We start from the raw sequence: 139,493 nt of genomic DNA on the forward strand, positions 1-139,493 counted from the left end.
CTCTGCTGTGCAGGAGATGAGAGGCCACTCACTTGGCAAGGAGCTGCTGTGCTGCTCAGCTCTGCCAGCAGAACGTTCCCTTCTGTGCTCTCGGGTGAGCCACAGGCAGAAACAACCCCAAAGGCTGCTCTTGCTTGCCCACACAGCAATGAACAGTCTCTATTCCCTTCTCATAAGCTGACAGCTACTTCTGTTTAGCTTTTCTTTCCACCCCTACAGGGCAAGAGATATAACACACTAAAAAAAAAAAAAAAAAAAAAAATAAAAGAAAATCAAAAAAATGATATAAAAAAAAAATTAAAAAAAAAAAAAAAAAAAAAAAAAAAAAAAAAAAAAGAAAAAATCATTAAAGGAACTTAAAAATTCAACACCACCTCTCTTAATTAAGGTGTAACCCTCCCCATTGCCAGTGGCCTCTTCTATTCAACTGTAAAGTGCTGGTCAGATTGACTTTTTTTCTATTAGATCTCATGGCTCAAAGACCCTGAAAACCTCCACGCTCCTACAAAAATAAACAGTTGTGTTATGCCTATATTTTATGGTATTGCCTTTTCGTGCACATTTCCTTCTCCCATGGAACCCAGGACGGGGGCAGAGCCAGGTCTAGTCATCCACAGTGATGTTGCGGAAGAGATAAGCCATGGACTCGCCGTTGTGGATCCGCCGGATGGCTTCCGAGAGGATCAAACTGATATCCACAGTCTTTATCTTGGGGCACTGCAGCTTCTGCACCTCGTGAGGAACTGTGTTGGTCACCACCACCTATGGATGGAAAGGAAAGAAAGTTGTGCCACTGGAACACTCGCTCTCCCCGAGAAACCACCCTGGATTAGCTCCAGGAGGGGTGTGCCCCTGCTGTTCCACAGTTCAGGGGGAGAAATCCTTGTGGGATTGAAATAAATGGTCTCCCCTACATGACAGTCAATCTGTTGAGGGGACCAGCATAACCAGCACTCTCCAACAGCCACCTCCACACAGGCTGATGGGTCCACTCATCTCACAGGATCTGACATGTTTGTTACTAAGGGTGAGGTGTGAAATCTTGTCCTCTTGATGTCCCAGCAGCCCCTCAGCAGCTGGGGGAGAGGGGCAGGGAGAAGGGCTGCACAGTGAGATGGCAGCCACACACCACCAGCTGCAGTAAGGGAAGTGTCCATGCAGGGATGACTAATACCTGCATTAGGGAGAAAACATACTCAGGGAAGCAGACCTGATCTGAACAAGTATTAATCACACACACTTTTTTTGTTCCACTGAAGAACCAGCTAACTGAAAGCACCTGATTACACCAGTGATTTCAGAGATGAGCTGTGTGGCATGGGAAGAACATGTTTGTGAGTTTGGATGTCATCAGAGCCAGCCCCTCCTCTGCAGAAGGCAGGCTCACCTCGTCGATGGAGGATTCCTCTATGAGACGGGGAGCATCTGCTGACAGGAGCCCATGAGTTGCCATCACAAAAATCTTGTAGGCTCCACGCTCTTTCAGGATCTCTGCAGCAGCTACAAAGCTTTCCACATCATCAATGATGTCATCCTGAGGAGAAACAGAAGGAACCTCAAAACCAGAAGTTTACAGTGCCTGCAGGGCAGGAGTGGATCTGGAAGGTACTGCAGCTTTGGCCATGCACACAGATGAAAAATATAATCCCTGTCTACTTCAGCTGCTGGTGAGAAGCAAGGACACCCAGGTGCATGACTTTAATCTGCAAATGCCATTTCCCTATTTTAGGGATCCTTTTTCTAGTGTGGAGAACAAATACTGTGTCTTGGAAACAAATTAGTCCCTGCACATGCACACACACACACAGAGCTTATCATCAGCAAGGTGTTTTTTCATGGGGGTAGGAGCTGCATGTTGATTGCTTACACTGCAGCCTGGCACAACAAGTATGAGAAGCTCAGCAAGTTTTCTTTTTCATTTGTTGGGGTTTTTATGTTTATTTTTTTTATTTTTTTAAACACTTCAGGAGTTTATTCTGTATGTCCTGGATTTATTCAGTATTTGCAGACATCTGACATTTGTAGAATTAAGGGAGCAAGGAGATTTTAGGGCTTAAAGTGCTGAAGTACAAAGGGTTTTCAACAGCAAGTTGAAATAATCGAAGCCACCAGCAAAACTGGAGAAAACAGTGTCTAACAATCATGTTCCCACCCCTACACCAGCAATCCCCCTCCTACTCTCAGGGATAGAGCAGCTCAAGGTAAGATGCTGTGAGGAAGCCACCCCCCAACTGCCCCTGTCACACTCATACCACTATGATGGCAATTCTTCCTCCAACGTCTCCAACCACAGTTATTGGCGGTTTCTCCTTGGCCATCATCACTAAAGGAGAAGAGAAAAAAGGACGCCAGGTCAGTCAGGCTTGAATCAAACACCAACAGCTCCACCACACAAGAGGCTGAACTCTTAAACATCTTATATTGGTGCACAGACACAGATGTGCTTGACATGATCCTGACACCCACCTCAGTGGGAAAGCACTGGTTTAACCATCATCTTCCTCCTTAAATGAACAGCACTGCTGCACAATGAGGAGACTGTTTCTGTGGGGACCTCATACTGACCTCAGAGACAGCAGGCAAATCCAACAATCTAACAGGTCCCTGTGCAAGGAGAGCTACAAAGCAGCATCTGGTTTATGGGACATATTGGTGACTTTCTTTTTCCCCCAGAACAAGATTTGAAAACAGGTCATGATTGGATGATCCCACAAATGGGATTCTCTGAGCAGCACCTCTCAAAGGGCAGGTGCTTTACAAGCTGCAACTTTTTACCTGCTGGACTCAGCAATCCATTTGCAGGATCAGAGACTTGCACTGCAGCTCTTGCTTTCTCACATCAACAAACACACAAGGCTCTTTCAGAGGGTCTAAGAACATTAATACCACCTGCTCAGGCAAAGAAAGCTTAAGGAAGTTTGCAGAAGCAAATTCGCTGATTTTTTTTTTCTTTTTAAGTGGATTAATGGAAAGAGCAGGACAAAATCCAGTGGAAACACAGTTGTACAAGCTCAGTGCAACCAGCAATTGGATCAAAAGGATCTGATAAGGTAGCACTGACAAGCTGTGCTACCTGACACAGTGAAGAGATGTACTAGGAAATAAGGTTCCACTCCCTCCTGACTCTGCTTTTGCACTGACCCGGTTTATGCCAAACTACATCCTGCCAAACTTCCAGCAGCAGTATATACATAAAGAGATATGAACCAGGATGCACTGAGAGTGTCCAGATGTAACACAGCCTTCAGACTTACATCAAACAGCAACTGGCCTCTGATACAGGCCAGGGACTTGCTGTCCATCAGCCAAACCTGTCACTGCCACAGGGTGCTGGTTTGTACAGAACAAAAACTTCCAGCATGGAAAGGACACTGTGGTGGGCATACAGGTGACAATCTGGACTGATCTAACCACTGAAGCAAAGAGGAACATCCAGCATTTTGTAACAGTTACCTGGCCCATCTCCACACCCCCCCCTCCCAGATCTGATGCTCTCTGTGGGGAGTGCAGCAAAGTGTCCTACCAAGGCACTTGGTACCCCTCCTTTTGTAAGCTCAGGTCTTGCCAGGATTCTGACCACAGAGGCTTCTCAAGTGCTGAGGAGTTTCAGACAACCTACATAGCAAGACTTTTCTGCTTTAAGATAACCTACTTTGATGTAATACCTGAGCAGCAGGAGAACAGAAGCCCATCAAAAAGCCTGTCTGAATATTGATTTCTGCCCTCCTGGATCAAAATAGTTCTGCATGAAACTCCACATCCTGCACAACAGGCTGATCCAGTAGTATTCCCACATCTCATCAGTGCCTGGGAATGCTTAGAGTGCAAGCACAGCTGAGTGAGTGAGTCACACTGAGGGATGTGATGAAAGCAATTTTAAGGACCACAGCTTTGAAGATTCATGTGTAGAGCTGTTCTTCACATACACAACCTACTCCACAGACTGGTTCTCCATAAACCTACCAAAACTGTATAAAAGGTATCCAACAGTTCTGTTTTGACCAAAGTTCCATCACTCATTGCCAGGTTTTGCAGTTAAAGTCACAGCTACCTTGGACTGAAGAGTTAATAGCTCTTCATGGCACAGACTCCCCAGCCTCCCTTGCATGGTTATTTGAGTCTCCTATCAAATGCAAAGTCACCTCTAATCCTGAAGGAAAAACATTCTTATGAGAAGGATGAGTATTTGCAATAAATGCAGATTAAGCATCACAAGAGATAAGCAGATCATAAATTTCAATTACAGGCGCTACCGACCTGCTTAGATTAGTTATTAGTTTATTATCTAGTTTGGACAGTAATAAAGCTCCTGGTGGGAGCTGGGAAGTATCAAAAGGATTCCACCTGGCTGCCATCCCATCCTCCATGTGTATCCACAGATGAGTGCCATCTCTGGTTACAACAGCCAGGTTAGGGGGAATCTTTCTGCAAAAATGGTGAACAGAACTAGAGAGCTGAAATTCAACACTATTTTACTCACAGAGACATGAAGTTTCAGCAAATCAGTATCCTTCTATTCCATAAAGGAAGCAGACACTTACTATGCTTAAAGGTTAACATGGCAACTAGCAACATTATCAGTGCTTTGCATCTCTGTTTTTAAAAAGCTGTATTTCGATTTTGTTTTATTTTTAAAGAATGGTAGGCAACGTGTCGACCTACCCGGATCTTAAAGAGATGTTCTCCCTTTTTCTTGTTCAATTTTCTCTGCAAAAAAAACAGAAACAAAAAATTGCAAGCCAAAGATCCACCCACAACCACATCAAATCTCAAGAGAACTGCTCCGACGTGATGAGAGTTTACACAAAGGTTACTGCAGCCAGTTTCTTCTTCCAAATCTTTGGACATATCAAGATGTGCAAGTCAGAACTGCTACGAGAAGGTGGCTTGAAAAATGATTCAAATAATAAAGGGCATTTTCCTCCCAGACTGAAAACCTCTGTTTATATGTAGACAAAAGAGGGTAACAGAAATAAGCCACAGTGGTACTTTTGCCTGGTGTAACCCCTTGGATCATGTACAAGTTCAGGTTAAAGAGTTGCTGACTTTTTTCTGGAGAGTCAGAAAAGATGCTTGTGGTATCTAGCTTCTGGAGGGGGAGGAGAAATAAAAGAGAAAAAAACAGACCACCATTTTTATAAAACAAGAATATCAAAGAACACTTTCATTCTGATGTGTGTAACATATACTTAAGTACCACACGTTAAAGGCAAGATTATTACTGGCATGAGGAAACAGCATTCCCAGGTGTGTAAACCTGTTGCTGTAATTAAGCAGTTAAAAATGGGTTAAGAAACGCTAAAATAAATTCTGTTTGGAGCTGACAGTGTGCATTAAAGTGATAATCACCAAGAACTGTAAAGCTGCAATTACAACAGAGCCTGTGAGCAAAAGGCTGCTCAAAGAATGAACTGTTTTGTGTAGAGATAGCCCTGGAAGGACAGAAAACATCCCTGGGCCCAGCCTAAACACAGGAGAGATGGGGGTAGGGAAGGAGGAATGGACCTATGGTCACTCCAGTTTTCCCCCCCAAACTCTCTTCCTTCATGGCAGTTTGCTGAGCCCCAGGTTTGAACCATCAGCTCTGAATAAAGTACTGAATTCCAGAGCCACTGAAATGATTTAACAGATGGTGTTCCGCTCTTTTTCTCTCCAGGACGAGGAGACATGCAAAGAGTCCACATGCATTTAAGGCACAGCCCTGAGCCAGCTGCAAGCTCTGAGACACAAAAGCCCACAATCAAAGGGAATAACCCCGGAGTGAAAGTCCTGTCTCAAAGGCTCTGCTTTCAGGAGTGACGTGGGCTGTTGCTGCTGCTCGAGCACAGCATTTTAAGTGCAATTAGAAGCACTTCTGGCATTTTTCTGTTGTGGCTCCACACGAATCACAATATCACATCAGGCCACACTCACAGGACAATAAATAAGCCATTACACTGCACAGCACTCATTAATTAGAGGCACATGATCTCTCCCAGAACGGGGAGACAAGGTGCATGCCAGGACACAGGAGCCCAGCCAATTCACTAGGAAGCCCATGAGGAATGGCACAAAGCATAAGCCATCGCTGTGGGGCTCTGGGGCTGCTCCCAGACACAGGTTTCATCTCTCTCCTGGCTGTAACACAACTGCCTGGAGCCTGAACTGCCCAGTCTAGGATGCTCCACAATAGTCTTCTTGTAGCCTGGAGCAGGATGCTCCACAGTAAGTCTCAGCCACTCTCCAGGAGTATCCCCACCTGCCTGATCCAGGCAAGGGTTCCTAAGCCAGGCAGACCCAGACTGGTTCTGTTTTGGCAATTAGAGGGGTTTTGGGACAGTTTTGGTGTAAGGAAGCATCCAGCTCTGGGTGAGCAGCACATGTCTGACCTTTCATACAGGGGCACAGCTTCACTCTGCCCTCAGAGCTCACACTAGCAGGAATGCTGGTGATGGCACATGGAAGGAAGAGCTGATGGAGGATTTGGTATGATGTGACATTTGAGGTGGGAAGATGCTTTTCAAATGACTGAATTGGACAAGAAAGGAAGCACAGTAGAGAGGGTAAGTACAGACACTCACAGCACTGCCATCCCTAAACCCCATCTGCATTTTCAGCTCTGTCTGGCAGAGCACAGCTCCCTGTCAGAGGCTGACACACAACCAGGATGCACTAGAAGCTTACAGACTGCCTTCAGACAGGGATTACCTCAGAATTCTGCACCTCCAGTAACAAAGTCCAGCTCACTCAAACCTGGGTATTTGTCAGGTTAGAAAACTGGACAGAAAATCAACTTCCTACTGAGAGTTTTGGACAAGTTTGCCCCACAATCCACCCCACGACTGACAGCTACCAAGCCTCAGCTTGACTGTTTTACATTTGTGCCTTAGGCATGCAGGGAGGTCATTGGTCAAGTGCCGAGTTTGTGCAGGAGATAAAATAAGAAAGTGGTGATACACAGCAAATTAGTTTGTGTTTGGATAGCTGAGGACTGAAAACAATTTTCCCCTGGAATCATAACTAAACTGGACAAGGACACATTTCTGTATGAGCTACCATTCACAGGGCTCTCCAGCAGCATAAGCTCCCACAGCTGAGCTTCCTTGAAGTGACATATGGTTGGAAATAAAAACACAAAACCATCAATGCCTCAGTAGCAGACAAATGTCAGCTAGTGATATTTTGGAGGACAGCATCCTCTTCAGAGTAGGAGGGGAGGGGAAAAAGGCAAGAGCAACCATGCAAATTCCTGTTCTGTTGGAAGGGCATGAAAAAAAATCCCCTTGTCAGAAGGGGGGGGCAATCAAGATGAAGTCCCACACTTCACTGCCAAACCCCACCTGGCCCTGAAGGCCCAAGAGGAGTTTCACCAGCATCATAAGCACTGTTTAACTGATTGTATTCTAGTGAGCATCGACTGGGGTGATGTGAAATGCCTGCAGTTTTACTTGCCTCCCCTCCACAAGCTGCCCACAAACTGGTTGGATGTTCTCCCTAAACTTCAAAAGAGGAGAGGCTTATCAGTAGCCCCAACCTCTGCTGGTGTAATTAAGTTTGGCTGCATGATGGAGAGCTCCTCACCACACACAGCAGCACACAGCCTTTCCCACGGTCACTGATCCCAACTTCTGTCCTACCACCACATACCTAGAAAGCTTAAATCCTCCCGAGAGAGAGAGATGTATTTTAATTCTACTGTTGTTATTGGACTGCTGCAGGAAAACAAGCAATCCTGAAGATGGCATTTCTCAGAACACAGGTTTTGTCCTTTCTCCTTTGCTGTCTGCTCCCAAATCAGCAGCTTATCAATCAGTGGCAGGAGCTCAGGAAACAGCTCAGCAATGCTCTTGGAGAAACTATTCACCACAAACCTCAAAACCTTGTTAAAACAGATGCTGGAACACCTGGCTGCCAGGATGAAGAGAATTTCCAGCAGTGACAATGGCTGCAGCAGAAGGGGGAGATAAAGGCCAGCCCTCCCCTCCACAATGGAGCAGCAGCTCCCTTATTACCTGCACTTTTGCATTTCTTTTGTTTCATTAGCTCAATGAGTTCTGTTGCTGAGCACTGTAAAAGCACCACCTTTATCAGAGGTTTGTCAGTCTGACACTGTTGAGCAGGCACAGCCAAGGAGAACAATACTGATGCTCTGCATGGCCAGAAGGAGTTAAATAAAAACCTTCCCCTGTGACTTCTCCTACAACTCGCTGATATCAACCTTTCCACGAGAAAAATTCCACTGGTCCCACTGCCATCAGGTTGGTTATAAACCAAGAGAAACTTCCCACCAAACTTCTTCTTTTCCCCCCCCAAGGGTAAGCAGAGAAACTTGATCTTACAGGGCAGCTCCAGGCCAGGGTGCACAGTTGCATTTTTGAGCATTGGAGGGGAGTGACGCCCGTCATCCATGTCCTGCTCCGTGCACTGAGCCTCCCCATGGATCACTGCCAGCCCCAGCCGCAGCCTCTCGGCGTAAGACTGAGCCCTGCAAGACAAACAGCCTGTCAGGAAGGAGTTGGGCTGATGCAGCTTCACAGCCCAGCCCACCAAGTCTCTCCCAGAGCCAACAGCAAGCAAAAGCTGCACCTCTGTGGCTGTTCCCCAGCAAGAAACTTCATTGGAAGTGATTCTTCATTTGTCCTTAATATCCTAAAGTTCACTCTACCCCTTGGCTCCACCGTGGGGCCTCCTGTATTCCTCCATATATCTCCGTTCTGAGACAGTCAGGCACTGCTGAAACTCAAGCAGCAAGTCTGATCCTAACCCCAGGTGAACCCCTTTGTTCTGCAGCAGCAGAGACCCCCAGAGTTTACTCCCACCCTCCCATACTTTCCCTGGTGTATTTCCCACCAGCTCAGGTATTTTCCAGTTTAATTTTAACCAGCTAGTAAGGCATCCATTTACCTTTTAGCTGCACCAGGAGATTTGGCTACAATAACTGCGTTTCTGTAATCTGGAATCTGGATGTGATAAAAGGTTATTTAATTAAAGAAAGACCTTCTTGCTCGGAACTGGTTTGATACATGGCTAAATAATCATGCCCACCCTCCTCCCCAGACCCACATCTTCATTCTTCATTTCTCTCTGAAAGAGAGAACGAGGCAGCTGCACTTGCTTTCAACACCAGTATTTGTGTATTCTGTAAAGGTGGGAATGTTCATGGTGTTTAACCCTCCCCATATGGGGAAGCCTTGTTCTCACCATGTGGGAATAAATCATCAACTTCTGCACGTGGAGAATGAAACCTCTGTGCTCTGCCCCCAGCTCAGCATTCCCAAACTCAGCCCAAGACAAAGTCTATCAATAAATTCAGAGCAGTCAGAAATCCACCACTGCCCAAGGGGTAAGGGGAGGCAGTGGAACACAATTTTAAATGTGTTTAGAGGCAGGAGCACAAACAGCATCTCTGCAGTGGCACTAACTCTACAGAGAGCAAGCTCCTCTCCTGATTGTGGTGGAGTTGAATTTCCATCCAGGTACAATCATACAGTGTAGCATCTTCCCACTTTCCCCCCTAAGAAAGAATTCCTTAACAGAAGGATTGACCTAGACTGACAAGACCACCTCTACTTAAGGAGAGGCTCAATGCTGCTGCCATATTAAGATGAGTTAAGAGAAGTTGATATATACAGAACTAGAGTAACCTCACTTCTTCCTGTATATACTGAAGCAAGAAAGGGGATGCTCTCAGGTTGTCTACTGGAAAGCTGAAGAAGCCTTGGATTTCCTTTTGATGAAGGTCCATAGTGATAATGTGTGTTAAACCTAAAGGGAAAAAGAAGAGAACAGTTTATGGAAAATATTCCCATGTGGCTGGAGTTCCTTGAATATCTCCTTTTTCCAGACTGTTTTAGCTGTTACTCAGACTATTGTGCCATGGCATAAAATAATCATAAACAGATGGATGTAGAAAGTTCCAAGGACATAGAGACAGACAGGCAGGCAGTGTCACAGCACTGGGCTGACACTGTACTTCACTACAACACTTCTAGGCCACTTCCCCAGGTGTGAGTTACAAAGAAACACAAGAAAGCTGAAGAAAATCAATTCCCCTGAAGTGGTTCAAGAGCTCAGCAGCACATCCCCACATCTGATGGGAGAAGAACTGAAGGAGAGATGCCCTCTGGATGCCCCTCCCTGTGACACTCACCTGCCTTGGCCAGCATGGAAGCCAGCAGCTTGCAGACTATAGAGCCCCTCTTCCTCATTTTGCTCTGTTTGCTGTAGGGGAAGTAAGGGATGACCCCGATGATGTTCCTGGCACAGGAAGTCTTCAGTGCATACGCCATTATCAGCAGCTCCATGACAGCAGTATTCACATCTCTAGGACATTTGAAAAACAATTCCATGTATTAGCAGGTGTTCTGCCAATGCAACTCCTTTTCCATTTATACTCAGATTTCTTGTCAAAGTTCCAAGGAAATAATGCTACATCTTAGGCTAATGTATGCAAGAGCCAGACTGCAGCCATACAGCTCCTTCCACCACACCACAACACATTACAATCAACTCTTACATGTACAGGACACGACTCCAGCACTCAAGAGCTGGGGGCTGGAATTTGATTTTATATTCTAACACGAGGTATATGATGATTTCCCTCAATCATCACACAAAAAAAGGATTTCTTTAAAATTTATCTTGGAACAAATATTACCTGATACAGTGTATTTTGAAATAAAATAGTCTTTTAAAGAAGCAGCACACATGCAGCCAACACAACTTCATCCACACTGGATTTATTAGGGTATTTTTCTTTTTTAACAATGTAAGGCAGGTTATTTTTCCTGCCTTAAGAAATACTGCATTTTGGAGCATACAGATTCCACACGTATCACTTCAGTGAAGTCAGCATCTCCACACTCTCCAGCTTATCTAGAGATGGAAGGAACAACAGCACAGGAAATGCTAAAGGACTGTTTCTTGAAAGAAGAAAAACCCAAAACCAAAAAGCAACATAAGCAGAAGAATCATAGAATATGCTGAGTTGGAAGGGACCCACCAGGATCATCCTGTCGAACTCCTGGCCCTGTGCAGGACACCCCAACAACCCCACCGTGTGCCTGAGAATGTTGTCCAAAAGCTTCTTGAACTGAGACAGGCTTGGTGCTGTGACCACCACCCTGGGGACCCTGTTCCAGTGCTCAACCACCCTCTGGGTGAAAAACCTTCCCTGATATCCAATCTACATGTCCCCTGACTCAGCTTCATGCCGTTTCCTCGAGTCCTGTCACTGGTCACGAGACTGAAATATCCCATTTTCAGTTTGCTCCACCATGATGACTGGCATGGCCCAGCAGGAGTGTATTCGTCTGCATTTTAATTCATTTTAGGAAGGGGAAGAAAACCCCAAGCCTCTTTAGTTCCTTAAAACCAACACCAAGAGACACTGTCTGCATGGTCACAGACTGACTCGAGACCATTTGGGAACTGAAGAACACACACACACACTTCAGACAGCGGGACAGACAATCCTCCTGCAACACAGACACCCTTGCTTGGGAGTCTGCAGCCTCCAGTGACACACCACATCCCCAGGCTGGTCAGGAGGGCAATGCTGGGGCTGACTGGGCCATCTTTCCACACAGCAGCAGAGGAATAAACAGCACAGGGCAGCCTAAAGCTCTGCAGAGCTTTTTGGACGTTGCCCAGACATTGCTCAGGACCTGTTTTCCTCCTGAGCACCAGAGACAGCTTCTCCAACTGCTCAGAGACACGACCCGTGACAAACCTCTGACCACTTCCACCTCCCCACCGCTCTCCCTTCCTTTGGAAATTAACCTCCACTTGTGCCTCTTCATTTGTGAGGCTCTGGGTCTCTGCTCTCCCGCTGGCCCCACCACAATGCCATGTACACACAGGAAAGCTTTGTTGGCTCTGCAGCACGCAGCCAAGAATTACATAAAACACAGCCCCCTGCCACACAGGACAACGAGCAAACAAAGAACTGTTTCTTCCTTTTGGTGTTTTAGCTGTGCCAGTAGGGCCAGGAGAGAAGAAAGAGATGCTACTATCAGTGTCATACAAAAACAAAGTGGTCAAGTTTAAGCCTATTTAAAGTTCATCCAAGAAATGCACTATTTTTCATCACTGTTTTTCAACTTACCCCTTAAAAAAAAAAAAAAAATCTATTCACATGGAAAGTAGATAAAACAAGACTGGGAGAAAGGTTTTAAAAGGCACCTGCAGTCCTGGTGCTGCTGTGGGACCGTGGCAGCCCTATTGAAGTTACTCAAGGAGGAGCAATTTTCTCAGTATTCCAGCAGGATTCCATGCTGGGCTCTGGAAAGCTCCTGCAGACCAGCTGGCACAGGCACTAGGCAGGGGTGGGTGTGTCTGTCACTCCAGCAGGGCCCGGGGTGGGTGGCCTGGGGAAGTTGTTGAGGTGATGCTTCATGCTGAGCCATCACACTGCTCTGCTCCTCTGCAAGGGGCACTGACCCCAACCAAGGGCAATAATAGGGGGAAATAACATCTGTGGTGGAACCCCAGCCAAAGCATCTCCAAAACAGGGACCAGGAGAGCATCCCAGCCTCCCTGCTGCCCTCCCCACCTCCTGCCTTGCAGCTGTGCTCCCAGTTAGTTACTGCTGGGAAGGCTGAGCCAAGACCTCACATGGGGACTGTCAGCTCATTACCAGGACATTTGGAGACAGCTCAGCGATCCCCCTCACCCTACTTACCACCCCTCTCCAGCAGCCTGGAGCCTCCCTTGCTGCTCCCCATCCCTGTCTAGGACATCCCTGGACATTCCTTCTCTGGAGGCTGAGCAAACACCTCATGTGACACTGTCAATGGACTTTGCAACAACCAGCACCAACACTCAGCACTAAAAGGCTCCTTTCACTTTCAGGGTATCACAAAACCACCAACTTCTTCATTTTTCTACCACCTAAACATAAGCTACTTGAATTTCCCCTCATACAAATGCCAGTCCACACACCAACAGTCTTGCATGATACCTGTCTTTGTCACCTTTTTGTTGTGCTCTAGGCTTTTAGGACAGGGAGCCTGTATCAGATATTCAGGTCTCTCTGTTCTCTCCTGCATTTAAGATGCAGACTGTGAATTCACACTGCAGCATAACAAGGCTGTTTCCCCTCTCTACTCCTTTCCTACAAAGTCCTAATATTTTGTTTTCTTTTCAAACCACTGCTGAGTGTGGGAGTCCTATTCTTAGATTATTCCACACAGTTGCTGTTTTGACTCTCCTGAAAAGCTCCCTGAAACCCACTGGAAAACTAAAATGCCCTTGAACCTGTCCTCTCAAGCAATGCAGCAAGGCACAGCTGCAGTTTGGGAATAAAAGATGATTTGGCTGCACAACAGTGGCTCCTCACCTGGAGGGCCTTGAACATTTTGGCTAAAAAGGGACCAATTTCTTGGCCCACAATGCCAAATTCAGTTAATGGAAAAACAAGGGGATCGACAAGTTAAAAGCAGGGGAGGTTTTCTCCTCCCAGCACTGTTGCTGTCCCTAATGCTCTGAGTTACCTCTCTTTGAACACTCGACCTGTTTCATGTTTACACAGCTCTCAGTTACAAGGCATTTCTGAGAACTCCCTCACAAGGGACAACAGAATGGCACCATTCACCAGAAAGGTAATCCTACAGCAGGGCATTTTCGTCTTGTGGAGATTTAGTTGCTCCCTGGGGGAGAAAACACTTGGAGCATCTCTCTGGAAAGAGATGAGCCCTAGGAAAATGTTCCTGCCTGCAAGAGGAATTCCAGGAGTAAGCTGACCTAGTAGTCCTACTGATTTCTTTAACAACAGGCCAAGCATTACAAAGAGGAAATGAACTTGAATTCTCAGAGGCCTCTATTCCTTTGGCAAGCAAGGAAAAATTCTGTTTCTAGGCTATTCTGCTACCTACTTGAGCTCTGCTGCTTATTACTTCTTGGGATCTCCAAAATCTGAGCAGGATTTAGTAACCTGGAAAAAGCTGTCAGAGCAGGAATACTCTTGTTTTGCTAATTGTGCAATAGGCATCCTAACAATACCTTACCTCTGAAAACAGTGCTTCCCCTACTCATAGTTGGTTGTTTTGCAGTTATCATTTAATGTGTGGGCTCCTTTCCCACCACACCAGTGCTGTATCATTAGTCTCTTCCTCAGCCAGGGAGCAGCAAGGTTCCTGGGGTTACAGTTGGTTTTCTAGCCCCCTGGTTACTTGCAGCACTTCTCTTACTCCAAGACTAGAATAGCCCAAAATAAAAACAAAAAAGGCCCACCATCATCAAGAACTGTAAAAATACCAGAGGGAAGCTGCAGGCTTCCACCTGAGCTAAGTTTCACATCACTACAGCGAAAGGGCAAGAATAATCCAGCCTGTAATTAAAGCAATAGCTGCTGTTTGATGCTGGCTCTGCTGCTTGGTAGTTGAGGAAATCAGCCATCCCGGGATGGAAATGCCAGTCAGAAATCACCAAACAAGTGAGCCTGAAAGGCCACCACACACAGAGCAGGGATGTTTCACTTGCAGCCATCAGTCACACTTGTTCTTGCCTCAAGTGACACGCTGGAGCTATTTGATGGGAAGAGTCTCAGCTTGCTGTGGCACAATCGATCCTCTGGGAATGTCAACAGCTTAACACTATGTGGGGTCTTAGATGTGAGTCAAAGCAATGACAGCACTGGCAGGAGTTCCACTGGTTATCCTGTGAGCAAACCATCCAACCCTCTGCTGACCCAGGTATTCACAGCACATCCCGGGTGTAAAACTGAGCCACGAGTCCCTTACCTGGGGATCGTCTGTATGATGAAGATATCCTGTCCCCGGACAGATTCTTTTATTTCAACTCTTGTTTCTGAAAAGGATTGAAAACAGAGTCAGTTTTGTTTCCAAACATCAGGTTGACAGTGACAACACACCATGTTTTAGCAGCAACTTTGCCCCCTGGTCAGGGCAGATGAGGACTTGCTCCCTTGCCCTTTGTGCACACAGACCCACTAGACACACAGATGAGCCGAGCAGATTTTCCAAAGGCTGGTCCTGGGTAGAGCTGGCACGACATACCAGTGAGTTAGCTGAATTTACAAAGCAAAAGCAGGCTGAATAGCTGTTTCTTATGTTTAGAAGACAATTGCCTAATTCTCAATTAGAGATCCTTTTCACTCCTCCATGGAGTGGTGAAAGCTGTCAACAGAACATTTGTTAGTGAGCAATGAACCACCCAAGGCAGAACAACCTTCAGGACTTACCAAGAAGGTAACTCAGCTCTTTTGCATTTTGCTCTTTCACAGCTGAGCATGGGATCAGCTCCATGCAGGCTGGACAGCCCAAGGCAACACCAGCAGCACACAGAATTCCCCAGTTTCACTACCAAGGTCCAGACATTTCAACACTGACATGAGCTGGAAGTCTGGGTCTCTGCTGAACACCATTCCTACAGTCCCTGACTCAACTGCAAAAGCTGAGCCCCAAGCAGCTCTGCAAAGCCAAAGCAGTGACTCCAGGTTTCCCAAGCGCCTGTCTTAGCCACTCATATCCCACACAGTCGTGAACTAGAGGGATAAGAGGGCAGGGATAAGCAAAAGGAGAGAAATAGCTGCACAGCTATGGAATTCAGAGTCTAATTGCCTGGGCACTGGCAGTTACCTGAAGGGACTCAGCAGAGAGCAGACTGATGTGCTGTGCAGTGATGAAGAATGACTTCAGACCTGGTAGCAAGCAACCTGATTTAAAAACAACCCCAAAGGGCAGCGAGCTCTCACGAACATGAACACACCAGCCAACCCAACCGTAACCACCCACGGTGTGGCCCATTCTGGCTGCAAGAGCAGCAGCACTGTCATAAATCCTCCATCCCTTCCTCCCACCTGCATCAGCTCTCTGATTCTAGTCTCTCTTGCCAGTAAGGTAATGGAGGTCTTGAAACAGTAAATGACTCTCAGCCAAGGTCCAAGAGGTACATTCCCCAGCACAGCCTTGAATTCTCACTCTTTAAAGCAAGAGCACAAGTCCTTGCTAGGGCAGCTGTAACCTGCCTGTGGCAGGGGAGGGCTGGAGGAAGGGGATAATTTAAAAGTTCACAAGGCAGACACTTAGAAAGCAGGGCATTACTTCTAACCCTGGAGCTGTTCTGCTAAGCATAGGAGTCAGTAAGATTTGGCAGCAGCCAACACCTGAGGTAGGGCTCCAAAGGAGAGTTTGCTGATGGGCAGACAAACAAGATAACAGGGGCAAACAAGGAACACATTTAATTGCTTTGTCCAAGGTCAGACACAAAGGTTTAGCACTGCCAGGAGCAGCTGTAACATCACAGCTGAATCACTGCACTTATTAGACAGGTCTGGCTGATGGAGTTACCCAGTATTTCTAAGATTACCTCAAAGTAAAGATTTTTCTCACCTCCATTGGTTTCCTGGTACACCACAGATTTCCCCAGCTCAGCACCGAGACGCCTGGAGAGAAAAAAAAGGAAATCAAAAATGGAGAAACTCAGCAGTTTGTGATCCAAACCAGGGACTGGACCAGACATTACACACCAGTAAAAACAGTGTTGCCCAGAAGGGAGCTGAGTGAGCCAGCCAGGCTGCTCATCTTCCCCAGGAGTCTCCTTCCCTCTGACATCCCTGGGGAGGGCCCTGGCACACACCACTCTGCAGCAGGTCACTGCTGTACTCAGAGCCAGTCCCTGTACTGACCACAGGCTGTTTCTCCTGCAGGAAAAGGACACCCTGCCAGCCTGTGCAAGGCCACCTTGAGCAGGTTTTGATGTGCAACTGAAGTTGAATGATTTACTCAAACTCAATTAATGGCATCTGCGTCACTTTTTTTGACTCCCGCATCTTTCTCTTTCTTACCTCTCCCCAAACCTTCCTTCTGAAATAACTCAGCTGACTGAAGAGATTTTAACTTCAAAAATTTATTTTTTTAAATTACTCCTTCCTCTTTCTCAAATGTCAGGTCTACAACACTCATCAAAACAAAGATTAGTCACCCCCCTCTTTTTTTTAAATTTCTTTCTTGCATACTAATGATTCACTTTGAAGAGCATTTTAAAAGGTTCCAGAAGGCAGACTTCTCCCTCAGGTGACACTTCAGTATTTAACTGTGCTGACAAGTAATCCATTAGTAAGTATTTAAAGGCATTTGTGCTTTAACCATGAGCTTCAGCTGCGAGACTCTGCACCAGTGAGACTTTTGGGACAGATGTGCTGCTCAAACTGGGCAGGATGGAGCAGGTAAATCCCTCCTCTCCTAGGATCTGCTCAGTGGCCTTGCTCACACGCTGGATTAGGCAACAGTTTATGCCTGAAAAATACCTTTGCTCACCACGCTGATTACAGCCATAGTTTCCTCTCTGCACACATACTGTATTTACCTGGACACGGGCCAAAATTTGGCATATCAGGACTAACCCTAAATGAAAGTCCACATCTGTTACTGGCTTTTCCCTGGTTTACAGACTTCTACAGTCAGGCCCTCTATATCTCTGTGCCCAGACTCAGCCTTGTACTTCAGTTGTCACCAAGATTGGTTTTCTTTCAGGATTCACTGAGTGAGGCAGCCTGACCCTGGCGTGCTTCTGTCCCACCAGCTACTGCTGGGCTCAGCCATGAGCCAAAGCTGGAGGTCCCAGCTGGAAGCCGGCCTGGAGAACGTGCCCAGGACAGCTGTGATAACAGACACTCCAATGCTACGGGATGTGTTTGCTTAGCTGGCTCTAAAGCACGTATTTGGCACGATCACACTCCCCATCGTGTGTCTGGCAGCACGTTTTGCAATGGCTGGGGCTGGTGAGTAAACTCCCACACTGAGAACTGTATGTGTGAGGCTGTACCCAGCCCGGCTCGGGTACCAACTGCAGCATCACCAGGGCAGGGAAGCCTCTCAAATCCCTAATTTGGCTTCTCTCAGCCCAGCTGGGTTAAAACTTGCAGCTGCAATGCAAAGGAATCCTCAGTACCTTCAGTACTTCAAAAAAGAGCTGCTCAAGCAAGGCAATCCTGGGCACCTCAGGGACAGACTCACAGTAAAGGTGAGTTTTGCAGGTGGGAGCTCATGCTGCCAGTTGGGATCCTGCTTCCTTCCAATGATAGTCTGGCATTTACAACCACTAAGCTTAGTGCCTTGCTGCCAAGGCATCCAAGTCCAAACAAGCTCAAGAATCACACACACACAACACAAGCTGGTGGAGGGGTGAAATGTTTAATGACTCACACTTGCTCCTCCACAACTGCATGGCAAGTCTTGCCTCTGGAGGCACGTGCACCCTGACTTCTCTGCAGACAGCACGTTCCAACCTCACTACTGGGGGAAAAAATTCCATTAGTGAGACCGTGCAAGTCTCTCAGTCAGACCTGAATCTCATGGCAGGAAGGAAAATCTCAAAACCAGTCCAGTCAGACACATTGCAGCAAAACACCCCCTGGAAAGTGGCACTTTCAGTGCTAAGTGGTGGCAAAAAAACCCTGCAGATTTGTGGTGCTCAAGGGGAAATGGTCTCAAGTTGCACTAGGGAAGGTTTTAGAGGGATATTAGGAAAAACTTCTTCCCTGAAAGGGCTGTCAAGCACTGGCTGCCCAGGGAAGTGGTGGAGTCACCATCCCTGAAGGGCTTTAACAGACATGGAGATGTGGCACTTGGAGACATGGTTTAGTGGTGGCTTTGACAGTCCTGGGTTAACAGTTGGACTCAATTTTAAAGGTTTTTTCCAACTCTGTGATTCCATGATGTATCCAGCAAGAAAAAACCAGAGCCCAGTGCTCCCCTATTCAGGCCATACAGCAGCAATGCAGTTTCTGTGCTGCTGAAACAAGAAATCCTAAAGGCAAGTTTGCTGCTCCACAGCAACAGGGACACTGAACAACTCAGCTCCTCAATCCTGCATGCAGAGAGCAGCAGAAGGGACAGCAGAGAGCTGCCACCTTAAAGGAATGGGAGGCAGTGCATTGGTCCGGTCAGACAATAAATCCCAACTGTTGCCTAAACAAAAGGGGTGGCAGTGGGAAGGGCAGGAGATAAAACTGCCCATGAAAGCCACAGATCAGCCCCACCTGCAGCTCCAGAGTCCCATGAGCCCCAGGCACAGCAGGACCCACAGGCAGCTCCCCCAAAGCAGTTCAGGTATGTGCACCCCAGGGGCACACCTTCCACTAAATCCCTTCCTGAAGGCTTTGATTAGCTGAGATATCACTGCTGAAGGAGTCTGACAAACACTGATTTGGCCAAGGACAATTAAGAGGGGACTGTTCAGGCAGCTCCTGTTGTAAAGCACTGAATTCCAGAGCACTTTTATCAAAAGGGAGATTTGCACAGAAGTCAAGGGCAGGGCATGGCCTTACCCACCACATAGCCTGGGAGCAGCCACAGACTTCAAAGATAAACTCCCCCTTCCCACCACCTCTCCCTTTTTTTCCTCTTCCATCCCAACTCTTTTCTCTCTAAATTCTCTCCATCCAGAAGCTCCCCACTGGTCACTGCTTTAGGGGATGGAGGAATTGAACTGACAGCAAGGACTGTTTGCATGTGGCTTCAGGACTAACAGCATAACCACATGAACCTGGGCCACCACAGTTGCTGATCACTGTCTGAAGACAGAGGACAAAAAGGTGCCACTGCAGGTAACCCAGGGCACACAACCCCTGCAGAGACACAGCTGCTCCTGGCAAAAATAACATTTTAGGCCCTGTAGATAAATCACATCTCCAAGCAAAACAAGCTCCCATCCTTGCACCACCTCCACCGCTAAAGCAACTCCTCTGAGCATGACAGCATCTAAGAGAAAAACATCTCTTTATGGCTTTAAAAATCCTCCTCAGAGCAATTGGCCACTAAAAATTTATATTGATCTGGAATCTCTCTCTCTGTAAACACTGCTCAGAAAAGATGATCTAACTTTCCGCAGTCTCCACACATGCCAAGAGGATATTAAGCTGTGGATACAAGAGTGTTTATAAAATCTCACTCAAATTCACATCTAAATGCAAACAGCTCAGAAGTGACCTGTAGTTTAATGAGGAAGTGACACACTGCAGTATTTTAGGAAACACTGTGAGGTGGTATTAGATTGTACTTTAAAATGCTCCTCTAAAGACTGTCAAAAACCACTGTACCAGACTCTGGAGACAAAGGACAGTCAATGAGACTTCACATTCAGCTGAATCAAATTTCAAGAGGCAAATGCACTTGCAGTATTTTGTGCCATCAAACCCTGTTTCGGTGCCACTGAGAAAGGCCCTCAGCCCAGTCTGTGTTTCCTCCTCCCCCTGTGTGACCAGCATCCAAGACATTTGTAAGGTTTTCTCCGAAGGAAGCTTCCGGGGGAAATCTGCATACAAAGCCCTTAATTATGGTATGATTTTATTTTGGCAATATCCTCTTCATTACAAAACACTTTCACTGGTCTCAGCTCTGCAAACACCCAGCTCTCCCCACACCTAAAGACTCCAAGAACTGCTGCAGACTCCGGAAGGATCTGGAGCAGAGGATCTGTGCCGTGACCAACCGTGGCCAAAGCAAGTCACAGCCTGACTTTGAATTGCTTTTCAAACTTCTGCAAATCTTTATTTAAAGATCAGTCATGGTCCAGCCAGCACAATGGCAGCTCTGCAGCCTATTTCCTAATCTCCCAGCACTTGAACAGCCAGGAAAGGGAAAGGGAATGGCAGCTTCCTGGACACAAGACAGTCTGTTCAGATATCCTTAAAACTACCTGAGCTCTCCTTTACCACTCTCCATCCACCCAGCACGACTGGATACTTGAAGAACAGTCCCTACTGCTCATCTGCCACTTGGATCACTTGTTCCAGCCATGCCAAAAGCCATGCAGCCCAACTACTGGCAAATACCAGGCAGATTTTCCTCTCCTCCTACCAGCCTGCTCCTCGTGAAGGAAATTCCCCTAAAGCTGGTGCTGGCCAGCACAGAAAGCTCCACACAAGCCAAATCTCCTCAGCTACACTATGTGCTCCCCCTAAGCTGCACAGAGAATCCCAAAGCCCAATTCCTTCATGCTCACCCTACTCCAGCACTGTTCCCTACCTGAACCCTCTCCAACAGTCCTGATTTTTAGCTGGTTATTCTTTTCCCTTTCCAAAATCCTTTGATGCACCTTCACCCCAATATCTATTAGCCTCCTGCCACATCTTCTGAGATGGAAAAGAGTTGGTGTCACCTCTCCTCCTCACACAGCTCCACACTGGAGCTGTTTCCAGAAGGCAAGAACAGGGTTTGGGGATGAGGGAGGGCAGCATCCCAAGGTCTCTGTGCTCTGGCTCCCCTCTGCCACCCTCTCATATGCTGGCAAGATGACCTAAAGGGAAGGCTGACATTACTCTTCCTTCATTCTACCAGAAATCCTCCTTCAGCAGAGGGAGGTTGCTGCAAGTCCTCTGGATATTTTGTCTCACCCAAAATCAGGGCTCACCTCCTGATCACAGGAAACACCACCCTGGGTTTAGCGTCACCCAGTTCCCTGCAACCAGAGATCAGAACACAAATCCCTGTGTTTTCCTCCCTACTCCACATTGTTTAGGCTCATGGCATTGCTTTATCTTTAGATCACCGGCATTTTCCATGCTGCAAAGCAAATGAATGTCTGGAATACTCACATCCACAGCTGGCAATGACAGTATCACGTTCCCCACCACGGAGCTGCAGGAGCACTGGGGAGGCATTAGCAGCTTCAATCACCAATCACCTCCAACCCAAACACATAAGCAGTGAGCAGAATGTAAAATTTGTGCCCTCTGAGCCAAGCACTGCAGTCAGAGGGAGATCTAAATGCATCTGTTGGACTCTGGAGATCAAAAAGACTTGTCAGACCTCCCTCCCCCCAGTAGCACACAGGCCCATTAGGGATCAGCACTGGCCACAGAAATTATCTTTCTGCCCTGCAGCTCATAATCAGGTGCCAAGTGTCCTAATTACAGCAGGAATTCTTTTTCCATCTGGGAAAGAATTTAAAAAAAATAATCATCCCTCTCAATTTATTAGATACAAATATATGGTTTAATTTATGTTTCAGTGGTGCCAAATCCAAGGAGCATCTTCATTATTTAAAGTTTCACAAGGTATTTGGTTCTTATAATCCAGCACCATCTCCTCTCCCTGGCAGACACTGATATCAACCAAAGCTCTGAAAACCCAAAGTGAAAGTGAGACTGACCATCAGTCACTGTCCCATAACCAGACAAGAATGCTCAATGGGAACTGTAAAGATCAGAACTGTGCCAGAACATGACACTCAGAACCAGAAACGAAAGCAACTCGGGAAGCTCTGCAGTAAACAGAGTGAGGAGACTGACCTGATTTATGTCCCATTGCTCCTCTCCAGGCTCGAGGTTTTAAAAAAGGATAAGCCTACTCATGTATAGATTTTAAGATTATATCTACAGGCAAAGAGCAACAGAGCCCAGATGGACAGGAGTCTCAAGGGGCCCTACTCCTAATATTGCGTGTTGTTTTAAAGTTCTTTTACTGCTTATACTGAAGGTCATAAAAAAACTTTAAAAAGAACGCACAATATTAGAGGACGAACTCACCCTTATAAGATTGCTCCAACTCTACCTCAAGGTGCAACTGACCTCCCCAGCAAAGTACAGGCTGGGATGTGAGACAGGGGGCAAGGCAGCAGCAACCTGGAAAAACAAGGGATGTATTACAGACGTGTTGAAACAGCCCTTGAGCTCCTGGGGGAGGTCAGTGAAAAAGCATCGTAGAACATGCTGAAAATACCTTTATTTTTGGGACAGTTTTTACTGTGGGCAAATCTGTGCTAATGGTTCCAGATTTTGCACCCACAACGAAATACATGTCCTTAAGTCTCAGGTAAGCAGCAGCTGTGCTCTTACCACCCGAGCATCCAACATCCCGCTGTTAGAGCCAAGGTAAAGAGCCCACGTTGCCCCTATTAGGAATTTATGTGGTGAAAGACAGCTGGGAGGCCACTCTGGATTTGGATCCTGCTTCATTCCCCCTCGGAGCATCCCTGGGAGCCCACAGAGGGTAACATCAGCGCGTCACCCAGCCAGCCGTGTGCGCCATGGCCCGGGGAACCTGCTCCGTGTCTCTTCTCATTACATCTTCAAAAAGAAGGGAGTTATTTTTAAGACAAAAAGCAAAGAATAAGGACTGCCCCTTTGCTCTTTCAGTCCCAAGAACTCAGAGCTTGTCCTCGGGGGACTTGTGTTATGCTGTGTTGACGCAACAGGACAAGCCTTGTAAAACTCTCTCCCATCTGTTGCAGCAAAACTTACTTTTTTATATAGAGAGGCTTTAGTTTCAGAGTTGTATCACTGAAGGGAAAGTGATACAGAACTGACCAAGCATAGCAAGAATACATGAGCCAAAAAAAAAAAGCTTTCTACTCCCAAACACAAGGATTCCCCTCTCTGCCTCACGCCCAAAGAAGTCCATCACTATTATCCAACACACATCCCAGCCAAACAGCCAAGTCAGCTCCGTGAAGATAATCTGTGCTAAGGATTCAACACAGTGTTTATTAAGCTAACGGGACGAATAGCAAAGTGTTCTTGCAGTTTAAGGTGGCAGCACACCTGTACTTAGTCACGTTTCCAATGTAAGCACACCCTTGGAGGCAGGAACAGGACAGCAAGGGATAGCAGGGATGTTGTCAGCTGCAGCAGGCAAACAAGTACTGAGCCCCCTCGATTTTGGGGGCAGCTTCCTATGAGAAACAGCAGCAAAGAAACTCAAATCCTGCTTCAAGATGACAGCCCAATATACAGATGCTCATTTCAGAAGAGCCCCTTTAGCTGGGAGTGCCCTAGTTTGAAACAAACGAATTCAAAACCAAAAAGATCCAGAGCTGGGGAAAACCCAGTGCTCTTCTTGTGCACCAGGAGCCCCGTTTTGGAGCCAGCTGTCACACCCCTCATTCTCCAGGACCCAGCACATCCATCCTGCACCAGACAAGGTCAAACTCTGCCCAAATCGATGGGTTGAAAAAGAAAAGGAGGAGACTTCTACCTTGAACTAAACTCCCTTTTGTCAGCACATGCTGCCCATCTCCCCTACCTCCCCAAAATCCACGCTGGTCAGTGCAAGGGCAGGTGACGTGCCCGAGGTGCACATGAACACTCCCCGAGCCCCAGACAGGGAAGCTGTTGGGAAAAACAAGGTCACCAGCCAGAGAAAAGTTTTGAGCGTCTCCCAAACCTGCTAAAAAAACGCTCTCCGAGGTTTGCTCAGCCGAGTTTCGCCTCCTGCCTCCCCAAAAGCAACAGCCTTTGCTGCAACCCGGCCTTTCCAGCACCGAGATGGGTGTCAGAGGCGCAAGAGGCGGAAAGCAGCGGGTCCATCCCCAGCGCTGGGTCGGGCTGGGATAACCGGCGGGGATGAGGAGCAGCAGGAGGTTCAGAGCTGATGGAGATTCCCAGTGCGAATCCCCCGCGGGCAAAGGTGTCGGCAGCAGATGCCCTGGGAAGGCGGGAGGATGCCAGAAGCTTCTCCAGCCGCTCAGGAGGCGCCTGAGGAGCGACGGGGGGAGGGAGAAAGAAACTTGAAAAGAGAGGGAACTTACTCCGTGATCTTCTTCGCCAGCTCGGTGGAGGCTGCCGTGGAGTTGGCCGAGAAGACCCGGTAGCCACTTCTGGCCGCGTTCATCGCCAGAGAGTCATGCAACCCCCGCGGAGCTCGAAAGTGGGAAAAAACAGATTTATAAGGCAACAACAGCTTCCGTGGCATCCTTTTCTTCCTCTCCGCCGCGATCGCCGCCCCTTAAGGGGTGGGAAGGAGGAGGAGGAAAGGGAGGGGGAGCCCTTCCCGCTACCTATGGACTTGCTGCTGCGCTCCTATGCAAAGGGAGGGTAGCAATTATGAATATTACAATAAAACGGAGCAGCAGATGCCTTGGTGGGGCGGGGGGCTTGGAGGGGTGGGCAGGCAGCAGGTAACCGCAACCCACACCCACCCCCTGCCCACCCAGTGTCCCCTCACGCACCGGGGAAGGGGCGACCCCCAAAATGAGCGAGGGTAATAAGGCGGAGAGGGGTTGCCTTGGCTGGGGGAGGTGGGGCGAGCTGAGGGGACACAGGGGGTTTGTGTGTGAGGCAGCAGGGCTGGACAGGGGTCTCTGTGGTGGGATAGGGGGGTCACTGGGAGGCGGGGGAATCCTTGGAGCGCACGGTCCCCTCCCGCTCCCCTCACCCAGCGCAGCGAGTTCCGCCACACGGCCAGAGCGCCGCTCCCCTCCGCCGCCATCTTATCGGGGGGAGAGCCCGCCCCCGCCGCCATCTTAGGTGAGGGCACCGCAGCCGCACTCCCCCCTTACAGCGTCCACTCACCTACTGCCCCAGCAGCGCCGGTACCTCGGGAGGAGAACGGCGGGAGCTCCCTCTTCGGGGGACAAATACACCTCCCGCTCCGCGAGGGCGGTTCGCAGCGCGGCCGCCTCGCGCTTCTGCGCGGCGGCGCGGGACACGGGTTGAAGGCGGGGGTTAAAGTGCCCGTGCCTAAGATGGCGGCGGGGGAAACGGAAGCGGGGCGGCGGCGCTCTGGCCGCGCTCTATGGCGGGCGCGGCGGGAGGACCCGCCCGCCCCGCCGGCTCCAGCCCCCGTCCTGCACCGCTTCCCAAGGGAACACTCCCTATCAGGCTCTCCCATGGCCTCTGGGGAATAGGGACAAAGTCCCTCTCAAGTCCAGGGACTAAACGGCTTAGCTAAGCAGAAAAGTTCAGCTCCAACCCGTCCGGCAGAGCACTGTGCTGACCTTTCCAGGCACTAAGAGCATGCTTATAAATATAAATACAACAATATGTATTCTATATAAAAAATATGTATTATATATGTATATAATATGTATATCATATGTTATATATGTATATAATATTTATGTATAGGAAGGAGGTGAAACTTGGCTGAACAAATATATATATTATATATTTTTATTTATATATATATATATATATATATATATATTATATGTATCTCAGCCTCGGGAGCTGGGACAGTGAATGGAAGTGACACCACCATGAGGATCCATCCCCCTATGGTCAGGATGACTCAGAGCACCTGACAAAGCAGCAGAAATGAGGATATCTCACAGAAATTATACATTGCAGGGAAGGCAAACAGCATTAATTTCACCACCAGCACTGCCCCCCTCGCTGGGTTCCCCATGGAGGGGAGAGGTTTTTCCTGGCAGTTTCCTAAGTTGCTGTGCAAAATCATCATCTCTTGGCCTGTGTCCTTACAGCTGGGAGTGGGGAAGGAGGAGGAAGCCTGGTGGGCTTCATTCAGGCCACGGAGGATGGACATTCCATGACTCAGTGGCTCCCCGGGCTGCTCTGGCGCGTGGGGCTGGGTGTGTGACGGCAGCAGTGCCTCTGGCAACCACTCCCTGTCACAAACATTTCATGCTCAGCTGGGAGCTGCAGCATTGCCATCGTTCCCCTTCCGCTGAACACTTCATTAAATGTTGTCCCTCTCCAGCGTCCTCCGTGCAAACGAGACGGAATTGCCTGTGTCCCCTCCATATGGCACCGCTGCGCTGCCCAAGCACCAGGATGGAAAGTTTCATCTCCCTTCACCACACCTGGTGACATGTCACCTGTCCCTGTGGTGTTTCCATCCCCACATCTCCCTCCTCCCATGTCCCCTGCGGGTCCTTCATGCCTGGGCAGAGCAGGGGCTATTCCAGCTCGACTCCCACATCCCAGCTTGTCCCCAAGACAAGGCGAGAGCTGACAGCATCAGCTGCCCGAGTTCACTCTGAGGAGGCAGCACAGCCAGGCGTGGGGCTCTGATCGGGCCTTCGGGCTGGAATAATCCTGGGATGAATCTGCAGCATCCATCTGCCAGGCACCCCAGATCTCCCCCCGTGGGCACCCCAGGCAAGGCTCCCCCCCGGCCCCACACACAGAGGTGTGTTATCAGCACCTGCTCACAACAGTCACAGCACCCTCGCTACAGCCCCAACCTCCTCCCGGGCGGCTGGCTTTGTCCCTCAAAAGGAGCCAAGGAAAAAAATCTGGGGGGAGCCAGACTGTTTCTGTGAGGTAACAGGTTGGCTGCTTCCCTCCTGCACCCACTGGAGAAATGGCAGCTCCCATGGGAGCAGGGACATTCTCCTGCAGGGACACTCAAACAGGAGGGAACAAGGCTGGGAAGGAACCCTGGCACTGCAGGGGCCATGTTAAATCACCTCTACAGAACACACAACCCCCCGAAAGACCTCCTCCCGCCCTTCTCTTTTAAAGCCCTTCCCTCCTGGCTACCTGGAATCAGGTGTGTGGAGAAGGAAGGGCTGTTTAACCCCTTCCCAGCTGGATCCTCGCTCGGCAGCCTCAGCTCAGGGATGATGCTGTGGCCTCTGAGTGCCCTCAGCCTCTGCTTTGCCCTTCAGGTCCCTGAGCACCCTCCTCCTGCCCTCCTCCTGCCCTCCTGCCCTGTGGGGTGCTCAGAGCCCTCCCGGCCACTGGGGTGGATCCCGCTGGCATTGTCACTTCCCTGTGCTCTTTCCCAGCTGCTGAGGCTGAGATGCAACAAGTTTGTTTGTTCTGCTGCAGGGCAGCCCCCGGCACAGCAAGACACACCTTGGAGGGGCTTGGTGTCCCAAAATCATCCCGCCCTGTGTTCCTGAGATTCCCCCTTGGTGAATCAGCAGCTTCATCCCCGCGGGGGGGAAGGCCCAGCAGAGCCTGGGGGTCCCACCAGGATGGCTGTTGGAGGTGCAGGGTTGGGATCAGCCCCTGAGGAGCCCGGGCAAGGGTGGCGGGCAGAGATCACGCTGTTATCACTGCCACAACCAGCCTTTCTCCTGGAAAAGGGAACAACTCTGATTTCTCTGCGGGCTGAAGGTCACGCTCGGTTTTACAGCCAGGCAAAGGAGAAGAAAGGAGCAATTCTGTTTACTTAGGGAGTAATTAATATCCCAGCTCCTGGCATGTACAGAGGCAGCAGGAACCTCCCCCACAGCGCGGTGGAGAGCGAGGCTGTGCAGCCCTTTATTATTCCATTATGAGCTGGGCAGGATTAGGAGGGCGGGTCAGGGAACAGCGCCGGCTTTGAGCAGGTTTAGCTCCTTTCCAAAGGCTTATCCCGGCTCAGTCTCACTCTCTGGACACCACGCAGTTATTCTCTGCACAAGAGGGGCTTGAGCAATGCTGGAAGGGGAGAGTGGGCAGGGGGTCATGGAGCTTTAATAGCCCAGCAGGGAAAACCTGGGAGGTTCCTTTACCAGAACTCGGTTTATATGTTGAATTTCAGCAACCAGGGAGGGCAGTTCCTCAGCTCTGCCAAGTCCTGCATTGCTCCCCAGGGAAAGCCAGGCCTCGGCGCTGCTCTGGGGCAGTTCCGTGGGGTGGGACGGCCATTGCAGGCAGTTTCCTGCAGAGCCGGATGAGGTTTTGCTCTTTATTCTTAACCGAGTTTCTCCCTGGAGCCCGGGTGGGGTGGCCGGAGCGTGCCTGGCAAGGAAAGAGGAGCCGTGGGAACTGAGGCAGCAAATCCCTCTCCTTCTTTCCCAGGCCAGAAGTTGGGGGCTGCGGTGGGATGCTGTGCCCCTCATAAGTAATTCCACGCTGGGAATGCTGCCCACAGGCATCCAGCCTCGTAGCAGGGATCACCCCTGGATGGGGATCAAGCCTCTCAGGCCAGCCCCAGCCAGGTGGTTCTCATCGGCAGCCTCTGACTCACCTCTCAAAAATTCCTGTACTCCCATCATGGCAGGAAACCGCTACAGGGAAGTGGTGAAAGCCCTTTGAGGGCCTGAAATTCGGCTTCCCCCAGCCGAGGGGGAGATCAAACAGCCGACTTTGGCCTCAATCCCTCTGACGCCAGGGTTTGTCATCGGAGGGGGGGGTGTCTCGGCTGAGCAAGCGGGGTGTGTGGTTCCTCCAGACTCAGCAGCTTTTTGCTGGGTGTTTGGGAGTGTTTTCCCCGAGGAGGCCTGAGCTCAGAAATATTTTTGAGCAAATAATCAGCTGGGAGGAATGATCTCAGCTCGTCGGCATTGTTCAGGCTTCCCGGTGAGCCCTGCGGTCCCGGGCTGTGCCGGCAGCTGTGGAGAGCTCGGCAGAGGGTCAGGGCTGGGGAGCAGCCGCCCAGCAGGTTGCAGAGCCTGGCTGAGATTTAGGAGCTTCCAGAAAACCCCCAGCTCCTTGGAGACTGGGAATCCTCCAGGGCCAAGCCTTGGGCCCTGAGTGAAGCTGGATTGTGGGGGATACCTGCTGCTCCTGGGTCATGGAGACAGGGAGAGGGTGCAGCCGCTTGCCCAAGTTCTACAGCAAATCAGTGGCAGAGCCCAGACCTGTGTCCCAGCTCAGGTGGGATGTGATCCCAGTCACCCTCCTGCAGGAGATACCTCTGTTAGTCCTGTCCCCTCCTGCTCCGTGCTGGTCCCCTGTGTCAGCACCAACCCCAGGGCCAGAGGGGCTGAGCTGCAGTCCCTGGGCTGGCTCTGCACAGAAACGGCTCCGTCTCCGCACCGGCCGCTCCTGCAGGCGCTGCCTGGAAAGTTCCCACTGCTGCAGTCGGTGCCTGTCCCCCTGCCAAGCCTGCAGCCCTGCCAGCCGCGATGCAGCCCCGAGCCGCGCTATTTATGGCTCCACCTTGAGACGTGTACCTTCAGTGGTGGGAACGATGCTAAAAGGGATGGATCCGGGATGAGTGCATCTCCCTCCCGTCCCTGGGTGGCTGCCGGCGGATGTGGCAGAGCAGGCAGGGATCTGGAGGAGCTGCGTGTCTCAAAGGGAAACGCTGCAGCTCATCTTGCAGCAGAGCCATGTCCTCTGCACAACTCCTCCGGGGCTGCGATGAAGGCAGTGGGATCCCAAAATCCAGGCCTGCCCTGACACCGACTGTTCCAGGTCCATGCTGCAGCTCCCGGATTTCATCAGCAGGGGCATGAAGGGTTACAGCAGGGCTGGAAAGCCCCCAGCCTCTGTGCTTTCTTCCCCCAGCATAAGCTCCCTGTGGGGTCTAGCTCCTCTAGCAGCTGGGGGCAGAAGCAGAGGAGTCTGGGGAGGGTTAATTGCCATATTTAACCCTTGGCTTCTTGCACAACTCAAGACAAACCTTGTCCGCTGCTTCTGCCTCGGTATCCCCAGACTCAGAGCATCCACCACCTTCTCCAGCAAGCCAAAGGCACGGTGCTTCAAACACACAAGCCTTCTCTCCCAGATGATGTCTGTGGGGCCTGGGATACCCCACAGGCCCTCCCAGTGATCTCGGTGGTCACGGCTGGGCTGGGCACGCTGCTCCGTGGGCAATGAGGAAGGAGGTGGGGGGATTCTCCACCAGCTGTCTCCGCTGGCTCCGGCTCCGTGCTGCATCCCCACACTCCGTGCTGCATCCCCACACTCCGTGCTGCATCCCCACGGCACATCCCAGCGCTCCCGCCCACGCACACGGCCTGTGCCGCCGCCCAGGCGGGAATGGAGTCGATCAGGACAAACCTGACCGGCAGACACCTGCCCATGGCGCAGGAGCCCTGGCTGCTGAGCACCCCTCGGGCTGACGTTGGGGTCGAGGGAGCTCGTTAAGGCTCCCATAATTACCACAGCCCCCAACTGGTTGCCAGCACTAAGTGGGGAAGGAGCCGATCCCATTTCCACATTAGACAGCACATCTGAAGGCAAACAAGTGGTGTCCATGTGGGACAGGGGCGGATCAGCCTGTGGCTGCAGGGAGCAAAGGGACCTGCCTGGGGCTGATGGTGGCCACAGGGCTGGCCATGGCATGGAGTGGGTGTCCAAAAGTGGCACAGCATCGAGATGGGCTTGTCCCCACAGACCAGCACTAAGATGAATAAGCTGTGCCTGGGTGTCCCCTGCCATCACAGAGGCTGACTTTATGCTGGTCCCATGCCCCACTGAGAAAAACCTGGCTGCAGTCCCCTCATTTCCCTGCCCTTGGCATCCCTGCCATGGGCAGCCCTTCCCTAACCCTTCCTGCCCCCTTTGCCATCCTCGACACCTCATGATGAAGCCACTCTCAGCCCCTTTGCCCACAGCATGACCGTGGCCAGCAGAGCCTGGATGGGCATTCCACTGCTATTCCAAGTGCAGGCAGGCAGGGCAAAGGGGGATTCCTGCCACACGGGGCCATGGACGGATGTAGTGCGGTGAGGACAGAGCCCAAAGCAGCCTCATCGCCCCGTGGCACCTGCCAGGAGCAGTGTGACAGCTGCTCCCACATCCTCCCAAAGTGACTCGTGCCTTCCTGAGCGGAAATTGGGAGCGGGTTAGTCACCAAGAAGGGTGAGGGGCAGGTCAGGACGCTGCACTCTCCGGCATCCAGCTATTTCCTCCCATGACACCTTGCTGAGGAACCTCAGGGCTGTTTACAAACGCTGGACTGTGTCATGGCAGAGGCCAGGAAAGTGGCCGTGCCTGAATCTCACCCAGAATCAGCTGTGAGTGCTGCGGTTCCAGAGCCAAAAGCATCAGGGCTGGGAGCAGGCTTTGCCCCATCTGCCCCTCTGAGCATCCCTTTGTACCCACAGAACCCAGAGAAGTCTTTCTGGAAAGCGCAGTGCTCCAAAGCATGGGACCTGGACTCTCCTCTTAGGTCACTGTGGGAAAACAAGACTCAACAGCGTTATCTGCCCAGCTGATCATCCCATGCCCTCCCTGCAATGTTTTGGCCAGTTCCAGTGGGTATAAGCAAGGACAGAGGGCTGAGGGCTTTCTGCTAATTAAACTGCCCTAAGTGTGAAGAGCGATGCCCCCCTGAGGTGCAAGCTCAAGGTTAAGGCAGAGCTGCATCCACGGGGAATTGGTTGGCAAAAAAATAATCCTTGTTGGGCTGGGCCAGACCCCCTGGAGCCTGACAGTCCCTTGGGAGGGTGAGGTCAGTTCTATCGCCAGCAAAAGCTGCTGTAAGTGATTTTTGCCAGCTGCCACCGGGCACGGAGCAGCTCGCAGCCATGCTGGCACCCTCCAGGCAGGTCCCCTAGGCTCTGTCTCTAGCGCTCTGTGCCCCCAGGTGGGGTTCAAAGCACAGCCCACCTCCCTCCACGGGGCTCCGTGGCCATGGCACCCTCCAACCCTCACGGATACCTGATGGCGAGCCACCAGTCACAGGCAGGACATTGTTCCACTCCATCCTCCCTCCTGGAGGTGTCCCCCGCCGGCTGCCCGCTGTCCTCAGCCCTTGCCGTGCCTCGATTTCTCCAGGCCCCCACTCTGCTCCTCTCTCCCTGTGCCGACTGGAGAGATGCAGAAATGGTGTTGAACGCCGTTCGGCCCAGCGTGGGGGCTCGAGGGACCTCCGCCAGCGCCCATCTGTGCCTGGCTAGGAGCGATGTGCAGGAACCGGGGCTGCGGTGGCTGCCCGGTGCCGCTTTGCCGATGCTCTCCCGGCGTGACCGTGGGCCGGTTCCCTGCCCGCCCCAGCACCCGCGGGAGCACCCACGCCAGACACCCGCCCCGGCAGCGCAGACCCACCCGCGGCAAACCCGCGGCGTCGCTTTGCCCCCGCCCGTCTGCAGAGCCGGTTCCCCCCGGAGCCCTGCCCGGAGCGCGGGGCGGCGCTTGGGGAAACTGAGGCAGCTGCCGGGGGGGTGCGGGGGGTGCCGGAGCAGCCCCGGGACGGGCCCCCTCCCCCGGCGGGGGAAGGGGTGGCCGGGGGGGTGGGTGGGTTAAATTTTTATGAATGGGGCCGCCCCGCCTGCCATCGCCGGGCGTCAGCAGCGAGCGGCGGCGGGCGGCGCTCCCCGGTGCCTCCCGCTCCGCTCCGCGCCCGCTCCGCCGATGGCCGCCGGCCGCCGCGCTCCCCCGGAGCCCGGCGGGGGCCCGGTGCTCCTCCAAGGCATCTTCGGCGCGGGGCCGGCCCCCGGTGCCGCCGCCTGCTCGCTGTCGCTGACGGCCCGGGAGCTGCAGGTGCGGCGCCCCGGCGGCTCCCCGGGCGGCTCGGCCGGTCCCGACGCCGCGCTCCGCCTGGCCGACTGCGTGGGCTCGGCCGCCTTCCCCGCGGCCGCGGCCGCCGCCTGCTTCTCGCTCGTGTGTTACCCGCTGCGGGGGCCGCGCTGGGGGCCGCCCGCCCGCCAGCGCCTGGAGCGGACCTTCCGCGTCTCCCGGGGGCCCGACGCCGAGGGCAACCTGCGCATCGCCCAGGCCTGGAGCCGCCGCATCCGAGAGCTCGCCGTGCCCGCCGTGCCCGCGCAGGACGGTGAGTGCCGAGCCGACCCCCCTGGGACCCCCTCCCCGCGCCCCTGGGGCTCGCCCCGTCGGGGCTGTGCGGGGGTCGGGGCCGCTCCGCCGCCCGGCCCCACGCGGGACGGCTGCTGCCGAGCCGGGAGCGCTGCGCGGTGTCGGGTTCCACGGGGGGACACGCACGGGGTCACCCGGACCCCCCCCGCCCCGAGCTTGGAGGGGACGGGGACATCCCCCCGCGCAGCCCCGCGCCGGGGGTGGGGTCTCCCCCCTTTCACCCTCAGTTTCGAGGGGCATCAGGGACGTGGTCGCACCACAGGGGCCCTTTGCACGCAAACACCCCCCCTCCATCGCTCCCGTTCGATAACTCTAAAGCTCCAAAGGGCAGCATGATCCAAGGAAAAAAAGTAATCATTGCTGACGCAGGCAGGACGGGAGCCAGGCACTGTCCCCTGTCCCCAGCAGGTCCCATCCATCACTTGGGATTTGGGGACAGGCAAACGCTCCCCGGGACCCCCCGGGGCCCAGCGGGGTCCCAGGGCAGCCCGGAGGGGTCTGGATTTCTGATCCCTCTCCCCCCGGGAGTTGCCACCGTCTGGAAGGGGAGGGTCCGGCTCGGGGGCCGCATCCCCCAGCTCCCGCAGGCAGGGCAGGGCGCGCTGGCAGATAGTTGAACATCTGAGCAGAGATTCAATTATATGCACTACTTCATTTATTTGGCTGTCCAGTCGCTCTGATCAGACTTGGAAATTAAGAGGCATGCGGTTAGAGGGATCCTGTCAAATCACATTTAGCCCAGCTCTTCCCTGCTTGGATTTTAAAATGCAGCTTTTTTTTTTTACGTGACCTGCAGCTACAAAACAACTTTCTGCTCCTCTTCCTTAAGAATAACAACAAAAAAAAAAAAAAATCAGGTGGAATGGGGTGAGGGCAAAACCAGTTCCCCAGCTCTGTATCCAGCCTGAACTCTGCAGCTGGAAGTCTCGGAGCGCTTTCCAACCCTCGCCCTGTGAGCAGGCGGTGCGAGGGTGCTGGGGCAGGAGGCAGCTCGTGGCACGCGGGGGCCCCCGGGGAGCCTGAGGAAGGAGGACGGGAGAAGGCGGTGCGGAATTTTGCAGTTATTTTTCTCACTGAGGGCCGGCAGGATTTGCAAACCTCCTCCCTCAGTTTTGGGACAGGGCTAAAAGTGCCCCTTGCCCACACCCTGCGCTCGCACGTGCCGGCGGGGAGGCCTGTGCGGGCAGATAAGGCCGTGCTGGGGAGGCTGTGTGCGAGTCCGTGCGGAGCAATCCTGCCACCCTGTCCCCACCGGGAGGGGACCTGGGAGCCACTAGTGATCCTGTCCTGGTGTCATCTCAGCTCCGGCATCCTCTGGGATAAAAGCCCTGCGGAATGCTACAGCAAGGATGAAGCTTCCCCCTTCTTATTTCACCCCAAAGGATAAACAAAAAGTCTCTCTGCGGTTGATAACCCCAAAGCTGGGGCTGCCCGTGGAGGGCAGGGATGTGTCCCAAATTGCAGCCATCTGGGAGGGAAGAAAACTGCCACCAGGCTTGTGTCCTGACAGGGAAATCCAGCCCCAGGGACGCAGTGGAGTGGCTGGGGCTGCAGACGGCGAGGTTGTGGCAGTGTGGTCCCGGCCTGAGTGTGCCAGGACACATGTGACATGGGGGGATGTGGGCAGAGGGACTGGAGCAGAGTTTGTGGACTGCCAGCAGCCAGAGCCCCTTCCTCCTGCTGACTCAGTGTCTGCTCTGCTCAGCATTTGAGGCTGAAAGCGACCGCAGTGTGCCGGGAAGTGGCTCAGCCTTGCTGGGATGCCAGGGACTGGCCGGAGTTGCGCAATGGGAAGGGATGCTCTGAAATCTGTGTTCCCTCCGAGCATCGCCGCTGCTGGGCTCCAGCTCTGACCCAGCACCTTCCAGTCCCGCCGTGGGGCTAAGCCTGGTGCTGCTGGTATCACTGGTCCCTCACTGGGATCACGTCCTGTCGCTATTCACACCCTGATACCAGCAGTTTGCCCCTTTTGATGCAGTCATGGCATCCTTCTGTGCCCTCCAGGCAAGGATTGGGTCCTTGTGGTCCCAGCCATACCCCACTGCCCAGAGGTGGCCACGGGGCAACAGCCACAGGTCCAGGCAGGATTTTCAGGCGAGACCTGACCGCAGCTCCATGTGCGTGTCAGAAACGATGTGCCTGGTTAACAGTGGAGGGTTAAAAACTGCTTTTATGTTCTTGAAGCGCCTCCTGCTCTTATTCTGCATCTTCCAAGGTTGGAGGGGGAGAAAGAAAGAGAAAAGCCCCCCATCACCTTCCTCCAGCAGCTGGGGTTTGAGCCCAAACCCCTGCCTAGGGGCTCGTTCATATTTGCCATAGGGGATTTAGTGGCTGTGAGGGCCAGGGAAACTCCAGAGGGGAGGGAGCAGGGCAAGCCCAGCCCCGGGGTTACTGCCTGTTATCCCTGACCCGAGTTGGAGTGGCCTCTGCTCCGGGTGCTTCACTGCTGTCCCCGGGGGAAGCCATTCCCCTCTTGTCTGGCACCCACTGATAAGGGGCCGGGAGTGGCAGCTGGGAGCCAGCCTGGAGCCAGCACCCAGAGCCAGGCTCAGCCCCACTGATGGGGATTTCACACGCAGATCTTGCCTGTGGACTTGGTGGCAGGTCCCAAACAGGTGTCAAGGGGACAAGGAGCTGTGCTGGAGGGTGACAGCCTCAGCCCCCATCCACGGGGGCAGGAAGTAATCCTGATGGCACTGAAATCAGCAGAGCTCTGTGTGCTCCCAGAGCTGGGATGGGCAAGGAGGTGGGATGCTCCAGTCATATGGAGCTCGTGGCCATGACTGATGTGATACTGGGTGTCACCCAGGGGAGGTGACACGTGGTGACCTCCATCACCCAGGCTCACCTCTCCCCACCACCATCCCCAGAGTGGGCAGCAGGAGGGGGTTTTAGCTCTAAAACCCCAGCTGGTGTGTTCAAACAGCTCAGACCACCCCAGATGAGGCGGGGGCAGGCAGACACCCCCAGCCCCCTCGAGTGCCTAGAGGGGGTTCCAAGCCCAGGACAGTGCTGGCAAATGCCTCTGCTGTCCTGACTCAGCAGCTCTTCCTGCTGAGTCAGCAGACGCAGCCCTCATGCTGTCCCACAGAGCCCGTGTGCTGGGGTGGGCACCCACCACCCCCCTGGGGCCACGGCTTAGGGGGCCCAGAGCTGGTGGGGACACCCCCAAACTCCCCCAAACCAGCTTCACCTTGCAGAGCCAGGGATTTCCAGAGGCACTGAGGGAGCCTGAGTCGCACTGCCCTGCTCACTTCAGGGCTTGGGGTGCCCCAGCAGCACCCGGGGGTCCTGCCCTCCTCGTCCTCCCTGTGCTTCCCTCACAGGGCAGCTCAGTGGGCTCTCCCTGTCCCCCTGCACGGGGACCACTGGGCTTGGGGAAGGTGATGCTGGAAGCAAGCGGGGCGGGGGGGGGGCAGAAGAATGGGACCCCTGCCAGGCTTGTAATTACAGCCCGACTGAGGCCCTCGCAGGCGAAACCTGAGCCCCGTGGGGAGCAGGGGAGGCAGAAGCGTCTGTCTGCCGGCTCAGCTGGCTGTCCTGGCCCCTCTCCTTCTGGGGGGATGTGGGGAATTGGAGCCCTTGTCCTCCTACTGGAATGGCTGGGGTGCTGCGAGGCCCCATCCTGGGTGTAAAAGATCCCTGCTGATTGTGGGGGAGCTCAAGGTGAGCCCCTGCAGGCCCCCAGGTCCCACCTCTGCTGCTTCCTCAGCATTCCCTGCAGGGACCCTCCATCCCTGCTCACCCCTCATTGCCTCTGGGTAGGGATGCCGCCCAGGGAGCTTGTAGGGATCAGGGAGGGGCAGCTCCCCTTCCTGCAGGGTTTTGGCAAACGCTGCTCTGGATGGCAAAGCCCTCCCTGGGCAGTGCCATGACCCAGCAGCCAGAGCTCCCTCTCCCCCCTGCAGGTGACAGCTATGGGGTGCTGCCCCGGCCCTGCCGTGCTCTGGTGCTGCTGAACCCGCAGAGCGGCTCCGGCCGCGCCCTCGACGACTTCCAGGCTGTGGTGCAGCCCATGCTGGCCGAGGCTGAGATTGCCACCACCATCTTCATCACCGGTGAGTCTGCCAGCAGCTCCCTCCTCTTCCTCCTCCTCCTCCTCCTCCTCCTCCCTTCCCTGTGATCTTTCCTGGGCTCCTCCAATGGCCTCGTTCCTCCTGCATCACCACAGCTCTGGGTCCTGTGGGTTGGTTGTGCTCAAGAGGGGTGAGAGCCTCGCCTCCTGAACCCCTGGCTGGGGTCACCATCTGGGGGGTGGCAGCAGGCAGACAGAGGGTGATCTCGAATCTCTCCACTTTCCCTGCAGAAAGACCCCACCACGCACACGAGAAGGTGCGGGATGAGGACCTGTCGCAGTGGGACACGCTGGTGGTCATGTCCGGGGACGGGCTGCTGTATGAGGTGAGGGGCACCTTGGGGCGTCTGGGCTGGGCAGAGAGCCAGGAGAAGGGGGTGCCTGGGGCAGGAGCCAACCTCTGGTACGAGAAAGGCAGGCAGGGAATGGCAAAGGAGAGATGGCACCAGGATTGGAGCAAAGCAGCCATGGCCTTCGGCCTGGCCTGTCCTGGGACACCGTGAACTCTTTCCCCCTCAGCTGGGCAGGGGCCGCTGGATTCCTTGGGTGCCACAAACTCCTTCATCCCTGCAGGTGGTGAACGGGCTCATGGAGCGTCCAGACTGGAAGGACACCATGAAGAAGCCGCTGTGCATCCTGCCAGGAGGCTCTGGGAATGCCCTGGCCGCCTCCATCAACTACTATGCAGGGTGAGTCCTGGCCCCGTGGGGCACCTGCTGTCTGCACTGCTGTCTGCACTGCTGTCTGAGCACACAGGGCTGTGCTGGCACCAGGTGGGGGAAGAGAAAGGCCATGCAGGGCTCTGGCCCAGGGGGAGGGTGCTGGGATGTCCAGGGGTGCCTGTCGGGGTCCTCACCTACCTGGTGTAGAACAGCCATGAGCATGGGATTGCATCCTTGTGTACCCACCTCTCCACATTCCCTTTCTCCTCTCTGGGCTCAGAGTCTGGTAAAGCTTTACCCTAAAGGATCCACCCCAGGCACAGCCAATCCTACTGTGGAGTGGGGGGATCAGGATTGCCATGACTCGGTACCCTCTTTCAGGAACTGGTTTATCCTTTCCACCCTCAGCTAAACCTCTCCCAGCAGGCTGTCCCTGAGGGACATTGTCACCCAGCTGGGATATGTCCCAACCATGACAATAAGGGTTTGCAGGTGGATGTTGGGACAGCAGGAGGGGCCCTGAGCTCCAAACTCACCCTCTCCATCCCCTCGCAGCTACGATCACGTCGCCAAGAAGAAGCTGCTGACGAATTGCACCTTCATCCTGTGCAAGGGGCTGCACACACAGATGGACCTGGTCTCACTGAGCACGGCCTCGGGCAAGCGCTTCTTCTCCTTCCTCGGCTTCGGCTGGGGCTTCATCTCGGACGTGGACATCGACAGCGAGAAGTACCGCTGGCTGGGCAGCGCCCGCTTCACCCTGGGCACCCTGCAGTGCCTGGCCAAGCTGCGGGTGTACCAGGGCCGCCTGTCCTACCTGCCCGCCGGCCCCGAGCAGGGCACCTCCCCGGCCCCCAGGGACCCTTCCACGCCTGTCCCCAACGGCCAGGCCGGCCACGCGCCCGGTTCCCTGCCCACCGACTCGCTGCTGGCGCCGCTGGGGCAGCCGGTGCCGGCGCACTGGACCGTGGTCCCCGAGGAGGAGTTCGTCCTGGTCTACGCCATCTACCAGTCCCACCTGGGCACCAACCTGCTGATGGCACCGGCGGCCCGGCTGCACGACGGCTGCATCCACCTCTTCTACATGAAGGCCGGCATCAGCCGCGTGGCGCTGCTGAAGCTCTTCCTGGCCATGTCCAGGGGGACCCACCTGGACTTGAACTGTCCCCACCTGTGCTACGTCCCCGTCCGGGCGTTCCGCCTGGAGCCGCGGGTGGCCGCGGGCATCATGACGGTGGACGGCGAGGCCCTGGCGTGTGAGCCCGTGCAGGGCCAGATCCACGGCCGCCTCTGCCGCGTCGTCAGCGGCTCCTGAGCTCCGGGTTCGCCCTCCCTGCAGCGCTGAGCTGCCGGCACGGCCCAGCACGAGGGTGGCAGAGCCTTCCTCCCACTCAGGAACCTCCTCCTCCTCCTCCCGTAGCAATAGGTCTTGGGGGCTGCGGGGCTCGTCCCCTCGCTTGCCCCCACGCTTAGCTTTACCCCCTCGGGGACAGCCATCAGCGCTGTCCCAAAAATGAGCCACGAGCCCCATCAGGTACTCGGTGCCGGCGAGACGCCAGCGTGTTTCATCCTGGTACGAGGTCCCGGTCCAGGCGGCTGCGCCGGCACAGCCCCGTCCCCTCCCCGGCTCGGACGCACACGGTGGCATTGCTCGTGTCCCCGCCCGCCGCGGAGCCAGTGCCACCCCCCCAGGGATGGTCAGGACCAATAGATCTAATACAGGAAACCGACTTTTTTTTTAAAGAATGTTTCTACCCAAAGCTTCCTGTTAGAAGCAGAGTTTATTCTTGTGATAAATGCAATAAATGTCTAGCGTTTGCAAAAAAAACCCCAAAAAACCAAACCTCCCCCGGGTTTTAAATCCGAGCTCATGGCTGGTGTCAGGGGCAGGGCTGCGGTGCCGTCACCCTGGGCTGGGCTCACACGCAGATGTCAGGACGGGTTTAGCTCAGCGCCGTGGCCCTTCTCTCCCTGGTACCCTGGGGCCAAGACCAGCATGGAGCGATGGAACCAGGAGATGCTCCCAAGGGAGATGCCGAGGAGGCAGGACGTGGGGCATTGCTGCCACCCGCCCCGATTTTTGGGGTGTGTCGATGCCTCCGGGCTCAGCCTCACGCTGTGTCTGATCGAATCCAGGGAGCTCAGCCCTGCAGTGACACTTGGGGACATCTTGGGGAAGGTTCAGTGCCTCCGAGGGAGAGCAGGGAAAGTCTCATGGAAGAGGTTCAGGGAGGGGGTTGTTGGAGCCGAGGGGTTTGGCTTTCTGCCGGGAGCAGGGGCCCTGTGGGGCGCTCTCAAATCCCCTTTCCCGGGCAGTTCGGGGCCAGCTGGAGCCCTGCGACAGGTCCCTGCCCGGGGGCTCGCCTGGGGGGGATTACTCAGCCTGTTTGGTATAAAATTGCAGTAATTAAACCTCATTTACAGCGCTCAAGTACAAAGTAGAAGAGTAAACAGTGGTGGCTGTTTGCATTTATTCATCTGCAAACTATGCAATTAGGATGGCAGATCCGGGAAAGAAGAGCACGATTGTCCTCCCCCCCGGCCCCACTCGCTCATGGAGAGCCGAGTTCCTGTCCCTGAGCCAGCAGGGCAGGCGGCAGCTGGGAACCACCTCCCAAAATAAAGTTATTTCCCCCGTGGCTTTGGGCCAGGTGTAAAAACAGGCTGAGCAGTAACTCTCTAACCCTCTTGAGCTGCTGGAGGGAGAGCCCAGGGCAGGGGACACGCTCTGAGCTCTTGGCTGTGTCTGCCAAGTGACACAGCTCAGCAGAGCGGAGCCGTTCAGGCTCACAGCACCTGAAAGGCTCCCTGGAGTCTCCACCGGGAATGGCTGTGTGCCTCACAGCAGCAGGTCGCCTTCGATCACCCTTGCCCTCCTCCCCTTTCCCAGGTTTTGCTGCGCATCTTTTCCATCACCCATCTGCTTCCAAAACCTGTCAGACAGCAGCAACGGGCTGATCCTCCCATACAGCCCCTCGCTCCCGGCACCCGAGGGAGGTGGCAGAGCTGCCGCCCACCCCTCGAGAGGTCTGAATAACTCCTGCAAAGCCGTGAGTCTCAGCACACCAAGACACCGCTCCTGCAGCCAGAGGGGGTGAGGGAGGGCACCCACGGGGGGCAAACACGGCATCCCCCCCCCATCCAGCCCAGAGCCTGGCACAAGGGGTGCGCAGGAGAAGTGCCAGAAACGCGGCGGGGGGTGGGAAGGGAAAGAAAGAGACAGCAGTCAGAACTACTCACAGAGGCAAAATTTAATGGCAAGTCATCTTCCCTCCTTTATTACACCTTGGTTAGCCAAACAAAAAAAATCTGCAGGTAAAAAAAGTTTTAATGGTCACACAGCACTTTATACATATATCGTAAGCAACCAAGCATCCACATCTGCACGTGAACGACACACCTCTAAGCATGGCCTCAATAGTCAGGTCTGGGTTTTTTTTAATTCATTAAATACTGTACAGAATCAAGGCTACAAACTGATTTTGTAATGCTTCTTCCCCAACCCCAGCACTTAAAACAGTTACAGGCTGCTCTCATTTGTACATCACACAGTCGTGTAGCCAGTTTTAAGGCTAACAATATGCATCATGCTTTGGCTTTTTTTGTGTGTTTTTAAATTTTTTTTTTTTAAGGTTTTAGCCTTTTAAATTTTGTTACCCTTAAATATTACATACATACACAAAAAAATTACATAGCTGCAGTGTGCTCACCACCAACCTCATCACCCAGGAGCTTCACATTATCAAAAGCTTTAGAAAATTTGTAAACCTCTGTGCACGCTTGGGTTTGGGACAGCTGCAGAGAGCGAGCGATGCCGGGGGGAGCAGCATCCCAGTCCAGAAGGCCTCACACACCTCCTCGGAGGGAGCCCCAGCAGCCTGTGCAAAAGCTCTTGACAAGGATCAGAGACTTTTCGGGCGAGGGGGAGGACACGCTGCCTGCCCAGCCCCTGCCCTGTGAGATGAGAGGTGCAGAGAGTAAAGGGGGGGCACAGTGGAACCCTACAGCTCCTTCTCCTTCACCCCCAGAGGGTTCCTCCCTCCCTCCCTGTCCGGCGGGGGCTCAGGGCAGCCACAGCCTGGCACTGGGGACAGAGGAGGTAGTGTCTGTGGATCACCAACCGTGGTTTTGCCTGGAAGAGGTTTAATCATTTGTGGAACCAGCCTCTCTGCCTGCCCTTCCCCTGCCCTGGAGCAGCAGCCTCACCCCTCGGCCCCGACACTCTGGAGACGCTCCCCGTGCTCCGCTCAAAGGGATCCATTCATTGCAGAACGTGGCCATGGCTCCAGCTCACACTGCCCTGCCCAGGGCTCTCAGCACCTCTGCACCCCAAAGCTGGGTCTGCCAGACCTCCCACCTGCCAGGCAGGGAGAGCTCCCAGTGCCAGAGCAGGGCCAGAGCCGCTGCACAGGCGATCCACCCACAGACAGGACCTGGAGAGAGCTCAGCCCAGGTCTGCACTCACAGCCAAGCCCTGTGTCCTCCAGAGCACCGGGAGCAGCCTGTGCCTTCCAAAATCCCAGCAGTGTGGAAGGGGACACTGGAAGGGCTTTGTGCAGCCACCCCTGGAACATCAGGGGGCAGCTGGAAAGAGTAGGGAGCTGGGTGGGGGGATTTGGGCTGGTGGGTGCAGCCCTTGGTGTTTGAGGGAGCAGAAAGCACCATGCCAGCATGCGGCATTCTCCTGCTGTTCCTTGTTTCTAACTGAGGCCAGACCCTGGCCTGGGGTGAGGGGAGGAGGCCACAGCCATACTGAGCAAGAGCAAAGGAGAGCTTTGGCTCCATCCTTACTTCTGGCAGAGCCATCTGCTCAGCCCGACTGGTCCCCAGGAAGCCTGGCACCACTGTCTCCCTGTGCAGCTGGAAGGACCAACGGACTCTCCCTGACAGATTATGCTCCACATGGATGCTAAATGGGTGCCTCTCCAATACCTGAACACTGGGCAAAGGCAGTAGTGTTGGAGTGTGACCTCTCAGCTCTAGAAGCGAAGGTAAGTGTGTGCAGACAGGACCAGAGGCCTCGGGAAGGTGTCTTGACCATGGGACTCTGGCAAGTCACTGCTTCAAAAAGTGCTCATGGTCACCAGCTCAGGCTGCTGAGGCACTGCCTGCCCTAACCAGCTGTTTCCCAGAGCTTCCAGCAGTGCTGTGGTTGGGATTAGGGACAGGAGGTGCTGTGCCCACAACACTGCTGAGCAGAGCTGACCCACCACAGGAAACAGCTGGCGAGGGAAGGAGCTGATAACAGCCCACACCAGTGTCTGATGTAACAGCACAGGAACCGCCACAAACTGCTGCTGCTGCAATAGGGCCTCACCACGACACGGCAGCTCCTTCCCTTGGCTCAAACCGCTCCAGAACACCCCTGCAGAGCTGGATGAGGGAGCAGCAGCCATGCCAGGTCCATCCAGACTCCTGCCAGATCTACAACAGGATCGCTTGCTGCTGCCTGCCCGGATGAGGCTGGGATCCAGGGTGGGTGTAGTGCTGTGTGACAGCCGGGATGGCTGGGAACGAAAGATGTGGATACCTAAGCAAGAAACGAGGGCAGAACCCTGAATCCCATGTATTTCTAGAAGACAGGCATGCATGGTGGGGAAAAGGGAAGTTTGCCTTACTCTGGAGAAAAAGAAGTGGGGATGGCTAGACTTGCTTCCAGAAGAACGACTGGAAGTTGCAGAACTGGATGGAAACCCCGCAGCACTACCAGGGCAGCATGAGAGCCAGTGCAGAGCTCTGGCCCTGCCTACCAATCCCAACTGGAAGAACCTTGTAGCTATCAGTGAACAACTAAGACTAGAGCAACTCTGTATGGTGTAGACAACGCCAATGCAACACAATCCAATGTCTAAGTACAGATAAGCTGGGGTAGACTTCATAGAACCCATGGGAACGCCGAGAAAAATGAAAGACTGGGAGGGCATTGCCCTTCATTTCCAGAAACTACAGCAATCCCTTCTTCTGGCTGGAACCCCACCAGAAAAAACTGCTGGGTGTGTAGCACTGGGTGGGAAGAGTCCTTGTGTGGAAAGGTGCCCCAAGATGAAAGTGCAGAGGGAACGTGGCTGCAAGACTGCTTCTGTGCAGGTCTCAAATCTTACCATTGCAGGGTCAAACTTGCAAGAAGAGCACGTACATGGGACAGGGGGAAGGAAAAGGGGCTGGGGGCAAAGAGTTATTCATGCTTAGACAAACCTTTCCTCAGAGGAGCAATCAGGCCTACCACCTTCTTTGGAACAAACCAAGCTGAGGAAGAAAAGCTGGAAGGAGAAGCCAGTTGATTGGTAACAGCATTTGCCAATTTACTTTCTGCTGCTTTCCCTTCTCCCCTGCACCTGCCTGTCCCTATCCTGATGGTTTATTTGTCCTCTGTCCACTCTGGGATGTTGGCCCCTGCTAAGGCAGCCCGGTACTGCTGCAAGACACCGCGGATGCTTTTAATGAACCCCTTGGACAAAGGGAAGAGGGGGAACCCAATATCAGGGTAACCGCTCTTCTCCGGCAGGAAACTCCTGTAGCTCTTTCTCCGTTTCTTTGGTTTCACGCTGGGCTGCGCGGCAGAGTCCTGGGCAGCCTTCCCCTCGTCCGTTCGGTCTCTGGCCAGGTCCCCCCTGGCTTGGCCTGTGCTCTCCGAGTCTGAGTACTGTTGGAGGTCACCGGCGTTGGGCGTCGGGGTCGTGAACTCCAACTCGTCCAGCTCCTCCTTCCCATCGAGCGCCGAGTCGGACAGTTCGGCGGCCGCCCCCTGCTCCGAGCTGCTGCCGTACCCCGCCAGCGATCCCGCAGCGTCTCCGGGGCTCTCGGCCAGGGCGGCACCGGCGGGGAGCGGGGAGGCAGAATACGCCCCGTTGGCCTGTTCGTGGCTGCGCTCCACCAGCTCGTTTGTCTCCAGCCAGGACTCGATGCGGGACACCAGGCGCCAGCCGTGGCAGCGGAAGTGCTCCCGGATCTCGTGCTCAAAGACCTCCACGGGCCGGCGCAGCAGCTGCATCATGGACTGCACCACCCGGATCAGCGTCATCTCGTTGTAGCAGCGGCTGTTCTCGTAGCCCTCCTGCAGCCCCCGGTCGCTGTCAAAGCCCGCCTCGTTGTAGTAGGGCTCGTTCACCAGGATGAGACCTGCCGGGACAAAGGGACACCGAGGCGTTAAGGGAGGAACACCACTGGGAATCGCCATCCCAGGCAGGCACTGCTGGGCCACGATTGCTGCCAAGGCAGCAGAGAGCAAGGGTCAAGCAGGCAGCAGAGGCCAGGCTGAACAACTAGAACCTGCAGGATGCAAAGGACTGGTGTCGCAAGAGGAGCATCATGTGATGTGGTGGGGACCTGGGACACTACAGGGAGTGGTATCCAAGATCCTTGGCTGGCAAGAACAGTCCTCCACCAGCATGATGCAGAGGGCACACAACAGCAGAGGTCAAAAGGGCAGCAGGGGAGAGGTTTCACAGCTCCTTTTCCTTCCCTCCCACTCCCCTCCTTTAAAAAAAACCTCACAAACACACCCAAAGCTTTTTTTTCCTCCTCCTCTTAATCAGAACCAAGGCCAATCTTCAGGAACAGGCTTTGAGCTGGCCAGGTCCTGCCCTGTCCAGCACAGTCCCTTCAGACAGTGGAGTTCTGAGACAGAGAATACTGTGACAAGTCACCCATACCAAGATTTCTCTTGCTTGTTTCTGGTCTAATGAAATTACACGTATGTAGCAACGGCACCGGTGCTGCCAGGCTGCTGGCAGCCTGCCACAAACTGCATTAGAGCTGGAGGAGGTGAGATCATAAGTCTCCCAAAGCCCAGGCAGCAGGAGAGCAGGTCTTTCTCTAGCACCAAGTTGCTCCAGTAAAACATTTAGTATTTAATTTTCTAAATTTGGATCCTTGGTTCTGTAAATGAGAAAAGGCTTTTCTTGTGGTGTGCTTCCCCCACAGGAGGATACAGGTGGACTGTGGGGGTTCAGGGAGCAGGAGTTGCTTGCTGACTCGAGGCAGAAACCCTTGCTCTGTGTCAAAGGTTTCACATCACAGGGCTCCCTTGAACAGAAAGTTGTCCGTGAGGAAGCTCTGTGATTTAGTCTGTCTGCTCTCAAATTGGATAGGGCAGAGCAAGGGCCCATGGCAGGAAGCCCTGGGGCTCGTCTAGGCACACCCCTGATTATTCTCTGCTTTGGAAGGAGCATAAACAGCAGCATCATGTGCAAAACATGCCCCATGTAGGATGGGCGGGTGACTCAGTGGGGATAAAAAAAAGTCCTGCAAACGAGGCCCAGTTTAGCAACTTCAACTAACTTTGGTAACTGGCTGAGGACACAGTGGTTCACCTTTGTCAGCTCAGAGCAACAAGCAGACCAGCTCTGTGCTTGGCTGCTGCAGTGAGAAGAAGGGAAGGCATTGTGTCAGAGCCCTGGGACGCAGCCAAAACTCTGGGCATGAGAAAAGCTGGCACCTGCTTCCACTGCTCAAGTGGAGAGGTAAGGACACTGCTTTGTCCACCAAGGTGAGAGCAGAAGGCAGCACTAATCTGACTGGGGTGGCAGATCCCAACTGTGTGCCCCCCACAGCCAACATCCCCTCCTCCCACCACCTCTTCCTGTCCCACAGGCTCAGCAGGAGCATTTACCTTGGATGGAGATGAGTACTTGAAGGAGACTGGATTTACTGGTCCACCTTTCTGTCCCCTGAAATGCACACACAAATGTGTTAAAGGGCTGAAGCACCACCAGTTTGCCCTGTGACAATGGTCAGATGAAGTGAGGCCCCAGTTCCTCTGCATTCCTGTTGCTGACAGCCTGTGGCTCACAGCAGGAACAAGGAACTGACTCCACAAGCACGTGATGTACTGGTGTCCCATCTCAACAACCCATCTCTCCGTTATTTTTTTTACCAGCACCACACCCCATCAGGCCAGTTCTGCCTGGAACAGTGTAACCCTACACACCAGGCATCAGCTCCAACCCCTCCCCAGCTGCCCTGTCCATCTACCTGCTCATAACACATAATGTCCCTGGCTCCCTGTTTATTCCAAGTTTTCAGCTGGACTTTGTACCATGCTACAGGATTTGTCTACAGTGTGGGAGACAGGAACCTAAGCAACAGGATACACCCCATGCTGGTGTTGGCACCTCTGCTATGGCACAGCCTGGCTTCTGACCACAGGTTTCTCATTGAGGAAGAACAGACAAGCCAAATACAGATCCAGAAAAAGCCAAACTATGCCAGTTACCTGCTCCAGGCACCTAAAACAGAGCCCAAAACCACCCCCAGCTCGAGCATCACCTGAGACCAGAAGTCACCCAGGTCTGGTAGGAAGTGACTTGTTCCAAAAGCAGCTCAGCACAATCCCTGCTTCCCACAGACAGGTGGATGACAGCATTACCTTGCCTATCCACGTCCCCAGGAGGCTGACACACACTTTGCCATTGTCATACAGGTTGGGATTCAGTCTCCCACTGCACTGGGAGAGGTAGCGGAAGAGAGGTGGGACCGCAGGGTAAATGTTGGGGAGCTGGATGTCAAAGAGAAAGAGTCCATCTTCATAGGGCGTGCGTGTGGGCCCTTTGATAAGTGCTGAGAAGAGATCCTGTGGGGAGAGGCAGCAGGTCAGACACTGGGAAACATCCTCTTACCTTGCAAGGGCTGTATTTATGCACAGGGAGAGAAGGGATGTGATTAACTCGGCCCTCGTAAGAGTCAGCTCAAGCAACACATCTCAGGGCACCTTCCCCCTAGAAACTGTACTCAAGCCTTTGGATCTGCAGCAGGGCTTCAGGGATGGCCAAAATCCCCAAGCTGCTCACTGCTGACACCAGCCCCTTGCTGGCTGCCTGCCTGTCTTCCTGCTCAGCACCCGGAACCGGCTCCCTGCAACCAGGAGCTCCTTGTTTGGCCACCCTGACTCGGGGAATGCAAAAGCAGCCGTTTTGGGTAATTACAGCCCTGTTTCACATGCTGCACACATTCCTGCAGCTCTAATGCACTGGATTAAGGCTAAGCAGGGAATTCCAAAGAAAGTGATCCGGATGCTGAGCCCAGCACTAACACAGAGGCATTTGAGAGCAGGCACTTGCCATTCGATCCTCGAAGGTTTTAACCATGATGCCATCGGGCAGGGAGGTGGCCAGGAGAGCCATCTCCTTCCGCACGGTGCTGAAGAACTTCTTTGCTTCTGGGGGCTGGAACTCCATTTTCTTGAAGGCATGGGAATCTGTGGGGCAAGGAAGAGAACAGGATTACAGCCTGCCTTTGGAAACTGCCACAGGTTCCTCCTGAAGGTAGATCTGATCATGTGTAATATGCATCGTGAGGAAGAGGAGTTAACTTGCTTTGGTGCTGAGCCAGGAGAGATTATTTGATGTTTCCCACACGGTACAGCAGCCACAACCTGCATCTCCTGTTCTCAGAGTCCTAACACAATGCTGTCCCTATGCCCACAGCCACGATAATCCCACAAAGAGATGGCTTTTTCTCTGCCAAACCGAAGCACAGCTCTCCTTTTTCCTTTATACACACCTGCAGGCTCAGAACAGTTTGTCCACCTTTCTCTCTCAAGTCTGGTCTGGCTGTACCGTGAGCACCTTGGGCTCTGCTGTCACCAATGTTCCACACAACCAGATGCTATTTGTTATTTCTGGCCATTAACATTGGCACCACTCACCCACCAAGGACGTCCAGCCCAAGAACACCAGCTGTCCCTGCTCTGCTTCTCAGACAACTCAACCAAAAAAAGCCTGAACAAACCCTGCAACTTTCAAGGAAGTGTCTGCAATGGGAAGTGACTGATCTCTGCAGCCCTCCTACATTAATTACCAGTGTGGAAAAGAGGGAAGCACACTTCTGAGGCTTGAGGAGGTGCAACAGAGCCTAGAGACACCATGACACAAGAGACAGACACCTAGGGACACTAAAAGCCAGGTTTGGGTCCCAGAGCACACTGTGCTACAGAAGTTGTGGTAATTTCTCATCCCTGGTTAATGAGCTGTGGAAGCAACCAGGAAGAAGAAAATACACAATCCAAAAGCCCTTGAAGCAAAGGTTTTGGAGAAAAACACTGCAGGACAGCGACGAAGGACAGAGCATCCCACACTCACCTGGAGCATACTCCAACACAGAGAACACTTCTCCCTTGGCACTGGTGAAGGTGACTCCAGGCTTGCCTCCACTCTGCTGGCAGAGCACTGGTGTCTCACTGGGCCACTCTGACCTCACCGGTGTCTGTGCCTCTGCTTTTTCTTCCTTCTTCTCTGTCTCCACCATGGCTTCCATCTTTTCCTCCTCAGCAATAGCCACATTATCCAAGGTCTTCTTGAGATTTTCCTGCAGCTTTTTAATATCATCCAAGAACTTCTTCTCCCGAGTGGGTTTTTCCAGCTCCACAGTTGGGGAGGTGGGAGAGCCAGTCAGCAGCTGCTCCACAGTCATATTTTTCAGGCTTTCCAAGATCTTGATGGCCTCCTTTAGCTCCCGGAAGCTCTTCGGGGTTCCGTCCTTGCCACCTTTCTCTGTAGCAAGATCTGCAACTGCCATAGCCACAGCTCCCTGGACTTGCTCCTCTACTTTTTTCACCTCCTCTGCTGCTGGCTCCTCAGGCTCAAAGTCCTCAATTTTCGGGTGGTCATCATCCATGAGGCCATTGTCTGTCTCCCAGCTGTCACTTTCATCCTCCCACTCCGAGGATGCCCCGCTGGTGCTGCCGTCCACAGAATCGTAGTCCGACTCCTCAATTTCTGATTCGATGTTGTACAAGTGCTAAAGGAGAGCAGAGTTACGTGAGACTAAGGGTGAGGCACAGAGTTTTAGTCGTTTTTCAAAGCAAGCCATGAAAAAGGAGCTTCCATCTGGGATTGGCTGGGCTGTTTCAAACCCTTCCATCTATAAAAGGTTGACTTGCACAGATTATGAAACCACACAGACCCACTGTTCAAAGTATTGGGGGGTTACTAGGGCAAGTTTTCAGTGGGCTGTAGCCATCCTAGTTTCTGGGATCCAGTCAGGGACAACAGACAGGTGCCAAAAAACTATCTGGATGCCCCAGGGTTTCTGAACACAGAGCTAGTTCAGAAGGTATTTGGTATCATATAAGGAGTTAGTATTTCTGGTCCTGCTTTTGCACCAGGAACTGTGTTGGCACAGAGCCCTAGTTTGGCTGCCACTCCATCCTTTCACAGAGACAATGCTGGAACTAGGAACGCATTCCCATACCAGCTTTCCTTTTCTGTGGCACACACTACTTGCTGTCAGAGCCTTGCTACGCTGCTTTAGCTGTTATATGTGGCTACTGCTTAAAATTCAGCTGGGACAATGAAGCCTCACCCAAGCTGCTGAATAAGCTCTTACATAAAATGTTCTCTTCCCCTTCACTACTGGAAGCTGAACCCATCCCCACTCCATCCAGCCTCACCTTCTACAACCTGCTTTTGCACATGCTACGTCTCTCACAAGGTCCTGCTGCAGAGGTTTTCAGGTAAGAGCACCAACACAGAACCAGGGGAGCAAGAGCACCTTTACAGGGCTGTGTTTGGAGTTACAAGATGGGAGCATTTTATCCACACACTTTTAACACTTGAGTGACAGCCCAAAAATCCTCTTAATGTGGCAAGATATGACCCCAGAGGCTAAAGCACATGGACACTCAGTCATCTTGTCAAAGCCTTCAACTGAACCAGCTCTGTTGAGCCAGTCCTGTGCCAATCAGAGACAGGCAGCCAGTAGAGGTTAGTTGGGTTCAACACAAGTGACTGCAGGCAGGAAAAGCCATCAAAACTCACTGCCCTCAAAGCTAATCCAAATCTGAATTGGAAAGTTAATTAGCCAGTTATGCCATCTTTATTTTTAGAGCTGAGAAAAAGCACCCAGACAGCTTGTCTCTGGGCACATGGTCAGGCATTGATAAATCACGGTTTTACCAACTGATAATTCCTGCTCCTGACATTTCCCCGACTCCCATAATTACGCAGACGAGCAGAATCGAAGGGACTGGCGTGACACAGCAGGAGCTGCTGCAGAGCCCCGGCACCGCAGTGTGAGAACAGCCCTTTGTGGAGCACACATCAGACCTCTGATTGTGCCTGTGATCCAAGCACATGTGACAACAGGGGGAAGGGAGACAGCAGCCTGCTTTGTATTGCTCCGGTCCACTGCCATAGTGCGGGCATTGACTATTCTACTGTAATTAATGCAGAGCTGCTTGGTTTAAAAAGAAATCTTGATCAAGTGCTTTGTACTCGCAGAAGGCATCTCTGCAGCGGAGGCAGTGGTGTCACTGCCACAGTGATGGAGATGGGACCCTACAGATACAGGTCGGCTCCTATCTTTAGGCTGTCTGCCTTAATCCAAGGAAACAAGGAGACAAGACAAGGGATGAAACTGTATGGGGAATAGTGAGCACAATTACAAGACAGTACAACAAAAAACTCAGAGCAATGCAGAAACCACGGGGGTGCAGTGGATTAGCAGTGTGGCTGTATCTGTATTTTTAAGCTTCCACTCAACCCTTTTCCCTCCCTGCCCTGGGATAGGATTCGGGTCTGATCCCTAGGTTAGCTAAGGTGACAACTTGTGGCTCTAGCCCAACCCCCGGAGGAGCTTCTTCAGCCAAAAAAACCCACTATGGTGCCATTTCACAAGCAAGACAGAACATGCAACAGTCTTTCAGCAGTGCCTTGGCTGGGCAATGCACCAACCCGGGCTCCAGTCAGAACGGATGATCCCTGAGCTCTGCAGAGCAGCAGGTGCTGGAGGCTAAGGACAGGGCTGTGGGCAGAGCTGTGAGCATGCAGTGCATGTGTGAAGGCAAAAACAGTCTGCCCAGGCTTTCCTATTCTCTAAGTTCAAGAGCAGTGATGACCAATTAGTTGCCCAGACCTCCTGACAGCAGATGGATTTTCCTGTGCTAACAGAACTGGGAAGCCGCCCTGCCGTATGGGAACGCAGCAATCAATAGAGCAAGATTCCCTTACCCAATAAGGCTCTCTACATCCAGGATTTAAATCCAAGAGTCGTCACTCAGCTAAAAATTACAGGGATATTGTGAGCTGGAACAGGACCTCACCTGAGGCAGAATGATAGTCTTGGAGTTATCTGCCCACACCACTTCCACCTTACTGCTGACATCCACACGAGCCACCTGTCCAACGGAAGGCTGTGGAGACAAGAGTGGTTTGTCAGTCCCTTTTCTTTCCCAGGCACTTCATGCACAAGCAGGAAGGTTTTGACCAACACACGCTCCCTAGCTGGAGAGCCGCTTAAAGTAACACTTGCATCCTACACATAGAAACCACACAACACTGCCACGGAGATGGGGAAAGCTCCCCTCAAGGAGCAGGGCACCAGCAGGGCTGGTCTGGCAGGAGATCCTGATCTGTGATCAGGACCAGTGGCCTTTCTGCAGGCAGTAGGGCTGGGGCTGTGCCAGCAAGGGACAGGAATTTCATGGAATGGGGGTGCCCTCTAGTGGGGTGCCCTCAGCTCCCCCCTCCCCAGCACCGGGGGCTCCCCACAGAGCACAGGCATGAACAGACAAGTTGCAGCTGCTCAGGGTGTGCACAGTAAGGAGCACCTTGCCCTGGCAGCAGGTTATTTAGGTCAGCTGAGCAGGCTGGGATGTTGTTTCACGCTGCTGAAACTAGAACTGCAGTAAGGGCTGCACTATACCTTTTAACCCTTTTTTAGGGCAGCAGGCTCAAAAGCTGGAGGTCTCCCTTCACAGTAAGGGTGTTTCCTAGCAAAGGGTGTATCCTCTACAATATAAACTGTTCCCTCTTCCTCCCCAGAAGATCGCTCAGCTCAACAAAATTAACATGTACATAACTCAGGTGAAACCCAGAACTCCAGTCTTCTGTTGCCAAGTGAAACTGGTTTCATGACAAATCCACCTTCACTATTGCTCAGGAGCCCACAGAATATCCTTTTATTACAAGTTACTCTGAAATCCTAAGCAAGAGTTTGATTAAAAGTCCTCAGGCTTATGTTCAGTTCTTGTCTCAAGTTCACTCTTGCTCTGCTGCAGACTGTCATCAAGGTCAAAGGATTTCAAGGTTACATCTCCACCAGACAGAGATCTGATGTGTTACTCATGACAGCAGGGGACACTGATACGAAATTAGCAAGCTAGGGAGTTTAGGATGCCCCTGTGGGGCCTAAAGCCCTCCTATTGACTCTTTTAAGTGTCTCCACCAATACTTGGTGACAATGTGGTCAGCTAACTGTGCCCAGGACCCACCTCGTCTTCCTTAGCCGTGGCTCCATCCGAATTGCCGATCCGGATCACGATGTCAGTCGTGCGGAAGCGAAAGTCCGGATGATCAGCAATGTCATACACGCTCACATCCTCCTCCTCCCCGATCAGCTGCACCGGAGACAGAATGATGTGTCAGCCCCAGGATGCTGCACTGACCCCCACAGCACACCTTCAGCGCTTCAAAGTACTTTGTGTTATATTTTGTCCATTTTCAGCTGCTCCAACAGCCTGCAAGGAGCTGCTCCTGTCCCTTCCTGTCACCTCATCCCTGTAGCACGTCAGTCAAGGCACAACAATGAAAGGAAGCAGATATTCTGTCTCATCTGCTCACCTCACCTTTACTTCAGGTTCCACATCACCATGAGGATGAGACATGCAAGCACAGTGTTTTATTCCCTTCCAAACACCCAGATTTCTCAAAGCAGTTCGCTGGGGCCCAAAGGGTCAGAGTTTACTTTTGAAACGATCCAAGGCAACAGGAAGTATATGACAAAAAACTTGTCACTTAATGGGAAACATCTTTCCTTTGATTTCTCCCGGAGGAAGAGAGCTACGAGCTCACAAATAATGAGAAATGGGTAAAGAGGAGCACAACCCCAGGCCAGACTGATGTTCTGCTTCTGGATGTGAAGGGCCCTGCTCAGCTATGACAATAGGGTCCTAGCCTAAGGCAGAAAGCAGAACACCAGTTTTGTTCAAGTCCCCCTCTCATCTCCAGCTAGGCTGAAGTCTGTCAAGACTCTGGAAAACAGTGTTCCTACAAACCCCAAGAAAAAGGTATTAGGCTGACTATGGGCAATGGCACTTGGCAGAGGCAAGCATGACAACATGCAATAGATTAATCCTCTTTCAGTGAACTAGCAAGGACATGGGGAGGAAAAATTCTTAGAGTGAACTCAAGAAATCAACTGCCCGTGAAAGCTTCAGGAAAAAAAAAATCTTCATCCATACCAGAGCCTGATGGTTACCACTGGATGTAAACTCTGCTTGCTCTTCATTGCCTTGCAGGCACCTATGAAGTGACATCACTCTAGCTAAGCCTCTCAGTCCCAAAAGCACATTGCTGTTCCCATCCTCAAGGACACACTCCAGTGTGATTCCCACACTTATCTGTGTTTATCTGTGAAGCTTGTGCTTTTTTGTGGCTGCTTTTCTCTTAGCTGGTTCCAGCAGGCACTCACCTCCACATCATCTCCACTGGATTTCAGCTTGAACCACTTCACCACACAGGTACGGCCGATATGGTCCCCAGACTGCACCACTCCATATAACCCGGGGTCCTGGGAGCTCTGACCTTTGGGTCACAAGGGTGGAGAAGAAAACAGACAAATCAGGCAAAGGAGCACGGGCTTTGCTCAGTGACTGAGGCTGTCAGCTCCCAGGCTCTCATGGCTGATGCCTTCCATTTGTGAATGGCATGAGGAAAAACAGTTCTTCCTACACAGTCAAAATTGTTGCCAAACTAGATCGGTAGAGCTGGAGCTGATGGGTAACTTCAGTTTCCTCAGACTACGTCCAACCCAGAAGACCAGTCAGAGTATTACTCACGGGAAATGGCCACGAAAAACAGCCTCTGTTTTTGCTAAGCCAGCTTTCCTGCTCCCCAACCTGACAGTATCTTCTACTCCCCCCCACTGTTGAGGGTCTACCCCCACTAGAAAAGGAGTTGAGAGCCAGAATATGTGTCACCAGTATTTCATATCCAAAAGTTCCAAGTCTCCTTGAACTTGTGACCTTCACTAGCATCAACAATTTGTTTGGTGAAGAGAAGGGATTCAAGAAGATGCCTCTGGATCCCAAAACTCCTCATGAAAAAAATGGGAGAGTCATGATAAACCAGCCACACAGAGAAAGCAGCCTGAGGTGAGCTGTTCATTTCTCCCCTCATTCTGTGAGAGAGCTCAGAGCTATTGGCACTTTCAAGGAGAAGGTGGGCCACCCCTGCTCTGCAGAAATACTGAAAATCCTAGCTTGGCTCCTTGGCATTTATTCTTTCCACTTCTTGCCTATTGTCACAGTTCAATTTTGGTATGTAAATAAAGGCTCTCTGCTGCCATTCATGTTAAGTCAGCTGAATCACTGCCACCCCTGGTAGGTGCCCACCTCAAGTGAGCACTAAGAGCTACTTAAAAAGAGTGACTGTACATGAGGGGATCCAGACTGAACAATACTTTCCAATTAAAAGCACGTTTGTTCCCCGGGAGCATTGTTTGGACACCCAATACCTCTTTTGTCCACCACGAAATCGCCGGGGCAGAACTCGTTGTTGTCCAGATGATGGACCGGGATGAGCTCGTTGGAGCGGATGTTTGTCTCCACGGTGCCATCCTGCCACATCACGTCAGCTGAAGTCATCGTGGTCACCACTTCCACAGCAACCCTGGGAACGCAGAAAGGCAGCGAGTTACCAAAGGGAACGTGATGCTGCCAACATCAGGAACCAAGATGGATCTCAGCAACGCAGAGGTACGCGGATCAGCAAGTCAGGAAAACCCATCTAGGCCCCGTGGAAGCAGCTACACAGCAGGCTTTGTTTTGATGGGTTCTCAACCCCTGCAGATGTTACACTGCTGCAAGTCTGTACTGAAGGAGGACTGACTTTCCAGGGAGCTGATGCTGAGCTCTCTTTTGTTCCTTATGGAGCTAATTAATATCTACCAGCACTCACTTTCTAGCCCTGGCAGAGGCACAACAGAACATTCAAATACTTTGAGAGTTAAGATCTTCTCCACTGGAGCACCTTCCAGGCCTGGCAGCTCTGAGGAGTCTTTGAAACTAGAAGAGCATGGGACTGGAAAGATAAAGCACCACAGCCCTTCCAGAGAGAACAAACAAAACAAAAAGAAAATAGGCAACACATTGAATATGGGTAAAGCAGAAGGATTTTGTTTAAAAAGAGAAAAGTGTCCTTCCCAGCTGTTCAAACACATACATATGTCTCTGCAGCTCAGAAATTAAACCGAAACATGCCACAATGGACCACATGCTGGTTTTCTGCTGTGGGGCTTCACAGGGATTCTTGAGGAGGCAAAGTGCTTGGGGCAGGAGGGACAGAGCTGCAGCCTAGCTGGACAGACTCTTCTCATGAGCCCTCTGCTATTTTCATCTCTCCTACGGCACAGAACAAACCAAATCCCATGCTGACTTTAAGTCTCGCCTTTATTTTGTTGGCCAGGCCTTCCAGAATAACACAAGTGCTGGATTTATGTTGGTTTCAAGTCAAACCGTAAAGATGACACAATAGGCACACAGCTGTTTGCTCCCAGCTCTGCTTTTATGAATGTCAGAGAAATATTTCTAAGTGGAAATATGAAGTTTCTAGTAGGGCCAGCACTCAGTAGCAGAAATTATCAGAGAAGGGTCTGTAAAAGGCCAAGTGTGGTGGGTGATATGCCAACAACATGGTTCCTGGGGGGACATTGCAGCTGAGAATGGGAGTGGAAAGACAGACTAAGCAAGGAAATGACACAGTCCTGTCTGCAGCACAAAAAAATCACGGCTTGGCATTAATAAAAATCCCTGTATGTCCTCACTAAAAGATATCAAGTGGTCCGTGCGCTGCCCGGAGAGCAGCAGCAGGTCACTCAATGATGGCAAAGCCACATGCTGAGCTGGCCCCTGCAGTCAGAGCTCCAGGAGCTGACACATCAGATCTGGTGACTAATTTCAGGCAGCCCATCCACCCTGCATTTCTCAGCAGTGCCTGGCAGCACATCTCCGATGGCCTCACCAGCCTCATCAGAATATTCAAACAGCCACGACCCCTCACACTGAGCTGTGACCAGCTGCCACATATGCCCTTGAAAGTGTCAGCTGGAGGCTCACTGTGTTGAAAAAGCTTCTGTTTCTTTCTCTGTGACATGGTCATCTCTGCATTTCCTTGTAGGGAGCTGCCCAGATCCAGCACAGGAATCTCTTGCTGGTGCCACAGGGATTTCTCCCCACTGCCTGAACGGTGCAGAGAGCCACCAGGTTCTCTAGCTAAGCTCTCCTTAGCAAAACCTTCAGTAAAACAGAGACACTCTGTGGGGGAGTGAGATGTGAAAAGTGAACCAAGAATCCTTTCCCAGGAACTCTGTCACACACTCCAATTTTTTAATTTCACTGCAATACTGCTCTGCTGAGCTTTGCGACCTTCACACCTAATTTCTCCAAAACCCACAAGGACTCAAGGAACAGCTCTCCTTACATATAGGCAAAGCTAAAATACCTGCACAAAATGTCAATGAAGTTCATGGCATTCTCAAACTACTGGATCCCTTCAATACTCAAAGTCACTTTCCTGGGAGAATTCTCACATGTTCTCTTGCACCAGCTCATTTCTGATGCAGGATCTGTACACAACTAAGTAGCCCAGGGAAGCAGCAGACAGGCAGGCCAGTTGTCAGATGTCTTTGCATCCCATGAAAACACTTCAAACATTCTCAAGTTAGGTAAAAGGCAAAAGCTGCTGAGATCCAGCTTTATCTAGAAATGGGCATATATATGCAATGCTCCCTCCTGCAAGCTACTGAAATTCCTCCAAGGCTCTCGAGGAGTAAGTGCACTTAGTTCACTAAAAAACAGTTAATATTTAAAAGTATACTGCTGGCAAAAGCTGCAGATCTCAGTGCAGAGGAGGTAAGGATAACAGAGACCACCACAGCACACCCCTCAGCCAGCCCAGACCTCCGTGCTGCTCTGGAGACAGCTCTCTAGGATAAGCTGTCCATTCCTAGCACAGTCTATCCTCAGTCTCTCTGCAGAAGCTGCCAATAAGGTAACCAATTAGTGTCATGTTTAAGCTGTATGATCTTTATTCACCTCTTGCCCAGCACAGATATGCTGTCAATGCCCTGAGGCACAGCTGAAGTAGAATAGCATCAGTGTCACGTCACGTGGCCCCCGTTTCATCAGGAGCTGGACTGAGCCCAAGCTGATTCCACACAGGCCACTGCACAGTCATCACAAGATAATTCCTGGTGGTTACTACCAAGTGCTGTCCTAATTCATCCTCCACCTCCACGAGGTGGTGTTTTACATCCGAGAACTTTGATAAGGGAGATTCTGGCAATTATACGTGCGTTTGGAAATCCAACTCACCTGTCTCCTGGCTTAAACTCTCGTGAAACCTTGGTCTTCTTCTTCTTGTGCTTCCTCTTCAAGTTTTTGATGGAAAGGGGGATGCTTTTCTTGCGGCAAGTGCCGCTGCCGCTCTGGGACGAGGCGGTGGAACTCGCGGAGGAGGTGACAGAGCTCGTGTCGTCAGTGTCATCGGCTGCCTCATCGTCAGCATCCTGCTCCATGGACTGAAGCCGGTAGTCGGACAATCCTTCATCCTTCAGCAGAAAGGGAGGCTGCTGCTGTCGTGCTGCTGCTCCCCCTTTCTCCTTCCCTGTTTCTTCAGGCTGCTCCTCCTTTCCCTCCCCAGGGCTCGGTGCATTGTTGGAAGAGTCATCCAGCTCACATTTTGATTCAGGCTTAAGCTCTTCTGATTTTTGGTCAGCAGCTGCAGCAGATTCTTTGTCAGGGGCTTCAGTCGTGCCCTGAGACTCCGGGGAGCAAGACATGATCTTCACTATCTGCTTCTTCAGCAGCCGCCTCACCTGGAGAAAGCAGATGTGGGTCAGAGCTGTGCCTGGACACTCAGCAAACTGCCAGCCAGCCTGGGGAATATTCAGCTTTGTGCAAAGCAGCACCCATGGGCCTCTGCACATTTCACCTGCACCACAGTACTCTGCAAACCAGCATCTCACCACTGCTCTGCTCTGCAGTAGCACTCACTAGTAAAAGGAAAGTGAGCTTTGCTCCTTAAGGTTATTTTAAGCATGTTTTGAACTGTTTTGTTATGGAAGGTCACAAGAGGATGCATAAGTTAATCTGTGTAACAGACACAGCTATGCAGGGAGGTCACCATCCACACTGGTGATATCCTGTTATTCGAGAACACCGTGGCTCTGCAGCCAGCACATACAAACCATGACTCACTTGGCCTAGCAAGCAAAGACAACTTTCTTGTCTCACTGTAGCAAGGATTTAACTGAACAGTTCAGCTCCATGAGAAACCTGAGGTCATGCTAAATGAAAAGAATATGTTTTTAAGTCCAGGCTGTCAGAGCACACCTTGACCCCTTCAAGGTGACACCTCTGTGCACAAGGTCCTGTTCACGTTCCCTCACTGTGTTAGCTGCATGCTTCACCCAGTGCAGTCAGACTGCTCTACAAGGTGACTTCTCTGCTGGCAACAACAGGCCATTACTCTTTACAACCATTTCAGGAGTCACATTTCAGACCACATGACTACCAGGAAGATCTCTGCTTTAAAAGCCACAGTGACCAGAAATGCTCAGAGAAGTCAACGCCTCCCCTCCACCCCTCAACTCACCTTTTTGGCAACTGATCCTTCACCCAGCACACAGTTCCTCTCAGGGCATTCACAGGTGATTTTTGCAGGTTCCACTTTGTCCGGGAACACATAGAGGCACCTTTCCCCAAGCTGCCTTTGGGCATGGTCAAAGCACCCCAGACGCTTTACCCTGTCAAAACAGGACAGCCATGAACACAGAGCAAAACAGAACAGAAGCCAGCAGTGATCAGGGCCTTCACAAGGCTGGTGTGACCTCAGGCTGACAGCACTTCTTCTGGGGTGGCAGAACACCACACCAAATCATTTCCAGACACACAATTCTAAAGCAGGAGTGGGAATCTCACCAGGGACTGGGTGGGACACTAGTCACTCCCCTCCCTCCAGCTCCCCATCCCAGAGAGAGCTGCCAAGAGACATTTGGGGTTTTTTTGCTGTCATTTGAGAGCTGCTCTCCTCCAGCACATGAGCTCCAGGCAGGACCCACTGCACTGTGCTACTGCTCATCTGACCTTTCTTTTGAGCTTGTGCAGCTTATTCTGGCAGCTGCAGCCTGCAGAGGGCACTAGTTGCTGCCTCAGCACCAGCATGGCCAGAGCTCCACACCTGAGCTCCACACCTGAAACCCTGGGTTAGGAGATGCAGTCTGCTCCAGGCAGGAGAGAAAGGACAGACACCACTTTCTTCTATGCACTTCTCAGCTGGAGAGTACTTGGAGGGGATTGGTAGGACACCAACCCTTGTGCTAGTAACTCAAAGTGTCTGCTAAACTAATTTGGAAGTTATTCTCTCAGTTTTGAAGCTCTGGAAACAGCAGCATTGTGTCTAATCAGTTGGTAGGCATATCACCCTTAGTCTGTGCAGGTCCTGGGTGCTGGGAGTGGAAAGGGGTTTTCAAGGGAATCTCACCTGGACAGCTTATCCTGGCTGATTATGGAAGGAGGAGGGCTCACACTGTCAGTTCCTCCAGGACAGAAGCTTTTAGTGATCCAAGTGACCTTTAGCTCTACCACCTGTACCTACAGTGCAAAGACAGAAATGGCAATTTCATATTTCAGAGGCCTTCCCAGACCAGTGTCTCAGATCTGAATGCTTACACACAGGAAAGCTGCAAACCTGCTTTTATCATTTAAGATGGCCAAGTGCAGTTTCACCACATCCAGGACCACTACAGTGCTCCCACAGCATGACTGTTGGCCACACAAGAGCTTCTACAGCTTTTAGCTCCAAGAAAAGGCTTGGGAAAGAAGCTACAGTACATACAAATCAGCAGTCCAATGTCACAAAGAGACATGCTAATGGACTTGGAGCTGCTCCCTCTTTCAGCAGAGAGTCAGCAATATTTCTCCCTTTTTGGACATGCAACACTAAGTTTCAATAGAAGATGTGCCTCTACTACCCTAATGATCAGCAGTACTGGTCTCCAAGTGCACTGGCATACTGTCACCTTACAGGGACCCTTGGTAGGAAAAGCCAAACCACACCCAGAAGTCTTGTCAGTCCACAATGAGAAATTTGTCACCTCAGGACACCACAGCCACAGTGCACTTGTTCTTGGGAGGTTACCATGGCAAGCTGACTCTGCTCCAAACAGCCAGCCAGGACCATGCTGTGCAGAAGGTGGACATGTGTCAGGCTGTCAGTCCTTACCTCTTCCACCACCACTCTGAACTTGCTCTTTGTGCTCAGAACAGGCTTCACACCCGAGAGCCACTGCACGCTGGAGAAGACTTTGGAAGGCCCGATGAGGACTTGCCCAGGATAAAAGCCATATGAATCATCAAAGAAGAGACCCTGTGGGGGAAAGGGAGGAGGAAGAAACAACATAAAGGACTCAAGATTCCAGCATTTCTCTCCTTTGTGATCAGTAAGATTAATCATAAAGGTAAAGTCTGCAAGATGCCCATCTCCTAAAGCTCGTTCTCTCCTGAAGTCAGCCCAGCAGTTCCTATAGCAACTCACTCTGTCACACATCCAAATGGGACTATGACTTCCTGGGGGAGAAGCAAAGGTACTTGCAAGGAACAAAAGATGCATATTTCCACACAAAGGTTCTCAGGAATAAGGTAGCCAAGGTAGGTTGAGTCCTGGGCAAGGACATCCATCTCTTTTCCATGCTCTAATTCAAGCACCTACAGCTTTCAGAGCCAGAGGATGTTTGCCTTCACTCCTCTGCTTGTGAAATTAAGTGTGTAAGTATTATTCCTGTCTTAGGTGGATTAGTTAATATGACAAGTTCTTTGAAAACAAAACAGGACAGTAAACACAACAATTGCTTTTCTAGAGCTCCTTCCCACTGCTATTCAGATTCAGAGTGTGGGGGCGGACAGAGCAGTTTATGGTAGATAAAATACTGAGCACAAAACTGTATCAAGTCTTGTAATTTGTCAGAAAGGATAAGAGCAGTGTGACAAGATCTAAGTCAGGGAAGTATCTAACACAAAGCAATTCTGAGCACGGGATCAAGAGTAACACTGGAGACAACCCACATTTCAGACCAAACCACAAGTCCCCAGAGGACTATGTACATTTTAAAGGCAGCCTGACTCGAAACAAGCCATCTCAAAATTGGGTAACCAGAAGCTGAATGTTGCCACAACATCTATTTAGCAAGCAGAAGACATACTGCATAACTCAAAGTAGCAGAGATGAAGGTACCGGAGAATATCGAGCGACAGACCACTCCTTTTCTGTACAGAACAAGAAAACCACAACAGCACATCCTATTGAACTGATATTCCATTTACTGTTGAAGAAACAGGCATCAAATTTTAGCAGAAGTGCAGTTTTAGATCAAAGGGATCTTTGCTTTGAAGGCTGGGAAGGATAAGAGCTGACTGCACTGTTAGTTCCTAAGAATTATACACCATCCTCTGTCAACTCCCACCGCTGCTCCCAACACAGCCAGGCCCTACTGATGTCCTTTGGAAGAACAAGTTAGCTGTCATCAGCCCTAGAACGTGAGAGAGGTTAGATCCCATCACACAGCAAAGTGTGTTTTACCCAAAAGCCAGCAAAACCTTCCCTGCCATGTGATTTGGAAAATGCCAGTATGGTGGCAGGTCTCCATTCAGAGAATGCCATGGACTACAACAGACAGTATTTTATGTGACCTGGGAACACACCTGTTAAACAAAATGCCTTTTTCCAGAAGAACAGTTTTGAAAGCAGTAAATGGAGTAAGAGTCTTTTGAAGTATGTGCTGATAGAACAAGCAGTGAGTGAACTGCCTTGACACCAACAATCTGACAGCACGTTATACAAGTTGTTTACAAAGAAAGCAGCTGGATATATTAATTGTAATACCCCTTCAAAACCTGTTCATTACTAATATTACCTTTAAACTATATCCTGTTACTCTTACTTCAAGTGAAGATTAAGTGAAGCTTTTTTGAGCTGTTTAATTCTTAGGATTAATAAATGCCTATGAATTTTGCCTCCTCCCTCCCTCCTGCAACAAAAAGTTTAGAAGACAAAGTTGATCAAGAAGACTCTCAGGAGAGCCAGGAGCTCACCGAGTCACTGACGTGAGGACAGACGTCATACAGCTTGGCTCCATCTTCTGTGCTCATGGAACACCTGGAAAGCAGACAAGAGACACACAGTCACATTTCCAGAGCCATCCTCCTCAAAAGCAAAAAGCACCCAAGGATCTGCCACTGCCTGAGCAAGTCTGCCCATTCAGCCAGTGGTGTATCACTAAGCTTTTATGGTCCAGAGCAAAAACTGGTTATAGACAAACTATAAAAGCACTAAAGGTACCTAAAGGTCCCATTTGGCATGTAAAAAACCCCCAAACTAATGACAGGCAGGGTGCTGGCAAGATCTGTCTGCTGCAAATTCGTTAGTCACACCACGCTGGAACCTAAAGGCAATTTGGGTATACTTATTTCAGTAATAGCTTCATTTCCAGAGTGAGTTCTGGTGGGATTCCAAAGGATTCATTAGGAGGAGATTTTGCAAACAGTTACCTCATTTTACACAGCTATGCAGGAGCTGGTAACAGATTCCAAGCAAGGTTTTAAACTGCACCAATAACTGCAGGCATTACAGAGAGAGAAGTGTGGCTATTTTTCACTCCCAGTTTAACACACACGTAAGAGCCTTCCAGCCTGTGTTAACTGAACACTAAAACAATCAAACTCACAGATGCATCCACCAATCATCTGCTACAGCTCTTGCATTACTCACTTCTCCTAGAGCTGGCTGCAGGACTGTGGATTTGATTGCTGTTTTTTAAACATCAATGTCAACACTCAATTTACAAGACAGATGGGCTATTCCCCAGCTGCCAGGCCCATATGCCTCTTGGCCCTCCACTGGTTCCTTCCTTCCCTTGCATCAATAAAAAAGTTTGTTGGACAAAACAGGTCTCACTAACAGAGTGAATTCCTAAGGGTTAGCACACAAGGAACTGTCCAACATGCACAAGGAGGAGAATTTGGATCCTTGTGCTGGCTATGCAGAAATAAGTTCACCAGATATTTCTTTCAACATCTCTGGTTAAATCTCTCTCTAGAGATATGAATTTGGATTATGTCTTCATTGGAAAAAAATCCTAATACAGTTGCAAATAACAGGGAAAAAGCAAAGCTGTTGGGCTGGTTTTTCATTTTTGATTAAAAACCACCAGCCTGCAAGTTTCCACACTTTCACAGACTCTTTTTTAAGGTAAGAATTCTCTCTGCATCTCAGTGAAATTATGTTCTCCCACTGAGAGAAGGTCTGGAATAACCACTCATCTTAAATGGTTACTTCTGCAGAGGAGAAGCACAGTTTAAAGACCAATGTGCTTTAGTTCTGGAGCAGTGATCTGCTGGAATTGAACAAAACTGTCACCTCTCAGAAAACACCGTTTATAGAGGGTGACCAACAAATCTCAATGTTTTCAGAGAAAGATGTATTCTGTTACTCTGCATCCAATGATTATGCAAACAGATAAGTTATCAGCATGTGAATAAAGCCCAAGCTGCTTCTAGATCTCATAAAATAGATCAGGATTGTGAAAGCCAGGGGGACAGTCTTCCACAGAAATGAGAGAAGTACCTGGCTCCATTGGACAGCTTGAGGATGACCTGGTTCTTCAAATCATACACCTTGCCCAGCCAGCAGTCATAGGCTATGTAGTCACCATACATGAAAGGCTGGGATGAAAACAGGAAACAAAACCCTATAAATATCAACCCTTGTACTTGGAGTTAATTTTTATCACTGAGACTACTTTTCCATCCCAGAGGAGCTCATATCCCACTGTCTTCCCACAGGCTATGAATTCAGAAGGGTTGTGACGCTCCTGCACTTCACTCCCAAATTACCTTTATTTCAGAGGAAAAAGAATGATGAAATCCTATTCCACCTGGTCTCTGGAAATCACCTACCCACTCAAGAGAGAACCAGATATGTTTGAGACTGTTCCAGCTTAACAGAAAGACGCTGGACTCATCTCAGCATTTTTATAGCCTGTTTAAGCAGTAATGATACTGCAGCTCAGCAGCTCTGGGCCACTGCCACGGGGTGCCCCAGTCAGGTTGCCACACCAGCCCATCTCAGCACAGGAGTTCTCACACAATTTAATGCCAGTCTAGCCCTTCAACACAATTTGGTCTCAGCAATGTGATCAGAAACACAGAACAGATGGGGACATGAGGAGATACTGCACCATCTTCTTCCAGGGAGGATGCTTGCAGCAAATTTAAAATAAAACCAAACTGCAGATGCACAATATGGATGCTTTGCCTTCAAGAGTGACTTCAAGTACAGCAGCATCCCTCCAAATCACCCAGACCTGGCTCCCACATGTACTTTGGCTGTGTTCTCACCCAGATATGTTGCAGGTCTTTGCTGTTGACAGGGTAAAGGATGCAGTTGGTTCCTACCAGCTTCACAGCACACTCTATGTTGACATCAATTACAGTTCCACATTGACTGTCCTAAAAACACAGAAGAGAAAAAGGGTTTATCATCAAGGGGAGGTCCTACATACACAGGTACATGTACAAGTCATAAATGCAGAGACAAGTAAATTTTAAGGCTAAACCCTCTCTTTACCCTTCAGACCTTATTCTGCAGAGGCATTTCACATGACACTGAGACAGCTCTGAAAGTGAGTTCACTATTACAGACCTGTACTGTTTTATTCCCAGTTAGAACCTGCAATGGCTGTCAAAGCAGGAGTACAGACACTCCTGTATCTGGTCAAATAAGACCACGCTATGTCAGGTGATGAGTATTTACTGCCTTTAAGATCTGCCTGGCTCCTTGGTCTGTTCAACTGAGTGGATCTCTGCAGCTCCACAGGACCATCCTTGAGTCAGCAAAGGCAGTGGTAGATCAGGAACAAAAAAAATTCTTGAAAGCTACTGTGACTTTATCTCATATAATTTTGCAGGAGGTTATAAACGGTCTTCATTTTCTGCCCTACTGAAAAAATATAAATCTGGCACCTTTAGTGAGATTTCAAGGTTTCCAGACAGATCATTTACAGTTGGCCCAATTAAGAGATGGTCTGTCATTATCTCCCTCACTTTTAAAAAAAGTTTTAATCTTTTTTGTCCCCAGGAAAATAATGCATGCTGTCAGAAGCCTTCTGGGGATAGCTTGGCAGGGAGCACACGATGTGAACATTGCCCACATATGGTGGGGGCCTGCAAGGAAGGGCTGTTAACCCAAACACTCACACACAGCAGCTGCCCTGGCCTCCTGACAGCTGGGACAATCGATATTCTTATTTATTAAAGACCACAAGTCCATTATAAAAGCTGACTGAGGGCCAGCATGACAAATGCCCTGAGATCAGCAACTTCTGAAGCTGTCCTTATCCCAAACATCAAGGTCTCTGCTCCAACAGGACTTGAGCACAACACCCAAAGGGCTTATACCCTGTGAGAAGTGGATTTGTTTGCTCAGCCCGCTTAGAAACATGCTGCTCTTTGTAGCACGTGAAATGTTTACTCAAGGCTTTCGCTCAGAGCCCTGGGCAGCCCCTGTGGGACTTCAGGAGTTTGCTGGTGCTCAACTCATTCAGTCTCATCTTGAGGACTGGTAGAGCAAAGATACCCCACAGTCCAGGATAATTCCTGGACAGATTGTTCAACCCTTTTGGCTGCCTTGCTTTCCACCTGCTTGCTGCGAGTCCTCTCCTCACACCACACGAGCCCTGTGCTCCACAGCCCCCTGCTCCCAAGGCAGCAGTGATGAGGAGAGTGGGAACTGCCCCACAGAGAGCCCATCCAGAGCTGTGCCAGCACAGCCAGGAGGGCTGGGAGAGCCAGGCTGGCAGACCCCAAAGCAGCAGGGGCTCGTTCCTTCCAGCTGCTCCACATTTCTTTCCAGAAAGGTTGGGAAGTAAAGGGAGCCTTTCTCAGCTACAGCTCCACAATGACAGGCCATAGCTGAGCCTAAGGCAGCCTCCTGCCACCACAGGCTGCCAGGGAAGGGCCCTGCAGAGCTGTACCATAACTTTCACCTGAAAAGGGTTGGCCACGGCTACCTCAGGTTCACAACAACTGCTGCCAGCACGATTTGAGCTATAGGATGAGTGAAGCCTGCTCAGGAGTGGCACATGCTCAACAAACCCACAGCTTCTGCAGGCTACAGCACAGCCACCTGCCCTGCCTTTCCTCCAGATTAAGCTAAATTAAGTATGCCCAGTCCACCCTCCGCTGGTGCTTTTACAGTTCAGGCCCTGTGTTTTAGATTGCTTAGTAATCAGAACTAAAAAAAACCCAAGAAACAAATTTTTTGCCCTAACACTGCACATTTCAGAATTATTTTTTCCTTTATCAGCAGCCAACATGACAGCAGCTCTGAGACATGGTACAATCCAACACCTGTGCTGCTTGTGGATCATCTTCTCTCTCAGCCTAAACTCCCTCTTTTATGGATGGTGAAAGAATAACAAGCAATAAAACCAGGACTGATGTACAGCAACACCCTCTGCCCATTCTCTGAGTGAGCTTCCCCATGGAGAAGGCATCTGTACCACCCTAAAGTTGGCCTCCCACCTAACACACTTGGGCGTTATTAATCATGGGCAACAGTACCAGGTTTAGCTCAGCTTGCTTCTCCTTCCAGTTGTAAAATGCTTGAGCAAGGGTAGAGCCCTGTCTGTGGTTAAGAAAGCAGAGATCAATGTATGAGCAGGCCCTGGAGCTACAGGGCTGTTGAGTTACAGCTCTCCTCCCTCACCTACCACTGAATCTGCCTTTATTACGAGTTTATTTATTTCACTGTCACATGAAACCTTAGCCTGTGACAGGGGAGGCAGATTTGCAGGCTGAGGGGTTCTGCTGAATCACTCTGGGATTATAGCAGTGCTCAGCAATGCAGTCCCAGAGAGACACCGCCAACTCATCCTCTGCTCTACAGCCGGGGCACAGCTCTGCACCAGCCTGCTCAAATACACCCACCCTTCCACTAGATGATCCCATCAAAGGAAGGGCCAAATGAAACAAGATGACATTTCACAATTCTGTTACAAAAACCAATTTCTATCAACCCCGAGAGCAGAACTGGAAAGGGAGGTGACTGAACTGCATTAGGAGAGCTGATGGGTTAAAGCCCCACTCACTCCAGAATTAAATGCGTTCCCTAGACCTTCCTCCTGCTTCTCCTGGTACCCCAACAGTATGTACCACACTGGAGATAGTGAGTATTTAAGCAGTGGATGGATTCCTTCCCCATCAGAGACAAGGCCTTTAGGCAGACTAGCAAAATCTCATCTAAGAGCAGCATCTCTGCAAGCACAGGCCTCAGCCTCACATCTTCTACCTCCCATCCTTCTACTCTTTCCCTCACTACTCTCTTTTCTAATAAGAGGATCTTCACCCTTATTCCTTCATTTAAAAGGGACAGCATAGCCCAGCACCCTTTGAGGCAACAAAATCCAGGTATCTGACAGATTACAGACCTACTTCTAATCTGTCCCCCAAATTAGCTATCACCTGGAAAAATGAACACCACCACTTTTACTGCTTCTCATTCAGCTGGATTAGACTTAGAGGCCCAAGTGCATTCAGTGAAAATGATCTCGTTTTATGCATTTCCCCCTGAAGCAGTCTTTCCCCAAACTCAGTGCACATGAATTTGAGTCAGCTCTCCTCTCTTGAGGAACAGAGGATTTTGAGTCCTTCCCGCTCAAGGTTAAAAACAAGCCCTAAGAGAGTGTGGTGAATACAGAATAAGTTCCACATTGTGCATTTGCCAGGCCAACTGGTGCAGGGCAACCATCCCACATCCTGAATTTGGCACGCTGACACTTGCAGGTTTTCTATTTTAAACGCTGCTGTAATTTTTGGAATACATCTGGTTAGCAAGTGAAGGTTTTCTTTGGGATAAAAGGGGTTCACTGTTTAATTTACCACTGACATTTAAAGCATTTGAGAAGATGAAGTATAAAGCGTCTTCAGACTTGTTATGCTTTTTCATAGAGGGAAGAAGTTGAATTATAATCTCGCCATTCCATCACTTAAAAAAAAATGAAGTTATGGGCCACTGGTACAAATGGTCAAGCAAATGCCATTATTTAAACATGCAAACAGACAATAAATGAGTGTGCAAGACAACTGCTGGGTATGTATCATCCAAAACACATGCAGCAAGCCTGGGGAGCCAATTTCTGCTCAAATGAGTATGGAAATTGCAAACAAAAGCAGCACATCCATGTTTGCCAAGAGGAGAACAACCTGCTGTCCTGAAAGCTTAAAATGACTTTAAGAAGCACAAAAAATAGTTGAGAGACAGGACTCAAAGGATCCCTCTGAGCAAGAAGAATATACTGCAGACTCCAGCTGTGCCAGCTACAACAGTGTGAACACCTGATATTTCCATTTTCTACCTGTTCATTGTTTGGATTGAAAAACTGCAGTTTTAGTAAGGTATGTAGACTCCAATTTTCCATTTCAAACAATCATTAAGTTTCCTAAGGAAATATTTTGTTTCAGAAAGTTTCAAATTACCCTTCAAATTCTTCCTTCCCTTTCTTCACTCTCTGAAATATTCTGCGAAAAAGGGGTGGGTTTATTTTTATTAATTGAGAAAAAAAGGCTTTAATAAAGAAAAAAACCAAGCCACCCAAGTTCAGAAAATGGCTTTCCCCACCCCTGCACCAGGCTGCACACCATGTGGTGCCAGTGCAGCAGTTAGTGGCCAGCTGCCTCCTTCATCACAGCCTTGGTAGCCACATTGCTGGAAGCAAGTCAAGAGAAGAGAGGCAAGCACATGGCAGCCCATATGGCTCGGGGTTATAGGTTAGCTGGGAGCCACAGCAAGGAACTGCCAACCCAGCTCAGCCCCTAAAGAGAGCACATCCCATCTGATAATCCATACTCAACAATCTCCCCAGCATTTCCAACTCAAAACCCAAATCCACACATCTCTGATAAGCACAACTGCTGTACAACTAGAACAGAGTGACTGGGACACAGAATAATATCCATAAAGAGGAAAAGGAACAATTATCAGCTGCTGATTAAGAACCAGCTTGCTTTCTGTCAACCTAGCTGTGTTGGATGCTCCAGCAGTGTTGGGATTTGCTGTATTTCTGGGAGAAACTGGACAAGATGCTGCTCACTGTAAGTTGAGAGGTTTCTCTGAAAATATTCCCTCCAAATTCTCTACCAGAGCACACCAAAAGGCAAAGGCAAGCAGTGGTACTGGGATTTGCCTCCACTCCAGCCTGTTAGTCAGGGAGAGCAGGTCCACAGAACTGACATCTCAAAATAGACTAATTTAAAACTTTAGGATGGCAGGATAATCAGGCTTCTTGTCTCATTCCCTGACCATTACCAGGCTTGCTTGCCCAGGAGACCTCTGCAGCAGCCTTAGCAGCACTTCATTTTCACTGGATGCAGCTAGGTCTATCCAGCACTCTAAAAATAGAACATGCTCAAAGCATTACTGTTCAGCTCCATTCAGGCAATTTGGCAAGTCCTAGAAATCCATGCAACAGTATCACAATCAAAAAGGGGCAAAGGAAAAAAGCACTTACGCTGGAGCTCATGTGTCTGACCACATCTCGAGGGACCACAGAGCGATCTTCAAGCTTCAGCTAAGGGGAGAGAGAGAGAGAGAGAGAGAGAGAGAGTGACTTTAGTGACCCCAGATAATTCTTAGTCAGAAATAACATGACAATATACAAATAACATGACAAATATAAATGCACAGTGTCCCAACCCTCTGGACTGAGGAGGTTTTCAGCAGAAGATGCCAAGGCACTTCCATACACAGAGTAAACTCCCTTGGCACATTCACAAAATCCAGCCGACAGATCTGAAACACAGCAACCAGGTGATCCATCCACGACTGTGCTCTAAGTCAGCAGATACCTAAAAAGGGTGCAGACATTGACTCATTCTTCACCTCAAGTCTCCCTCTCCCCCCTTCCTCCATCTGCACGACACATTATTTCCTACCCACATCCAGTCTATGTACTAGAGAAGACAGAAGACACACGAAGGAGCACATCACACCACAGTTCTGTCTCACCCCACACGCTTTTCACCCAAGATACCCCCAAATATCTGTGGAAATCCTGTCTGGCCTGGAACATTTTAAGCAAGGTAAGGTACAGTACAGTGAGAAGTCTTAGCTGGCAGAGGAATAGGTGACAAATTCACTGCAGCAAGCACTTGCCTTGAAAAAAAATAAGGAAAAGAAATGGCTGCTGCTGCACTTAAAAGCTCTCGGGTCCATGCAGGTAACACAAAACATCAATAAGAGCATGGATAAAGTCAAAGCACTGCTCATTCCAGCTCCTGCTAAAGCACTTGTTGGCAAAGAGCTCATGCTGGCAATAAAAGATGTGGCTGGACCATCCTTATATACTCTACATCAGCTCACGCAGAGCTGTGGGCACCAGGAGTCGTTACTGGAAAGGGAAGTATCACTTGATGAATCTCTAGTGATTAACCAAGTGATGTCCTTCCAAAAGTGGCCCTTCATCCAGCTATTTCAGCTATCTCAATGACTACTTGAAAGCTATTTCATTACTGTTTTCAACAAGCTCAAACCTACAAACTGCAGTAGCAATCCAATACACTAAAACACTACAAGAGGTGTAACGTCCTCAGGGTACTAACAGGGAGGCCACAAGACCAAACTCCAATTTCAGGCTTGCTCAGCCTCCCAGTAACTCAGCTAAAATTTCCTGCTGTTGAACAGGGAGAAATCTCATCTGCATTTCAGTGGTCAAGATGATATTTGCGTTGGTACCTCACTCTGAGGGAGCCCTGCAAAGCACTGATTACACACCACGTGCTTTGGGAAGCGCCAGGTGAACTCAGCATGAGGGACAGAGGTTCTTTCACATCTCACTTTCAGAGCCCACCTCGTCACTTCTGCTGCATTTGTGGCTTTGCCTTGTTCATCCCCAGCCCTAAATCCACTGTGCTTTGTCAGCATTTCATCCTACCCCACTCCCTGGCTTACAGCCTGCTTTACTAAATAAGCCATAAATCTAGAATCCAAGGACAGGATCCGCAATCAAACCAAAGTACCTGAATATTTATCATCTTCTTGATTGTGTGTTTCAGTAAGAGGGGAAGAAAGCCAGCCAGGCTTTTAGGACTCAACTTCTGGAGTCAGAACCACACTGGAGTGGGAAAACCAGAAGCCCACAGCCCATTTCCAGACTGCTGAAGTGATTTCATTGCCTCCCACATCCCATTGGGTATATAGACAGACATTAATTTTTATACAGCTTTCTAAAATTATTTGTTAAAGTAAGTACTCCACAGGTAGCCTCTTAACATCCAGAGTTAGACTGCGACATTCACATTCCAGTAAGTATTCAAGCATGAGCAGCAGTTTGGGTGTTGTAACTGAAGTTCTCTCACTGCAGAGCTCCAAATGTATGATGATACTTTCATTTCAACACACATTAGGGCTTAAGTTGATGAATTATGTTTCAACATATCACTGAGCCACAGTGCTCCATTCCCTGTGATACAGCATCTGAAGAACCCAGACTATCAAGATGATCTGATGCTACCCAGCAGCAGTAATATCTGTGTTTTAGTCAACACTGGTAAATCAGAAGTTGTAAATGAGTAGCATTCCCATTTTGTGATCCTTCCTCAAGAATATAATCACACAAATACTTCCCAAGGCAAGACATAAAATCTCCTCAGTATAGACTATATTTAAACTATTTTCAGGTTTCTCTTAAGGCAGCACAACTATTTTCAGCTTCATGTGCCAGACCCACCTGCCTCAGTTACTAAGATAAGCAAGCCAAGGAGTAGGCAGAATGCCAGCATAAACAATAAATACTTCACAGGTCTGTCACTGAACAAAGACTGTGAAAACCCCCAAGAAACCCAACTAGAGGAAGCTGGAATGAACAACAGTTCAGTCATTACTCCTCTCTTCTGTTATACCCAGAGCAATTCAATCATTGATGGACAGACAACCCCCTCCCTCAGCAGTGAGGGAACTCTGTTGGAAAAGCACTTTTAAAACAGGTCCTCACAGCTCAGTTGCTGTATTTACCTCTGTGGAAGTCAGGACTAACACAACTGGTTTTATGCTCCACACGTGCCGCAGGAACAGCCCGAAAACTGAGAAATACAAGTTTCCCAGAGATGCCCTCAGGAGTCCTACACTCCTGTATGCCAAGCTGGGCTCAGTACCCTCCTCAAATGCAGGATGTGTTTTGTGTTGCCTTTTTAAAAAATAAGTTCACTATTATCTACGTTAAATCAGATAAACCAAAGACATTCATTCCTGCACACACATTTCACACAGGTGAAAAGGGATGACACCCACCCACCCAAGCTGGGGTCAGTTCTGTTCCTTAGTGCCTCAACTGCAGAAAGAAGTGGCAGAATAGCTCTGGCCCCTGATTATTTCCTTCCTAATTCAGATGTTCTCTTGGTGCTCAGCACTGAATCAGTGCCTGAGCTCCGCAGCAAATCTACTCATCAAAAGCTGCAATCTGGAAAACATCTGATACTTCACCAGGGTTGATGATGCTCTCAAACCACACACAGCAGGAGGGCTACACAAATTCTGATTTTTTGCATAGAGAACAAGCACCAACAGGAGCTTGTCCCCTTCTAAGCTGAGTCATCTCACCTCAAATTCATAAGGGAGCCATCACAGCTCGCACCTGGAACTGGGCAGACTGGGAGAGGACAGACATTTCTGCTGAGCATTAACTCAGGAAGTCTTGGGAACTTTCTGCTTCAAATCCTTTGCCTAATTTCTTATCACCAACTTGTCATTTGAAGCAAAATCTTTGTGGGTTTTTTGTTTCTTTAAATTAACAGCAGAGGTTGGGAGGTATGTCTGTGACAGCAAACTGGATCCTCGCTTTAACAAACAATTTGGCAGTGAGGTGTAAACATCCCTGGGCAGGGGTGGGCTAAACTCCCCCTGTAACTCTGTGGGTTTAACCTCTGAACTTTATAAAACAACTAGAAGACACAAGACAAATTTTCCTCTCCAGCAACCGGTGTCACCATCCACCCAGATTTTTTATCCAACAAAGGATAACACACTCATGCCTACTGCCAGCACACCCCTTCCTTTCCTATTCCCACACAGTTTCTTTTCTGCACAGGCCTGAAGTCTTGACATTTTACTTTAGGAGAAATAAAAGGTAATTCTGCCTGCAAATAGCATTTTGGTTTTGCTCCAAGTAGGCAATGTTGTCATAGGAGGTAATTATGGATAAGCCATCCCCTGCTCCAAACATCCCAAGAACAGAAGCTGGGGACAAGTTTAAACACAGAAGGGAACCTGAATGCATCGACACGCAGTCCTTGGTTGTTCAATGTCAAACATGGACATGCTTTTTGCACAGGTTCCCTCACCTGCCTTCAGAGGAGCTGACTATTCTGTGTTGCAAATTCAACCCACATCTGGACATCAGGAAGGACAGGAGACCTTGGCACTGGGACTCATCACCACCCAAGGCTGAGCTTCAGATCACAGGTCCTTATCTTCAACTCCCAGCTACACATGGATTTGGGAGCACACCTTTCACCTGGATCAGCCATGGTTTTACAGCTGCATTTCTGCTCAGCTGCCCATCAATAGAGTCCACCTTGGCTCTGGAACAGGACACCTGATCCAGTACAAAACTTGCCAATGGCAACTCAAATTGTTAAAGTTCACGCTCAGTCAGAGCTGTCTCAGATGTCTGGGGCACAAGTGCTCTGAGGAGCAGCTGAGGAGGCTCAGGGGGGATCTTATCCCTCTCAACTATCTGAAAGGAGTTTGTAACAAGTGGGGACCAGTCTCTTCTCCCGAGCAACAACTGGCAGGACAAGAGGAAACGGCCTCACATTATGCCAGAGGGTTAGATTGGGTATTAGGAAAAAATTCTTCACCAAAAGGGCTGTCAAGCATTGGAACAGGCTGCTCAGGGCAGTGGTGGAGTCACCATCCCTGCAGGGATTTAAAAGGTGTGCAGATGTGGCACTGCACTCAACTTTGACCAGCACAGAGCTGACACCACTACTCAGTTTGGGCTACTTGTTCATCCTGCACCTCCCAGCACTCCCCTCATACTTATCTTGTGTAACTGATGTAATTTAAACCACTTTTCCCAGACTCTGCTCCTACATTTAGTAAGCAAAAAAGTAAAAAAGAAATTACTTGCAATTTTATAAATGTTGTTTTGTAATAGGGATGGTGAGTCCTCATCCAAAATGCCTTTTGGATGTATTACTATTCTGTGGCCTCCTTTTTAGTCAAGCCAAGGTTTTATATACAGAAAACATATCACACTTGTCTTTTTGTGACAATGGACAAATGTTGTGATGGAGGAGAGATGAACTACATATTCCTTTTCTGTCCAACATTAACAGTTAGGATTTTAGACTCACACATATTGAGGTTTTTTTTAAACTACACTGGAAAGTGCTCCTGGCAAGTCAATGTCCAAATCTGTTCTGGAGTTAAAAACTGATATCCTTCCTGGGACATCCCTCCAGATCATCAACTCTGACTGCCAGTGTCCTACAACCCCCATATTAGTGTTTTTGTTTTGAAGGGACAGCACCTAGGTGGTAGCTTGGAAGTTGCCATGGAAACTTGTAACATCAGTGCTCACAAGATAAAGAAAAACCACAGTTAAGAGTAAACCACAGGGAAAGCAGCTACTGCAGCAACAGGTAACAAGGCATTGAAGAGTTCTCCAAACCCCAGGACACACCTCAGAACCAGTTAAAAGCTAAATCCAAGGGCCTGGTGCTGGGAAAAGATACCACCTTGCTTAATTCAGCTGCCAGACAGGCTCCTCATGGGCATTTTGAATGACCTGGCCAGCATCTCAGCACCTCAGGTGCCACCTGAAGCAGGACATGATGTGCCATATTTCCCATCCTGGTTTCTAAACCTGACAGCAATTGGGTCCTCCTCTGCAACGGTGAAGCTGTGACTTGGAAAACTACACCAGACAGCACTGCTTTGTGACTGGGATCACTGCAGGGCTCCTACGGGAGGTTGAGGGAAACTTCCTCACTACAGGCAGCAGCTCCTGGACGCCACCAGCTCCAGTCCCAGGCACGAAGAGAAGACAAAGCAGCTCCACAGCAGCTGTGGGATGGATGCTCTTGGAAGTGGACAGGAGGGAGCACAGCTGGCAGCAGCCAACCCAACCCAGCATCCCCCAATTATTATTATTTTACACTCCCAAATTTACTTCAGCTAAAACAGTAGTGTAGCTATCAACACAAGCTGTTTTCATTTTAAATCTAAATGCGGTGTCTAAAAAAGCAAGTCAGCAGTCCAAATATAGCATGGATACACTGAGTTAGATGACAAAGGTTCAGAAATTCAAAGACCCAGAAGATCTGAAGCCAAGATATTTTTAATATCATTTCAGTATCAACACATTACCAGTGGCATCACATACTACTCTTGGAAAAATATGTTCCACATCCAGAGTTCACTTCCCATGAAAGACTTGTGTTACATTGATCATATTGCATTGCACATTAACAGCCTAAAAAGCAGGAGGAGGATAAAGCAAAAGTACAGAATTCCATGGAAGCTCAGATTTAATTCACACTGTGACATTTGAAGTGGCACATGTTGCTTCACTTCTAACAACTGGAAGTTTCCAATCACGCTGGGTTTTTATGGGGAAGAAAGATGGGAGAATGGGGCAGAAAAAGACTACTAGAAACTTAAGACTCCTGAGAACCAAACTCTACTACCCAAAAGAGCTGAACAATGAGCTACACAATACAGAGGGTTTTAAAAACAACCCTTGAGGGATGCAGCTGCAAAACTATGAAAATAAATTTTCTGCACCCACTGGCACACAAGTTCTGCCCGTGACAGCTCCTGGCTCCTCCTACATGGCAAGCACAAGTAGTCTGTGGCTCCTCCAGACAAAAAGTTCAAAATCGGTTTGAGACAGGAGGTTGTAGAGACTCCTACATTACTTACAGAAGAATTACACCCTTCCAGGGCAAGGTCTAGGCTTCTGCCTGCTCATGTAGTAGATGTCAGAGTGGCACGTGGCTTCCAACACCACTGTAAAACAGAACTAGTCCCTGCTCTGCCACGTAACTAATGCCTTTAGATCACTGAATTATCATCATAGAATAGTCTGGGTTGGAAACAACCTTAAGAGATCATCCAGGCCAACCCCCCTGCCATGGGCAGGGACACACCTTCCACCAGACCAGATTGCTCCAAGCCCTGTCCAACCTGGACTTGAACACTTCCAGGGATGGGGCAGCCACAGCTTCTCTGGGCAACCTGCAGATGCCTTTAAGTTTTTAGCTATTTTGCTTTAAGATCATTCTGCATTTTCATAATATCATGATATTACTTGTCATCTCAAAGCACTCAAAGAACCACGAAAGGAGAAAATTAGAGTTACTTGGAAATTGCATCAGATTAAAACAAATTGTTCCACATAACTTGTATCGAACAAATTCTCAAAAACCTTGAGTGATTCAGGAACATGCAGCTCCCATTTGGATTGGTCAAAGCGGGGGAAGGACAGCAAGCAGGATCTTTGTTTCCTATATTCAGTGCAAGAGTCCAAAAGCTTGCTCATGAGGCTGCTCTGGGCAGTGCAAAACACCTTTCTGTGAAAGGTCAGGTTGATGATTAACTGCAGGAGCAGGAAGAACAGAACAGAGGTAGGCAGGGGTGGGCTAAAATGCTCCTCCAAACTGAAATAAATGCTTTAAAACACTTCACAGGGGCTAAGATGAAACCAAGACAGCTTTGCATCACAGCAGCACTACCTGCAGGTAGTCACCTGATCACATATTACAATTCTTTTGTTCATGCAACCGGCAGCTCTGAATCTGCCAATCATCCAACATTCAGCACATTCACATCAGTACAAACTAAGATTCATCACTAAGCCAAGCCCAAGTAGCTCCTGCTACCTGCAAACTGCTGTGGATTGATTGTACAGTTTGGACACGACATTTTTTCAGAAAACAAGAAAAAGGCACGACCTAAAGTAGAATTTCCTGATTAGCTCACGAGGATCTCACCAGTGGTAGGGATGAACACAGCAGTTTCCAGCCCCAGGCCACCACACACTGCTCTAAAATACACTTCCCTGTCAACAGCTGAATGTCTACAAAGCTCTAAAACCCCTGTACTAAGGGGATGTGACTTTTTATCAAATTACACAGCAGCTGTACACAGGACTGGCAGAGTTAGGCAGCACCTGTGATCATGTAGAGTCACTGAGGAAACACCAGGCAGATGAGTGTGTGGAAGGCAGCAGAGAAGCCTCTACAACACCCACAGGAGACCAGGCAATCTGCAAAACCCAGAACCAAATCACCAGCTCCACGTCGCTGTTCCCTCTGAACGCTGCTAACACCGAGGGAAGGCTTGTAACACAGGCAGCTCCACAATCCAGCTGTGTCATTAGTTCTGATAATCTCCCAATGCTGCAAAGCCTCCCTGGGGACCTGCAGCTCTCTTAAGACAAACTGACAGCTCTGCAATTTGTCTTTATGACATATTATGGAGACACAGAAACCTGAAGTTGTGCCGCTCAGTTGCGTTCCTCCAAACTTCAGGCTGAAGCTCCCTTGAGCCTCCCCTATTTTCACATCTACCTGCAATGGACTCGTAGATACTTTTGTCTCTGTCCATATTTCTGACCACCCAACCTACTGGTTTTTTTTTAATTTTTATCCTCCACATAATTTTTGGGTAATAAAGTCTTTTTGGAGGCAGTACAAAACTCCTTCTACAGCACAGTTCAGGTGCTTTAGTCACAGCCAAATGATACAGAATCTTGCCCTCCTCCCAACAAATATCACCTTTGTGCCTCCTGGCAAAAAGGCTCTGAAAGGCTCTACTTTCCCTTTTCAAGAAGTGGATTTTTAGCTAAAGTATGAACGAACCATTGGATGAAACAAAAATTCAGTTTAATTATAACATAGGTAAATGCTGTGCTTTGGAGCAGCGGGATCTGGCTTTAACAGAAATCTTTTGCTCAGCCAAAGTAAATTTTTTATTGTGACCTCCCTCATCCAAGACTGTCAAATATTATTTATTATACTGGCAACAGATCACTTCTGTGGCTCTGCAAATTTACATGACATTTTGGAAAACACTACAAAGATTCCCTGGCCTGGTGAATGCACCACTCTGAAAACAAAGTACAAGGCAATCATTCAAGGGAAGAAAGATAAGAAAACAGGAAAGTTACTGGGTTATTATTTAAAGGAAAAGAAGTATGTTTGGAAGCATTTCCCAGAAGAGGCAGCAACGTGGTTGGGAGAGAAGAGGATCCTAGAAGTAGAACAAGGAGAGCTGCACACACAACAGCAACTGTCAGCTTTTCAGCATCCTCAGTATCACATCTCTACCTCGTGTGTAAATGCTGAGCACCACCACACACTGCTAAGGAGAACCCACATGTGAGCCTGGGTTAGATGTCTGAAGAAGGGGTAAAGCAGCAAAGACAACCTGGTACCTAAAGAAAAGTTACAGAGGAGTTTGACTTTGTCCAACCTTGTCATCAAGTGATGTTTTTCAAACAAGTTTACATTCCATATACTCACTCCCTTAAACCAATAACCAGGACTTTCATCTGGGAATGCAACGTGAACCCTGTGCATGCAAAAGGGTTTTACAAAACCTTAGAGGAAATAAAAATGATAAAATAATAAAATAAAAAATAAAAAATATTCAGGAAGCATGAACATAATCCTTAGTATAAAGATATGGAAGGGTAAAGTTAAAAGTACGTGGCTATGACTACAAAATATGGAAAGATCTTGTAAGAGAAGATTTAGCGACTCAGAAGTCACTTAGAGTCCTGTGAGGAATCTTTCAAAGATGTCCCCAGTTACAGGATTTAATCTAAATGTTGGATTTTAATCCTTAGCAGCAGTTTATAGTAAAAGATATGATCTCCCTTTTCAGTGTCTATAGTTCTTGCCTCGTGTACCCACTCTTCTGGGTATAGCAGTTCTGGGAATGTGAGTTGTTAAATACAAAAGACAAGCTGGGCCTAAAGGATCTCCTCCAGCTGCAATGTCCCAACAGCATGGATTATTACAGGACACCCCCACTCCCACCTCCTTACAGCAAGATGGCTGATTCATAGCCATACTGCTCTACTACCTCTGGCCAAGAATTTGAGAAAAGCTTGACCAAGAGCAGTGCTCCAGCACCAGATGGCACTGTTACCTGAGAAACCCACAGGAGACCGCAGCTACAGGCTCAGGAGAAGCTGGCGGGAAGCAGTAAGCAGAAAAATGGACAACACTTTGCCTGTACGTCAGCCAGCACTTCTCACAGACAGGCTGCCTCAAGACCTGTCAGTAAAGCTTCACCTGAAGCACAGGTCAGAGCCAGCAATCCCAGAGAAAACCGCTGTGAGGAGCAGAGCAGCCCCACAGACCCCCCAGCCCAGAGATGCCCAGTTCCAACAGGACCTAAGGGAATGGCTGCGGAGACCCTGGTGAACGCCTGACCCTCCAGGGTGAAAGCAATGGTTGTGCTGGTTTTTGGCAGGATATGATAAGGTCTAAGGGAAACACATTTGACTGCTAGAAGTGACTGCCCTAAGGAAAAACTCACCTGGATGCTGACACCATACAGCGTGACAGGAAGAGCAGAAGCCCATTTCAGCCACCAATCTGGATTCCTGGGATTCCCCAACAGCCCACTGTTTCAGCTTGCCCATTAATAGTTGTTCCTCCTTGTCTGCAAAAATAGTCTGTCCAGTAGCTCTTTCATTTGCCTGGAGCGAAAGAATTCCTCAAACTGTTGCCTTGGGAGTTAATTACGCAACAGGTTTTCCAGGTTCTTGCTGGACCGTGCTGGGGATGCCATCTGGACAGTACCAGTGCCATAAAAATTAGTCACTCGCCACTCTGAACAGCATTTGGGGCACACTGCCAGGTCTGGGGGGAAGAGTGGGGCTGCTCAGACCTCCATCTGCCTTTCCAGAAGATAAAAAGGATGCTGTGAGGAAATCTGTGTGACTGTTGCTGACCATTTCACTCCTGAAGCACAATAAGTGCACCTCGCCTTTCTACGTCTTTGGGAGTAGGAGTAAAGAGTGTATCCATGAGAAATATTCCTTTGCTCCATTTCTGGAGCAAATCAGGGTGGGCTTTTTTGCTGAGCCCAACTGGACTCTGCTGGGTTGGTGGTAACTGTGCTGGGGCACAAAGCACCCTCCCTCCCCTTGCAATCAGGTCAACAGCGTGCAGGAGGAACTCCTCATTAGCCCACAGCAAAAATCCACCTTGCAAAAACTGCCAGGGAACAACAAGAGGGAGTCATATCAACAGAAAATCACCGTGTCTGCTTTCCAGCTGGTTAGCTCATTTGCTGCTGCTGTGAATACAAACCAGCCATTTAAATTAGCTTCTAATTGTTCACAATTATTCAGACACAGCATAACCTGCAAGCAGTAAGACGTCAGGCAAGTAGGAGAGAAAGAATGGTTTAAGATGCCTTAACAAGATTCACATATTCATGCCTTACAAGTCTCACAGCCACTGCCTCTAACAGACCCCCCAGATGTATGTTTGGCATTGCAGAGGAAGAAGATAATCCACGGGTGTTTCTACGCTTCAGGTTTCTACTCTTTCTTGCTCCCATTTTTGGGCTGGTTCAAAAATTACATCAATAATATTTTGGTCTACCCCAGTCGTTCACAGTCTCTGCACACACAGGCAGTTTGAGCAACACTATTTATAAAGCTGCTTAAAATTCTGGACACAGCCGGAGCTCTTTGATAGGATGTCAGCCATGCGACACCCGAACGTAGGAGGTTGACACAGGATGGTTAGTGTAATACAGCCCCCTCTTCTTTCCCTTTCTTTCACCCAGAGCCTCCAATACCACCCTCACAGGAGTCCCTTCCCCCACAGACAGTAATGTTTCACAATTTTTCCTAGGAAAGAGGGAAGATATTAGCCTGTTATCCTTAAATTCCTACTGTGCCCATTTTAGTTCACATACGAGATTCAGTGCAAATCCAGTCTGCAGGTCAAATTACTTTAGGGGACTGAATCCAGACATACCTTAAAAATTCCCTTGCATTCAGCCATGTTTGGACCCAGAGGTAGAGCATTACCACAGAGACAAAATACTCATCAAGGTCTGGGAACTTTAGCAAATCTAATAAATTTGAGTAAGATTATTTTATCGAGTAAAGAATCTCCTAGAGGAGACAAAATAACCCTGAAAAGCAACGTATAACAGCTGTAGCTGAAAGCACAGCAAATGCTGTGTCATGCCACACTCCTAAGTCAGTCCTGAGCAGTGAGTGCATGGAGCTGCCTGGCCCCTCTTCTACCTTCTCCGAGTTTCCTGCCTGCTCTGAAATGAGAGCATCTCCCTGGAGAAATATTCCTGGTTGATCTCACATGCAGAACACACTCCCCAAACACGCTGCAGTGCTTTAGTGCTCTGCTACATAGGAGGAATGCTGCACGGACAGACAGGCTGCCTGGAGCCCAAGCAGAAGAGGCAGAGCAGTGGATTCCACAGGCAGATCAGGACCTGGCTGGCTTAGCTGAGAAATACAGGATGCTCAGGCTGGCTATGGGAGTAGTTTCCACAGCTAGTGATTAAGAGCACTCTGGGGACACTCTAATTTAGCTGACATGGAAACCAGTAGCACTGTCTCCTCGTTGGGACAGAGCCAGGGCAGAGGTTGGGGTCACATCTCGGTCCCTCCTGGCACAGAGTGAAGGTGCTGCTTTAAGAGGCGCATTGGCCAAGGCTTGTTGCTTCAAGGCAGAGCAAACATTCTGCAAAGGCTTCCTATTAAATAACACGCCTTCTGAGCCAGCTGTATCCACAGTTATCTCACATATTGGTTAAAAAAAAAATAATCAAAGCCTTTACACCCAGTTCAAGCAACCTCTGGAATGCTAGAGAGAATCCACCTAAAATTCAGTGGCAGTGTGGGGACCCTGTACATGCATTTATTTCTGATAAACAGCAAAGCCACTCCCCCAGCTCACACTGCAGAAGAGTGTGTGAATGCTACTGGGACAATGCAGCACAGTTGCATCATTGCCCAAAAAACCTCAGCTGCATTTTCTATTCACTGAAAGAGTTTCAATTATCTTCCCCATACATAAATGCTGTATTGGCCATTACAAAAAGAAGGAGCAGCGCCTACTTAATCCATACACCAGGCTACAGAAGCCCAGTTATTTAATGACTGGATTTCTGCAACCCCTGCACTGTGAACACCCCTTTTTGTGAGGGGTGAATCCACCACATGCAGAATGGCTGGGGGAAGACTAAAACATCTCCCAGCCACAGCAGGTTTAATTCATTGTCTCCTGTTTGTGCACACTATAATACAAAAGCAACCCACCTTCAATTCCCTTCAATAAATGTGAGAAAATCTCACCAGGATGGGTGACAGTTATGCTACAATAGGGACAGAAGTATAAAAGCCCTGCAGAGTCTGTCTTAATACCCCTAGAGCTAAGCCTTGGTTCAACCCCGCTGCACAGGTAAGTCTAGTGGACTGAATTTTCCTTCCCATCTCAGCCAGAGCACAAAGCTTTCAACAGGATATTTAAAACTCATCAATGCCACCATAACAACACTGCTGTATCATTTTGCCTTTGGGTGTTTTCTAGGCTGACTTCTAAACCATTTACCATAAGCTCTCCAGATTTATGCCAGTGAACTGAGACGACATAGAGTTTGCCCAGCAGAACATCCAAAATCCACATGGAAACACTGCCCTCCTCCCCATGTTACTCCCCAGGTATCCATTCAGTTACTCAGCAGCATATTTGATGTGACAGTAATTCAAGGTTATAGCTCAGGGATCTTCTTTTCTCCCCATCTCCTCCTTGGGAGCTGAACAACCAAACAGCACATCTAGAGATGGCTCACGAACTCACTGAGCCACTGGTGAGTAAACACTTACAGCAATGGCACAGGAACCAGAGGAGTGATAAAGCCAGACATTCCCTGTTTTTGTGTGATGTACACACAGTTCCCATTCTAAACCTGCTTAAAGGCAGATTACTAAGTGTCTCTCTACACAGGTTTTAAGGGCAAAATCCTGTCCACCTTCATTAATCCTTCCTAGCCTGGTTTTCTTCTAGACATAGCACACAGACAACAGTAAACTTGCTGCAGGAGAACATCTTTATGCTCCTCTGCTCTGCACAGGCTCTACAGCCCAACAGCTGTACAGCAATCACAGATTACTGGGAAAAATATATTTCCCAAGATGCTCGAATCCAGTTTTCAAGGAAGGCTTAGGTGTTTAGGAGACTCAGCATCAGAAGAGTCCCCAGGGGAGTAACATACTTCTAGGCAAACCAGGAAACTGTGAAATCTTCCATTTTTAACAAGATGAGCATCTCAGAGAAACCTGGAATGGTCCTTTCACTAAAACATTTCTAAAAGGTCATCTCTTGTAGGCAAGCAAGGGGAGACTGACTGTTAACAGAACTCATCTCAGAGCTGAATATTTTCCCACAAATGTCAAACACTAAAGCCTCAGAATTTTCCAAACTGGAATTTAAAACTGTTTTAAGGGATGCACTACTGCATCCTTCACCTCTGCACACAGATCAGGAAGCTGCTCCTAGCAGGTCCTTTAAAAAGCCTTCTCTGAATGTGTACCCTTTCAGCAGGAACACGGGAACACGTATTTAGTCTCTTCTTGGCCCAGTGTGAGAAACATCACATAGTAAGATTACCTGTGAGATATTTCAATGCAGAGTTGGTTAGGGAAGATGTTAAAATAGCATTGGGGGATGTCACGTTTGACTTGGCATCTCTGTCAAATGTTGCACACTCATAAAAGTGCATTTGTTCCCCTCCTGTCCTTCCCACCCCTCCTTCAGACATGCTAGCTCAGCCTAAGGTCTGAGATGAGCTGAGGTCTTTCATCTTAAGCACCTTCACTGCCTCTGTGGACTCTCTCAGGTGTAACCTGACTGGATATAAGCAGCTCTGCTGAGGATGCCCTCAGAGGAATAAATGCTCACTCGAGACATGAGCATGAGCAAAAAGCAGTAAAAGCCTGTTTGCCCCAAGTCAGCAGTTCTGCCTCCAAATGAACACATGGCCAGGCAGTGAGAGGCATTTTTTTCCCCTGTAAAGAAAACATTCACCTTTCAGAGCAGAAACACACTAGATCCTAGCACAGGTGCAAGTCTTGCACTGCACCTGTACTAACAGCAAATACCTTAACCAAGAAGAAAAAATGCTAAGGACAAATGATGCATCTAATCCATTACAAAGCCACTGATCCCTGTCCCTGCAGTGGCATGACTCCAAGTGTGTGCTTTGTATATCTGGATGTCTTTGCATCTGCATACCAAAGAATAAACAGTCTGGTGAACAACTAATCAATAGTGCTGTCTGCAAAATAAATTTTACCTTCTTAAACCCAGTCAGTTATCCTTGTCAGGGAGCCTCATATTTCCTGGAACTGCAATTCACTTCATGTCTACTTCCTAAAATGAGGATATATTGCTATATTTTTGAGGATCTATTGCTATGCACGTATGCAGCAGGTAAGTGGGTATTTTGCTTTAACATCAGGCTCTGTTATGTGCCACATACATAACACGTTCTTTGCTTTAATGACTTCAGCTATAATAGAGGGATTTCAGTCCATCACAACCCCAGTGAAACACTGAGCCATAAACACGATTACAGCAGGTTTGCAAACACTATAAAAATACTTTCCCAAGATGACTGACAGCACTCTGCTCCCGATAGTTGAAGCAGTGCTCTGGCTTCTTCCTCCTTCTCTTCCCTGATTCCAGCAAAATGAAGGTTAACTGAACTCTGCCTTTGAGCAGCATTGCCAAAATGCCATGGTGAGGACTGTCCTGAAAAAACCCTGGAAAGGGGGACAGAGCTGCAGGCCTCTGACTGAGGAAAGGAATGACTGGACAGCAGATTTCAGAGTTGCTGAAAAGCCACATGGCGTGAACTGAACAGCATTAGCACAAACAACATTAGCAGAACTGCTCTGAGGTGCTGAGCCCCACGTTCTGGGAAGGATCCATGGGTTGATAAGCCTTAGGCTGCATTACATGGCCTGTCATTCCTAATTAAACACAAACTAAGTTCTTCCTTAAAACTGCCCCTACTCATTAACTGCCAGTGTACACTCCTCAGATCTGGCAGACTCCTGAATAGGGTGTGCAAACTCCAGCAGCAGCACAAAGCAAGTCAGGCGAGGCACTACCAGGACACTCCTATGCTTACAACAGCGATTTCCACTTGAAAAGGTTCCCCAGCTTTGCAGGCTGTGCATATGCAAAGGTACTGTGCCATCAGCCACTGAAATGCAGCAGTGCTGGGGTTGAACATGGTACCTATGAGAAACCAGGTGCATTAAATTGGGGACAATTATATGCCAAGAACATGGCACTTCTCCATGGGAAGGTGAACACTCTTTATATACTCAAGTATGTACTCAAGGTACCGTCAAGATTAAAAACTCTGTTAAAAATACAGAAAATGTCACAGAAATGGCACTTTTGCTAGGAATATGAAATGACCACTGTGCTCTTAAACTCAAAAATCCAGAAAGCACCTGATGCAGTAGAATCCTCGGTGAAAGGTCCTCAGCCATGAACATCTGCATACCATAACCACCAGCCTTAGGCTCGCTGTTGACAGGCATTCCTTGTCTTCCTGTCAGATTGTTTTTGGGATACACCCCTCATCAGGTGTGCATTAGGTGGTCTGCATATTACAACACATGCCTTTGCAACAGAGTCACAGTGAACACAGTGCCCCTCCCTCCCCACACAGAGCCAGCTTCCATCCCACTTAATTCATCCATTCGGATTCATTCCTCATTACCCCGGAGCGCTGTGCCGGCTCAGAGAGCCACGGATGCAGCATTACCTTTATCCTATCAGGTACTTAATGGTGCCTCACACCTCGCTGCTCTCCTTCTTTACCCTTGCCTTGGGCACTGAAGCCTGACAATTATGATTTGGAGAGGGAAAACGTGGCACAAAGGAGGATGCACTGGTCAGGATGTCAACCCTAAAGCCTTAAGGATCACCATGCGCCATGGTATTTAGTAGGGTTGAAGCTGCTATTTAATTAGGCTTGTTTAATGAGTCATATTAAACAGCATATATGTAAGAACAGGTTTCTATTAGTGCAAGGACCTCACTGGATTATGTAGGTGAAACGCTGCCACTACAATGGAGTCTTTTTTCATTTTATATACTTAACCATGACCTACATTCTTTTGCTCAAAGGAGCCCCATCTCCAGAGGGAATGTGCCTCTTTAATCAGCTCCAGGACTTTTTCAGGGTTCAGCAGGGATAGATGGAGCAGCCTCATGCCTCTTCAGCTAACCCAGAGCTTGCAGAAGCTTCAGGAGAGAGTGGTAGAAAAGCCACCACGTTCAAACGAGGGCAGGCAGTACTCACAGCCTGATCCAATGGGCCCCTCTGCTCCAGAGACCACTGGGATTGATGCACACCAAAGCTTCCATGTGCCCCCTGTGAGCCTGGCTGGCTGCTTTACCTTGCTGGACAATGGGCTGTCTCCTGGAGAAACTGCAGTCAAGATTGGATTTGAGGAGGAACACAAATTCAGGAGAGGTCTTTGGGGCAGTCATCAACCTCAACTTTTGTCTCCACAGGAGAGGAGTCTGTGAGCCATTAGTGAAGAGAACAGAGACAAGCAGACTCACGGGCCGCATTAAAATACAAAAAGGGAGCAGCAATTCACATGTAAGGATTACACCTAACCCTTGCTTCCCTAAAGTTTTGGGAGATTCAAGCTGGTTCCAAGATACAGCCTCTCCTCTGTACTAATGCAGAGCTAGCAAAAAACAACCCCCCCAAACACACATCCCCAACCCACCCTAAGAAAGCCTCAAAGGAACTAAAAAGGAACCACAGAAAGCTCAAAAGAGAAGGAATTTGTGTAAAGTTGCTCTGGGAGAGCATATCCAGGGAGCCAGGCTTGTCCCTCAGGGCTACAGCCTGAGCTGCTCAGAGCTTCCCCTGGGCACACCAGGGACATGGACACAGTTTGTAAGCAGGGTATCAGGGACAACAGCTCACACTGAGGGTATCAAGGATGCAATAGGAACTGAGAACAGCTGGAAAAAGCAGTGACAGAGTAACACACACCTCACTGCCAGAGCCTTTGGAAAACACTCATTTGATCAATGCATTCTCCTCATCAGATGTGCTTCAGCTTTACAGTTTTTCAATCCTGTACCAGTATTTAAAAGTTCAACAGTTTTTACAAGCTGAACCACATCATTTTCCTGCCCTCTCCATCACCACCAGCAGCACAGATCCCTGATCCCTCCCAAGGCTGTTTGCTTTGTTGATGTGCCATGCAGAACAGGATACGCCCAGTGCTGCAAAGCTCAACACCACTGACAGCAGTAAAAATAACTCCTGCTTTGGTACACACCAAGCAGTTAAGATCAGGAGATGCACAGAGAATGTGCATACAATAAGCTGTCAAAAAACAATGAGGATTATGTTGCACAGAAATAGGCCTGAGATATAAAGAGATATGAGATCAGCACGGGCGGGGTAAGAAAGCCACAGACGAAGAAAATCCCATGATTTTTCCTTTTGTTCATATCACCCCAAACAGAACAAAGTAAGGAGAGATCAGGCTTCAAGTTCCCTCTAACTGGAAGGAAACAAGCACGTTCTTTCTGTTATTTGAACTCTTTTCCTCCTCAAGGCAACTCTGCTGAGACATGGCTGGTGGGTGTCAGTGAAAAGGACTTTGCACCAAGGCAGTGGTCAGACAGCTCTGGCAGCCAGACCACAGCCAGATCCAGGCTCCCTGTGGCAGGCCCAAGCCTCGCACTGCAGCAGGACCCACCATCACAGACACCATTTCTACTATGCCCTACCCTCTCACTGCAGCACTGGCGCCTCTCAAGCTCCTGGTGCTGTTCAGCATCGCACCTTCTCCTGAACTTCTCCATCCCAGGTACCAGACTTGGGGAAATGAAACAAATCTCAAACCCAGATGGGTGCAAGCAGGCACTCTCTGTACAACATACATGCTGTTTCAGACCCAAATTCAGAGTTCTCCCTAGCTTTCAGTCTGGCCAACCCCCCAAGCTGAGATGGTAACACAAAAATGGGAATTATTGAAAATTATTTATACAGAGGTGTGGTACACACTTGTTCATCAAGCTTGAGTCTTCCACCACAGCTGTGCTCCAGATCCTTTTCAGGATTATATTGTCCCAATGCCACCATCACTCACAAGCACCTGCACTAAAAGCCTCCTTAACAGAGGAGCAGGGCAGTGCACAGATAACTTCCATGGGCTTTGGGTATCCAAATTCTCCAGCCAGGTGCTCAGAAACCTCAAGCACCTCAGTGCTGAAGCATTTAAGAGTCATGCACCTTTTGAACAGGAATGGCCCAAAGATCTGGCGTCAGCTTAAAAGTCAAAGCCCGTAATTCAAAAGTCACAAATCTATTTCATCTAGGAAAGATGTTTTTGACACAGTAGCTTTATAAAAATGTGTCAGTGAAGTTTAAGAAGAAGCTGCTGCTCTCATCTCAAGGGTAAGTGATGATTGGTAGGGTTCATCTCAGAAAGTGATCGTAATAAATGGCAATTTGCAATTGAACCCTACTTTTCTTCTGCCACGTGCACCGATCTCAGACCTCCCCACAAAGCTCAAGTAATACTCCAGGGTTGAATGGATCAAGACAAACTGCAATTTTCGTCTTGCAGAAAGCCTCAGTGTCAGAAGGTAAGTCCCACAGCAGCACTGCAATGGATAAATATTTCAATGGGAAGTCACCACGGCTCACTCTTTCAGAGGACAATTATAAAAAGAGAATTGTGAAGATACTTGAGCACTGCACCAAAAAGCGTATTGCCAGATGTTACAAAGAGTCTGGGCACTCAAACAACACTTCTATTCATAATAATTGGGTGAAAAAAATAACCCCTTGTGATGTGCACAAAAATAGGAACTGAAAAAGTGTAGTTTCCTGAAAAAGAAAATCACTTATGGTGGGGGAATAAGGTGGGCTAAAAACAATACATATAAGTGTGACATTTTAACAACAGCAGCAGCTTTTCTGAATGGAGCAGGGAGATGATTCAAGGAAATATTAGAGTTTCAAAACACTTCAAAGAGGAGCTCTGATCGATATCTATCTCACCATTACAACATCTCTTGGCAGAGACACACAGATCTCAATACATCTGATGAAGACAATGCTTCTCCCTGCTCCGTGACACACACAACACATCACTCAGATTTCACCCAAGTGACATTTCAGTAGCACCTGCCCCCAGTGAAAACAGCTATTTATAGCAAGGTGGGTGTTGAGAAGGGTGATTTCACCCATCACTTAAGGCCTGGGTGCAAATCACACACTGTGTTGTCATTTCTGATTAAAAGCTCTTCCTGGTCTCTCATGGAGATTTGCCACTTTGCTAAATCACAGTGTAGCTGAATGTGGCAGGTGCCTTGTTTTCCTGAAAGCACAAGATAAACTCAAAGGCACTGTTTGGATGAGGCCAAGCTGAAGCAGCAGCACTAGTTACTCACACAGCACATACTAACCTTGCAATGTTCCTACCAGGGCCTCATTTCCATCTGGGAACACAAGAAACATCCTTTGTTTTACTCTTCTTCAGAACACAGATCGTCCTGCTTCATTTTCAATATCCTAAAGCAACTCAGTGGTTAAAAAAAAAGTCCTTTTGGCTCCCACAGCAGCATTATTCACTATCAGGAAAACTTAAAAGCCCAGCTCAACATCACTCCTCAGTTCAGATGCAACACTCCCAGGTTAGGTCATACTTAACTAATTAAGCATTTTGGAAACATCCCAGGGATTTTTTTCTGATGAACCTGGAAAATTGAGATGTAAACAGATGACCTGCCAGACAGGGAGGCAAAGCATTGGACAGATCTGCCACCATGCAGAGCAGGATAGGGACCACTCTCAATAACAGTGAACATGCTACTGCCCTGAATAACAACTCCCAGAGAACAATGAAAATAGCAAAGATAGGGATGTGAGGATAAATGGGTGGGGGAAAAAGGGTCATTGAGGCACCAGAGATCCAAGTGTGAGGAGAAAACTAAACCTAACCAAAGGGCATGAACACTTCAGGGCCTCTGAAGCAGCAAAATGGTATAAAAATGAAAGAAAGAGCTATGAAAAACCAACCTGCTACCACAACAAACTTTTGTGTGCAGCAGGAATACCCGATCCTCCACATCACAGCAGGAAGCAGCTGAGCTAAGAGCCCAGCTTGCAAATACTTAAGAAGTGCAATTTGGAGTATTTTCTACCACGCTCAGTAGCACACACAGGTTGGAAAATGATGCTCTGAATGTCATTCTGCATCTAATCCTTGATCTTTTGTTTTAAGGCTTCATTCAAGCGTTGCCAGCACTGCAGATCAGAGGCAGGCAATCCGAACTGGGCTAAGTAAGCAGCACTAACAAAAACAACCAGCATTTTATAAAGATTCCTTAGGCTGCCTTCCAGAACAAGTATCATAGACTCCCCAGCTCCTGGGGTGTTCAGTTCACTGCCACCAACAATTCCTCCAGCAGCAAGGAGAAGCAGAAAGGAGCCACACAGCAGATTTTCAGGATTGCTCACAAATGCTTCTACAAAATGGCTTGCTAGCCCAAACGGTATCAAGAAGTCATAAAAATCCCAGTTCTGGAAAGGAAGAACTCTCCACCCTGAGTTTGTTCCCCCCTCCACACGCTCCCCCCCAGCAGCACAAGAGCACAACACTCATTCAGAGAAGCTGGCACAGGAGCACAGAGATGGGAACCTGCCCTACAAACATCACCTTTAAAAGCTGATTTTTCAGTCCCTTCATTTCTCATCGCAGCTCTCCTGACAGCAAGCATTTATCACTGCCAGATTAGAAGAGATTATCACGAGAGAAAGTTAAGGTTCATGTCAGTCACCAGGACACTAAAATGCACTCGATGGTAACTTATCAGAGGTAGGGTGGGTGATGAGACCGCTCCACCCAACTATGGCCAAGGTCAAACAGTTTGTCAGACCCAACAGGGAGGGTTTCTAACACCATCAGTTTCGAACCATTTCCACAACCACTAAAGGGAATGAAAATAGCTTTTGCAGCTCCCTGTTTGCAGCGCTCACTTTACAGCGAGTATGGCAGCTTCGGGAGTTCTCAGATAAGAGTATTTCCTCCCCAGAGCTGCCTCGCCCGCATGGCTGTACTTATGCTAATCAGAGACTGCTGTAAGCTGAAGAGAAAGCAACTGCGTGGGGCAGGAACAAAAGAAACCAAAGCATCCCTGTGAGAGAGACATTAGGTGTGAATACACATGGTGTGTTTGTACCCGAATGCCAATTAGAGAGCAGAATACACAATTACTTCGACACACACTCAGGCATTCACTAAGCTAAGGTAAGATGAAATTCAAATCACAATTATTTTGACCATTGTGCATGAGCAGGTAGATTCCAAATGGTAACCAGTATCTATGGATGGCAATTTGGTACTAAATTATGTTACTGTGAAAAGAAAAAAAAATATATAAGACAGCACGATTAAGAGGAAGCCAGGAACTTAGCCTGGATTTCTTCCAAAGCTCCAAGTGTCAACACTGAAAAAAGCCAGAAAGACTCTTCTAACTAAAGAGTTTACGCAGTGACCAGAGCAATTACCATATCGGTGATATTTATTTTCTATAAATTAATCTCTAAGATCCCCAACAAAACAAGAAATACGAGCGGATCACATCATACTCCTATGAAATACTAAGAGTGCTTGATATGGGAAGTGTGAAGTTTTCATCTAACACTTGGGCTCTGATAAAGGCAGGCTCGGGAAAGAAACATTAACAGCATTCAACAAGGTACTCGAGGCTGATCAGGGCAGCCAGAGCCAATTCTGACCAAGAAAGTGTGGTGTGAGCTGGAATAGGTGCAGACAAGGGCTGCAGGAATAGTGGGGAAAGAGCCTATCTGGGAGGAGTGATCCACAAACTGAGAGGGTGAAAAGGGAGAAAATAATTGTGCTTCACCACATAATAGCACATTTATAAAGACAAGCAGCTATTTAGGAGCCAGATTTGTTTTTAACAATAAGAGATGGGTGTAAACTGTTTGCATGTTTATGCTGGAAATTACAACTTTTATCATCAAGACTGGGACAGGTTCCTAATTCAAGGAATCAAAGCAAAGATTTAACTCTTTTAAGGACAGACTTTCCCTGAGGGACACAGGAGCAGGCTGCTGCTGCAATGATGCCCTCACCAGCACCAGCCTGGAGAGCTCAGAGGGAGCTCCTGCCCAGCACACATGTAGTTACAGCACAGTCACCCTGCACTTTGCTTTATCATTACAGGGCAGATTTCATTTTGTGAACTAAATGACATTTCTCTGTCATGTACCAGCACAATCCCCAACACCACACAAAACTAAACAGAGGAAGTTTCTAGTCCCAGAGTCAAAAGGGTCAACGAGCCTATTCAGCTATGTGGGTCAGATGTCCCGGGTGAAAAAATAGTTACTGAGCCAATGACACACTCGGAATCTAATTGTCCAATTTTAACACAAAGTGAGATCCCACAACATTGATAAAAATATCAATTAACGAATTAAAAAAAAATAATCCTGAAGTTTCTTCCTAGTCTAAGCAGCCAGCCAGGAATCCTGGTGTTTCCTGTACAGTGTCACCTTACCTGCTGTGTCATTCCACAGGGTGCTCTCTTCTTTCATGTATTTCAGGAATGTACTGAGATGCATAGCTGAGGAAGTTCTATGATTACATACTACTACACCTCCTTAGGAAGAGCCTCCCAACCTCTTTGGAATACACCCAAAATGTTGGCCAGCCCAACTCTAAGAGGAAGCGAATGAATCACTCACATTTGCAGACTTCAGAAAAACCAAAAAACACAAACCCACAAGTTTTCCAGGAAGGACGGAGATTCCTCCCTCTTCCCTGCTCCCACTTTCTGGTTTAAACTGAACCCACAGACAGTACACTAAGACAAGGTTGTACCCCAGTGTGGGAAACCAGAGCAACTTCAACAACCTGTAGCACAAGGACAGAGAAAAGGCTTCTGACAGAAGTCATATGTGGTGAGGACAAAACAAACACAAAGAGGCTGTTCATGATGTATCATTTCCAGCCTGTTATCCAACTGCCTAGTAACTCTAAATTTAGAAAATGTGGCTATTTTGTCTCAAAACTAATGTTGTTTCAAGGAACTTGGACTCAGAGGCTGAACAGAAGCACGAATATTACTTGTAACAGTCATGAGAATTATTCATTTGGATTAGATACGTAACCCAGCTTCCAAGAGGAAAAACACCCCACAACTTTTATCTTCAAAAGCAGAAAGAAGAGCAAAACCAAAAGACAAACAGGGCCTTGCTGGAAATCTGATGAACTCTCAACAAAAATATTAAGCAGTGCTCCACGGACACCTCAAATAGTGAAAAGTAAAGGTGTGAGGGCACTTGGGATGGGCAGAAGCCCCCAGTGCTGTAGGGCTGACACCTCAGACCCCTCTCCAGCAGCAGGTTAAGACATAATGACCATTTTAGTGGCACGTGGAGTAGGGCTGGATGAAGGAAAATACAAAGGCTCCTTGGTGATCAGAGTGCTACTCAAGCTCCAACTGTGCTTCAGTACAGCTGCTGCCAACAATTTCACTGAGGACTGAGATCTAGGACCAGTTCTTTAACAACAGATCATGAGCCAAGAGGCTTGAAACACCCACTTGATTCTAGAAACGCCACCACAGACTAAATTAACAGCCTGGGCTGCTCTTCACTGACTACATTTCTAATCCAGCCTTGCAAAATCCCCAGTTCACGAGATTTACACCTAAACTAACTTTTAAAAACGCTGGGTTATTCAGACCAGCTCCTCACACGAGTATAACCAACTCAAACTCGAGTTTCACAATACCAAGTGATACAGTAAGTCATCAAATTCCCAAGCATCCCATTTCACACATATGCCAAATAACCCATGCACTGTGGTTCTGGGGGAGAATAATTTACCCAGACAGAAATCTGTAGCTGTAACTGAACTGAGGAACATCAGAAGTTTTTCCACCAAGCAGATAACTCACTTTCTCCAGCCCTGGAAAGGGTGAAATAGAGAAGGCACTGAGCACACACCAGGAAAACACCACCTGGCAGCACTAACTCCGGCTGTCTTACCCAGAGTCACCTGAGGGGAAAGTTTTTGTCACCTTTCCAACACTGCACTGCCACATCAGAGCCCAGAAAATGCTTTGAAGATGAAAAGGGCTACTTATTTGCTAAGTATCCTTATCAGCAGAAAAGCAGGACCGTTTCTTACAACCAAAATGATTCACATGCAAAATTCGTTTATTCTCAAAGAAGTTATATCCTTTCAAAAGCAGGTAAAAAAAATAAATCAGCCATGATGGAACTAATTCCAGTTCACAGTATTAGTGTATTTCACTAAGCAGAAGGTTCATCATCCGCTGACAAATGAAAACTACCCAGTCACTTCCACAGGAATGAGGCACCAGGAACTCCCAGCTTTGGGCTAAAAAAACCCAGTTAAAAGTCTTAAGCTCCTGATCTTTTCAGCTGGTGACTAAATAGCCCTCTTCACTTGTCGGACTCCAAACCCCTCCTTCACAAGCAGAAAAGCTGAAGGCTTCACAGACAGTGGTAAGAACAAACCACAGAGGCTGTGTCTGATGTGTGCAGAATACAGAACCACATGTTACCACTGCTGCAATTTTATTGTACAAAACCCACCCAGCTTAATGGACCAGGGGCATGGCTGTGCAGCTTCTCTTCAACTCGAGAGGCTGTAACCAGAGGTTGTGAAGTGATACCACTGCAAATGCAGGCTGAGCAGGGTTTCCTTGTTCCTAATGTGCTCCTGTGAATTTAATTTTTTCCTAGCCTGGAAGCTACAGTAAGATACCAAGTGCTCCTGTCCTCTCCTGCAAGTCTTGGTCTCACCTCCCACCAACAGCCTCCACAATGACCATCCTTTCACCTAGAGAGCTGCAGCACCAGCTGTTGAGGAAAGAAACAGAGGTCACAATTATAAAGGAAATGGCAAAAGCATGGAAAAAACCTCAGCTTTGTAATCCCAAACAAGCACCTACCTAGAGCATCCAACATACATCAACAGGTTGTTCAAACCCTTGGAAAAACTGGGCAGACTATTTAAAGGTGTAGCTTGATATGTCCCACTTCCAAGATCTCAGCATATGTGCACAAAAAGCATTTTCTGTCTTGGCTTCCACCTGCTCCCCCTGTATACTCAAGCAACTCCTACCCCATGCCAGCAGCTAACAGAGGGAGCAAGTCCAAAAAAGCCACCAAAACTAGAGGGGCTCATCAAGACACTGCTCTAGACACCACTTCCACACATTAACTATTCATTTGTTAAATTTTAGACCAGCAGGCACATGGTGTACATTTTAAGCTTACAACATACAGGCATCAATGCTATTTAGTTTAAGTCTTGCCTGTAACCTGAACTGAACTGCCACCTGCACCTGACCATTGGAGAAGGCTGAACAAAGCATGTAAGTGGTGTAATTTCTGTTCAAAACAATCCAAAACGTCTGGAGTACAGAGGCCCAGATTTCTTAGTCTGAAAATCTGATTACTCTCAACCCACGATTTCGGCCTCGATCTACAGGTCATGTTCTGTAAGAGGGAGGAATTCCATCTGCAGGTGGTTTATTGGATCTGTCTCTCCATTCAGTCACTTTAAATCCTAACATCAGCAACAGAAAACAGAGGTAACACGACCTGTACTTCCCCTCACCTCTCCTGCACAGGCACACATCCAACATACAGTTATCAAGTCCATATCCACCACCAATAATGTTTGTTCCCATCCACAGCAGACTCTGAAGATTTCAGCCCAGTAAACGTTCACCATTCCCACCTGGGTCACTTCCACAGCCCAGTCCAGGCTCTCCCAAGGGCTGGGGCAGAAAGCACAGCAGACACACAACTCCATACCTTTCTTTTTGCCAGATGTGCACTCGAATGCCTGAGGCTGGTAAGACTAACCCTGAGATGCACAGTAAGAGATGCTTTCTATCCAACAACACATCTGAGCCCATAACACACCAAACTGCACGAAATTGGGCCGTGTGTGCTCTGCAGGCACAGGATTCTCTCTGAAATTCAGTCTGCACAGACTGCAAACAGCATTAAAGCTAAAAAGACACCTGTCAACTTGAAACTCAGGCACATCTGCCCATGCTGCAGCTATTACAGTAATCAGCAATTTTCACCACCTCTACTGTGAAAACCACACATTTTTCATAGTATTTGATGTTTGTAATCACCTCTTACAATCATTACCGCTCTACCCCCCACGTAGTCTGCTCCCTTCACAGGAACATTTAACATTCAGAAAGAAAAAATCCTATCAGTATCTGTCAAAGAGAAACCTCTGCAAAGTTCCAGGGCACTGCCATCAAGAGAAACTTGCTTTAGCTTAAGTTAACTTCATAAATTCCAGTTAGCAGAATATTTTGGTTTCAGTCACAAACATGCACACTTATATTTAGCTGCAAGGGCAAGTGGAAAAAAGCTCAAATATTACCATACAGTCTCCCTAGGGTTTTTTTTTGTTCCAGGAGTTAGCATTCTCCTACCTTGCCACAGATCTAAAGATCTCAGGAGTGGAACACACCAGCTACACAAGGTAGAGCCTGATCTGAGTTACAGGTCAAGTGCTCTGGAGCACTACACAAAAAGCAGAAAGCCAAGCCATCATCTCACATCTCTCAGTTCCAGGAAAATCAGGATTGACAACCTCAAAAGCAAGTGCAAAGGCTTCATCTTAAAGTATCAGCTCCTGTGATTAGGACTACCCAAGCAGAGGTGTGTTGGGCAAAGACCCTGCACATGGTGGGAGGTAACAGTGGAGTGGAAACAATGAGGCAGGTTTTTCCTAAGTAGCATTTAGGAAGGTGTCATCACCTTCTGAGCCTTTGAAATCCCCCAGGTAATTAAACAGTCAAAGGAGAAGAGGTTTTTAGCTTTGCAAACACCAATTATTTCCCAGCACCAACACAGATATTGAACATTAAAAATAATGTCCTTTCTCTGAAGACAGGGGAGGAGCTGAGGACAGCCACCATGGGCAAGCAAGACTGAAAACTATCTGTCAAACCTTCTGTCATTTAACTCCAATGAAGAATTTTCAGCCAAATAAGAAACTTTTTTAAATTGCTTAAAGTCACTTTTTTTGCAGAAGTCTGCACTGGAGCTGCATCACATCAGCAAAGAAAGAACTTGTATGTGAAAGCTGCAGCAAAATGTCTCACTCACACAGGTATTTCAAAGCCTGTCACAGGCATTGATTGATTTCTTCTAAAGCTTTTAGTGCACATTAGTTTGTTTACTAGTCCTAAAAGCATTACTAATTTAGTTAGGGTTTTTTAAGCTATGCCAGCATGTTGGAAGGGAGTGCACCTTGGAAGAAAGTGTGTCACAAAAACTGCCTGCTGGGGGACAGGCTCCATCCATTTTAAAAATAACACTCCTGTCTACATTTGGAATAATTATAATAAATGGCTTAGCCCAGATGGCCACTTGCAACTCCTGAAATACCAATTCACTGTGCAAACTGTACACAAAGCAGTAACAGTGTACACTATTTAGTACTCCTGAGACTTCCACACTGCGAGTTGTGCCGGATTCCACTTCTGCAGTAAAATATTAATGATGATCCCCAAGTCTACATCACAAGAGCCAAACAAATCAAAGTGAAATGGAGAATTGACTCAAGGGTACCTAACCTTGCAATGGATACTCACAGGATGGAAAGGTCACGCATTAATCGGTTCTATTTTACGCAGAACTGTAAAAATTCCCGTAAGCCTTTTCTGTCTCTAACAGCTACAAACATCAGGTGGTTTCAAAGAACCCCCCTGGGAGACTAACTGAAATGTCAGATGCATGAGGAGAGTTAGATACAGCTTCCTCACGCAGTAAACTCCACTATTAATAGATTTATGGGCATGGAATTTGTTTGCTGCAACAAAACTAGAGTTCTGCACTGTGGCAGCATTTCCTCACAGCTCCTGAGCAGGATCCTGCTGTCCCTCTTCACCTGCTGCAATGTACCCACGCTGCATCACAGCACTTCCAGACAGCCAACGTTTTACCAGGTTTGAAGATGGAAGACTTTTAAGGCTGTTTTCACCCCTCAGTTGCAAGTAGGTTCCATGGAGTCACTAGTTAGGATTAACATCTGAAGAGCACACACTGGAGGGCTGGGATCCCAGCAGTGAGGGCTGGGTGGCTGTGAAGGGACAGAGGGAAAACCTAGACCTTCAGGATCTTCAGAAACTTCTTCTGCAGCCTTCTATTCATGATTGAATATCTGAGGTCAAGAAATTATAGCAGTGAAGGGTGGAAAGGAACAGAAGGTCTGTGTGGGATGAAGCAGAGCTGAATTCATAGAGAGTCCTTTGGAGATAACATCAAAATAATTTCCAGGCAATGAGTTTATGAGCCACTGGCTCTGAGGAGTCCTGAGAGTTTGAATCTGTTTGCGAAGCAAAGATGAATGTGGTAAGAAAGTCATCCAAACCCAACTGTATTCTGGATCTTAAAAAAAGGCTTCTAAAAACTGTAAAAAGAATTGCACCTTGACTCTCAAGGCAAACCTCCACGGTCCCTACATGTCCATCAATCAGCACTGCCTGTGTACCACAGCATCACACCAAACCCTGGCTCCCAGAAGCAGGCACAGAGCTGGAGGCAGGGAACTGGGAACTGAAGGCCTTCAGATAAGGTGCTGAAACACAACACCTGCACTTTCCATTTCCCCCAGCTGCCTCACCCAGGCTTTGTGAAAATGAAAGGTGGCAAAGAGCTCTGGGGTTCTCAGGTGAGAGGCAGGAGGAAGGGCAGCAGCGTTTCAAAGTCCCCAAAGCTGACTAATACCTAATATGTTTGAGCACTTCCGTGAAGTTCCCAAAGGCAGCTCAAGTGTGCAGCAGGAATGCTAAACTACAGCTGAGAAACCCTGAAATTAAAATTCAGCTGGGTCTCAAGTACTCCTGCTAATTTGTCACAAAAAATCATCAGGGGTTAACACCAGTTCACAGTACTTTTACAATCTGCATTCCAAATTACATTTGAGCATTCAAACAGTACCATGAGAGAAGAGATATGGCTTTAGCCAGCCAGAGAAACTGCTCTGCAGGTTTGTTGGGTCAGGCAAGACATGGATGGCAAATATATTTGGAAAGGGAAGCTTTCTCCTTCCAGGTCTGCTTGGGTTTTACAATATTCAGCAATAGTATTTTAAATGGTCATGGTAAGCAGGAAAGGAGCATGAGGAGCCAGAGGGTAAGAAATCCTGGCTCTTCTGTTATTCACATCACTGTTGTGATACTGCTAATGACCATCAACAGGGGAACCAAAGGCAGGAATGTGCTCAGATATACAATTATTGCAGGAGCTGGTGGGGCTTTGTACCAACTGCTAAGCTCTGTTTCAAGAGAAAGTTTCTATTACTGATTAACATCAGTGATTGTGTGCCCGGGTTTAAGTGGCATCCTGCCTACCATTCCCAACAGGAAAGAGCAACAGCAAGTGTTGAACTTCTAGAAGCAACAGCAAAAGTGACTGGCCAATCTATTACCTGGTCAAAAAAAAAAAAAACTGTCCATAGTTTAAAGAAAAGACAGGAAAGCTCGAGGATTATAACTGGGTACAGAAAGCTGCTTTTCACCTTTGCACTGGGAGCCGAAGGTGCAATTTCACCAGCCTCAAAATTTGCAACAACTTTTATTTGTCCCTCAGTTACAACACTCACTCTATCCAATGCGTGCACCAGGGTTTGTAGATCTCGAAGCACCTGACAAACGAGGTGGAAAGGCACCTTCCACACAGAAGCAGGACCTAATACACAAAATAGGCACATGAAAGCCCTGCCCCCATGAGCACTTCTACCCTCTGCCCATTCCAGAATTAAGAGTTCAGGGAAATAAAAGGGTACAACAAGCACCCTCTGGAGCCCATGGTTTAGTTGTGACCAGGACAGGTTAATATTTAAGGACATCAAAGAAGAATCTCACAGCCAAAGATGCCAGAGAGTCAGTCACAGCCAAAAGATGTATCTTCAGGCAACAGCACCCAAAAGCCAAGAAACTTTAGACCCAGGACAACCACAGCCTATGGTTTTTACCCCTCCCAGCATGGACACTGACAAGCATGCCAGGCTTACCTGGCTGGTTCTCACACGCTGGTGTAACCCCAAAAGGGCTGGGTCAGCGGACGGCTAAAAAACCCGATTGTAACGACGAAACCACGATCGGTCCAACTGCATGTTCCAAATGGTGTCAGGTTTGTTTTTAGCAACCCCGAGCTGCAGTGCAGACTGTACACAGTGCCTCTCAATTTTGTTAGTGGGCAGCTTTTCAAATGAAAAAATCAATAGCAGCACACCTAAATTTCTCAAGCACTCAGGAAACTTCTCCCCGGAGTCCATTACCTGAGCAGTAAAAGCAACTACACCAGAGCAGGATCACAAAAAGGAAAGACAGACAGTTTATTTACATAACTGTCTTTGATTTCTGATCCTCCCCAGTCCAGCTTTTTCTATCACTGCAAAGGGTACACTTACCAAGTGACTGAAGTCAAAGCTAATGCTTCTGGATTTGGGAACCCCACAGCAACAACTAAATCTGTGTTTACTCACCCAAATCGAGGCAGCTTTGTTTAGATGCTGAAAACCACACTCAACTTGGGACAAATTTTTGCTGCAACAGCACACAGAGATTTTACTGGAAGGGAGCAGTGACTGAATCGTGGGATCTTTTAGAGAAAATAAGCTTTTTTTGTTGTTGTAAGGTAGAAATAAGTCACGTAGCAGTATCTTTTCTGAATACCTGTTTTCATTTTCCTTATCTCCAACTGGTCACGTGTCTAATGACACTACCACCTAAATTTAGCTCATTCTGCCAGCACTGGCAATCCTAGCGATGCCTGTAGGACTGCAACACACCTTTCTTCCTCTCAGTCTCCCCTCTCTCCTAGGGTGTATGGAGCCACTTCTGAAACAGCAAAGCAGACGGGTCTCCAGAAGGCTCCTGCCTCCCTCTGCCACCCCAGAGGGGCAGGGGACCCTGCAGGGACAGTGCAGGCGCCTGGTTCTGCTCGATGCAACGCCCATCCCTGGCAGCCCCTTTGTGCTCCATTACAGTGCCCCCCTCGCCCGCTTTTGTCTCCAAACTGTCAGTCAGCCCGTGCTAAAACCCCACGCCAGACCAACTTTGGGAAGTGGGAATAATCCAACGCAGACCTACACCCTGTGGCTCGTCAGATATAATTAAGAGGTCACAGATTTACATATGCCTCATCAGCAAGGGGTGAGGGCTCACGTAAACAAGGGCAGATCCAAACCATGGTTGCTTCCTGCCGAAATCCTTATCCAGTGGAGGTTTCCCCTGCTCGGCTGCTGACTCCCCTAGAACAGGCGATGACGACACCGTGCAATAAAGGCAGACACCGGCCAACATCCCCCAGCAAGTAAGACGGGTCTGGAAGCTCGCTCAAATCACCTTCACAGCCAGGCTTCTCCTTATGCCATGAAGCCCCAGTAAAGCACCAGCACACACAGCAGCAGCAGCATCCATGCCGGGCTGCCAGAAGGAGGGCGACGAAGGGAGCGAACAGGATTTCACCCTCCGGAGGACAGCGGGCAAGGACGGGGGTCAGGGGGAAGAGAAAAGGGGGAGCAACCACCCCCTTTCCTCGGGAGCCCCCGGAGCACCCGACACCGCACCCGGCCCCGCACCCGCAGGCCGCGCAGGCCCTGCCCCGGGAGGCCTCCGAGGCGGCGCCCCCGGGGACGGACCCGGGGCCGCGGGGGCCGCCCCCCCCCGGTTACCTTGGTCTCCTTGACGTGCTGCTTGATGCCCTCCGGGTACCACTGCACCCGCACGTAGCCCCGCCGCAGCGGGCTGGCTCGGCCCTCCTCGCCGCCGCCGCCGCCGGGGCCCCCCGACTCGGAGCCGCCCGAGCTGGCGGCCCCGCCGGCCGCGGCCCCGCGCCCGCCCTCCTCCGAGTCCTCCTCCGAGTCCTCGCCGTGGATGAGCCGCACCAGGCCGAACCGCACCGAGCCGCGGTAGCGGCCCGACACAAGGTCGTGCGAGAAGAGCAGGCGCTGGGAGCCGCCGGGCGCGGCCGAGAGGGGCAGGGCGGCGGGGGGAGCGGCGGCCGGCGGGGCCGGGGCCGGCGGGGCCCCCTCGTCGGGCTGTTCCGCCATGGCGCCGGGGAGCGGGGAGCGCGCGGCCGGCAGAGGGGAGGGCGGGGGAGGGGCCGCAAGTAACGGCCCGGGGGCGGGGCCACGGCGAGGGGCACGCCCACCGCGGGACAGGGGACACGCCCACCGCGGGACAGGGGACACGCCCACCGCGGGACAGGGGACACGCCCACCGCGGGACAGGGGACACGCCCACCGCGGGATAGGGGACACGCCCACCGCCGGGCAAGGACACGCCCACCGGGAGGGAGGGGCAGGAGGGGGGTGTGATCCATTCGGGGGGGTGATCCTGCCGACCCCAGGGATGGGAGGGGGAGCGACATCACCGACCATCGACCCCAGGGATGGGGGGCTGAGCTGTATCACCGACCATCGACCCCAGGGATGGGGGGCTGAGCTGTATCACCGACCCCAAGGATGAGGGAGCTGGGGGGGTGCTGTGCTATATCACCGGCCCCAGCGATGGGGGGCTGCGCTGCATCGTCCTCTGATCCCCAGGAATGGGAGGGCTGCGCTGCATCACCGACCATCATCCCCAGGGATGGGGGGGCTCCACTGTATCGTCCTCTGATCCCCAGGGATGGGGGGCTGCATCATCCCCAGGAGTGGGGGGCTGCATCATCCTGGGATTCTGCATCATCCTGGGATCCTGGGATCCCAAGGGATAGGGGAGCTCTGCTGCATCGTGCCCTGATCCCCAAGGATGGGGAGGCTGCACCGTATCATCCCTAGTGATGGGGGGGATCTGCTCTGCATCGTTCCCAGGGATAGGGGGGCTGTGCTGCATCACCCCACAGACCCCAGTGGTGGAGGAGCCTCTGCACTGCATCATTCCCTGATCCCCGGGGATTGGAGTGCTGAACTGCATCAACCCCTGGCCCCAGTGATGAGGGGGCTGCACTGTATCATCTCCCACTCCCCAGGGATGGGGGGCTGCACAGCTTCATCCATCTCCCTAAGCACAGGTGGGAGCCCATCCTGGCACTGGGCTCTACTCTTTGCTGGGAGCTGCTCTCCAGCCGACATCAAAGCTTGGTCTTGCTTTTTATGGCTCCTAGAAGCCCTCATTAGGGTGTGCAAATGAGCTGAATATTTGGCTTCACTGACTCTAAAGGTTTTTCTGCCCTGTCTGCAAAGATTTTGTAAATAGAAAAGTTTTTTGAGCAGGTCCTGCTGCTCTGACAAGTGAATAACTAAAGGAATCTGAAGTAGCCTTCACTGCCTGTCCTCTATCCCAACATGTCCTGCTTCTTCATTCCCTAGATCTCCCTGCTGGTGCAGTGCTGGCTGGAGTATCAAGGAAATGCCTGAAATCCTCAGCCTGACTTGTGCTGTTGCAGGAAAACTCCCAGGAAGAGCAGAGCAGTTATTTCCCTCTTGCCCTCTCCCTTCCTCCAAAGCCAGACTGCTCTGCCCCAGCTGGATCAACCCCTTCCAAGGTCTCTCCTTTATCCAGCCAGGATAAAGGTCTGCCCATGCTCACCTCTGAAATTCTGGAACCCTCTCCTCAGGCCTGCTGGGATTTTCCAACCTTGCAAATGGCCCTAAACCCCTGGGAAGCAGCTGGGAAGAGGCTGAGGAAGAGGTTGTGTGTTGGTGTGGGATGCACTGGGAGCTCTGCCAGGCTCCTTGGCTGTCTGGAGCTGTGGGTGGCAGGGCAGCAGGATGCTCCAAGTGAGGTGAACTACAGACTATCCCTGTCCTGCCTCCAAATCAGGGAGCTGCAGGCAGTGAGGCACTCCAGCACCTGCCTTCCCACAGGCCAGCCCGACCGCACCAGCATTTAGTCACTCCCTACACCATCACTTTAACCAGAAGGGCAGCGTGTTCATGGGATTCCTTGCTGGAGCATTTCTCGGCTTCAACCCCAGGGATAAGGAACGGAATAGAGCTAAAAGAGACCATTGGGTAGGAAAATAGTGGCATACCCTTGGGAAAAGGCAGTTTAAATATCCATTCAGTGGTTTTACAGCAGTTTCCAGGGATGTGCTTCTGGGAATACAGACCTGTGTCCACAAGCCCTGACCTCTGTGAAGTGGACAAGGTGGAGGGTTGAAAGGCAGCACTCAGCACTTGCTGAGCACATAAGTGCCTCTGGCACAGGATTTCACCCTCTGACCATTGCTGTGCTGTAGGGGAGAGTGTGGCACATCTCCCCAGGGCCTTGGAACTGTGGGTAAGGTATCCAGGCCACCTGGAGCTGTGGATAAGATACCAACCCCTCTCCCTCTGTAGCCAGGGAGAATTGTGCGTTTGTGGGAGCAGAATCAGGCCTTTGGAGGGGGAGACGGTGCCCTTTGGCTCCATTTGAACTGGCGCCATGTTCTTCTCGAGGTTTCAAAGCAGAGCTTTCTCCAGCACAGTGGTGCTCCTCATCGTCTCCTTAATGTACATTGCAACAGCCGCTAATAAAATATAGATACACGTAATGGGCACGACCGTGTGTGGAAATGGAAACTGTCCCTCTGCAGGGCAATTACGTGCTGCAGAGCAGTGCTGGGGGTTCAGGTAGCCACGAACAGCCACGCAAACAATCACATTATACAACTGGCTGGGCTCACGGCAGGGGGATTATAACAGGGACAAGTCAGGGCTGTTTGCTCATTAGCGGGAGTTGAGCCGGGTGTGTTTTTGCACTGTGATCCCAGCTGGAGCTCTGATGTGCTTCCGTCGGGAAGTGGCACTGAAGGAGGACTCGGTGCTTCTTCAGGGAACAACAGCCCAGGGCCTGGGCTGCCACAGCACTGACGGGCTTCGGGTTTTGCAGTCCCTGGGAGTCAAAAAGAGCATCTCTCGCTCGACGTGCCGGGGGACCTCTGCAAGTCCCACCCAGCAAAACACTCAGGATGCCTGTGAAGTGACACATGTCAAGCAGCCCCATGCCCAGTTTAGGGACAATTCTTGCTATTTAGTCCGTCTTGGAAAGTGATGGCCTTCACTCTGCAGGAGAACATCCTCCCTGGAAGCAAAATGCCCGTGTGATCTAACCACCTTATGGCAGTTAGGTTAGATCACCAGTGTCTCCCTGTTGAGATACTGGTGCCCAGAGGGTGTCAGGATGCCAGGAGGGTGCCAGAATACCCAGAGGGTGCCAAGATGCCCAGCAAGTGCTGGGATGCCCATAGAATGCTGGGATACTCTGGATACCCATTGTCTCCCTGTAGAGATCCTGGTGAAAGGCAATCCTGGTGAAAGCCCTGTCCTTCCTCCTTGGGACCCTGCTGGCACTGGATCCGGCATCTCTCACAGGGCATCTCGGCACAGGCCTTTCAGGCCTTAAGGGGCAGATGTTGGGATGCCAGCAGAGTACCTAGATGCCCGCAGGGTGCTGGGTTGCCTGCCAGGTACTGGAGATACCCACAGGATAGCAGGATGCGTGGCAGTTGGGTCGCCAGCAGGGTACCAGGATGTCTGCTGGGTGTCTGGGTACTGGATGCAGGGTACCTGGATGTCTGCCAGGTTCTGGGGTGCCCACAGGGTACTGGAATGGCCACTGGGTTGCCGTACTGTCCACCGGGGATTCCCGGAGGGTGCCAGGATGCCCCGAGGGTACCGGGATGCCCTCCCTGTGCCGGTCGCGGGCTGTGGCGGGGCTCTGGTGCCACCTCGTGGGCTGTCGCCTCCCGGCGGCTCCGGTCTGGCGGGGGGAGCGGGCGGCACCGGCCCGTGGGTCCCCGGGGGCAGCAGCTCCGCTCGGAGCCCCGGGGCTGCACCGGGCTCTGTCCGCCGGGCTGGGGGGCTCCGAGCTCAGGGGCAGGTGAGCCCTCAACCCTCCTTTGCTCTGCTCCACAACCCCTCCTTGGCCAACCCTCCCAATATTTTCCTCTTTTGCTGCTTCCCTGATGCACAGGGTCCCTGTCCATTCCCTGCTGGGAAGAGCTGGTGCCTTCGGGAAAGGCAATTCAGTGCAAAGCTCGCTGCTCGGGTCACAGGGAATGCCTCCAGACCCTCCCACAGGGATAGCTGGGAGTTTATTACCATCAGGCAGACAAACAGCTCAGCAGGAATCCCTGAGTCCTGATCACATCAGGGAAAAGAAATACTAGCAAATGATGCAGCATATAGCAATCCTTCATCCTGTGTTAGTGAGCCCAGTAAACCTCCGGGGGCTGGGTGGGCAGGGAATGCTGCTCCCCTGGGAAAGGGGACACTGTCGGTGCCCAATGCCCCATTTGAGGCCAGGCTGGATGGGGCTTGGAGCAACCTTGTCTAGTGGAAGGCGTCCCTGCCCATGGTAATAGGGTTGGAACAAGATGGTCTTTCAGGTTCCTTCCAACACAAGCCACTCTGTGATTCCATGATTCTATGATCCTGCATGGGATTACCCAGCCCTTCCCTCCTTGCTCGTGCTGCCCTGACCAAACACCACTGGCTCTCCCCACAAATGGCTCAGAGCAGTGTCACCTTGTACATGTACAGCTCGATGTGACCATGATCCTCCTCTGCTCCCTCCTCTCATCCTCTTTGCTGAAACCAAGACCTTACAAATCCCCTCAAGGGGCCGGTCCAGGCTCAGCCTTGCTCTCCAGGGTTTTTCTTCCCCGTAGGTGGCATCTGGTCTCCAGTCATCTCCAGGGCTCCCAGCAGCAGTGTGCCAGGGCTGGAGCTGCACCAAGGGCAGGAGAGCTCCTGTGAGAAGCAGGAAAAACAATAATCACCAGGCTGCCTCTTCCTAAAGTCAGAACTGGATCTAAACTGCTTGGAGGTCTGGGACTGGAGGGTAGGGGCTCTCTGCAAAGCCCCTTCCCACCTGCCTGGCCCTCTCCTCCCAGAGTGGCTCCTGCAGCCCCTGGTGAACCCCCTCCTCCTTCCTCCCAGGGAGTGTGACATGAGTGGCCCTGACCTAGTTATAAACCCCAGCCCTGCAGAGAGGAGGAGAGGAGGTTAATCACCACCAGTGCTGTGCCCCAGGGAGGGGATAAAAGATATCCTGGCTGGGTCCTTGGCCCTGGCTCCTGCCTTTGGCTGAGATTGCCATGGCTGAGCAGACATGGTGAAACTGTCCCTCAAACTTGTTTGTTCTCTTTCCTCAAAGGGCCATGGAGAGGAGTAACGAGATACACCAGCCCTGAGAAGGCAGGTGTTTAAGTACTGCAGGTCTAAACCAAAGTCTACAGCCTGTTTCCCCTGAATCCAAATAAGCTGTGAAGTAGCATCCTTTCATCCCTTCATCCCTTCCCCAGCTCCCTGTGACTGACTGAAGGGAACCAGCCCTGCACCCTCACAGAAGGGCATCAGCTGCACTGATGGCCAAAAGAAATATGCCAGAGGAAAAGCACATATAACATGTATTTGCATGTTATGTATATAATATATATATATATTAACATTTCAGAGCACAGAGCACAACCAGCTCCTCTAGGGCCTATTTAGAGCCTGGGGCTGGGGGCTGGCCACCCTCCAGAGGAGCCTTGTATTGCTATTTTGGAAGAGCAGCACCCTCCAGGTTCCTAAGCCACATGTCCTGCTCCAGCAGAGGCTGGAGGCACACTGGCTTCTCAGGACCTGCTGGTGAACTAAAACCACTCTTGACAGCATGAGAGGGAGCACTGGGGGATAAAAGCAGCAGGTAGGCAGCCTGGCAAGTGCTGAGGATACCGACTATGTCCAAAGAGCCACATCCTGCTGGGAAGTTACAGCAACGACGAACACCAGCACAAGTGATGGAAAGGCAGGAGACAAGGGAGAGTGAATTCAGAGCCCACAGCTGACCTTGTAGTGATGCCAAACTGCAGATCCCTGCTTCCACCCCTGCTGGGTCATTGCCAGGAGAAAAGCGTCACCCTCTTGGAAATGTAGGTCCCCATGGCTAAGCCAGGGGAAGGTGTTAAACAGGGATGTAAACAGTGTCCAGCATGGGAATTATGTAGTTATGTGAGTCTGGGAGAGAGACCTCTCTGATGGCGTCACACAGGGGAGGATCCTGATGCCATCTGTATCCCCTGAGACGGCAGACACTGCCCCTGAAAGCCAGGGCTGCAGCCGCCAAAAGCAGCTTAATCCCGCTGAGCACCGGGATAATGGGGCACGGCCGGGATGGAGGCAGAGCACGGCACAGCTGAGGAGCCTCTGAGCTGCGTGTGCGTGGCTTCATTGCCAGGCCCTGGCGAAGGGGGGCGAGTCGTGATTCATCTGCCTCCCACACGTCGCCCCTCGCTGCAAATCCTCCCCGGAGATAATTGCTGTCTTCCTGAGTGGGTACTCCAACAGAGGGACCAGCCCGGCTGCGGGGCCGCAGTGACAGCTCGGGGCTCTTTGAAGATGCTGAGAGAGCTGCTAAATATGTAAATCTCGGCACACTGCTGTGGCGCTCATTTAATGGAGTTGTTGACCCTCCGCAGCTGTGTGGGAGCAGGAAGAGGCAGACCCAACTAAAACCGTGGAATGCAGCATCCCTGCTTGACTATTCCAGCCACGGGCCAGCCTCTGCTCTACCAGGCTCTTTTAATGGCTGAGAGCTTCTCTGAAATGCCATTTCTGAAGAGCAGAGAGCTGCTGGGTCATATTTCTGTTTTGATTCCATGAAAACAACTTAAAAGAGAGAGATAAGGGCACAGCCCCAGGTCACTTTGCCCATGGCTGGAAACTAAAGCAGGTCCTGAGCTGCTCTGGGAATGTCCCCAGTGGAGCAAAGCCAGCTCTGCTTCCTGCTCCAGGCTTCTTTCAGGGCTGCATCTGGTTCATGATGATAATGATGGTTCCAACATTATGCTCACGCCTGGGATAATCCCCCTTTTATTACATGTGTCCTGATGGGGACAAATACTGCCTGTTCTGCCTGTCCACTTTATTATGTAACAGCTCCCAGGGACTGAGGGTTGCATGAGAGGGAGATGCTTGGTTTTTGGAGTAAGCTCCTTGGGGAAGAAACCTTATATCTGACTCCACCATTCCACAAGGAGCCATCTGATTCCCCTGAGAAACTCCCCGATGCTCAAGCCCAAGTGCTGATCACACCTGGCACAACCAGCAGCCTCCCCATCCTCCCCACAAAGAAAGCTCATCCACTCTGGGCAGGGCTCCCTTTAGCTTCCTACTGGCTGCCAGTGCTGTTGGAGAAGTCTGGATCAGGCACAGGACACTGCTCTTCTTTCCTGGCTAAGTCCCCTGCTCTCCCTGCAGAGTAGATCAATCAGCTAAATGCTTTATCCCTCTGCAGCCAGTCACGCCAGGGGGGAAAAAAAAAAGCCTAATGGGATCCTTGTGCTGGCCTGTCACCTTAAAGCCTCTCACCTCTCCCTGTCTTTCATCGGAGTTATAAACTCCTTAGGATGTCATCACGTGCTCCATAAATAACAAATATATATAAGCAGGGGATGCAGGGGATGCAGCAGCCAGAGGAGGGGAGGCAAAACCCCAGATCCTCCTCTTCTGCCAGCGGTGAGACAGCACCACCAGAGCCAGGCGGGCAGAGGAGCAGCGTGGGGTCCCTGTCGGGTAAGCACCCCCATTTCTGTCACATCCCTGGTGGCACTGACAGCCTTGGGGACAGCTGCTGGTCCCCTGGCCACTGTCACTTGCTTCTGTATCCCCGAATGGGGGGAATTGCCCCAGAGAGGAGGGAGGTTGGTGCATGGAGCTTAGCTTGCTGAGAGTGATTTTGGTGTAGGGAAGGGTGTGACTCTCATCCCAGCCCATGTCCCATCTCTACACTTCCAACACGTGCTACCAAAACTCAGCTGTAGGGACTCTTCTCACTGAAACCCTCTGTGTTTTGGGATTTGGGAAGAACTCAAGCTCTTTTGCACAGAATATTTGACTTCAGAACTAGGTGAATAACTCCTTACTATCAACTAACTTAGAAAATCCAGCTTCAAACCCAGGCAGACATTCATAACTTAATAAAAGGATGCTGTCAGGGGGGCACTGTGGACTTGCCTGTTAATTTACATGTGAGCATCTCTCTGGACCACGCAGGTGGCCTGAGCTTTGGTGCAAAAAAACAAGGGGTGGGGGAGGAATTTACAGAGCAAGATCTTGGTTTGCTGCTACGACACACAAATGCGGGCTCATCTCAGGCAGGACTGGCAAGAAGTTACAGCACAAAATTCAGCCTGGGGTATAAGTGACTTGAACAAATACAGGAGGCTGTGTTGGAGCACTGGAACACACATGTCTTGAGCCAGGGAGAGAAATTTTCCTCATCACTCTGGCTCTCACTTACTCTGTGACTTGGGATGAGTTTCCTTCACTCTGCAGGTTGGATGCTCCCAGGTGTCCCAGCAGTGCTGGTGCTCCCATGGCAGTGCAGGGCCTGGGGTTGTCTCTGGGGATGGGGAGCATGGCTGGTTCCTCTGTGCTCTGCAGGTTCTGTGTACCCCTCTTCCCCAGAGGACCTTTGCACCTGCAGGGAGCTGAGAAGCAGAGCAAGAAATTAATTTCAAAAAAACCAAACACAGTTATATCAGCCCTCTAGCTGTATAACCTGGGTTGCCAGGAATAAAGTGCTGGAGGGGAAAAAATACAAGAAAAACAAGCTGAGGAGCAGCCTTTCCCCATCACCAACTACTGCTCCAGGCTGTTGCTGGTTGGGGTCTCAGGAAATTTCTAAAATTAGCTGGAGGTATCTGATTGCCCTTTCCCAGTTATCTCTAATGGGAATGGAGCAGCCACTTACACAAGAAGTCTTGAACCCCTCAGCTCTGTGAATGTCCCTGTAGAGACTTTCCATGATTCAGTTGTCCCCTTCATATGCTCTGGGATAAAGCCTTGCTCTTGGACAGTGAGCATTGAATGGTGGCTATTGGTGAGCAAACATCCTTGAGGAATCTGATCGAGTGGATGGTGTCCCTTCTTATTGCAGGGGGGGTTAACTAAATGACCTTTAAGGGTCCCTTCCAACACAAACCATTCTATGATTCCATAATCCAGCTCCATAATTCCCATGGCAGCTGAAATGCCAGCCCTGCCTGAGGCCGTACTCAACTGACCTCTCTGCCCTGCCATCCTGCACAGCCATCCCAGGCCTGATCCAGCAGCATCCCCAGAACTTGCCCCACACACTCAGCACCACCCAGGATCAAACCACCTTTGCATTTTCTAGGTCCCCCAAGCCTACCCTCTTGCCTGCTCTGGGATTTATCCATGTAGATGAGCCCCTAATCCAATTAGCAGGATGAGGAGTTCCAGAAGATTTGATAATAAACTCTACAAACACTACAACCCCCCCCCCCCCCCAGTACCCTACTCTCCCCTCCAGCTCACCCCTTTTACTTGCTTCCTGCAAGAGTATGAATCACTCATTTCCAGCACCAGTTCAGTCAGCCCTTGTTTACTAAAATGAGCACTGGGAATGCTAAATAATTCTCGTGCCAAGGAAACCCCCTTTCCCTAATGGATCTGATCCCCTAGATACACATCCACTGCCAAAACAGCAATTCACTGAAAATAAATCCCAACACCATGCTGTCTCACCGCAGACTGGATAAGACTGGCATTTCAAGCACCCAGCCCTCGGCATTTCAGGATGGAAAATTCCCAGCTTGCGCCAGTTCTGCCCTGCGCAATGTTTGTGCTGGTAATGCTTCTGTTTCCATAAATCCTATTAGCTGGAGGCAAGCCTATAATTAGCAGGGAAAGCCGGCACCTCTGAAACAATAATCAAAAATGACCTGGCTTTGCTCTGGCTTTGCTGCAAATTACTTGAATATTGGGCTGAGCAGGGATGGATGGATGGATGGATGGGTCTGGGAGACATTCCCACTATTTCTGCCAGTGGGATGCATATGCTTAGTAAAGTTATTCACTCAGTTTTTGGTTCTCTCTGAGTTTACTAACTTGGTTCACTCACATGTGAAAGCAGAGGCAGATTGAAGCTCCAGACTCTGATCCAGGTTGAGGGATTTGTCTGTGCTGTGCAGGATGGGTGCTGCTGGATGAACTCGGGTGCTGGTGACCCTCTGGGGGTAACCCAGTGGTCTGGGGTCCTGTGTCACCGGTGGAGTGTCCTAGCATGGGCTGTGTCTGATGGGATCACGCACCCCAAAGCTCCTGGGGCAGGGGGGGAAGCCTGGGGGCACCTCACCAGGGGCGACACCCGAGGCTCACAACCTCAGGCACCCGGTTGGTCCTGCCATGGACCCATATCTGTGAGTGTGGATCTGACCTAAGAGCCCAACAGAGGTTAAGCTGTGTCACTTATCTGCTGAGTGAGCTGGAGGAGGGCGTAGATCCTGTCAGGTCATGCTGTCTCGAGGAGGTGGCTCTGGGTGCCTCACGTGTGTCCATGCCAGGGCACCTCAGTGCACACTCAGTGGCCTTGCCCTGACCTCTTGTTCAAGCACAGCTGTGCTGCTCCACAAACACAAGAGCATCACAGGGAGCTTATTTTTTGGACCATCTTAGCTTCCTGCAGCCCCATCCCACTCTGCCTGTCCCCAGGGCAGCAGCTGAACTTGCCCCAGGACCCTCCTATCTGATGCTGCCGTGGACTGGGAGATGCTGGGCAGGATGCTCAGCTCCACACCTGCTCCAGCTCTAACAGTCCTAGCCCCTCTCCCTGCTCTATCCCACCATCTGGATCACAGGGCTTTTGTCCCCCTGGTCCCTGGGGTTTGCTCAGCCCACAGCCGGTGCCAGCCTCCCATTCCCCAGCTCACAGCGAGGCCAGGCAGGGTCACCGTGGGCGTGTATTTGCTGTATACACACACACACACACACACACACACACACACACACACACACGCACGTATGTGTAGGAAAAGCGGACAAGCAGCCTAACCCTGTCTGTGATCCACAGGTATTTCTGGCATCTAAGAGTGCTGGAGGAGCTTGGCTGGAATAAAGGGCGCCCGTGCCGCTGGGTCTGGGAGCCGGCAGAGGCTGCCCCGAGCAGAGCAGCGGGAAGCAAGGCAGCAGCAGGAGGAAGAAGAGGAGGAGGAGGAGGAGGATGCCGGCGCTCAGCGCGTTGCCTTTCCTGAAGCCCGTTCACCTGAGGTCGCCCCGCAGGTCGCCCGGGGGCCAGCGCCGGCACACGCTGCCAGCCAGCGAGTTCCGCTGCCTCAGCCCCGAGGACGCCGTGAGCGTGTTCGAGATCGAGCGGGAAGGTAACGGGGTGCCCGCGGGAGCTCCGTCCGCTGGACACGACCCACCCCTTTCCTTCACCAGTCCCTCGTGGGAGGGATACAACAGCCGTGACTTGTGGCCAGGCCACCACGGGCTCCCTAATGAGGTGGGGGAGCTTTGGTTAATGAGCTGGAGAACCACGGCCGTAACTCAGCCTGGGGTGGGGATGATAGGAGGTGATGCCCCGGGCTCAGTAGGACCAGGTGAGTGGGGAGCACCTCTCCCAAAACAGTCCTGTAAGAGCCAGAGGGCAGGATAGGAGAAGGGGAAGTGGGAGGAAGGATATCGTGTTCTCCTATTGCATAGGGGCACTTTGAGATGCACTCCCTGCAACCTTCCCTCTACCCCAGACACCCCAGCTTCCCTCACCCAGACTCACCTGGCCCATTTCTCCCTCCTCTCCAAGGCCAAGGGCAGCTGGAGAGGTGCCAGGAGGGAGGGTTCAACTCAGCACTCACTGCTCTAGCTCTGGAATTAGCAGTGAGAGCAGAGAGCTGGTCACTGGGCTGTGGAGGCTGCCTCTGGAGGAGTTGCTCCCTGAAACCATCCATGTCCCCTAGAATTCCTTTAAACCTAGCAGACAGCAGGACACACGCCATGTCTCTCCATCACATCCTGCTTTCCCTCCCCTACAATGGTGTTGGGAGGTTTTCTGAGTCTGGGTGTCCTTGGTCCCCCTCACTGAGCTCACCATTGTCCCCCTCCAGCCTTTATATCCGTCTCTGGGGACTGTCCCCTCCACCTGGACGAGATCCGCCACTTTCTGAACCTGTGCCCGGAGCTGTCCCTTGGCTGGTTTGAGGAAGGGCGGCTCGTGGCATTCATCATTGGCTCCCTCTGGGATCAGGAGAGGCTCAGCCAGGTAAGACCCTGTTCTTCCCCCCTTGTGCACTGGTAGAGGCACTGCCAGAGCCTGGGGATCAAGAGAAGCTCCCTGGCATCCCGAGGCTACTCACCAAGTCTTCTCCCAGAACTAACTGCTACAGGGCTGCTCTGGTGAAAATGAACCTTCTCTTAACTTGAACAATGCTGTTAAAAAAATCTGCCAAGTAATTCCCCTCAACATTCCTTTTAAAATTAAAAACCCTCCAAGGACGACGGGCGGGAGGGAGGCGAAGCGGGATGGCACGGGGACCCTTCTCCCTTTGGGGTCACGGGGGTGGGGAACCAGCCTCAAGCGGGATGGTCCCGCTAACCCGTGCCTCCCCCCTCGGCAGGCAGCGCTGACCCTGCACAAGGCGCAGGGCACGGCCGTGCACATCCACGTGCTGGCCGTGCACCGCACCTTCCGCCAGCAGGGCAAGGGCTCCATCCTGATGTGGCGGTACCTGCAGTACCTGCGGTGCCTGCCCTTCGCCCGCCGGGCCCTGCTCATGTGCGAAGATTTCCTCGTGCCCTTCTACCAGAAGTGCGGGTTCGAGGCGCTGGGTCCCTGCGAGGTGACGGTGGGGGACCTGGCCTTCATCGAGATGCGGCATTCGGTGCGGGGACACGCCTTCGTGCGCAGGAACAGCGGCTGCTGAGCCCCCTCCGCTCCGTCCCGGCTTGGGAGAGAGGCTGGGGTGGGATAAGAGGCTGCAATCCCTCTCCATCCCCACCACATCCATCTTCCCCGGCTGGCCCTGGCTACAGCTACTCCCTCTGCCGCATCTGCCTTCCAGCCACATCGGCCCGGCCCCATCACATCCCTGCAGGGCTGGGCACAGGAATTCCTGTGCCTGATCCTGCTGGAAGCAGCTCTCCGGGCTCTGCTGGCGAGCCTGGGTGGGCTGCTGGGCCACGAGCTCCCCGGAATGGAAAGGCTTTGCCCTGGTTTGCTGACACACCCAGCAGAGCCCCTATATCCATGTGCTCCCAGCCCTGCACCCCCTCCCACCACCACAAGTGGAGCACGCCCTGTCCAAGCTCTTCCTGAGCAGCCCCCAGACCAGGCAGCTGCCCCCTCTGATCACAGACATATTTCCAGACCCCTTGGAGCACACCCCCAGACCAGGCAAGGGTCCTCACAGTCACCCCACCCCCCCAGACATCTTTCCAGACCTCTTGGAACAGCTGCATCTTGAGGAGCCTCCCCAGGGAGCCAGTCGAAACCATTCGGTCCTCCTTGTCCCAGACCCACAAACTGGTCCAGGAGAAGCCTTCTGCAAACACCTCAGGCTGTTGGGAAGCAGCAAATAAAGATGTGGCAGTGATTTTCTACACAGCCCATGTGTGTTCCTGTCCAATCTCTGACAAACCCCGCCACGAGGCCGGAGGGGGGGCACCAGCTGGCCCAAGGGGAGCTATCCAGCATCCTTTGGGGCACTTCAGCCTCAAGGGAGAAGGGGCAAATCCAGCCTCGGGTCATTCAGTAAAGGGTGAGATACAGGCAGGGGTGGGTCTGCCCATGGGCACGGTCAGGAGGGTCCATGGATGCGGGTGTTTGACTTCTCCTTCTGCTCAAGACCCTCCAAATCCTGTCCCCTCCCAGGGAGGGGTTTGAGGAGCACACCAGGGCACAAGCCCCAAGCAGTGCCCACTCATCCTCCCTCCGTGCCACACCAACCATCACCAAAACAACCAGAACCACCCAAAAGTGCCACATCCCCAGGCCCGAGAAGGGAGAAGAAGCCTTGTGCGTCCCATTAAATACAGGTAGAAATTTATTAAGGGGGGGGAAAACCCACAGCTTTTAGAAAAAGTATCAAAAAGAGACAAATGAGGTGAAGTGTCTGTCTTTGGCTGGAGCAGCAACTGGAGGGACCGAGTAGGGCTGAAAACTGGCCCCAGGGCGGAGGGAGGGATGCAGGTGCCACAGGCTCCTGGGATCACCTGGCCAGTGGTCGTGGAAAGGGAGCCAAGCTCCCAGCCCTTCAATACTCATCCCAGGACATCCTAACTGGGGGATTTCCACCTGCCCCCATTTAAAAGCACTGAGGCCTCCAGCACCAAAGCAACATATAACAGGGGAGACATCCTGGCACCAGCCTGGGTCCAAACCAGCCCAGAGGGGTCACCTGGACCCCAGGAAGGACCTGCCTTCGTGCCATGGCTGATGGGAAGGCAGAGGAGATGCTGGCAGAGCAGCTCAGGGCTGGAGGCAGGAAAGGGGGAAGGCAACTGCCCCATCCTGCACTTCTCCATCTGACCAGCACTGTTTCAGGAAGGGAGAGTTACCTGGGTCTCTAGGCTTTGAAGAAGGGAAAAGAGTAACAGCAGGGACTCAAGGCAGAAAGTGGAAGCACGAACAGCTTCTTGAGAGGTCTGTGGGCTTCAGGAGCAGCCGCACAACCCCCCCCAGGGTGTTTTTCTCTGTGCCTGCCTACTTCACCATGGCACTACAAACACGGTCTGTGCCGCTTCTCCCCTTCCAAAAAGGGAATTTCACTGAAATAAGGGGAAGATAAGGCCCCCTGTCTCAAGTCCTGCCTCTCCATCCAGTGAGGAGTCAGGTGGGGAGGCACAAGCCTCCTTCAGGACCTCAGGGGGAACAAGACTGAAAAATACCTTTGAAGCTCAGCTCTGAACATCTCAGAGCAATGACAGAGACTCCAGGGAGCCTGAAGTGGGGAAACCCTGGGCCTAAAGAGCTGTGGATAAAAGGAAGTGCCCCTGCAAAAAGGGGGTCGTGTTCACAGTATGAGCTGCAGCGCCCAGAGGCACCGAGGTGGGACAGGGCCCAGGCAGGCGGGGACACAGGCTGGAGACCTCGGCAGCTTCACCCCTGGGCTGGGAGTCCAGCCTGGCTGTGGATACACCAAAATTCCACATCCTTCGGCCCTTTCCCCATGCAGGAGTCGGTCCCCAAACCAGTTATGGCTTTTCAGCACCAGGAGGCAGCCCAAAGGGGTGCAAGGCAGGGCTGGCTCAGGCCTGTTCCTCGCTGCATCCCCAGCACTGAGCAGGACCCCAAACCCACCATCCCTGAGGATGAAGCTGTGCCCAGGGCCTGCCCCATCCTGGAGCAGCTGCTGCCGTCTCCCCCACGGAAAGCATCCTCTCCCAGCCCTGTCCCCGCCGGCAGGGTCAGTGCAGGACCTGCTCCAGCTCGTACTTCTCGCAGAACTTGCTGGTGAAGGGCAGGCAGGTGAGATACTCCACCCAGCGCCAGTTCACCGGGTAGGCGTAGAGCCAGACCACCAGCGAGGCAAAGAGCCCCACGAAGACCAGCAGGGACACGATGATCATGGCCCTCTTGCGGTACTTGTCCATCGTGCCGAAGGTGATGTAGGGCAGGAAGGCGAAGGAGAGCAGGAGGCCACTGAGGAAGCCGAAGAGGTGGGCGATGTTGTCGATCCAGGGCAAGAGGCCGCAGATGAAGAGGAAGAGGACGATGCCAGAGAGGTTGAGGAAGGCTTTCCAGGGTTTCTCCAGCACTTGCCAGCTCTGGAAGAGCTCCACGAAGAGGCAGGCCAGGAGGCCGAACTGGGACCCGGCAGGGCCCACCTGCAGGGATAGGGGGAGTCATGGGCAGACCCTGCACATGTCACCCTAGACACATCCCCATGTCCCCAGGGATCATCTCCTCCCCTTGCAAAAGTCATTTGGCTTCTGCATCCCTGTGCAGGCTCCTGTGTGGGGCTCAGGGGTGGGAGCCCCGGCACGAGAGGGAGAGGAAGGGAGCACATCAGGGCCGTTTTGGCAGAGCTGATATTTTCTGTGACTCAGCAGCCAGGAAGCATCACCTCCTCCCAGACCACAGCACCCCCCCAGCCCCATCCTGACGCACCCCCGGGGGGATTAGGGTGCTTGGCGTGATCTCATTTAAAGCCTGAGAGGGTTTGGCTGGCAGCAGATTAGCCATCTGCCTGCCCAGGGCCCCGGCACACACAGGGACACGTGGCGACGTGTGGCACACACGGCATGTGCGAACACCACACGTGGGGCAGAGACACCGTCTCCCCCTGCAACCAGAGTGCCAGCCTCTCACCCTCCCTGCAGCAAAACCTGCCAGCAGATGAGAGCCCTGTGCTCCAGCCCTCTCCCCAAATCCCTGCCAGGACAGGGATGGGGAAGGATGTCCTTTAGTCCCCAGGGAGCTGGCTGGGTTCAAGGTGATGTGGACAGAGTCCCCCCAGGCCTCACCTCCGCCCTGTAGGGCAGGAAGATGGCACTGGCCAGATTTCCCGTGATGCCACTGAGGATGAAAATGATGGAGATGCGATGCCAGCCCGCCAGCTTCTCCAGGTCCCGCAGCACTGTCATCTGGAAGGTCACCGACACCAGGCAGTGGAGGATTCTGAGGGAGAGATCCTGTGTTAGAGACCCCTGCCCAGCCCTCCTACCCACTGCCCCAGGGCACAAGACACCTTACAAAACACCCTCCACAGATAGCACATGTCACCACAGTGTGGGAGTGCCCTTCCCTCTTCTCTCCCACCCCACCAGGGGTCCCAGACCATCCCAATGGACACTCCCATCCCCATTTCCCCCACCCCTGTGGGTGCAGGGGGCTGTGGCTCACCCGGCGTGCAGGAACAGGGACAGCCACAGGCGGTAGAACTGGTCAGGGACCTCTGGGTTGAGGAAGGGCAGGAGCCCACAGACCTCATCCAGGCAGTGCACCTGCAAAGGGAGAGGGTTGGGGGGTGGTGAGGGCTCGGCCCCGACCCCAGAGCCACAGGGAGCAAAGGATGGATCACAGGGATGTGCAGCCAGTGATGCCGTGTGCCAGCTGTGGGGGGACCCTGGGTGGTGTGGGGCACCCGCATTGCCCAGATGCTGGAAAAGGAGCAGCTGAGCATCCCCAGTGCCCCAGGAGATGCTGAAGGGCTGTTTTCTTGCCCAGGATGTGCCTTTCCCAAGGACACCATCGCTGCCCAGGTGAGGCTGGCTCAAGCCCTACATTTCCTCCTGCACCACACCAGCAGGAGCCCAACCAATAGCTGGGGCAAGCCCCTGTACTTTGCATCCCTCCTGCTCACACCCATCCCAACCGTGTCCCATTCCTGACAGGATACTCTGGCAGCAGCATGGCTGCTGGCATCGCATCCCACATCCACGGCCGTGTCTCCCTGGCCCTGCTCACCTGCGAGCAGAGCGTTGCCTCCTCGTGGAAGTAGCCGTGCATGAACTCGCAGTACTCCCGCGTCGTGATCTCGCAGCTGGCAGAGGGCAGGCAGGGGGCTCGCTCGGGGCAGGGCACACTCCCTGCTCCCCTGAGCATCCCCCTCTGCTCCCAGCAGCCGGTCCTGCTGCTCCATGCTTCCCACCCCACAAGGCTCCATAATCTCCCTCCCCACCCTGCCACAGCTCTGGACACTGATGGGACAACAAGAGGCAGGAGGGCAGAGGAGGGAGCCAGGCCGGGTGCCCCCATCACTGTGACCCACCTGCCCTTGGTGCCGATGCAGCAGGGCCTGCCCTTGATCTCACAGTCCAGGTGGGCAAAGCCTGTGTGGTTGGTTTTGGTCTCGTAGGTGCAGATCTAGAAGCAGGAGGGGGAGGAGCCCTGGTCAGGGTCCAGCCCCAGGCTCTGCCTGCAGCCCCCTGCCTGCTCATTGCCTGCTGCCACCATGGAGTCACCAGCTCACGGTGGCACTGGGCTCTTACCGGCCACTTGGTGATGTCATCTGGCCACACGTGGGGTGGGTTGGATGCTGGCTCCTCGCACGTCCTGGTGGAAGCAGGTGGGTGAGTCAGGTGAGTTCCCCCAAGATATCCCTCCCTGCAGACTACTAATGCCCTCAGACACACACACGCAGCCCTGGGACCTGCCCCTTTCCCTGGCTCGGGAGGGATCCTGCCCACCAAGGGGTGTCCTACAACACCCCACAGCAGCTCCTTCCACAGGTGAACCCCACAGCACTCACCCCCACTGACGCCCTGCCCAGCATCACCCATCCCAGCAGAACAGGGACCAGCCAACACAACAGTGTCACCTATTGCTGCCTGCATCTAGGACAGACCCCACTCCAGTTTCCCTACTGATTCCTTCTTCCTTCTCACTCTCCTACAGTAAGAGCCCCTTGGACAGGAGGATTCAAGGCATCCAAACTGGAAAGGCAGCCCTGGGCAGCCCCTCTGCCATGTCCTGCACACAGCCAGGTGATTGTGCCACTTCCACCCAGCTGTCACTTCTACCTGGGGTCCTGGTGACACACAGCTCCTGATGTCCTCTTCTCCCCCGAGCCCATGGCCGGTGCGTTGCTGCCCGGCCACTTGATGAACGTCGCCAGTGTCTCCTGTGGGAAGGATGGAGACTGAGGACGTGACAGGGAATGCACACTCTGACCACACATGTACCGTGCCCCGGTGCTGTGCAGGGCAGAGATGTTTCCCCCCTTTTCCCCAGGGATCTCCAGCAGTTCCCAGTGCCCACGGCAGCGGCACGCACCGAACAGTCCTGCGGCAGGGTCTGGATGCAGCCCGAGTTGTCGTTCTGGACGCAGCAGCCGGAGCCGCGCTCCCGGTCCCGCTCGCGCTGGATGAGCCGCTCCACCTGCCGATCCTTCCGGATGCAGGGGGAGAACTTGGCTCCTAGGTGGATCAGGTCAATCTGGGAGGGAGATGCCGGTCTAGCAGATGCTCTGTCTGCACACCTCCCTTCCCTCCAGCTGCCCCCGGGGAGAGCTCAGCAAGGACAGGGGGTCTCCACAGGCAGTAGACAAGTCTCTGTTACCCCAATGGGGGGAAGGCAGGTGGGAAGGGGATGGGGTCTCTTCTGACCACCCCACTGTGATGTTGCAAGTCCCAGAGGGATGGGGGCACTGAGGGACCAGAGCAGCAGGCTGGAATGATGTGGTCAAGCTCTCCCCCCCAGGGAGAGGAGCACCTCAGAGAATCCCCTCAGCTCAGGGCAAGAGGAGCAGAGGGCAGAGCCTGGAACCAAGGGGCAACGTCTGGCAACGTCCTTACCGAGCTGGGCCCAATCCAGAAGTTTTCCTGCTGGATGTACTTAACACTCTCATAGACCCCCTTGTTCCTCAGTACCTGCCAAGAGAGGCCAGGATCAGCTCCCAGTGGGGAAACAGGAGGTATGGGGGTGCATCCCCTTCTCCCTCCACTCCTGAGAGGCTGAGCAACCTCCTTCATCCAAGGGGAAGGGCTGCTGGGTCCCACCAGCAAGGTTGGAGGGAGAACAGCTCTGCTCCCACCACACATGCTGCTGCAACATGCTGCTGCTCATCCTCCTGCCCTGGCTATTTCCTGGAGCCTCTCAAACAGCAGGAGCCCCCCAGGATGCTCCCGCCTCTTGCAGGGAACATGACACCCTGGGACACTGGTGGTCACAGTCCCCCCAGGAAGATGGCTCTTAAACTTACCAAGTCTGTCGTCACGTGCTGGGCGAAGCCGATGGGGGCGATGCCGTAGGTGCCGATGACCAGCAAGGTGATGAGGATGTGCACAAAGGTGATCCAGTACGTGAAATACGGCCTGCAGGGGACAGGACCCAACATCTGAGCAGCTCAAGGATGGCTGGGCAAAGCGACACTGCAGCCCCCCAAGCCCTGGTCCCCACGCACTGAGGGGGACACACATCTGGGTTACAGCCAGAGTGTGCCGCGCCCATCCCCGTGCCCTCAGTCCCCCTCACCGGTGGCTGTCGGTGATCTCCAGCTGTGACTGCACCATGCTGCTCAGGCTGCGGCGGTACGTCCTGTTCAGCCACTTGCCCACCACCCCCAGCCCGTAGTAGCGTTTCTTGCGGTCGAAGGCAAAGTGTTTCACCTTGGAGGCGATGCGCCTGCCCCGCCGGGGGGCCGCGCCCGCGCCGCCGGACACCGAGGCGAGCCGGGCACCCTCCCGCCTGCGGAGAGAGGAGAAACCCACCACAGCTGCCAAAAGGGACCAGCTGAGAAATACCCCGTGGCCGCAGGGATACCCTGGGATAACGGCTGGGAGCACCTCCTGGCTTCACCCTCCTAGGAGCACACTGAAGTGCCCGGTGCCCTGTGGCAGGGATGGCTGGGGACATTGGCCTGCCTGCAGCAGGGCAGCGCCTGCTGAGAGCTGGTACTCACGAGGTGGGCTGCTCCACCTCGGGGGACACCCTGGCATCCTCCCCCACATGGTGCATGCGTAAGTACGTGGCTGATAGAGGTGGTGACTCGAAGACATCATCGGGCATGGAGTACGTCTCGTCGTGCATGTCCATCTGGAAGGAGAAGGGATATGTGTTCTTGGATGTGTGCCATGGGTCAGAAGCCTCCCCCTGACTGAACATACCCCAGGTCAGGGGGAGGGGGTGATCCCCACTGACATCTCATTAACTGCACATCACAGGGCGTGAAATGTTCCTGTGATGGTGACAGCACTCCCTGGCACCCCCAAGGAGCATCGCCAAGACTGGGGCACAGCAGCCACCGATGCCCCTGCTCGTGGGGCAGAGTGAAGCATTGACACAGGGGTCCTTGTGAGAGCCCTGCTCCACATCCAGCCCCTGTTCAGGGGCACTGGGACAGCCCCCCACCCCAGTGGCCGGCATGGAATGTCGCTTGCCTTACTGAAGAAGGACGAGTCCAGGGTATCAGCAGCATCCACCATGTCCTCATCCATGAAGCTGGGGTACACAAAGCTCCTCTTGTTGCTCCTCCGCTTGGGAGCCAGTGGCTCCAGGACAGAGCGTCCCTTTGGCAGGGGAAGCAAATGAGGGTAAGAAGCCAGAAGGCCCTCAGGTTTCGCAGCACCAAGGGTTTCTCGTAGCTTCCCTCCCCAAAGCCAAGGGGCAAGGATTAAATCCCAGTCAGCCACCATATTCCCCTGTGTGGGAAGGGCTGGCAGCAGGAGCTGGCAGCACGTGCTGCCTTTCGCTTGTCAGAGCCAGCATTGGGCCATGGCCATGTTAGTCAGCATGACAAGTGACCTCTGAATCTGTCTTGTCTCAGTCCCCCAAACCCGTCCCAAGGCTTGCCCAGGGCTCATCAGGAGCAAGAAGGTTGCTGGAGAAGCTTCCTGGCTCCTCAGCAGTGGAACGCAGAAGCTGCTTTTTTCTAAGATTGTCCAATTTTCGCCTAAACCCTTTTTAAGTGGAGCTCAGGTTAAAAACCACCAATCTCGCCTCTCAAACCCACCCTGGAGAGACAGCGGTGTCCACGTAAAGCCAACAGCCAGGAAGCAAAGGTGATGGGCAAGGGACAGAGCTGAAACCTGGCTCAGGAAGAAGATGATGCCCCCCCCAGGCTCCCAAAACTCACGCGGAGAAGGGCTGCGGCCGCCTTGAAGCTCATGTGGGCGACAGACTCCCTCTTCCTGCGGGGCAGGCGGGCGTGGCCGGAGCGGATGCTGTTGAAGGATGCCAAGGAGACAACGCCGGGGGTGAGCGGGGGCAGGACGTGGTGGGGCGTGTGGGGACGGTCGGTCTCGTCAGGGTGGCGGAAGGGACGGCCCCTGGCCAGAGGGTCCACGATCTGCAGGAGGGAAGAGGTGTCAATGCTGGGAGAGCAAGGCTTGGGAGCAGGACCCCCCTCTCCCGAGCTCTACCTTGGGCATCTTGGCAGGCTTGGGCGACTCAGTGCCTTGGAAGGAGGGCACCTCCTGGCTGGGCAGCTCCATGTCGCGATAGGCAGGCTTCAGCTTGCCATACCTCATGCTGCAGTGCAGCAGGCTCTTGCGTTGCCACTGCTGGCGCTTCCCCTCCCAGTCGCTGCTGACACCAAACCATTCCGCTGTGCCCCTGGACACAAGGTGGGCACACCTGTCACACAGTTGGTCCCCTCACTCCAACACCACCATTCCACCCGGGCATCCCCTCTAGCAGGTGGTCTGGGTTGGGGTGTCTCAGCCCAGCCTGAAGCAGGGCAGTTTTGACCTGGCAGGGAGATGAAGGGAAGTGGGGGGAAGTCCTTCTCACATTCCCTTCTGAGACACGACTCTCTATTCCCATCCCAAGCCCTCTGCTGGTACCCACAACAACCTGACAGGGGCCCCTCCAAGTGACCCAGCCACTGCTGGAGCCCACCCTGCCCTCACTTGCGGATGCTCTGGGACAGGGAAGTCTGCCGGCGGAATCCGTGCTGGCGTTCCAGGCGGGGCTCCTGCAGGCTCTTGCTCTTTCGGTAGATGGGGACCTTGGAGGGCTGGAAGGCAGAGCAGGGTGTTAGGGACAGGGGGGCACGGGGGGGTCCCGCAGGGACAGCAGCCTCTCAAACTCAGCATGGGACAGATGCAGCTCCATCACTCACCTCCCTGGGGGCACCATCCTCCTCCGCCTCCCGGGGCGGGATGACAATGGAGAGGTTGGGGGGCTTCTTGCTCTGCAGGCGGCTGCTGCTGGAGCGGCTGCCCCCGTTCTTGTCACCGGCTGACATCTCGGGCCGGCGGCGGTCGGCAGGCTGGGAGGGTGCAGGGAGGCAGTGAGAGGGGAAGAAATACCTCCCCAGGAGCTCATGTGGGGGTAAAAGCTGGGTCCCAGTGGGAGTTGGAGCCTCACCAGTGGGATGTCACCAGACTCAGCCCCCTGTGCCACTGGCTGTGCTGGTGAGACCTTGCCACCGTCAGTCCAGCTGCTGCATCCCCAAAACCCAGGGGACAGACAACGCCTGAAAATACTCAATCCACATCCCCAGACGCACCACAGCTCCCACATGGACCCACCACGTGTTTGGGTGCCCCATGGGAGGGGAGATGCAGGACATTCCCCTCTGGCATGTGCACACACATGCCAGGCTGGGAGACTGAATCCTCCCTGGCACCACGTGCAAGGAGGGGGAAGCTTAACAGTCAAGAGGTGGTTAATTCCTCAAGCAATCCCCTCCCAAGGGTCCCTGCAGTTGGCTCTATCAGGCAGGACTTTGCAGGAAAAGTAATTCCATTCAAGCACAAGAGAGCGAGTCCCAGATCCTATTAGGGGCTATGGGGGTAATCAAAGGGAGGCACAGCCCCCTTTGACCTCTTCCTGTCCCCCCGATCATGTGCCAGTGCACAGGGGACTCACACAGGTCTCAGAAGCATCCCTTGTCCCCATGGGACAGCCATGGCCATGGGGATGGTGTCACCTGCTGTGCTTGCCCAGTGCCACTGGCTGCCAAATGCCAGCTCAATCCACAAACCTGGCTCCTCTACCTGCACAGGATCCCAACAATCAGCCTCCTATGGCTCCACTCTCCTTAGGAAATGTCGCTTGAGCAACCAGCTGAGTGACTGGGATCCCACCAGCCCCCTCTGCAACTGGATCCCATTGGCAGCCCATTCCCAAAGCAAGAGTCAGGCACAGGGACACGTTTGCAGCTCCCCCAGCACTTGGACTCCTGAACACAACCCTCCCCTTTAAACTCCACCACAAGCAAAGCCTGGCTTTAGGAATGTGGGGTGCCCATGGGATCAGGTCCATAGGGATGTGGAAGTCCAGAACCAGCTCCCTGGGGATGGAGAAGCCTGGAGCTGGCGGCACCACTGGGAATTGCTGCCCTCCTGGGCCAGGTGGTGGCCTGTTGTCCCTGCGTTAAAAAAGGGTGCTGGGCTCCTTCTCCAGCACCAAAGCTGGGAGCAACCAACTCCCAAATTTCCCCTGGGGACTCAGCCAGGGCTGGTTCCCGCCAGGGTTTCCTTACCTCATAAGAGGGATCCTGTGCAGTGTCTTGATGGCAAACGCCCACGGCAGCCTTGCTCTTCCTTCGCCCTTCACGCACGGGAGCCCCGGGACACGGCTGAATTCCTCCCCCCTCGCCTGTGGGGAGAGAGGCTGCGATGAAAAGCCATGCATGGGAAAGCAGGAGAGGGCTGCAGGAGCATCCTGGGAGAGGGAGAGCTGAGCTCAGTGCTCCCTGGACCCTGGGGACAGGGCTGCAGGTGGCTGGACACCACGGACACGGATCAGCCTCTGGCACAGAGTGGCAGGAAGATGAAAAGCCCCCATTTACAGCAATGCTCTGTGGTAGGGAACAGCACTGGGCAGGCAGGGAGCTTTCCCCTGCTGCTGCCACGCAAAGCTCTTGGGAAGCAAGACACCCAGGAAGAGCGGGCATGAAACACAAGTGCCGTGCTCACTGTTTCATAGCTGCTGAACTGGGAGAACGCCAGCCCCAGCAAAGAAAACTTTCCGTCCTGCTGGTGAGCTGGAGACACTGTTTGTTTTCCTCCCAGGGCAGCCAGCAATGAGTCTGGGATGCCAGCTGCTCCGGAGAGCTGGGAATGGGAACATGCTGCCGTCAGAGCAATCCTTGGGACACCCTTATCCTCCTCCAGCTCCAGGAATGGCTCTCAGTGGTGAGAGCCAGCAGAGCCAGAAGCACCGAAACCAGAGCCAGATTCTTACACAGCCCCACTCTTACACCCCTACCCCAAAACCCCACCCCCAATTGCCCCCATCACACCCCAGACAGCCCTTGGCCGGGCTTCCCAGCAGAGCAGGTTTGTAGCACGTTGAAAATCCTGGTCTCGCTCCCCAGCAGCTCCCCAGGCAGGGGGGGTGCAGGGGCAGTCCTGGCCTGCCCCGAGGTGACGCAGCTCCCGGGGGAGCTGGCACAGCCCGGCGGGCACCTGCCGTCCGGTCACGCGGCACGGCCGGAGCGGCTTTCACGGCTCGGGGCATTAGGGCAACATTTGGCACTGGGCAAGAGGGGGGAGGAGGGCAGCAGCCCACGAGGGCTCAAGTCTCCTTTTCCACATGAGCTGCGGGCAGCAGCCACCCCCCCCAAGCACAGGCTCTGAGCCACAAGAAGTCTCACCCTGTGCCAGGCAGAGAAATCCCTCGGGGATGGTGGTGGGCAGGTGTTTTCCAGCTCCCCACGTGTTTGGTGCTGGCACCCAACCCTCCAGAGCTGGCATGCTCAGCAGGAGAACAGGCCAGCCAGCGCCTCCATCCAGAGCCAGCCTGCCATAAGCTTGGCTGTCTGGATCCCTATGGTCCTGGGCCCGTCACCCTCCCAGCCCCAGGATGGAGGGCTATGCCACCAGGAACACGGCTTCCTGCCTGGCAGACCTGGCAGCAGCAGTGCCACTGAAGGGCACAGCCCGGCTGTGGGTCCCCAGGGAGCCTCACTCCAGTCCCTGGGTGCTCGGGGTGGATGTGGTGGCTCTGTCCTGGGGACAGAAAAGGGAAGTGAGAGGCGACGTGCTGAGCTGACACGGGGGGATGGCTGAGCAAACACCCTAACGCAGGGACAAGGCGGGTGACAGCAGTGGGGGGTGACAGACATGGGACTCAGCACCCACCAACATGTCCTGAGCTTGGTAGGAGCTGTGCTTTGGGCTAGAAGAAGGGTCCTGGGGCAGCACGATGTCACTTCAGGCTGGAAAAGATATCCGTGCCCTGGGGATGCTGCCATTACCCGTGGGAAGTGATAAATGGGCAGGGGGTGGAGGGGGGTCACCTAGTCTGGTCAATAAGAAGAAATCCCCCACCATCACCACCTTCCCTCCCAGAGCTCTTGCCCACTGAAGCTCACCAAAGCCTGACATCCAGCCACGATGCACAGAGCCCGTGCTCCAGCAGCAGCAGGGGGTGAAGCCCCCATGCCCTCTCAAGAGGGCAGGTGTGTTGGGGTCACTGGGGAGCAACTGGGATGAGGTTTTAGTCTTCAACCAGGCAAGGCACAAGGAAGGTGACCAGGACTGGCTCCCAGCCCCGGGGTGAATCACAGCAAATGCTGACCCAAGGAAGCACACCCAAGGAAGAAAGTGATGGAAAACATGATGTGGCTCGTACAAGGCGTCACCACAGGACACGATGGGATGGTCTGAGCAACACAAAGGGACCATGAGCAAGGCCAGGTGAGCAGAACTGGGACATTCAAGCACAAATGTTGTATGAGACACTGGAGACAACTCTGCAGAGCAGCCCTGGTCAGAGGGGGGTGTATGCAGCACAGGGTTCATAGATGCTTGGAGAAGGATTAGGGTCTCTCTCCCTGAGCCTGTTGGTGTGGGGGGAAGCAAGATTACCGGTGCTGGAATAACAGTGCATCAGGCTGGTGCAATTAAGCTCGAGGAGAAAGCAGCTCTGAGCCACCCAAGGGTGCAGGACAGGAGTGGGACCCCCACAAGCACCCATCACACCCATCACTCAGAGCATGAGGAGCCCTTGCTCTTCCCTCTCCATCTCCACAGGGGAGTGAGAAAGGGGTCAGCAATACCACAGAGCCCCCAAACGCCCCCACAACCTGCACTGCCACTCACACCCAAGAGTCCATCAGGCAGAGCTGCTGCTGCTGCCCATAAATGATTCACAAGCACGTTAAAGACCTCTCTCAAGGCTGGAGCTGCGTTAAAAGGTGCTCCTACAGTTATTAAGAGCTCTGGATAGGAAACTCGATTGGTGTAATTGCTCTGAGCATTGAGCCCCAGTGGACTCACACCCGAGTAGGGGCTGCCCAGAACCTTCCCCCATCCTGCTCCCTTTTGAAGAGCTTTAGACCATTTTCCAGTCTCAAGTTTCAGATCTGGAGAGAAGCAGCCCAGCACAAACAGCTCTTGAAATGAAAAAATATTACTGGGGGAAGTAAAAAGGAAAAATATTCCATCTTCTCCCCACGTGTTCCAGCCCTGTAGCAATGGACTCAGTCAGCAAAACACGCAGGGTTTCACTCTGAGTCTCCAGAGAGGCCCTCTGTGCTTCAGGGGTATTTTAAGCTGCCTTCTCCCTCATCCCTGAGCCACATGGTCAGCATGGACACCCACAGGGGCTTAAGTCCCCATCTCTGTGATGGCTGGGGTGGGAAGATGGGGAGTACAGGTGCCCAGTGGGTGCTGGGATCCCTTCCAGTCCCTGAGGTGTGCAGGCAGCCAGCACACACCTCGCCCACGCTGCCATTAGAACATCCTCTCCCATTATTCTGCGTCGGGCAGGACATTGGGCAACGGCAGCAGGTTTGCTGAGCCCGGGCGGGCTGGGAGCACGGCACGCCCCGGGAGGAAGGAAAGCGCCGGGGAGATAGAGCGTGGCAGCGGGGGGGCTGTGCTGGACCCGCTGATAAGGGCAGAGCCTTGCCCGCGGGCTGGGGAGCGGGGGCCGGGGGCAGCTCAGCTGCTCTCACCATTGCACACGGCAGCCATCCCCCGGGCTGCCCTGCCGGGAGGGCTGGAGTGCTGGGAGTGCTGGAGTGCTGGGAGCGCGGTCCCGGACTCTCTGGCAGACCCGGGTGACGCCATCGTACTGGCATGGAGAGGGAAGGATTTGCCTGTGAAGTCTGGAAAGAGCCATGTGGAGGATTTCCCACGTCCTGGCCACAGCCCATGTCCCACCCTCGTTAATTTTTACCAGTGCAACGACCCCCACCCACCCCAGCAGAGCGAGTGCCGGCACCCAAAGGCTTCCCAGCCCACAGCCCTGGTGAGCTGGGGTCCCTCTGTGCCACTGGCCACCCACCCCACACCTCCCCACTCCCATTCCCAGGGTGACCACACACCCTCACAGCAGAACAACCCAAAACAGGCAGCCCTGCACAAACCCACCCTCTGCTTCCCGCGGTGCAGACTGCTGGAAGGGGCTGCTGGAGGGGATGCTGCTGGAGGGGCCTTGGCTGCGCAGGGGGACCCTCAGCCTGCTGGTCCTTTCTTCAGGCAGGAGCCCAAGCCAAGTGAGGAACGAGCACGTGGAGGCTTTGAGTCACCCCAACGGCTTCGGGAAGAGCAAAGGGCGAAAGTCTCCACCAGCAGCGAGGGAAGCGCGGTGGCTCCACCAGGGAACGTGCAGAGGGGTCGGCTGCTCCTCAGCAGCACTGTGGGCAGGGGCACAGCACCCTCCAGACCCAAGGAAAGCTCTTTTCCAGGATCTGCACAGATCAACACTACCAGGATTGATTTAACTTGGTTTTATCTAAGAACTGATTAATTACTCAGAACTACTCTGATTCCTCATTAGCTTGGCTTAAGCACAGAGTGCGCAGACGTGATGGTGCAAGTGCTTGAGGCCTGGCTGCAGGCCTCAAGGAAGGGGTTGAGGGGTCACAGGTTGGTATTTACCCAGGGGAAGGGGTGCCTACAGGCCTCTGCCTGCCACCCCCACACTGCAGGTCATTACTGAGTTCATTTTCACTTCCCTTCTTAAAGCAAAATTCTTGGTGTGAAAGGACAATGGGGATGGGGGGGGACGTTTCTCCCTCTGGTTCCACTGCAAAACACTAGTTTTGTCAGCAGCTCTTGGTGCCAGGGCTCAGCCTGGGCTTGCAGACTTCCCCAGTCCCCCACTCCTATCTTGGAGCACACTGAGCCACACAGAGCAGCACTGGACTGACAAAAACGCCCCTTACTTGCAGTGTCCCCTCGCTGCGAGCTCTGAGCATCCCCATGCCATGTGGGATGCAGCAGTGGGAGGTGGTGCTTAGCCCTGCACAGGAATTCAGCTCGTCCCAGGGACAAGATGATCCCTGGGCTGGCGGCAGGAGGAGCCCCCTTGGCTGCAGCTCCCTATCTCTGGGAACAGACTCCTTATCTCAACACAGCCATTTCAAGGCTCGTACAATGCGCTGCTCGCCCTGTCTGCCCCCATGCAAAGGGGGAGCCCTGGGTGGACACCTGCAGCTTCCTTCGTTCCCCTTCCAGGGCCAGCAGTTCCCTTGCCCCCCCCCCTTCGCCGACAACCCCTCCCGCCCATCACTCCCTCCTCCCAACCACCAGCAGCCGAACGTGGGTGGGTCACTCCTCAGCTTCCTTCCTTTCACTCCTGATTACCACCAGGCCAGAAGCACCCAGGTCTCCACCCTGCAATGGAGAGCCCAGCTGGGAACAGCTCATCCCCATCCCACACGGTGCAAGCCTGGCACGGGGAATCCTACACTCACCAGTACCCATGGAATGTGATGCTCTCCCCACTGCAGCATCACCATGGACCTGTGCCAGCAACGCACTTTGCAGCTTCTCGGCTGCCAAGAGCTGGTGATGGGGTCTCCCCCACCATCCTCATGCTCTTCCTGCCTGCCATCCCATCCCATCCCTGGGATGGTACACCCACAAGGAAGCCGCACAGTTTCAGTGCAGGGGCTGGAAACGCTGATTTTTAAGGAGCCACCTCCGTGTCCTCCCCAGGAGCACTTGGACTGGGTGCCACCGAGTGCATGAGCTCACTTCACCCTGGTTATGGCATCACCTTTGGAAAAACCTTATGCCAGCGGCACAGTGTTGGCCCCAGCAAGACTTCCCTGCTTATGCCATGGAGGAGCTGAGGGACGGGCAGGACACACCAACGCTGAGTGTCAGGGATTCACCCGGTGAGCACGCCGTGCAGCCTTCGGGCTCACACGTAGCGGGAGGTCACTCCCAGCCCTGCCCCGGCGTTCCTGTAGGCCGGCAAATTACAGGGATAACTCTGTCAAACCCTCAGCACAAGCTGCAGCATGACACTCAGGGAGTGAAGCCATCCCCATGGCATGGGAGGGGGCACACTGGCACACTGGGCATCTCAGGGGCACCGGCCACATCTCCCGTACCCTGAACGGGTCCATGAGACCAGAGGAATACATCAGGAATTATTATTCTTAAGCAATAAAGAAATGAAACACAAGCTGACAGAGACTGCTAGAAGGAGGGCCCCCATTGTCCTGGGAGCTGCAGGAGCCCAAAAAGGAGGCTGTGGATGGGAGGGATGGTCCTGTGGGATGGCTGGGTGTGTGAGCATCCCACTGAGGAGTGACCACACACCACCCATCCGAGCGGGTCTCTGCAGGGCTGGACATGCAGCACAGAGACCATGTGCCCTCCACACTGGTGGATTTCTTCCTCCCATCCAATGGTAGCAGCCTGGGAAAGGCCAAGGAGCATCCCTGGGCACTGCCCTGCTCCCTCCCTGCCCATGTCCCACTGCAGCCTCCAGCACCACATCGAGTGAGTCGGTTTGCACCCGCGCTCTCCCCTCTTGGGGTATGGCCACAGCATCAACCCTGCTCTGGTGGCTGCACAACCCCCCCCCCCAGAGGTGACAAGCAGTGGTTTCACAGGACACCTTTGTGCTTTATGACTCATTTGTGGCATTTCAGAAGTGGGGAAACTGAGGCGCCACAACACAGTAAGACTCCCCTGCCTTCCCACCCCCCTGCTGCACCACAGGCACGTAGCTGGTCCCTTCTCCATCAAAGTCCACACAGCTCCCCCAGATTTCAGTTCCTGGAGGACAAGGGTGGAGGGGGAAGCCCTCACATGGAAATTCCATAAATACTTGATTTCCATAAATGGTGCAGGCTGCTCCCCTGCCCTCCCAGAGCAGTTATTTGGGGGTTGCCCCTGCCCCACGCTCAGCTAACAAGACCAGCACCCCATGATACTAGCCCTCAGGGTGCAGGTCCCCAAGGATGAGGGGGACACAGGGATCCTGTGTGGTGGGTAAGCAGAGGGCAGGGTTGGTTTGGGGACACCCAGCACATGGCCATTCCCAAGGCACCCTCCCTCAGTTCATTCTCCACCCTAAATGCCTCATCAAGAGAGCAACCACCAAACAACTGCCTTTTTGTTGCTTTTTTTTTCTTAAGAAATGGGGATTAAGTGAGAAAAAGGGGTAACAGTGCCAAGGGTTTATTCCATACCCGCCAGCACACACACAGTTTTCCATGCTCACTTAGAGGCCAGGAAATGACCATAAAACTCAAAGCACCACATGCTCCCAAATGACCACAACTCCTGGATCCTTATAATTAAAAGGGACCATGCCCACTGGAGGCTTGTCACATTACCAGTCAACTCACAGCCCAGTAGGACAGTGGAAACCAGAAGTCATTAGATAAAAAGCTCCTCAAGAGGAGGAGAGTTCATGATCCCATCACTTGAGGGCTCATAGAGATTTAAGTAATTAATTTTCAGCCTTCACCAGTTGACTCCTTCGGTACCAAGCCCACACTCACTCCTTGGCCTCAGGTCCCTGCAGGGCTCCCAGTGCCCATGGGAAATGTGGAAATGCCTCGGGAGCCCTGTGTCAGCCCGGGCAGCTCTGCAACCCCCCCAGCCATCTGGTTCTCATCACCTGTCCCCTGCTTTCTTTGGCAATAAGCAATCTTCTGACTCTCGGCTCATCCCAGGGGCTGTTTTCAGGTCGAGAACAACCTAAGGGAAGGAATAAGGATGTGCTTGGGGGATCCCTCAGCTTCACTGCAAGACTTGAACAGGAGCAGTATCCAGGAACAAAACACAGACCCAGAGGACAGCCACGTGCTTGTCTTTCAGCCCAGCCCAGCCAAACACAGCCCAATTTCCCCAGGTCCCACAGCACACCCCAAGGAATGCAGCCCACCCAAGAGAGACAATGCAGCCGGCCCCTTCCCCACTGGATTCACGCCCCTGTGCTTTGCATCCCCAGCCCCCTGAGCTGCTCTCCCAGCATCCACAGGCATCTATTGTTCCTGCTGCTGGCATCCCTGCTCCAGCAACACACGCAGAGCGCTCACACATGCCCCTGAGAGCAGCACCAGGCTCAGCTCCATCTTAAACCAGGGCTCTGTGTCAAACACCACTTTGTGGTTTACCCTTTCTCACTTACAGCACCTCCAGGTGCACCAGTGCAGCTGCAGCGGTGCCAGAGAACCCCCCACCGGGGGAAGCAGTAGCTGGTCACCTGCTTTCCAGCAAACAGGAGCAGGGCAGGCAGAAGCCGCCCTCCAAATGAGCAAGCAGCAAAAGGTGTCTATCACTCCATTAACTGTGAAGGAGCTGGGAGAGGCAGAACCTGGGCGCAGCAGCTGGGAGCCCGGGGAGCCACGTGTGAAGCCAGTGGTGACTGGGGCAGCACAGGCAGAGGCAGCTTTGGTTTGCCCCAGACACAGCTGCAACTGAACCTTTCAGTTCGTTTTGGAGGTGGGACAATTCCAAGCTGGTTATTTCCCACCTGGGAAAAGGGAAGGAGCCAAAGGATGCTCCTTCAGAGGGCAGGAAGGAGGGAGCCAAGTGGGCAGCATTTCCCTGCTCAGGACATCCACAGGACTGTGGTGGGGTGCATTTCCCAACCCTCCAGCTGGGCTGGAGGCTGAGAGTCCAGGACAGTGGACATACTTATTCCACATACTCAGCGATATGATGGGAGTGACCATGCAGGGATTGGGAACATGCAGGCAGGAGAAGGTCCCAGCTCCCCGTGGTGAGAAGGATGACGCCACACTGGGGAAGAAGGCGGACACTTCCTCTTGCCACAGGGACCCAGCAGTGGCCATGAAGCCTCTCAGGTCCCTTTCCCCCTGTGGAACATGGGCATGGGGAGCTGAGTGAGAGCTGCAGAGTCCCAGACCACGGTGGGCACCTCCATCCGACTGTGGGCAAGCCTGGAAGAACGGCCTCTGCCCCGTCCTGATGGCCTGTCAGCAAGGCAGGGCAGGATGGGGTAGCGCTCAGCCTCACCCCTCTGTCCCAAACCTGGAGGGCCAACAGCAGAAATCCAACTGGCTAAAACATCCGCACACAGCATCCCTCTGCTCCCGGCGGGATACACCTACGGATGGAGGATAACCGCGTCCTTCTGCTCTGGGAGGGTTTTGTCTGCCTGCGAAGGGCTGGTGGCAGCACTCACCACTCCAGGCAGCACGTGCGAGTCTTTAACCAAACCTCGAACCAGCTACAACAACAAAGCCCCGCCGGCACCGGAGGATGCTCGGGGGGCAGGGACCCGGCCCCCTCCCCTGCCCACCTGCCCTCGCCCGCGGCGTCGAGGCTGCTCGCCCGGGGAGGGGGAAAACCAGCAAACACAAACAAAACCACACGCCCGCCTGGTTATCGGGCCATCGGCGCCAGAAAGTAGGTTAGGGCTTTCCTCCCTTGCTTCGGCCGGGGATTGGGCAGGGTTTTTCCCTCCGGCTGGGTCACTCCGCCGGGACACGCACCCACTTCCCCCCGCGATGAAGAGGAGGAGGAAGAGCCCGGCCCCCGCCATCCGTCCGGAGGCAGCGGGCAGGGAGCGGGGCACGGCCGCAGCCCGGGCAGGGGGACCCCCGGCCGCGGCGAAGGGCCGGCGGGGGGCCGGGGCAGCGCCCACCCTGCACTGCCGGGGGCCGGGGCCGGGGCCGCGCCGGGCCGGGCGGGACGCGCGGGGCGGAGGAGGAAGCTGGCGGGACGCGGCGGTCACAAAGCGGCAACAACCGAAACGAGGCACCGGGACCCCCCGCCCCGCCCCGCCCTGCCCTGCTCCGCTCCTCGACCCCGCTCACCTCGGCCCGGTGCCGGTGCTGAGTCCGGTCCCAATCCCAATCCCGGCCCCGGTCCCGCCGCCGCCTCCACCTGGGCCGGGCGGGGCTGGGGGCGGGGCCGGGGGCGGGGCCTGGGCGGGTCACGGGGCGGGGTCTCGGCCCCACGCGTGGGGCTCCCGTGGGCGCTCCGTCCCGCCCGCCCCTCACCGGCCCCATCCCAGCGGGATCCGCCACGGGGGGCTCAGCCCCTGCCGCCTCCCCCGAGCCCCTGCCCCGCGGAACCGGGCACGTGGAGCTGGGCACCGCCACCGGGGGACCGGCGCTGCCAGGGCCGGGCGCAGCTGGGACCGGGCGCTATCAGGACTGGCCACTGTTAGGATCAGGGTCTGTTAGGACCGGTCGCTATCGGGACTGGGCACTATCAGGACCGGCCACTATAAGGACTGATCACCAGTAGGACCACTCACAATCAGGACCGGTCAGTATTAGGATTGGTCAGTATTAGGGCTGGTCACCATTAGGACGGGTTACCTTTAGGACCAGTCACAATCAGAACCGGTCAGTATTAGGGCTGGTCACCATCAGGACCGGCCACTATTAGGACCAGTCAACATCAAGACTGGTCAATATCAGGACCATTCAGTATTAAGACCAGTCAGTAATAGGATCAGTCACCATTAGGACTGGTCACCATTAGGACCCATCACTCTTAGGACTGGTCAGTATTAGGACTGGTTACCATTAGAACCAGTAACCATTAGAACCAGTCAGTGTTAGGACTGGTCACCATTAGGACTGGTCACTCTTAGGATTGGTCACCATTCGGACCCACAGGCACGGCCCCCTGGCCCCAGTTCCAAGCACTGGGCACCTCGGGGTGCTGGGCAGCGTGGCGGGCACGGTGCAGGCTGGCACAGCCCCGAGGGCTCCGCAGGCCCAGGCACATCCTGGTGGTCAGGCCAGGTGCTGGTGACGCAGGCGGGGCTGGGGCAGTGGGCAGCGGCCACAGGGCCAGTTGTGTCGGCTTTTACAGTGACTCATCCAGGGGCTGGCAGAGCTGAGCCCCCCAGAGGCTGCCACTGCTCCACCACCATCGGCGCTGGGTCACTCTTCCACAACAGCCTCACATTCAGCCTCCCACAACAGTCTCACATTCAGCTTCCTCCCATCCCGGGAGGAGGTTGGGTGCCAGGAGGTTGGGTGCCGGCAGGATGCAGGGGGGAGGCTGAGGAGAGGCCTTTGCAGTTCCAAGGTATTGCTGAGGCCTCTATACAGGACAATATGCCCTGGATTTTGCCACACAATAAACTCTTGATTCACAAGTTGCAGCAGGTCTCAGGTGAGCACTGACTGAGTTTACAACCACGACCAGGAATTTTATGCCTCGCTATCAAAAATTGCAATTTTCCTTTATATTTCTCTGACCCGCAAACCCACTGTGCTAAAAGTGTCCTCAGGTCCAGCTTGGAATCTCTGATGCCTAGTAGGGCATTGAGCTTGTGCTCCCAGCACCACTTCACCTTCCACTTCCATGGCTCAGCAAATCTGCTCCCGGTTCCTGGCAGAAAAAAGGGTGGGGAAAGCTTTTGGTTCCTGCCAGTTCCTTTGAAGTTGTGATTTGAAGCGGGTGGAGAAAGGGAGAGCCCGGCAGGTGCCAGGATGGGTGTCTGGGCATGGGCACCCCAACATGGGCTGTGCCACGGGGTGGGTGAGTGCTCCCCATCTGTGACTCAGGGGTGAGGGAAGGGTGAGGTGGCGGTGGCAAGTGGGGACCTGTGCCAAGGTGCCAGGCATGGACTTCTCCCTGTGTTTGGGAAGGGACAGAACAACCTTTGGGTGAGACAAACAAAGACTGACAAAAAACCATCACTGCCGTGGCCCTGCCTGCATCCTGCTCCAAGGCTGGTGTCCTGCGGGATGTGTCTTTCCATGGATGTGTCTTTCCAGAGGGAAAGAGAGGAGGGTGTCTGCCACCTGTGCCAGCCCTACCAAGCATTGGGCAATAAGGAAGCAAAAGAAATGGCTGAAAAAAACCCAAGGGAGCAATGACAGGGTGTTGCGTCACTGCTGGGGAGATGCTCAGCAGAGCCCTTCCCTCTGTGGAGCAAACCACCCACAGCCTGGCCAGGAATGTTCTGGCTGGCCTGTCTCCAAAGGAAAGCAGGGAGGGGACACAGTGCTGTGCACCCTGGCGTTGGGAGACCATCCTGTGCAGGATGTTGGGAGCCCCCGTAGCGATGTGCCAGGCCCAGGGCTGGGACATCTCAGCAAGAGAGTTTTCTCCTCCTTATGCCATGAAACCCCCCAGGGTGGGATCCGTCCCCAGCAGCCTGGGGCCAGGCAAGGTCCTGCTGCTCACTGCCCACCCAAGGCTCAAGGCAGGGGGCTGCTGCCAGGGCAGGTCCTATCCTTGGGTATGGGGGCACATTGCAGGAGATCTGAGCAACATCAGGTTTCACCAGAAACCACAGCTGAGAAGGTTTCAGGGGATTTTAAAGAGGATTTTCAGGGGCCAGCTCTGCCCTGCTCCCCTCAGCCTTGGTATCCTGTAGCACCAGAGCCTTACAGTCCCTTCCAATCCAAACCATTCCATGATTCTGTGATAATTCAGGGATGTTGAAGGAAGGCATTTGCTCCCATGGCTGCTGCAGTTTTTCCTGCCAAAGATGCTGGTACACAAACCTGGATGCCAGTGGGGCTGTGACATGTGACAGCCCAGTTGTCCTGCTTTGGGAGAGCTGGCAGAGCCAGGAGGCTGCTCCCTGCTCCCTGGGGAAAAGGAGCCCTGCATCCCATGAGTCTGACCTTCCCTCTCACCAGGTACCTCCAGCCCCAGCTGGGGGACAAAGGTGAACAGTGTTATGGGATGGGGGCCCCTGCCTGTGGAGGGGCTCCAGGAGCCTGGCATCAGCTCCAGTGACACAAGGGGACAAAAGATCCTCATTTTCACAACCTCGGAGTTCTGGTGTTGTGAAAACCCCACACTGCCATCCCAAGGCTGCAGTCCAAAGTTTCCTTGTTTTTCCAACTGCTTCCTAGAATGTCCAGGTTCTCCAGGATTTTTCCCCATTGTTGGCTCTTTACGAGTCCCACATCCAGGTGTGAAATCCCCCCAGTTGCTCCCACACACAGACAGATGGGTTTGGTTTGTGTCCCCACATCCCCTCATCCCCTGGTCTCTCAGGACACAACCTGGGGGAAAAGACCTGCGTGGAGAGGACGCATCTTGCCCCAGCCCTCGCCACCGTTTTGGCCCCGTCGTGTCCCACTCTCATCCTGTCTTACCTCCCTCAGGGTACGAAATGCCCGTCCCCGCTGCCACCATCCCCCAGGCCCGCTAGGAGCCAGCAGAGCCCCTGGCAGGCTGT

General features: G+C 51.8%; 6 protein-coding genes across 13 annotated transcripts; 2 read left to right on the plus strand and 4 right to left on the minus strand.

Moving 5' to 3' along the window:
* Positions 1-343: 343 nt before the first annotated feature.
* Positions 344-25,361, minus strand: PRPSAP1 (phosphoribosyl pyrophosphate synthetase associated protein 1). Of its 4 annotated transcripts, none has more exons than XM_027729853.2 (11): positions 25,235-25,361; positions 24,472-24,583; positions 16,332-16,384; positions 14,721-14,787; positions 10,130-10,302; positions 9,629-9,744; positions 8,884-8,939; positions 8,319-8,464; positions 2,253-2,323; positions 1,388-1,534; positions 344-762 (listed from the first exon to the last, which is right to left on the minus strand). In XM_027729853.2, the coding sequence occupies exons 2-11, from the start codon at positions 24,552-24,554 to the stop codon at positions 604-606; spliced, it is 1,071 nt and encodes a 356-aa protein (XP_027585654.1). In that variant the 5' UTR covers positions 24,555-24,583; positions 25,235-25,361; the 3' UTR covers positions 344-603. The 4 variants fall into 4 exon arrangements, with proteins under 4 accessions (XP_027585654.1, XP_027585637.1, XP_027585598.1 ...); XM_027729836.2 differs by lacking the exon at positions 25,235-25,361 and adding an exon at positions 22,472-22,567 and having other exon boundaries at positions 24,472-24,557; XM_027729797.2 differs by lacking the exon at positions 25,235-25,361 and having other exon boundaries at positions 24,472-24,846.
* Positions 25,362-27,783: 2,422 nt separating this feature from the next.
* On the minus strand, positions 27,784-32,984 carry LOC113992713. 5 transcript variants are annotated; one of them, XR_005566825.1, is made up of 2 exons: positions 28,587-32,984; positions 27,784-28,357 (listed from the first exon to the last, which is right to left on the minus strand). XR_005566825.1 is itself a non-coding variant. In XM_039390192.1 (2 exons), exon 2 carries the CDS (start codon positions 30,869-30,871, stop codon positions 29,804-29,806), a length of 1,068 nt encoding a protein of 355 aa, XP_039246126.1. In that variant the 5' UTR covers positions 30,872-32,100; positions 32,339-32,984; the 3' UTR covers positions 27,784-29,803. The 5 variants fall into 5 exon arrangements, 3 of the variants coding, with proteins under 3 accessions (XP_039246126.1, XP_039246128.1, XP_027586128.2); XR_005566826.1 differs by having other exon boundaries at positions 27,784-28,029; positions 28,129-32,984; XM_039390192.1 differs by having other exon boundaries at positions 27,784-32,100; positions 32,339-32,984.
* On the plus strand, positions 32,631-40,379 carry SPHK1 (sphingosine kinase 1). Its single transcript, XM_027729908.2, has 5 exons — positions 32,631-33,062; positions 37,012-37,161; positions 37,410-37,504; positions 37,752-37,867; positions 38,396-40,379. Exons 1-5 carry the CDS (start codon positions 32,645-32,647, stop codon positions 39,153-39,155), a joined length of 1,539 nt encoding a protein of 512 aa, XP_027585709.1. The 5' UTR covers positions 32,631-32,644; the 3' UTR covers positions 39,156-40,379.
* A 694-nt stretch (positions 40,380-41,073) lies between these two features.
* UBE2O (ubiquitin conjugating enzyme E2 O) lies at positions 41,074-103,142 on the minus strand. The gene is made up of 18 exons (XM_027729894.2): positions 102,734-103,142; positions 70,397-70,456; positions 65,229-65,339; positions 64,456-64,553; positions 62,925-62,988; positions 61,060-61,203; positions 60,319-60,428; positions 59,431-59,581; positions 58,149-58,651; positions 55,292-55,446; positions 54,248-54,360; positions 53,049-53,174; positions 51,879-51,968; positions 48,919-49,576; positions 47,899-48,035; positions 47,208-47,411; positions 46,452-46,509; positions 41,074-44,959 (listed from the first exon to the last, which is right to left on the minus strand). The coding sequence occupies exons 1-18, from the start codon at positions 103,109-103,111 to the stop codon at positions 44,199-44,201; spliced, it is 3,921 nt and encodes a 1,306-aa protein (XP_027585695.2). The 5' UTR covers positions 103,112-103,142; the 3' UTR covers positions 41,074-44,198.
* Positions 103,143-113,867: 10,725 nt separating this feature from the next.
* Positions 113,868-115,695, plus strand: AANAT (aralkylamine N-acetyltransferase). The gene is made up of 3 exons (XM_027730199.2): positions 113,868-114,153; positions 114,880-115,034; positions 115,390-115,695. Exons 1-3 carry the CDS (start codon positions 113,997-113,999, stop codon positions 115,693-115,695), a joined length of 618 nt encoding a protein of 205 aa, XP_027586000.1. The 5' UTR covers positions 113,868-113,996.
* Positions 115,696-116,801: 1,106 nt separating this feature from the next.
* On the minus strand, positions 116,802-136,192 carry RHBDF2 (rhomboid 5 homolog 2). The gene is made up of 19 exons (XM_027730256.2): positions 136,147-136,192; positions 126,643-126,758; positions 125,275-125,424; positions 125,063-125,169; positions 124,574-124,766; positions 124,288-124,500; positions 123,593-123,721; positions 123,115-123,248; positions 122,688-122,900; positions 122,416-122,527; positions 122,009-122,083; positions 121,488-121,649; positions 121,235-121,335; positions 120,704-120,767; positions 120,484-120,578; positions 120,180-120,255; positions 119,616-119,716; positions 119,237-119,390; positions 116,802-118,597 (listed from the first exon to the last, which is right to left on the minus strand). The coding sequence occupies exons 3-19, from the start codon at positions 125,398-125,400 to the stop codon at positions 118,178-118,180; spliced, it is 2,475 nt and encodes an 824-aa protein (XP_027586057.1). The 5' UTR covers positions 125,401-125,424; positions 126,643-126,758; positions 136,147-136,192; the 3' UTR covers positions 116,802-118,177.
* Between the last annotated feature and the right edge of the window lie 3,301 nt (positions 136,193-139,493).

This window comes from Pipra filicauda, unplaced genomic scaffold (genome assembly GCF_003945595.2).
Source record: "Pipra filicauda isolate LSUMZ 115617 unplaced genomic scaffold, ASM394559v2 scaffold80_size11013439_pilon, whole genome shotgun sequence".
Lineage (NCBI taxonomy): Eukaryota > Metazoa > Chordata > Aves > Passeriformes > Pipridae > Pipra > Pipra filicauda.

What these genes read in the sequence shown, in the direction of transcription:
- PRPSAP1 (XM_027729797.2), bottom strand. Translation starts at nt 24,635, where the DNA reads ATGCCACGGAAGCTGTTGTTGCCTTATAAATCTGTTTTTTCCCACTTT. An exon ending in CTGGCGAAGAAGATCACGGA is followed by an intron (nt 16,385 to 24,471) that starts GTAAGTTCCCTC and finishes TTTTCTCTCCAG; the next exon opens with GCGTCTCGGTGCTGAGCTGG. An exon ending in GAAGAATTGCCATCATAGTG is followed by an intron (nt 1,535 to 2,252) that starts GTATGAGTGTGA and finishes GTTTCTCCTCAG; the next exon opens with GATGACATCATTGATGATGT.
- SPHK1 (XM_027729908.2), top strand. Translation starts at nt 32,645, where the DNA reads ATGGCCGCCGGCCGCCGCGCTCCCCCGGAGCCCGGCGGGGGCCCGGTG. An exon ending in CGCCGTGCCCGCGCAGGACG is followed by an intron (nt 33,063 to 37,011) that starts GTGAGTGCCGAG and finishes TCCCCCCTGCAG; the next exon opens with GTGACAGCTATGGGGTGCTG. An exon ending in CACCACCATCTTCATCACCG is followed by an intron (nt 37,162 to 37,409) that starts GTGAGTCTGCCA and finishes CTTTCCCTGCAG; the next exon opens with AAAGACCCCACCACGCACAC.
- UBE2O (XM_027729894.2), bottom strand. Translation starts at nt 103,111, where the DNA reads ATGGCGGAACAGCCCGACGAGGGGGCCCCGCCGGCCCCGGCCCCGCCG. An exon ending in TCAGACACATGAGCTCCAGC is followed by an intron (nt 65,340 to 70,396) that starts GTAAGTGCTTTT and finishes CTGTGTTTTTAG; the next exon opens with GACAGTCAATGTGGAACTGT. An exon ending in AAGGATCAGTTGCCAAAAAG is followed by an intron (nt 58,652 to 59,430) that starts GTGAGTTGAGGG and finishes TGCTTTCTCCAG; the next exon opens with GTGAGGCGGCTGCTGAAGAA.
- RHBDF2 (XM_027730256.2), bottom strand. Translation starts at nt 125,400, where the DNA reads ATGTCAGCCGGTGACAAGAACGGGGGCAGCCGCTCCAGCAGCAGCCGC. An exon ending in AGGATGGTGCCCCCAGGGAG is followed by an intron (nt 125,170 to 125,274) that starts GTGAGTGATGGA and finishes TCTGCCTTCCAG; the next exon opens with CCCTCCAAGGTCCCCATCTA. An exon ending in TGCATCGGCACCAAGGGCAG is followed by an intron (nt 120,256 to 120,483) that starts GTGGGTCACAGT and finishes GCCCTCTGCCAG; the next exon opens with CTGCGAGATCACGACGCGGG.
- LOC113992713 (XM_039390192.1), bottom strand. Translation starts at nt 30,871, where the DNA reads ATGAGGTGTCGAGGATGGCAAAGGGGGCAGGAAGGGTTAGGGAAGGGC.
- AANAT (XM_027730199.2), top strand. Translation starts at nt 113,997, where the DNA reads ATGCCGGCGCTCAGCGCGTTGCCTTTCCTGAAGCCCGTTCACCTGAGG. An exon ending in GTTCGAGATCGAGCGGGAAG is followed by an intron (nt 114,154 to 114,879) that starts GTAACGGGGTGC and finishes GTCCCCCTCCAG; the next exon opens with CCTTTATATCCGTCTCTGGG. An exon ending in ATCAGGAGAGGCTCAGCCAG is followed by an intron (nt 115,035 to 115,389) that starts GTAAGACCCTGT and finishes CCCCCTCGGCAG; the next exon opens with GCAGCGCTGACCCTGCACAA.